We start from the raw sequence: 144,179 nt of genomic DNA on the forward strand, positions 1-144,179 counted from the left end.
TTAGAAGGGTGCCTTCTCCAAACTGCCATTTTTAGATCTCTCCACAGGTGTTCTATGGGATTCAGGTCTTGACTCATTGCTGGCCACCTTTGAAGTCTCCAGTGCTTTCTCTCAAACCATTTTCTAGTGCTTTTTGAAGTGTGTTTTGGGTCATTGTCCTGCTGGAAGACCCATGACCTCTGAGGGAGACCCAGCTTTCTCACACTGGGCCCTACATTATGCTGCAAAATTTGTTGGTAGTCTTCAGATTTCATAATGCCATGCAGATGGTCAAGCAGTCCAGTGCCAGAGGCAGCAAAGCAACCCCAAAACATCAGGGAACCTCCGCCATGTTTGACTGTAGGGACCGTGTTCTTTTCTTTGAATGCCTCTTTTTTTCTCCTGTAAACTCTATGTTGATGCCTTTGCCCAAAAAGCTCTACTTTTGTCTCATCTGACCAGAGAACATTCTTCCAAAACGCTTTAGGCTTTTTCAGGCAAGCTTTGGCAAACTCCAGCCTGGCTTTTTATGTCTCGGGGTAAGAAGTGGGGTCTTCCTGGGTCTCCTACCATACAGTCCCTTATCATTCAGATGCCGACGGATAGTACGGGTTGACACTGCTGTACCCTCGGACTGCAGGGGAGCTTGAACTTGTTTGGATGTTAGTCGAGGTTCTTTATCCAACATCCGCACAATCTTGCGTTGAAATCTCTTGTCAATTTTTCTTTTCCATCCACATCTAGGGAGGTTAGCCACAGTGCCATGGGCTTTAAACTTCTTGATGACACTGCGCAAAGTAGACACAAGAACATTCAGGTCTTTGGAGATGGACTGGTAGCCTTGAGATTGCTCATGCTTCCTCACAATTTGGTTTCTCATGTCCTCAGACAGTTCTTTCGTCTTCTTTCTTTTCTCCATGCTCAATGTGGTACACACAAGGACACAGGACAGGGTTGAGTCAACTTTAATCCATGTCAACTGGCTGCAGGTGTGATTTACTTATTGCCAACACCTGTTAGGTGCCACAGGTAAGTTACAGGTGCTGTTAATTACACAAATTAGAGAAGCATCACATGATTTTTCGAACAGTGCCAATACTTTTGTCCATCCTCTTTTTTATGCTTGGTGTGAAATTATATCCAATTTGGCTTTAGGACAATTCTTTTTGTGTTTTTTCATTTGAGACAAATTAAATGAAGATAATAATAACAAAGAATTTGTGATTGCAATCATTTTCAGGAAGAAACTGAGTATTATCTGACAGAATTGCAGGGGTGTCAATACTTTTGGCCACAACTGTATATTTATTTTATTTGTGCATAGATGGTCTTGCAGTTTTTAAAGTGGGAGCTAATGCATGTGAAGGGTTTTGCAAGCATTACATAATTTTGTGAAATTGATGTTCTTAATGAAATTTGCAGAAAGGTAAGAATAATTTCATCTGTTAAAAATAGGGTACTAAATATTTTATCTAAATGTAAACTGTAATATACTGTAAATTATGCTTCAGGTTAGTTTAAGAATTGACTGATTTCTTAAAAAAACTAACAAAATGTATATTTTGCATGTTTCAATAGATGTAATAGTTATATATTTTTAATTTTATTGCAGTCATTACACATTGTAGTTTGTATTAAAAACATTTTCAGTGAGTATTGCAGTAAAAAGACTAATCTTGATATTTAGTAGCACCATTATGAGCTATTTAGCATGCTACAATTCAAAGTCAAAAACCACATTTAATAATATGGACTTAGGGTTTGAATTTTTATGTTAATTCATCTACTGCACATTCCATTAATCCAAGCAAGGGAAATCATATTTATTTTTAAAAGTCCCTAATGGATAAAAACACATATAATGTATAGCACTGCTTTTCTGTATAATCCATCACATTAGCCTCGTAACTGTGATTTATAGCATCATATTATATATGAAATATATATCATTGCTAACTTTTTCAGATTCCATCACTGCTTTAGTCAAATACCACATCAACCACGTTAGAGCACTTTAGAACCACAGGAACCCTTCAAGATATCGCAGACCGTTAAACTTGGAAAATGTGAAGCAATCAGCTGTCATCACAAATTAGTGAAAATGAAAAATATTTTCTTGCTTAAAATTGTACAGCATTTAGGTACAATTGATTCAGCGATAACTTAATTGAGTAACCTTTAAAATATTTTAATTCAGTAACAATGTATGCTATAGTTACAATATTCCATGTAAAGTACAGGCCAGCATATTCTTTATAACATTATATTTTCTCACTTACTTTAAATATATTATGTTGGGTTTTTTTTCTTCGAATGAGAAACTAGTATTATATCTAAGAAAAGCATATATATATTTTATTCAACTTTAATGAAAATATAATATCAAGAACTTTGTCACTTTGACAGATGGACAATGAAAGAAAGGGTCACTAAATATCTAACTGAAATGTTAATGATACTTCCATACTAGTGTGTTAAAACGTATGTCTAACAGCCATAATTATTTTTTGTTGCTCCAAAGCATAGATTGTGAAAAATGAATTAACGTTCTAAATAGCCTTTATTTTAAATAGTATACAGTGTCAAGTCTGCAGCTTCTACACAGACCTATGTTTCTCCATAGTAACTGATAACTGTCTTGTAATCAAACATTCTTTAATTTCTCCTGCCATCTATTGGATGCAGCAATTCTAAAAGTCTATTTTGATAATTTAAAGAGTCTAGCCACATGACTTAGAATAAGAAACTAGCCAAATCACATCTCTTCCTTGCACTGATCAAGGGCAAACACTGCAAAGCATGTATTTGCAAATGGAGTTTCTAGTTTGGCTTACTATACTAACTCGTGAAAATGCTCATTAAAGGCTCATTTTACAGTGCCATGAAAATGTACTCATAACCCATGAAATTTCTCACATTTTTCACTTTACAACCATAAAGTTTAAATGTATTTTTTAAAAATTTTTTAATTTTATGTGATATACCAACACCAAATAACAAGTCTGAAACCCGACCCCAGTGCAAGTCAATGGGGAATAAAAGTCGGCATTGAGTGGATGAATGTCATCCGCTCAATGCCGACTTTTATTTCCCATTGACTTGCATTGGGGTCGGGTTTCAGACCAAACTCTGACTTTTTTTGCCCTAGTTGGACCAGTTTCATCCAAAACAAATTTTGTTTCATTTGGGTTTCACGAACCCCAAAACCCGTTGCAACCAAAGTTATGAGATAATAACTGTGGAATGCTTCCATTGATCCCGGTTATTCTTACATTGTTTTCTCTGAACATATTGTAATTCCTGATAGTGGTAACATTTCTTTGATATGAATTGTGTTTATTTGTGAAAAAATGGAAATTTGGCAAAAATTTTGAAATTTTCAAACTTTGAATTTTCATGCACTTAAATCACAGAAATATGTCACAAAATATACTTAAAAATTAACATTTCCCACATATCTACTTTACATCAGCAGAATATTGGAAATAATTTTTTTTTTTAGAAAGTTATAAGGGTTAAAACGTAGACAGCAATTTCCCATTTTTACAACACCATTTTTTTATGGACCACATCACATTTAAAGTCACTTTGAGGGGTCTATATGATAGAAAATACCCAAAAGGGACACTATTCTAAAAACTGCACCCCTCAATGTGCTCAAAACCACATTAAAGATGTTTATTAACCCTTCAGGTGCTTCACAGGAATTTTTGGAATGTTTAAGAAAATGAACATTTACATTTTTTCACAAAAAATTTACTTCCGATTCAATTTCTTTTATTTTACAAGGGTAACAGAAGAAATTGGACAGCAAAAGTTGTTGTACAATTTGTCCTGAGTATGTTGATACTCCACAAATACAGATAAACCACTATTTAGCTGCATAGCAGAGCTTGGAAGGAAACGAGCGCCGTTTGACTTTTCAATGCAAAATTGGCTGGAATTGAGATCAGATGCCATGTCGTGTTTGGAGAGCCCCTGATGTGCCTAAGCAGTGGAAACTCCTCACAAGTTACACCATTTTGTAAAGTAGACCCCCTAAGTAACTTATCTAGATATGTGTCGAGCACTTTGAACCCCCAAGTGCTTCACAGAAGTTTATAATGTAGAGCCGTAAAAATAAAAAATCTTATTTTTTCACAGAAACGATTTTTTGCCCCCAATTTTTTATTTTCCCAAGGGTAACAAGAGAAATTGGATGCCAAAAGATATTTTGCAATTTGTCCTGGGTATGCTGATGCCACATATGTGGGGGTTAACCACAGTTTGGGTGCATGGCAGAGCTCAGAAGGGAAGGAGCACCGTTTGACTTTTTCTATGCAGGATTGGCTGGAATTGAGATCAGACGCATGTCGCATTTGGAGAGCCCCTGATGTGCCTATACACTGTAAGTCCCCCAATTCTAACTCCAACACTGACCCCGCCACACCCCTAACCCTAATCACAACCCTAACCCTAATTTCAACCCTAACCCTAACTTTAGCCCCAACCCTAACTTTAGCCTCAAGCCTAACCCTAACTTTAGCCCCAATCCTAACCCCAAACCTAACCCCAACCATAACCCTAATAGGGAAATGGAAATAAATACTTTTTTTAATTTTATTATTTTTCCCTAACTAAGGGGGTAATAAAGGGGAGTTTGATTTACTAATCATAGTGGGTTTTTATAGCGAGTTTTTATGTTAGGCAGCTGTCACACACTAAAAGATGATTTTTATTACAAAAATAGTTTTTGCAACACCACATTTTGAGAACTATATTTTTTTCGTATTTTGGCCCATAGAGTCATGTGAGGTCTTGCTTTTTGTGGGACAAGTTGATGTTTTTATTGGTACCATTTTCAGGCACATGACTTTTTTTTATCTCTTTTTATTCTGATTTTTGGGAGGCAGAATGAACAAAAAGTAGCAATTCATGAAATTCTTTTTGGGGGGCATTTATAGCGTTCTGCATGTAGTAAAATTGATAAAGCAGTTTTATTCTTTGGGTTAGCATGATTATAGCGATACCTCATTTTTCTTTTTTTATGTTTTGACGCCTTTATACAATAAAAACTTTTTTATATAAAAAATAATTATTTTTGCATCGCTTTATTATACGAGCTATAACTTTTTTATTATTCCGGTGATGGAGCTTGTTTTTTGTGGGACAAGATGACCTTTTCAGTGGTACCACGTTTATTTATATCTGTCTTTTTGATCGCGTGTTATTCCCCTTTTTGTTTGGCAGTATGATGATAAAGCATATTTTTTGTCTTGTTTTTTTTTAATGGTGTTCACTAAAGGGGTTAATTAGTGGGACAGTTTTATAGGTCGGGTCATTATGGACCCAGCGATACTAAATATTTGTATTTTTATTGTTTAGATTTTTTTTATTAAATTTATTGATTGAATAAATATACGATTTTATAAGTATTTTTCCTTTTTTAAATATTTTTACAATTATTTTAAATTTTTTTATTTAATTCCTACTTTTACTCTTTGTCCCACTATGGGACACTCATTTTGTCTAGGCTAATCACTTATATAACATGCAGATCTGCATGCCATATAAGCTGTCAGCACTGCACTTTGTGCACACTGACCTCAGAGACTTCCTGACATGCACTGCGCATTACAAGAAGTCTCTCAGGTTTGGTAACCCATATGTCATTATAACGACATCGGGTTACCATGGGAGCGATCGGGACCCCGGGTCATGCCACGGGGTCTCCGATTCAATGGCACAGTGGCTGTCAGCTCCAAAATGCTGCAATCATATTTGATCGCAGTTTTCCGGGGGTTAAATTGCCGTGAGCGGACCGAGGCACGTAGTCAGCTGATTGCCTTTGGCGAACTATTCCATCCGTGGGAATAAAGTCCCAGGTCACATGAATGGAATAGAATGTCTGAGGTCAGAGAGGGGTTAAAGGCATTGTAGCCTTTTTTTGTATTGCTACATCCAGTAAGTGGCACTACAGTTCACCTCCTCTTTCTCTTTGAAGAGTCCATTTGCATATTTAAATTCCCAGAGGAGCATTACATGGCCAATAAGTCTCCCTCCTGTGCTGGCTTGGTATTCTCCACGAGGAGAATTTATCCCTTTTATACAATCTTACAGAGATCTCATATCTAGCCAAATCAGATTTTATGCTTTGCACTGATAAATGCAAACATCCAAAACAAGTGCCTGCAAATGCAGTGTCTAGTTTAGATTCTTATTCTAAGTCATGTGACAAAGTTCAGAGCTAGCACAAAACCACTGAATTTTAGGAAGACAAAGTGTGACCAGCTTAGAGATGCCCTTAATCTGGTTGACTTGGGCAATGTCCTTAGAAATAAGAATACAGATAATAAACGGGAAATGTTTAAGAACATCCTAAATAGGCACTGTAAGTGGTTATACCTTGTGGGAATAAAAGGACAAGTAATAGCAAAAACCCAATGTGCCTAAACAAAGAAGTAAGAGGGGCAATTAACAGTAAAAAGAAAGCATTTAAACTACTAAAGCAGGATGGTATCATTAAAGCTCTAAAAATAACTATAGGGAGAAAAATACTTTTTCTAAAAAACTAATTAGAGCTGCAAAAAAGGAAACAGAGAAGCACATTGCTAAGAAGAGTAAAACTAATCCCAAACTGTTTTTCAACTAAATCAATAGTAAAAGAATCAAAAGTGAAAGTGTAGGCCCCTTAAAAAATTGTGAGGAAAGAATAGTTGTAGATGACAAGGAAATAGCTAATATATTAAACACCTTCTTCTCCACGGCATTCACGGTGGAAAATAAAATGCTACGTTAAGTGCCAAGAGAAAAAGAAGACCCTAGATTAAGGGTCACCAATCTAACCCAAGAAGAGGTGCGAATCCAGCTAAATAAGTTTAAAATAGATAAATCTCTGGGCCTAGATGGCAAACATCCACGAGTACTAAGAGAACTAAGTAATGTAATAGACAATTATTTCATATATTTAGGGACTCTATAGTGATGGGGTCTGTTCCGCAGGTCTGGCACATAGCAAATATGGTACTAATATTTAAAAAGGGCTTTAAAAGTGAACCTGAAAATTATAGGCCAGTAAGTTTAACCTCTATTGTTGGTAAAATATTTGAAGGGTTTCTGAGGGATGTTATTCTGGATTATCTCAATGAGAATAACTGTTTATGCATGGGTTTATGAGAAATCACTCCTGTCAAACCAATCTAATCAGCTTTTATGAAGAGGTAAGCTATAAACTGGACCAAGGTGAGTCATTGGACGTGGTATATCTTGATTTTTCCAAAGCGTTTGATACCATGCCACACAATAGGTTGGTACACAAAATGAAAATGCTGGATATGGGGAAAAATCTGTGTAACTGGGTAAGCAACTGGCTCAGTGATGGAAAGCAGAGGGTGGTTATAAATGGTATATTCTCTAACTGGTTTGCTGTGACCAGTGGGGTACCGCAGTGGTCGGTGTTCGGACCTATTCTCTTCAACATATTTAAAAACGATCTGGTAGAAAGTTTACACAGTAAAATATTGATATTTGCAGATGATACAAAACTATGTAAAACAGTCATTACAAGAGAAGATAGCATTCTGCTACAGATGGATCTAGATAAGTTGGAAACTTGGGCCGAAAGGTGGCAAATGAGTTGATTTGTAAATGTAAGGTTATACACACGGGAAGAAGGAATCAATATCACCATTACACACTGAACGGGAAACCATTGGCTAAATCTGACATGGAGAAGGACTTGGGGATCCTAGTTAATGATAAGCTTACCTGGAGCAGCCAGTGCCAGGCAGCAACTGCCAAGGCAAACAGGATCATGGGGTGCATTAAAAGAGGTCTGGATACACATGATGAGAGCATTATACTGCCTCTGTACAAATCCCTGGTTAGACCGCACATGGAGTACTGTGTACAGTTTTGGTCACCAGTGCTCAAGAAGAATATAATGGAACTAGAGCGAGTACAAAGGAGGGCAACAAAATTAATAAAGGGGATGGGGGAACTACAATACCCAGAGAGATTAGAAAATTTAGGATTATTTAGTCTAGAAAAAAGGCATCTAAGGGGCGATCTAATAACCATGTATACGTATATAAGGGGACAATACAAATATCTCTCCGAGGATCCGTTTAAGCCAAGAAAGTTGACGGCCACAAGTGGGCATTCTATGCGTTTGGAGGAGAGAAGGTTTTTCCACCAACATAGAAGAGGATTCTTTACTGTTAGAGCATTGAGAATCTGGAATTCCTTGCCTGAGGAGGTGGTGATGGCGAACTCCGTCGCAGGGTTCAAGAGAGGCATGGATGTTTTCCTGGAGCATAAAAATATTGTATCTTACAGTTATCAAGTTCTTTAGAAGGACATGGATCTGGGTTTTTTTTCCTGATGGAATATAAGCTGAACTCGATGGACAAAGGTCTTTTTTTGGCCTTGCTAACTATGTTACTATGTTACTTAGAAAGGCTCAAATGGAAATGGTATGACTGGTAGATCAGATTACACATAGTGTGTTTTACGCATCCCAGGGCCTGTGGGATACTCGGTACCGAGCCTGTTAACTTCAATGGGAAATGTCACAGTGGCTGTGACCCGGTCCGTGGCCCCGGGCGGTCATGTAAATTTGGTGTGTAATTAAATGAGAAAGTTTATATGTTATTCGTGATGCCACCTCTGGTATTCTAGTCAGAGGCGACCAGCATTGCAATGCCGTTCCCCTGGGACCGTTGGTATGATGCAGCTGAGGTGAAAATGACTCTCTACAAGTAGAGCAGTAGTCCCAGGGCCATTGAGAGTAGTTTTAGAGGCGGTGATGTAATGTGGAGTGAAACTGGAAGCAGTGCCGGGTTGATGACGCAGGAAGTAAACAGATGACGCAGTTGAATGTACTTCCAAGACTTTGCTCACAGCTCTGTTCTGCAGTACAAATACCCACCTCAGTGCTGTGTTCTTTAAGTAAGGGGTCCAGTCAACTCCCAGGCAAATGAGTACACCCTTCCATCACTCCCTGTCAGTATATACCTACCCAGGCCGTCCCCACAATGCTGCTTTCCACTTTCCTTCCTTTCGGCATCTCACAGTCAGTGTCCCAGGCCAGCTGCCACGGATCCTGTCAGATAACATGACTCAGGCATTTCTTTGATCCTATGTGGCTGCCTTTCTGGCAAAGATAACTGTGGTAAGTTGCTGTGGCCAGGATGTACACTCCACTAGGCTAGGGGCTGAGATCCTTCTGCAACCTGGATTCTTCCCCCACCTGACGGCTATCAGCGTCAGACGAGCCCCATGGGGAGCACTCTCCACACGTGCCACTAGAAGAACCACTCTTTTCTCTTCGCCACGACAGCACCCAATGAGAGAGAGGATCCACCCATAGGAACAGGAAACCTACAGAGAGATAAAAGGGGCGGTCCCTCTCGTTCCCTCAGTTGGTTTCCTGTTCCTAGAAGGAACCCATAGAGAGAAAGAAGCTCGCAAGAGGATACCTGGCCTGGTTGCCGCCTGTATAGCATCCATATGAGCTGCAGGGGCCCCAAAGCTGGAAGCAGCATCGGGGGAGATCTGATATTCAACTCCCCGCTCAGCTGGTAAAGCAGCGTGAGGCCTGGTAATGATGTGCCTGGCTCACGTACGGTGCATAGAGCGGCAGGGGCCGGCACCTATGGAGACTCCCCTTGGGGGACGCAGCATTATGGACCAGAGCATCCTGGCTCAGGGTAAGAGCGCGACTCAGTGTCAAGGCTACCGGCACCCCCAGGTATGATGCGGAATGCGGTAAGATGCTGAACGCTGATTCCATACCTGACTGCTTGGGGATGGTCAGTGGTATGGTCCGGTCCGACAGCGTAGACCAGGAGAGGCCATTCCTGGTGCATAAGCGCAGCACGGTGCAGAAAGCTAGCAGAGGGGGTCTTGGCATGGTGGGCCTGAGTCTCAGAGGGACGATGCCAGCACCCCCAGGTATGATGCAAGGCCGGGAATGGAGCACCGAGCTCGCAAAGGACATGGTAAGATGCTCAATGCTGATTCCATACCTGACTCCTTGTGGATGGTCAGTAGTATGGTCCGGTCCGACAGCGTAGACCGAGAGAGGCTGTCCTGGCACATATGACAGGCAGCAGATGGCCATCAGCCGGAGGCTTGGCATGGTGGGCCTGAGTCCGAGATGGATGATGAGAGCCGCGGCATATTGACTCACCCCTCGGCTGATAATGACTGCATGAGGCAGGGGTCTGGGTGGGGCCATCCTCGCTCACGGATGCAACACGATATGGCTGGAGTGGAACTGGTGCACGTTTGCACAGATGGTCTCCAGTTAAAGGCCTCGTATGGCAGTGTAAGTTACACCCACATGATGAGGTGGAGGTGCTACCGTAGAGCAGCAGAAAGAGTGGACGCTCTAGACAGAGGAGTTCCATGGATAAAAGTTGTAGACGGGAAAGCGAACCACATCTCAGAATGCCTCTTATGGCGGTACAAGGTACACCCATATGAAGTGGTGGAGATGCTATCGTAGAGCAGCAGAAACAGTGGACGCTCTAGACAGAGTGGTTCCACGGAAAAAGGTGGTAGACTATAAAGCGATACCACGCCTTAGGCTGAGTTTCCACAGCCATGTGTTAATCATCAAGGAGACTCTGGGATGCTCTCTTTAGGTGGCTGCTGAGCAGATGAAGGCCGGGCAATTACCGGAGTGGGAGACCAGCTGAAAATCCCTAGGTCCGGTGTGTGAAAAAAAAAAAAGAGTGCACAGGCCGAAGGTCTAACCTCACCCTGCTCCCTAGAGGGGAAGCTCAGTTAAGCTGGACCCTCAGCTTGCAATTGGTGGCTACAGCACCCAGCAGGGGTCAGTGTACCAGCTAAGTAGCTGGAGGCCGGGCAAGTACCAGAATGGAATACCAGTCATAGATCCTGGTAAACAGCAGCATGCTGGTAGCAGTCTTAGAGGCACACGCACAATTTCATGTGCTGAGGTATGCTTACAGAAAGGGGCTTCTACGCCTTGGTAAGGCTACATCTTTTGATCTGACTTCAGTTAATGGCATGGGTGTCTGCACAGAGCCTTATTGGGGACTTCAGAATGACTCTGTGAAGTGTATGGTTCAATATTTCAGACCTTTTTCTTGCAACTTAACTACTCCACCCATAAAGGGCATAAGGGGTTGATCCAGCGCATTGGCTCCGTGAAGATTGCCAGCTGCGGCTCGTTGATTGGCTCCTTCGGGTGAGGTCACTCTGACAATTGAGATGTACCATTCAGAATGGAGGTTATCTGGAACTCTGAGAGGGTGCCCCCTTGAATGTAACTGTGGGCCTGGTCTCTTGTTTGGCACCTTCAAGCGGGACCATAAGTCTATCTGTACCCCATGGGGCCTATGTATATCATATGGTATAATAGAGTCTGGATGTATTGCATTACATCATATCGCCTCTATGAATCGCACTGCATCATAGAATATTTCATGGTACTTCATAGTACTTCATAGTACTTCAGGGTACTTCAGGGTGCTTCATAGTACGAAAGATATGCAGTGAAAGGTGGACACCACTGTATAAATTACCAAATACTGCGGCCCGGTGCAAACATACACCAAAGATGGATCAAAAAAAAGGAGAAAAAGCGCAAATAGTGATGCATACGCAGCCAATGATATAATTCATTGTACGTCATATTGCTTTGTGGTACTTCATGATATGTCATAGTACTTCATAGTACTTCTGGTTGCATCATAGTACATCAGAATGTGCCATAGCGCATCATATTGCTTCATGGTACTTCATGGTACTTCGTGATCTCTCATAGTACTTCATAGTACTTCTGGTTGCATCATAATGCATCATAGTGTGCCATAGCTCATCATATTGCTTCATGGTACTTCATGATATGTCAAAGTACGTCATTGTATGTCATAGTACCTTGTGGTACTTCTTGTTGCGTCATAGTACATCATAGTATGTCATAGCGCATAATATTGCTGCATGGTACTCCATGGTACTCCATAGTAATTCATATGTCTTTGTACGCCATCGTATATCATAGGACTTCATTGTGCTTCTTGTTGCATCATAGTAAGTCATAGTACTTCATATTGCTTCAGGGTACTTCATAGTACTTCATCATATTTAGTATTGCATCATAGTACTTCAGATGGCATAATAGTACTGAATAGTGCTGCATCGTGCATCTTTTTTGTTTCATAATACTTCATATTGCTTCATGGTACTTCATAGTACTACGTCATACTTAGTATTGCATCATAGCTAGTGTTGAGCGATACCGTTCGATACCCAAAAATATCGTATTGGATGGTATCTCCCGATACGAAAAAATATATCGGGTATCGCCGATTCCGATACCAGAAGTCCCATTCAAGTCAATGGGACTTCCGGTATCGGAAGTTAAAAAAGCCCTTTATTTCCTTGTTGGCTAATTCTACATAATTGAAAACAAATAAGAATCATGTAGAATGTATTGTGGGAGGTGAAAGAGACATTAAAGGCATAGTGGTTTTTTCAAATCACATGGCATAGCATTAATTCCAATTTTTTTTTTCAAGACGTTCGGAGTTAAAAAGATATTGACTATGTTAACTTTTTTATATTTAGTCAGATATGTATGTTTCACAACTTCCATGCTCTTCACCTTCTTTTGTACTTCTCCCACACTTTCTCCTTCATGATCCGCAGCAGTAGCATTTTTTTCATCAACTTTTTCTTCACCTTATTCATCTTCTTCTTCTTCACCTTCTTCCCATTAATTTTTTTTTCCATTCTTCATATTCTTCTTATTCAGCTATTATTAATTTTCATATGCTATTTCTTCATCTTCTTCCTATTCTTCTTTTTCTTATGGTGACAGGCATTCCTGTAGTACTTATCTATAAAAGTTATAAGATTACACCTTACGTTCTGCCTGTCACAAAAGATTTACAACAGGATTTGTCTGCGTTCAGTTTGGCCTGCAGCAGCAGGCATTTTCCAGGGGCACCACGAGGAGGAACGGACTCACCCCCATTTACTGCTTAGTCTTCTTCTGCTTATAATTTTGATTTCTTCAATGCTGATTTTTAGTCTTATGCTTAATGTTCTTCTGCTTTCTGTTCTTCTGCTTTTGCTTCTTCTGCTTCTTGTTCTTCTGTCTTTTGTTCTGTATCTTGGTGGTTGTCTTCATGTTCTTTGTCCTCTTGGTCTTATTATTTAGGGTCATATTTCTGGTCTTCTTTGGTGTGGTCTTCAGGGTCGTCGTCATCAGGGTCGTCGTCATGGAGATTAATAAGGATTACCAAAGACAATTTCAAAAAGCTTGATCTTGGAAATGTAGCAGAAGGTACAAGAAGGCTGAGAAACTGGCAAGAACCAGCTGACAGTAATGGAACCCGTAGTGGCAGCAGAAGGAACAATAGCCAATGGCACTACTGAGGAACAGCTGACGGTGCTGGACCCCGGTTACTATGCAGGAGGTACCTGTGCTAGAAACCACTACCAAGGACCAGCTGACGGTGCTGGACCTCGGATACCGAGATGGAGGCACCTAGGCCAAAGGCTCTGGCGAGAACCAGCAGACAGTGCTGGAACCCGGATGGGTAGCAGAAGGAACAAGAGCCAATGGCACTACCGAGGACCAACTGACGGTGATGGACCACGGTTACTAAGCAGAAGGTACCTGTGCTAAAAAGCACTACCAAGGACCAGCTGACGGTGCTGGACCTCGGATACCGAGATGGAGACACCTAGGCCAACGGCTCTGGCGAGAACCAGCTGACAGTGCTGGAACCCAGATGGGTAGCAGAGGGAACAAGAGCCAATGGCACTACCGAGGACCAACTGATGGTGCTGGACCACGGTTACAAAGCAGAAGGTACCTGTGCTAAAAAGCACTACCAAGGACCAGCTGACGGTGCTGGACCTCGGATACCGAGATGGAGACACCTAGGCCAATGGCTCTGGCGAGAACCAGCTGACAGTGCTGGAACCCGGGTGGGTAGCAGAAGGTACCCATCCAAAGCAAAGTAGCCAGGCCGCAAGCCGGCCGCAGTTACCGAAACCCACAGTCCTACAGGGGGTCCATGTCCCATTGGCACTATGGATCCAGCCTTCAGTGCCAGTTCCCGCAGCCCACATAGGAGTCATCTAAACTTCAGGCACCATAGAGTCGGCTAACCCGGCCGCAAGACGACAGGACAACGGATTGGTGGCATAGTGACCTTGACACTACCCGGAAACAGCTGGCGTGCTGGAACCAGGCTGGGCAACAGGGAGTACCCGTGCCAAAGACACTGCCGAGAACCAGCTGACGGTGCTGGAACCCAGATGGGTAGCAAAAGCTACAAGAGCCAATGCACTACTGAGGAACAGCTGACGTTGCTGGACCACGGTTACTAGGCAGGAGGTACCTGTGCTAGAAAGCACTACCAAGGACCAGCTGACGGTACTGGACCTTCGGATACCGAGATGGAGGCACCTAGGCCAAAGGCTCTGTCGAGAACCAGCTGACAGTGCTGGAACCCGGGTGGGTAGCATAAGGTACCCATCCAAAGCAAAGTAGCCAGGCCGCAAGCCAGCCGCAGTTACCGAAACCCACAGTCCTACAGGGGGTCCATGGCCCATTGGCACTACGGATCCAGCCTTCAGTGCCAGCTCCCACAGTCCACATAGGAGTCACCTAAACTGCAGGCACCGTAGAGTCGGCTAACCCAGCCGCAAGACGACAGGACAACAGATTGGTGGCATAGTGACCTTGACACTACCCGGAAACAGCTGGCGTGCTGGAACCAGGCTGGGCAACAGGGAGTACCTGTGCCAAAGACACTGCCGAGCACCAACTGGCGTTCTTGGAACCCAGGGACAATCATGGTGAAGGCCGAGGCCTACTTGGTGGTAGTTTTAGATTGTTTGTAGGCTACAACAGACTGTCAACGTGCTCCAATTAGGCATCTGTCTTCACTCTGTTTCCAGGATTTCACGTGACCACCAACGCCGCCAGTTTATGCGTACAGTAGCCGTCTGCCCAATCCACACGTGTTCCTGTGTTGCTGGGGTTCTGTAATGTCAGCAGATCCCCTGATGTGTGTCTGCCAATGTCTCCTGCTCTGTCCACATTCCCACCACTTGCAGTGGGAAGGTGGACAGCGCAGGAGACAGTGCCGGACACACATTGGGGGATCAGCTCACGTAACAGAACACCAGGAACACAGGAACAAGTGTGTAATGCGTGGACGGCAACTGTGAGCAGGAACTGGCGGTGTTGGAGGTCAGGGGGAATACTAGAGACAGAGTGGAGACAGAGGCCAAATCAGAGAATGTTTAAATCTGAAGTAGTTACAATTTGGAGGCAGCAGCAGTTTGCCCTCCACACAGCAGGGGATCAGCTGACGTTACCGACCCCCACTTTCACATGAACGAGTGTTTTTTTCTGTGTGGACAGCACTTCCGAGCACCAACTGGCGTTGTTGGAGCCCAGGGACAATCATGGTGCAGGCCGAGGCCTACTAGGAGCCAGGTGTAAATCGGAGGTATTTTGACTTTGGAGGGAGCAGGACACTTTGCCCTCAACACAGCAGGGGATCAGCAGACGTTACCAAACCCCACTTTGACATGAACAAGTGTGTTTTTCTGTGTGGACAGCACTTCCAAGCACCAAATGGCGTTGTTGGAGCCCAGGGACAATCAGGGCGCAGGCCGAGGCCTACTTGGTGGCAGTTTTAGATTGTTTGTAGGCTACAACAGACTGTCAACGTGCTCCAATTAGGCATCTGTCTCCACTCTGTTTCCAGGATTTCACGTGACCACCAACACCGCCAGTTTATGCGTACAGTAGCCGTCTGCCCAATCCACACGTGTTCCTGTGTTACTGGGGTTCTGTAATGTCAGCGCATTTTTAATTTTTCCCTCTACATGCTTTTGCAGGGCAGGGACGGCTTGCCTGCTGAAATAAAAGCGGCTGGGCACATTGTATTGTGGAACTGCCAATGACATCAAGTTCCGGAAGGTGTCAGTCTCCACCAGCCTGAATGACAGCATCTCAAGGGCCAGTAGTTTGGCAATGCCGGCATTCAGAGCCAGTGCTCGGGGATGGTTTGCCGAGTATGGCCGCTTTTTCTCCCATGCCTGTGCTACCGATTGTGGGTGAGTGGCCTGGAAGTGTGCTGATGACTGAGAACGTGGTTCAGTGGGTGGAATTTCACTGGGTCTCTGGACAACAGTGGCAGAGGTTCTTCCATGGCGTTCCAGTGAGGAAGCCGAACCAGCTGTGTGTGAGCTGGAGCAAGAGGCCCCAACACGAGCTGAAGAGGTGGTAGGTGCTGCTGAAGGTTGGCCTACATCTTCAGTGTGTCTGTGTAACTCCACCTCGTGCTTGGTACGCACATGTTTCCACATATTTGTGGTATTGAGGTTGCTCACATTTTTCCCTTGTTTCACTTTCTGATGACACAGCTTGCATTTGACAAAGCAAATGTCATCTGCAACTGTGTCAAAAAAAGACCACGCACTGCAAGTCCTGGGAGCGCCCGTTTTCTGTTTTGGAAGAGGATTGCTCCTCACGGGTGCCAAAATGGAGGCTACAGGCAACCAAGTCTGCCCCCGCCCTCTCCCTCCTCTTTTGGCTGTTCGGGGAATCTCTTCCTCAGAGCTGCTCCCACCACCTTCCTGTGGCTGACGTCATGATGGGTCAAGGACCTCATCATCTCCACTCCCCTCTTCAAGCACCGGCTGGTCCTGGGTTGTCCCGCCAGCACCGTACGCACCAGAAATTGGCAACTGAGTCTCTTCATCATCAGATGAGCACTGAGGTGTGCTGACAATAGGCACTGGCCCACCCGCCTCTTCAGATTCAGAGGGACAAAGCAGTTGCACATCACTGCATACTCCCTCTTCTTCACGCTCTAGAATGCTGCTTGGCTGGCCACCTCTTTCCAAGCCAACAGATTCTGAGAACAGAAGTAAAGATTGAGATGGCTCCTGTCCAGGGCTCTCAGACTGCCTGGGCAATTTGGCAGGTGGTGAAGAGACAGATGGTTGCTCTTCAGTGCTCTGGCCCTGGGAGGATGCGGAAGTCATTGAAGTGGATGCGTTAGCTGCCATCCATCCGACAACGGCTTCAATTTGTTCGTCACGCAGCAGTGGGGTACGGCGAGGTCCTACAAAGCTGCGCATGAAGGACTGTTGCCTGGTAAAAGTGGGGGATACCGGGTCACTGGTGGCCGCAGCAGACACCGAATCACCACGTCCTCTCCCTGCTGAATCCCCCAGTCCTCTCCCTGCTGAAACTCCATGGCCACGACCACGTGCCTTACTCCCTGCCTTCTTCATCTTGGTAGACTGATAAAGATAGGCAGAAAAGTAAAAAAGGGGTGGCTTAGTGTTCTTATTCCTGAACACCTGCTAACCAGTATAAGAAACACTAGTTTGGCTAAGAGTGTGTGTACTACACTTTAATATGATCTAATGTGGCCTACACAACTGTAAAGTGGAGTGTTTGGTGAACTTTATTTCCATTTTTTTTTTTTGGAGAAAAAGAAAAGGATGTGACCAAAGTTTGAAAGCTATAGTATCACAAACTTTTTAGAGTGATTACAATGCAGGAAGCTAACCTACAATGCAATTGATGAGGCTCCAAAAAATAGGGTGATTCTAGTCTGGCTGGCCCTGAAGGGCACAAGCCAGCAAAAAGGCTCCTCTATTTAATCCTATATAGTGTTTGCAACCAACCAATGACAATGGATGCGGATGGAAGCACACTAATATAGGAGCAAAAATCTGGCTAAATTTGCTGCAAAAAAAGGACTATGTATGAGCGGACTACAACGAGCGGTGGCTGTAGAACACACTGCAACGTGAGCTGCACTCACACACAGAGAGACCTATCAGACAGCCAAAAACTGTGCAGAGAAATGGGCTATAGCACTGAAAGGCTGCTGAAAGGCTCCGCTGTCCACTCCTTTAGTGTTTGCAACCAACGTATATGGATACGTATGGAAGCACACTATACAGGAGAAAAAAAAAGCAGCAATAAAAGAGAAATGTGTATGAGGCAGAGACACACGCTGGGCGGCCTACAAGCAGACGTGCCTGCAGGACACACTACACAGCGCTGCTGGGCTGCAAAAATGCTACAGTGGTGGATTATGTAGCCTGGGTAGAGCAATAGATATGTTTGATGATCGCTATTTCTAACTGTCCCTCACAGTCTTCAACAGCAGCCTGTCCCTAACTGAATTCACAGCAGAGTGAACCCGAAATGGTGGCTGCTGCGGGTTTTATAGTGCATCATGACATCATTTCAGCAGCCAATCACAGCCATGCCAGTAGTTAACATGCCTACATGCCTAACAGGATGTGCCCACACTTCTGAGGATCCCCATTGGCTGAATCAAATTGAGCAGGCTCCTAGCATTATGGGAACTTCCAATTCCGGTATTCGATATGAAAAAAGTATCGGAACTAAGTATCGGAATTCCGATACAGCTAATATCGGCCGATACCCGATACTTGCGGTATCAGAATGCTCAACACTAATCATAGCACTTCAGATTGCATCATAGTACTTCATAGTGCTTCATGGTACTTTATAGTACCTTCACAGTACTTCATAGTGCTTCATATTGCACCATGGTACTTCATAGTGCTTCATAGTACTTCATGGTACTTCATGGTGCTTCATATGGCTTCATGGTACCTCATAGTGCTTCATAGTACTTCATGGTACTTCATGGTACTTCATAGTGCTTCATGGTACTTCATGCTGCTTCATATGGCTTCATGGTACTTCACATTGCTTCATGGTACTTCACATTGCTTCATGGTACTTCATGGTACTTCATGGTGCTTCACGGTACTTCATAGTACTTCATGGTACTTCATGGTACTTCACATTGCTTCAGAGTACTTCATGGTACTTCGGTGCTTCATGGTACCTCAAGATACTTAGTGCTTCATGGTACTTCATAGGGCATCATATCACTTCAGGATGCTTCATGGTATGATATGGTACTTTCATAGTATGAGGAGGAATACGGTCAAGAACTCTGATATCTACCGCAGAGAGAATCCTGCAGAGAGCCAAAACATACCTGTTGCCCCTATTGACCTGTCTTGTCAGGGTGATAAACAACTTCAGAGCCTGTTCCTGTTTGCTCTCCATGTCAGAGGAGTGGACAACTCCGGAGCACACCTCCTCAGCCACCATACCCTGCATCAAGGGGAATGGGTGCTCAGCCGACGCATCTTCAGGATGATAGCGGCTATATGGGGCATGCCGGACATAGACCTGCTCGCTACAAGGGCCAATAGGCGGGTCGAAAGGTTCGCTCCACTGTACAGAACAAGACAGTTCGGATGTACTCGACGCCCTTCTAAACCCTTGGACGGTTCACCAGACCCTCCGATGTTATGGTCGCCAGCTGTTACCAGGATGATGAGGTAATATGGTGCGAGAGTCATCTTAATAGCCTGTTGGGCCAAAAAGCCATGGGTTTCATGGCTGAGAGCCATGTCATGGGTTTTTCCTCTGGATCGGGACCTGCGCTCACAAAGACCCTGTTACCACCCTCAGGTCAAAGGTCTATGCCTCACGGCATGTAATTTGAGAGGCAGTTACTGAAGCTAAGGGGATTCTCAGATGACTTAATTGTCACCCTCTTGCAGGAAAAGCTTTAACTTTCCATTCAGCAGACCTTTCCAGGGAGGGTCTTTATCCTTGCCATATTAGAAGGGCGTGAGTTCGGACTTGCAGGTAACACCCTAAAAGTCCAAGTTTCGGCTCTGGAGGCCAAGTATAATTATAACGTGCGGGCAACGAAGGGGTGGCTCGATCTTTCTCTGCTTGCCAGCAAGCAAACCCAGTTCACATTCTTCAAAAACTGCCTTGGGACCTTAGCTTAGTCCTAGATGCTTTCACACAGGGACCATTCGGGCCCATACACTTGGCCTCAATAAAGTGCATTTCATTGAAAGCTACCTTGTTGGTAGCTCTAGTATCGGCAAGGAGGATGCATGATCTCCAGGCCCTGTCAATAGATCCTCCCTCCTGACAATATTTCAGGGGAGAATAGTGTCAAAGATGGACCCATCCTACCTCCCTAGAGAGGCTGCTAAATTCCATAGATTCAAGAAATCTACCTTCCCTCTTTTTTTTATGATAGCCCGGCAACACCGGAGAAGGAAAGATAGCATGGCCTAGACGTAAAAGGGGCCGTATTAGACTATATAGATAACTCTAAGACCTGGAGGCAGAGCAGGGCTCTTTTTGTCTCTTTTTCTCTCTTTCCAGGGTAACAAGAAGTGTGGATCAGAAACGTAATTACATTGGCATATTCGGCAAAAAGGAAAAGGCCCGCCACAGTGCGTGAGGGCACATTCTGCATGAGCCATATCTTCTTCCTGGGCCGAAAGGACGTATGTTCCTATTGAGCTAATATGTAAGGCCGCAACCTGATCTTCTCCTTCTGCCTTTTACAGCCACTACAGGCTAGATTTATCTTCTTCCCATGACTTAGCCTTTGGTAGATCTGTCCTTGACACAGTGGGCCCTCCCAGGTGATTATCTCTGAAAATCTCTCAGTGGGTGCTGTCGTGGCGAAGTGAAAAAAAACAGATTACTTACCGGTAATACTCTTTTGTAGAGCCACGACAGCACCCGCTCACTTCCCTCCCTTGATATATCTATATGTGGTTCACTCTGGTGGGTGAAGGATAGAAGCTGTATATAAATATGTGAAATGTAGCAAAAGATATAAGTATATATATATAATATATATATGCTAGAATCACTTACTGAGCAAATTGACTAAAGCATGTGTGGCGGTTCCTCTTGTTCTCTGTAATCCAACTGAGGGAGCGAGGGGGACCGCCCCTTTTATCTCTCTGTAGGTTTCCTGTTCCTAGGGGCGGATCCCCTATCTCAGTGGGTGCTGTCGTGGCTCTACAAAAGAGTATTACCGGTAAGTAATCTGGTTTTTCCTTCAGGGGGCTTTCCTTCAAAGCCAATCCATCCAGTAGCTCCTCCAGACAGGAGCTGCTCCAAACACATCCTCTCACTTCCCCTCCCTCTGAGGGAACTCATCAACTGACTACAAATCTCCTGTTCTTTTCCTAAGCTCCGCCCACCTCCCAACACTCTTTCTGAAGCAGGGGCCATAGAGGGTGTTCTGCTGTGTATGTGTGGGATGCAGGTGTGGGTTGTGGTCATGTGCCCTCATCCTACCTGGTCGTGGGATATCACGAGGTGTTTAAGGTGCAGCACCTCTGTGGCTACTGGACCCGCAGGGGCGCCACATGTTTGTGGTCTGTAATTTTTGAGGCACAGGCCTGCACAGGAGCTGTAGACATAAAATGAAGGCTTTTTGCAAATTGCTGTATTTGTCTATTAGCTGGCATTAGTGTACTGTCACCTGAACATGGTGCCCTATCACTGACCAGATGATGTATTTAGCAGCTACAAAGCATTTTTATGGTGGACCTTGATTGCTATATATACAATATGTTGTTGTGCAAGCGTTACATACTTATAATCTTCAAAAAGATAATTTTTAGACAGGAGAAAATATTTTCATCAAATTCCAAGCAATCTCTTATTTTTTTATTTGCTTTCCAGAATAAATTTAAAGATGCAAAATATCCAGATTTTCAGAGAAGCTTTGTCTTTACAATTCTCCTTTATCTTGAACTGTATAGCAATAATTTCTTGTAGCATGAATTGCTATATTGTATTAATATTAAATTAAGATGTGCACAAAAATAGGAGTTCACTGTGCATTACATAAAATACATCAGACTCCATGATTATGTGAGGAAAAGTTAAAACTAAGTACAGTTTAAATTAGGAATTGAATATGCTGTGTATGTTGAAAATTATGAACTTTCTCTGCATTGAGTGAACAAATTACATTACTGTGGATTCATGTAAAACAAATTTGCAGAGAGTAAATATCAAATGCATGGAAAATAAAATGTGTGAGGTATTTATTTTTTTTTTAAAGCTAAGCCTTTTATTTTACGCAAAGTTAATTTTCTATTAAACTAAAGTCTGTGAAATCAAGCCAAACATCTAGCTTCAAATACTTTCAACCTACCTACATTTGTAGAGAACAATGTTCCCCTGTTCAGAATTAATCTTTCCAGGTGAGCATGTGCATTGAAAGCGTTCTTCAGCGGACAGAATCAATTATTGTAAGAAAGATTTTAAAAATAAAGAAAATCTTTATTTCTTTTTAACCACTTCATTACTGCGTCTTAATAGGTGGATTTGGTTCATTTTTGCATTATAGCATTTAGAGATACAATATTTGATTTTCTGGGCTTGTTTTATGCAAGACAAAACAGATTTGCTTATATAGCAATTTTTTGTTACATATAAATTATTAATGTATTTTGGGGATTAGCAGAAATAATAGTTCTGCTGTTGTTTGTGTCTTTTTATATTATTCAGTTTCTGGCTCAAGCAACACGCTAACTTTATTATAAAGGTCAGTATGAATGTGATAATATCATGTAGTATACTGTATATGTTTTTGTTTTTAAACTTGTTTTGCAAAATAAAACTACTTTTTTTGTATTTTTTACTGTGAATACTTTTGTTTCATTACATATTTATTAATTATTAACAGTTTTGGTTCCATTTGGGGATTGTTTGATCCCTTTATAATTTATTTGATTGCCTCTAATAATCTTTGTTATATTTAGCCCTCGACAATAGTATTGTAAATCTGTTACAAATAACACATGATCTATTAAGGCTCACGTCAGTATTTGGTCAGTATTTTGCATCAGTATTTGTATGGCAAAGCCAGGAATGGAACTTACCGAGAAAAAAATATAATTGAAAGACTGATGTCTGTTCTTTGTATTGGAGACACTCCTGGTTTTGGCATACAAATACTGATGAAATACTGATCAAAAATACTGATGTGTGAAAGAGGCCTTAAGCTGTATCCTTTACATAAAGAATTGCAGCCTTGCCAGGCCAGAGGGTCCGTATTAGACCCCTTGGATGCCATGAGAATCCATCAGCATCTGGAAATAAAAGTTTCAGGAACTGATGGTGCAAAAAAGGAACACCCTTCCTCTATTTAACCACTAGTTGTTGTGTCATTATTGACTGCAATATTTAAAATGTTAATAATGAAGTAGCCTTCCAGTACTGCCAAAAGCACTGCCATGAGGTTGCTTATGTATAACTAGATTATGGCCCGATGCTATCGCATTGGGAGGATGCGATAGCATCACACCTCTTGCCATGTTAACCCTCAACACACACACTCCTCTCACCTTTCACCATCTCCACTCACTCTTTCACTCCACATACGACCCCTTCTCTCACTCCATCTCTCATACTCACTCCGTCATCGCCGCTGCTCCACGATCCCCGACATCTTCTTCCGTCGGCGCCATCCTGGATCCAGACGTTGTCCACGCCGGTGACATGTTCTTGCGGCGACGCCATCTTGAGTATCGTTAAATCCCGCGATACTCAAGATGGCGTCACCGGAAGAACATGTCGCCGGCGTGGTCGACGTCGGGATCCAAAATGGCGTCGGCGAAATCTCGCGAGTTTTCGCCGACGCCATTTTGGATCCCGATGTCTTCCTCGCCGGCGACATGTTCTTGCAGCGACGCCATCTTGAGTATCGCGGGATTTCGCCGATCCAAAATAGCGTTGCCGCAGGAACATGTCGCCGGCGTGGATGCCGTCGGGATCCAAATTGGCGTCGGCGAAATTTCGCGAGATTTTGCCGACGCCATTTTGGATCCCGACGTCCTCCACGCCGGCGACATGTTCTTGCGGCGACGCCATCTTGACTTTCTCGGGATTTCGCCAATCCAAAATGGCGCCGCCGTAAGAACATGTCGTCGCCGGCGTGGAGGACATCTGGATCCAGGATGGCGCCGGCAGAAGAAGATGTCGGGGATCGTGGATCAGCGGCGATGACGGCGTGAGTATGAGAGGCGGAGTGAGAGAAAGGGTCATATGTGGAGTGAAAGAGTGAGTGGACGTGAGTGGAGATTGTGAAAGGTGAGAGGAGTGTGTGTGTTGAGGAGGAGTGGTGTGTTGAGGGTTAACATGGAAAGAGGTGTGTGCGGTGACGTCACCGGTTACAACTGGACGGAAGTTGTTGCAACCGGAAGCTGCTTAGGGCATTTATTATTATAGATAGCATTAATACTACCAGAATCTCAAGCACTCACAACATTTTGGCATGTGCTTGTGTAAAGAACCTGCCTTTGAATGCAAGTTTTGGTGTTATCATCAACCAATAACAAACACAGCATTAAGAAGGTTGTGCAAAAGCCGCTCCTGATGGCCAGAGTAACACTAAATGTATGAAAAATTGGTGTGAAGCCTTCCTGCCAAGAGTTGCAGGAGTGTAATGCGGGTGTCATGCAAGCACAATAAAAATTTTCACACCTAGCATCCAATTTACATCCAAATGCAGTACGAATGCTATCTGACTGCAATGTGATTTTAACATGAGCTTTTACATACAGCAATTCTCTATATCATTTACAAATCATTTGTCAAAATACAGTCACACATACTGTATATATATATATATATATATATATATATACTCTGTAAATGAATGTGTGTGTGTGTATCACCAACCAATCACGAAGCATCTTTCATTTCACCAGAGCTGTTCAAAAGAAGCTGAGCTGTGATTGATTGCTATGAGCAACAGTTTTCCTTGAAAACAATCACTAAGCATCTCTCATTTCACCAGAGCTGGTTAAAAGAAGCTGAGCTGTGATTGGTTGCTATGACCAACAGTTTTCCCTCTTGATAACATCTCAGCAGACACTGACATGGTGGGAGAAATCTATCATCCCTGGGAACATAAGCTCCCAGCCATTGTCTGCCCCCCTGAATAGAGCACAGAGCACATGACAGAAATTAATCCCCCCTCCTGTGCCTACAGTTGTGGCCAAAAGTATTGACACCCCTGCAATTCTGTCAGATAATACTCAGTTTCTTCCTGAAAATGATTGCAAACACAAATTCTTTGGTATTATTATCTTCATTTAATTTGTCTTAAATGAAAAAACACAAAAAGAATTGTCCTAAAGCCAAATTGTATATAATTCCACACCAAACATAACAAAGAGGGTGGACAAAAGTATTGGCACTGTTTGAAAAATCATGTGATGCTTCTCTAATTTGTGTAATTAACAGCACCTGTAACTTACCTGTGGCACCTAACAGGCGTTAGCAATAAGTAAATCACACTTGCAGCCAGTTGACATGGATTAAAGTTGACTCAACCTCTGTCCTGTGTCCTTGTGTGTACCACATTGAGCATGGAGAAAAGAAAGAAGACCAAAGAACTGTCTGAGGACTTGAGAAACCAAATTGTGAGGAAGCATGAGCAATCTCAAGGCTACAAGTCCATCTCCAAAGACCTGAATGTTCCTGTGTCTACCGTGCGCAGTGTCATCAAGAAGTTTAAAGCCCATTTCACTGTGGCTAACCTCCCTAGATGTGGACGGAAAAGAAAAATTGACAAGAGATTTCAACGCAAGATTGTGCGGATGTTGGATAAAGAACCTCGACTAACATCCAAACAAGTTCAAGCTGCCCTGCAGTCCGAGTGTACAACAGTGTCAACTCATACTACCCGTCGGCGTCTGAATGAAAAGGGACTGTATGGTAGGAGGCCCAGGAAGACCTCACTTCTTACCCCGAGACATAAAAAAGCCAGGCTGCAGTTTGCCAAAACTTACCTGAAAAAGCCTAAAACGTTTTGGAAGAATGTTCTCTGGTCAGATGAGACAAAAGAAGAGCTTTTTGGGCAAAGGCATCAACATAGAGTTTACAGGAGAAAAAAAGAGGCATTCAAAGAAAAGAATACGGTCCCTACAGTCAAACATGGTGGAGGTTCCCTGATGTTTTGGGGTTGCTTTGCTGCCTCTAGCACTGGACTGCTTGACCATGTGCATGGCATATGAAGTCTGAAGACTACCAACAAATTTTGCAGCATAATGTAGGGCCCAGTGTGAGAAAGCTGGGTCTCCCTCAGAGGTCATGGGTCTTCCAGCAGGTCAATGACCCAAAACACACTTCAAAAAGCACTAGAAAATGGTTTGAGAGAAAGCACTGGAGACTTCTAAGGTGGCCAGCAATGAGTCCAGACCTGAATCCCATAGAACACCTGTGGAGAGATCTAAAAATGGCAGTTTGGAGAAGGCACCCTTCAAATATCAGGGACCTGGAGCAGTTTGCCAAAGAAGAATGGTCTAAAATTCCAGCAGAGCAATGTAAGAAACTCATTGATGGTTACCGGAAGCGGTTGGCCGCAGTTATTTTGGCTAAAGGTTGTGCAACCAAGTATTAGGCTGAGGGTGCCAATACTTTTGTCTGGCCCATTTTTGGAGTTTTGTGTGAAATGATCAATGTTTTGCTTTTTGCTTCATTCTCTTTTGTGTTTTTTCATTTAAGACAAATTAAATGACGATAATAATACCAAAGAATTTGTGTTTGCAATCATTGTCAGGAAGAAACTGAGTATTATCTGACAGAATTGCAGGGGTGTCAATACTTTTGGCCACCACTGTATATACATATCACACAACCATTAGGCACATCTTCCCTCTTAAAGGGATTATTGGTATGGAAGTCAGAGCAAATCCATCCAGCGCTTTGGTTTTGACCCCAGGCCTCTCCTAAAGGGATCTCCGATATGGAAGTTAGGACCGTTCCACTCAGCTCTGTGGTTCTAACCCCAGGGTCTCTTAAAGGGATCATTGGTATGGAAGTTAGGGCAAATCCACTCTGCGCTTTGGTACTGACCCCAGGCCCTTCTTAAAGGGATCTCTGGTATGAAAGTCAGGCCAAATCCATCCAGCGCTTTAATTTTGACCCCAGGCCTCTCTTAAAGGGATCCCCAGTATGGAAGTCAGGGCAATTGCCTTCAAATGTTCTGGTTCTGACACCAGGCTCTCTTAAAGGGATCTCCTGTATAGAAGTTAGGGCAAATCCCTCGGCGCTCTGATTCTGACCCCAGGGTTCTATTAAAGTGATCACTGGTATGCAAGTCAGGGCAAATACACTCAGTGCTCTGGTTCTGATCCCAGGCTCTCTTAAAGGGATCCCCGGTATGGAAGTTAGGGCAAATCTACTCAGCGCCCTGGTTCTGACCCCAGGCCCCTCTTAAAGGGATCCCCAGTATGGAAGTTAGGACCGTTCCACTCAGCGCTCTAGTTCTGACTCCTGGCTGATGGGATGATGTGGGATATTAGTGGTAGTAGTCCGGTGGCTCTGGCTGATGGGATGATGTGGGATATTAGGGGTAGCAGTCCAGTGGCTCTGGCTGATGGGATGATGTGGGATATTATGGGTAGTAGTCCGGTAGGGCTGGCTGACGGGATGATGTGGGATATTATAGTGAATGTGGCTATGCGGAATGGGCGGGGCTCTACACTCATCTTTTTATATATATATATATATATATATATATATTGATATAATCATTATAATTTGTTATAACTAACCATAGTTAGTTACTATGCCTGGGCAGCGCCGGACTCTTCAGCTAGTGTATATATATATTTATATATGCATGTACATATAGTATGTAGTATGTGTGTCTGTGTATATTATATATGTATACTGCATGTGTGCAGTATAGTGTGAAATATATGAGTAAAGTGAATATGTATGTGAGCATACTGTATATACTGTATATAAACTGAATGTTTGTGTGTATATATACCTTATATTGTCCTAGTACACAATGTATGTGTGTGTATACTGTATATATAATATGTAGTGTATGTTTCTAAATTTATAAAGTATATATAATGTGTGTCCATGTATAGTGTATATCTCTGTATATGTGCTGCATATATTGTTCTGTAACTGTAGTGTCACCATAACAGGGATCAGCAGTTTATGTTTAATGCCTGTGTCTTACATCAGGGCCTGTTCACACTGTCTTTCTTTACTGCTCCTTGTGGGTTCTGCCTGAATTCCCTATAGAGCCATAGATTGCTGTTATGGAAATATATATGTATTTCATATAGATCTCACTTGCCTGCTATAGGCTATATACTCATGTACTCTTATATAGGCTATAAACTGCTGTATACTCATATATACTGCACACAGATACATATTCACAGTTTGAACCTTATAACTAGTTGGTGGAAATAACCTGCTACCCAGTCATCTCATTGTCTTGTGACTTGAGAAATATCTAGCAGACATGGGGAATGAGGAACTTAGGCCAGGTGGTCTGGCCTATATTGGAGACTTGCTGACAAGTGCAAGACTCCGGACAGTAAATCACGTGGTGTCTAAATAACCCCAGGTCTGACACCCATATATGTTCATGCATTTAAACTGACCAATTAGCTAAGAAGTAAAGCCTTTATGTTAATGAGTAACCACTCCTTTATACGAACTGATAAAAGACTATATATGAATAAAGTTTCCAGAGTTCTGCTGGAATGAGTTGTTGCTAACTAAGTGTAGCTTCCTCTTTTCCTTTGAGCGCTCAATAAGACTCTGTCTAATCAGGACAGGCCAGAGTACGCACAGGGGTAAATCTACCCAAATCAAAAATAAATCCACATCATTGCAATGACAGGAATGGAGTACACATGAAGTCCACAGGTGATGGGTTTTTTTTCTGAATGTGTCAATGTGTTCCCACAGGCACAAAAAAGTGGACACTTTTAAACAAAATAACACAAACAGACTCTGAGAGTATGTGCACACGATCAGTAATCGCTGCAGGGTGGACGCTGTGTACTTGTGCAGCATCTAGATGTTACAGCATAGTGGATGGGATCTCAAGAAATCCCATCTCCACTATGTGTTCACAGACGCCCACGGCTCAGACATGCCACGGCTCAGAGACAGACATGCGGCGCATCTTTCCAGATCGCAACTTGTCTATTTATCTTGCGGAGACGCGATAAATCTCACCCATACAGTGTATTGGACGCAGTGAATCCGCATGGTTCAGTGATCACAGAGGAGTCACCTGTGTGCAGTAGCCAGCAGCGGACATGTGATGTGTCCAAAGCGCTGGCAAATCCTGATCTTGTGCACCTGGCCTAAGAAAATAAATCAGTCAATTTCAGAAAAAAAATACGTTCATTTGACCTCTGCTGGTGTTAATGCTGTCTGTGGCCACGTTGAAGATTTAAGAGAATCCTATTTTAGGAGGATTCAGGCAGAGCCCCCGGACGCACTGCAGAAGCACAGTGTGAACAGGGCTTAATATACTATTGTGTGGAATAGTGCAGTCTACTGTACTAATCCGCACTGTCCCAGTGCAGCAGCCAGACCCTGGCCAGACACAGACACCGGCCAGAAGACTTTTTTTTTAAATAAATCTGTTGCTGTTGTCTTTCAGCATTTCTGCAGCGTTTTTTTCCCTATTCAAATGAATGGGACACAAAAATGCAAGTGAAAAGGCTGCAAAAATGCTGAATATTTCCTGCCAACACTGTAGATCAATCCGAAGCAAAAATGGTGCGTGTGAACAGACTCTGCAGGGGTTTTCTGAGAATGAAATGATAAATTCCCTGCGACTCCAGCACCGATGCTCCAGGGGGTTTCAGTCAGTCTTAGCACTGGGCTGCAGGGGTCTTGTTGCTATGGGGGTCTCTGTCAGTCTTAGCACTGGGCCGCAGTGGTCTTGTTGCTCTTGGGGCCTCTGCCAGTCTTAGCAGTGGGCTGCAGTTGCCTTATGGCTCCGGGGGTCTCTTCCAGTCTCAGCACTGGGCTGCAGAGGTTTTGTGGCTCTGGGAGTCTCTGTGAGTCTCAGCACTGGGCTGCAGGGGTCTTGTGGCTCCAGGGGTCTCTGCCAGTCTTGGCACTTTGCTGCAGTGGTCTTAGACTCTTGGAGTCTCTGCCAGTCTTACCACAGGGCAGCAGTGGTCTTGTGGGTCCAGGGGTCTCTGCCAGTCTTATGGCTTCAGGGGTCTTGTGACTTCACCTTATACTACACCTTATATTATAGCTACAAAGTGAATAATAACCATCAGGGACCCCAAACCATTGGCCACGGAGCCAGAGGGGATGTTTTTCACAGATGTCACATGTCCCTTATTTGACCTATGGTGCTGCAGTCATGTCCGTGTTTTCCCAGCAGCACAGATGACAAGGGCCAATACATGCAGTCTGTGTGCTGTACATGTGCCGTCTGTGTTTAACATGGAAAGTATATGAGAAGTTTTATAATTTAATTTCCATTATCCATACCGGTAAAACACGGATGGCACATGGACGGCACACTGATTGAAAACACTGGTGACACTGATATCGGTGTAAAATGTAAGTGTTTTATATGGACATGAGGGCCTCACTTTAAATTTTGTCTAGGGCCCCAATTTGTCTAAAACCGGTCCTGGGTGTGGGTGATAGCCTTCAGTCCAGCTTCACATGTTGCCCATGCTGGAAGAGGCAGTGAGTTGTAACTAGTAGTTGTAGCACTACAAACAGCATGCTGAAGTGAGTTTTGCACAGCAATAGCTGTGTTTGTCAAGCAACACATTAGAAGCACTACACAGGGAAATGGATACAGATAGGGGGGAAACACGACACTGCTCTTGCAGTGCATAAAGCAGACATACCTATCCTGACCAGCTCACTCTACATGGTAGGCCATTTATATGGATACACCTAAATAAAATGGGAACGGTTGGTGATATCAACTTCCTGTTTGTGGCACATTAGTACATGGGATGGGGAAACTTTTCAAGATGGGTGGTGACCATGGTGACCATTTTGAAGTCGGCCACTTTGGATTCAAGATTATTTTTTTGATTGAGAAGCAGGTCATGTGACACATCAAACTTATTGAGAATTTCAGAAGAAAAACAATGGTGTGCTTGGTTTTAATGTAACTTTATTCTTTCATGAGTTATTTACAATTTTATGACCACTTATAAAATGTGTTCAAAGTGCTGCCCATTGTGTGGGATTGTCAATGCAACCCTCTTCTCCCACTCTTGACACACTGATAGCAACCCCGCAGAAGAAATGCTAGCACAGGCTTCCAGTATCCGTTCTTTCAGATGCTGCACAACTCATGTCTTCACAGCACAGACAATTACCTTCAGATGATCCTAAAGGTAAAAGTCTAAGAGGGTCAGATTGGGAGAACTTGGCAGCCATTCAACTGGCCCACTATGACCAATCCACTTTCCAGGATACTGTTCATGTAGGAATGCTTGGAAATGACACCCATAATTAATGGTATGGTGTGGTATATGGGGTACAAAGATAGTGGGGCCATTCTCCATCAATGGAAACTTTAATGCCACTGGTTTGCTACATGATGATGTGTTGCCCTCTTTATGCACTGAAGATGGCACGATCCCTGATTTTTTCCAGGAAGATGGTGCACCACCACATTATGGGTGTCAGGTCTGAGCACTCCTACAAGGAATCTGACCCCCTTAGACTAGCATTTCTTCTGCGGTGTTGCACACAATTGTTTTTCTTGTGAAATCCTTAATAAGTTTGATGTGTCACATGACCTTACCATTGGAAAAAATAAAGTTGGATTCAAAATGGCCGACTTCAAAATGGCCATCATGGTCGCCACCCATCTTGAAAAGTTCCCCCCTCTCATATATTAATGTGCCACAAACAGGAAGTTGATACCACCAACCATTCACATTTTATTTAGGTGTATCCATATAAATGGCCCACCCTGTATAATGAGGGCTGCACTGAGGCTGAAGAGACTGCAGGAGAAGTAAGATATGCTCAACTGAACAAGAGCATTAGAACGAGCTGAGTAGGAGCAGCAGTGGTTGAATGTGAAAGGAGAAGGCATGCTAAGAGGGCAAGATTAACAATTTTTTACATCACAGGTACAATGTTTGAGCAGCAGAGGGACCAGTGTATACTCCTCCCCTAGGAAGGCATAGAATCAGGCAGTCCCTTCATGCTGTATTTGTTGTTTGATGGTGTAAAGATCTTAATAACGGTAAGTGGTAGCTAGTGATGGGCGAGCACTAAATTGCTCAGGTGCCCTTTGCTCGGGTCGAGCAAATTGGCATGCTCGGGTCCTCGACCAGAGCAAGAGCCCAATGTAAGTCTATGGGAAACGCAACCATTTTTCCGGAGGCCTCCCGGCAGAGGGACGAGAAATTGCGGAAATCAAAGGGAGCAGTACTCAAATGACATGGCAACAGCATAGGAAAGACCACTGGAAGCATTTCTAACTACCAGGTCACTGCTGTGAACAACGTTGTCAGAGTCTTATGTCACTTTTACAGACACAATAAAACATACAAAAACGAAATCAAAATGAATTTTCCTGGGAAATATGTTAAGGAACCTCCTTTCCAGGGTAATGACTTGCATATAAAGCAAAATATATAACCAAAAACAAAATGCTCCTCCACACCTTGGACTATGACCACACATAGCGTTTTTGAAGCGTTTTTAAACTTTAGGATTTCTTTCAACCCAGACAAATGAATTCACTGGGAAATGTCATTTTAACATTTTACAACCTTATCTGGCCATGTGGTGTGGGACACATCATCATGCACATCCTGTATCAATTATAAAGGAGGGACTCTGAAAGATACAAAGCCTATTTTTATACCACCATCAGATGGACTTTGCTATTCTTATGGTGCCAGCAGTTGGCCCTCACTAGCCTTAGAGAGCCATCAGCCGGCTATACTTTGTTGTTTCCATTATTAAACAGTGGGTCTCCTATAATGTTATTGTGTATGCAGTGAGTGGCAGGGTTGCCCAAAATTTGGATGCACCCCAATACCCCTTTGAAGAGACATACAGGAGGGCCACCTGAAAACAATGTTCCAATTATTAGGAAGTGGGTCTCCCATGCTGTTTGCCTATGCAGTGAATGCTAGGGCTGTCAAAAATTTGGAGGCACTCCAATGCCCCTTGGAAGAGATGTGGAGGAGGGCCTCATAAAAAATGTTCCCATTAGAAAGGAGCGGGTTTCCTATACTTGTAATGCCTATGCAATAAGTGTATGGGCTGACAAATTTCCTCCTGGGGGGGTATACATGAACATACTGTATAACAGTTGTTTTTTACGGGCATCATAAATACCCTATAAAAAAATTACGTGGGTGTTGTATTATGGACCACGGTCACCCTGGTGATATGGTGGTGGAGGATGAGGAGAAGGAGAAGGAGGAGGACAACATCAAATAGCCAAAATCATGTTTGGGTGTGAAGAGGTGCATGGGAATAGACTTTCCAAAAAAGACACTGGATTTGAGTTTATGTTAGGCTGCTATTATTCGGTGGTGTTGAGAAATCTGTCCCAATCCAGCCCTTGTTCATTTTTATAAGAGTCAGTCTGTCATCATTTTTAGTTGACAGGTGGATGCGCTTATTAGTTATAATTCTACCAGCGGCACTAAAAACCCGCTCTGACAAAACGCTAGCGGCAGGGCAGGCCGTGACTTCCAAGGTGTAGAGAGCCAGTTCATGCCACATGTTCAGCTTGGATACCCAATAATTATAAGGCACAGAGGAATCATGGAGGACATTGGTACAGCAAGCAAGGTACTCCCTCAGCATCTTCAAAAACTTTGCACTCCTTGTGAAAGTACCCCTGTACTCCTTGGTTATCCAACGAATTGTGACCTCTGCCACCAGCATTTTCAGATGTGAATTTTTAAAATAATTCCGCAATAAGGGCCTTCTGGTACTGCCCAATTTTAGTAGACCTGTCTGCCTCGGAAGTAAGAGATAGAAAGTTCTCCTTGTAGCGTGGTTTAGAAGTGTCAACAACCTATAATGACTGTCACCCAAAATTTTGAGAGCGCGAATGTCACAGAAAAGGCAGCATAACATAAACTCAGCCATGCATGCCAGACTGCTAACAGGCAAGACTTCCATGCCCTCGCCAAGAGGATGACTGAGTGACCATGCTTTCTTTTTCCTCTTCCTTCTCCCTGTTCTCAAGCCATCCACGCTGAACATATGGTATGACAGTTGCAAAGGTAGTAGCGTCTATAGCGCATGAAACTAGCTCATGTTCTTCCTCCTCCTCTTCCTCCACCTCTTCTTCATTGTCACCCATTCCACATTAGGATGAAATGAGGCTGGACTGTGTGTAATCACCCTGCATGGTTCCTTGCTCCATCTCATCAAGCTCCGCCTGCAATGCATCCTATTTAATTGTGAGCAGAGAGTGTTTCAGAACACAGAGAAGTGGGCTTGTGATGCTAATTATGGCTTCATGGCCGCTCATAATCTTGGTTGAGTCTTCAAAGTTTTGGAAGATGGTGCATATGTCTGACATCCATGTCCACTCCTGAGGTCTTATCTGTGGAGTCTGAACTGAATACCAATGGCCTTGTTGATGCTGGTAGGCAACAACTGCTCTCTTCTGCTCACAAATCCTTCTCAGCACCTGCAGTGTAGAGTTCCAGGGCGTGGGGCATCACACACCAGTCAGTGAGCCGGAAGCTGCAAACGCTGCTGAAGCACATCAAGGGTGGCAGAAGCCATAGCTTACTTTCTAAAATGGGTACACAGGTGGTGTACTTTGACAAGCAGATTCGGGAGCTCTGGGTAAGTTTTGAGAAACCTCTGACTCACGAGGTTAAGCACATGGGCCAGGCATGGTACATGTGTGACGTCACCTCAGAGCCACAACTAGCTTCCAGCCACTGTCACACATGACCATGCCTGGCTGTAGATTCAGCAGTGTCAGCCTCAGATCTGCTTGCTCTTTCAGAGCTGTCCACAACTCTTCAACATTGCGTGGTTTGACACCTAAGCATATTAGCTTCAGAACAGCCTGTTGCCACCTGACTGAGGCAGTGCTGCAGTGATTTCAGCTTGTGACTGATGTGGTCATTTCAGAGATGGAGGCTGAAGAAAGGGAGAAGGAGGATTTGCAGTAGCTGTAGACTGTGCAGGCAACCCTGATTGACCTAGGGCCCGCAATCCTCGGCGTTGATAAGACGTGTTCCATCCCAAGGTTGAACTTGGTCTCAGCTTCCACTATGTTAACCCAGTGTGCCATCAGCAAGATGCACCATCCCTGCTCGCAAGCACTTGTCCACGTGCCCGTGATTAGGTGGACTTTATCAGTAACTGCTTTGTTGAGGGCACGGCTAATGATGTGGGACACGCGCTTGTGTAATGCGGGAATGGCACATGGGGAGAAAGAGTGGCAGTTGGGGACCACGTTCCAAGGGACGGCCGCCGCCATCAGGTTGTGGAAAGCTTCCAACAAGAAAATAGAGGGGGAAGCCAGCACTGTTTAAGGTTAGAACGCATAAATTGGAGTGCATATGCACATAATGTCTAGCTGTATTCAAAAATGAGATATTTAGCAAAAAAATTGATCAATTCAATTGAGCCACCCCGCCGCGCCAAGGCAATCTCTTATGGGGGGTCCTACTCTATATATTTTTAATAAATGCTGTGCCATTATGGCCTCCTAAATACATTTAGAGCATGACCACATCAAGTGCAATCTGTACCTGAACATTGCTGGATCGCTCCCATGAGGCAAGTGCAGATGAAGGCCAACCAGGTCTGAACACAGACATATCAGGAATGGCCTCCACACATTGCCTGACCAGCAAACATAGATGAAGGGCGATGTTGGTCCAGACACAGGTGCACAATTAAATAAAGCTTGGGGCAGGGTGGGGCTGCCGTGTGTGTGCACAGCAGCCTAATCCATCACAATGAACACAGAAAAATTATGGCGGACATAACCAAGCGTGCACGGCAACAGTGGTGGTGAGCCACAAACCAACAACAAGAAAATAGAGGGGGAAGCCAGCACTGATTAAGGTTAGAACGCATAAATTGGAGTGCATATGCACATAATGTCTAGCTGTATTCAAAAATGAGATATTTAGCAAAAAAATTGATCAATTCAATTGAGCCACCCCGCCGCGCCAAGGCAATCTCATATGGGGGGGTCCTACTCTATATATTTTTAATAAATGCTGTGCCATTACGGCCTCCTAAATACATTTAGAGCATGACCACATCAAGTGCAATCTGTACCTGAACATTGCTGGATCGCTCCCATGAAGCCAGATGAAGCAAGTGCAGATGAAGGCCAACCAGGTCTGAACACAGACATATCAGGAATGGCCTCCACACATTGCCTGACCAGCAAACATAGATGAAGGGCGATGTTGGTCCAGACACAGGTGCACAATTAAATAAAGCTTGGGGCAGGGTGGGGCTGCCGTGTGTGTGCACAGCAGCCTAATCCATCACAATGAACACAGAAAAATTATGGCGGACATAACCAAGCGTACACGGCAACAGTGGTGGTGAGCCACAAACCAACAACAAGAAAATAGAGGGGGAAGCCAGCACTGCTTAGGGTTAGAACGCATAAATTGGAGTGCATATGCACATAATGTCTAGCTGTATTCAAAAATGAGATATTTAGCAAAAAAATTGATCAATTCAATCGAGCCACCCCGCCGCGCCAAGGCAATCTCATATGGGGGGTCCTACTCTATATATTTTTAATAAATGCTGTGCCATTACGGCCTCCTAAATACATTTAGAGCATGACCACATCAAGTGCAATCTGTACCTGAACATTGCTGGATCGCTCCCATGAAGCCAGATGAAGCAAGTGCAGATGAAGGCCAACCAGGTCTGAACACAGACATATCAGGAATTGCCTCCACACATTGCCTGACCAGCAAACATAGATGAAGGGCGATGTTGGTCCAGACACAGGTGCACAATTAAATAAAGCTTGGGGCAGGGTGGGGCTGCCGTGTGTGTGCACAGCAGCGTAATCCATCACAATGAACACAGAAAAATTATGGCGGACATAACCAAGCGTGCACGGCAACAGTGGTGGTGAGCCACAAACCAACAACAAGAAAATAGAGGGGGAAGCCAGCACTGCTTAGGGTTAGAACGCATAAATTGGAGTGCATATGCACATAATGTCTAGCTGTTTTCAAAAATGAGATATTTAGCAAAAAAATTGATCAATTCAATCGAGCCACCCCGCCGCGCCAAGGCAATCTCATATGGGGGGTCCTACTCTATATATTTTTAATAAATGCTGTGCCATTACGGCCTCCTAAATACATTTAGAGCATGACCACATCAAGTGCAATCTGTACCTGAACATTGCTGGATCGCTCCCATGAAGCCAGATGAAGCAAGTGCAGATGAAGGCCAACCAGGTCTGAACACAGACATATCAGGAATGGCCTCCACACATTGCCTGACCAGCAAACATAGATGAAGGGCGATGTTGGTCCAGACACAGGTGCACAATTAAATAAAGCTTGGGGCAGGGTGGGGCTGCCGTGTGTGTGCACAGCAGCCTAATCCATCACAATGAACACAGAAAAATTATGGCGGACATAACCAAGCGTGCACGGCAACAGTGGTGGTGAGCCACAAACCAACAACAAGAAAATAGAGGGGGAAGCCAGCACTGCTTATGGTACAGATTGCACTTGATGTGGTCATGCTCTAAATGTATTTAGGAGGCCGTAATGGCACGGCATTTATTACAAATATATAGAGTAGGACCCCCCATATGAGATTGCCTTGGCGCGGCGGGGTGGCTCAATTGAATTGATCAATTTTTTTGCTAAATATCTCATTTTTGAATACAGCTAGACATTATGTGCATATGCACTCCAATTTATGCGTTCTAACCTTAAGCAGTGCTGGCTTCCCCCCCTATTTTCTTGTTGTTAGTTTGTGGCTCACCACCACTGTTGCCGTGCACGCTTGGTTATGTCCGCCATAATTTTTCTGTGTTCATTGTGATGGATTAGGCTGCTGTGCACACACACGGCAGCCCCACCCTGCCCCAAGCTTTATTTAATTGTGCACCTGTGTCTGGACCAACATCGCCCTTCATCTATGTTTGCTGGTCAGGCAATGTGTGGAGGCCATTCCTGATATGTCTGTGTTCAGACCTGGTTGGCCTTCATCTGCACTTGCTTCATCTGGCTTCATGGGAGCGATCCAGTAATGTTCAGGTACAGATTGCACTTGATGTGGTCATGCTCTAAATGTATTTAGGAGGCCGTAATGGCACGGCATTTATTAAGAATATATAGAGTAGGACCCCCCCATATGAGATTGCCTTGGCGCGGCGGGGTGGCTCAATTGAATTGATCAATTTTTTTGCTAAATATCTCATTTTTTAATACAGCTAGACATTATGTGCATATGCACTCCAATTTATGCGTTCTAACCTTAAGCAGTGCTGGCTTCCCCCCCTATTTTCTTGTGGAAAGCTTCCGTCTCGACAAGCCTGACAGGCAATATTTCGAGCACAAGAAGTTGCAAAATGTGTGAATTTAGTAGTGTGGCCTGTGGCACATTGGCTTTGTATTTGCACTTGCATTGCAAGGACTGGGCTGTGGACAACTGAACGCTGCACTAGAACAAAGACATGGACGTGCTTGCTGATGGTGCTAGAAGAGTGTGTGCAATAACAAATGCAAGGCAGGAGTCATCTTTGCATGCGCCATGGACAGGGGATTGGCTGACATACACAACAATGGAAGAAGCAGTTGTGTCACCCGCAGACACTGTTCCTGGACCCTGTGGTTCGGCCCACAAAGTCGGTTGCTTGGCTGCCATCTGCATGATCATGCTGGTGGTGGTCAGGCTGTTAGTTTTCATACCCCTGCTGATGCTGGCCTGGTAGGTGGTGCAAATGACCTTTTTTGCATTATCGGCAAAGTCTTTAAAAAGCAGCCAGACTTGGGAAGACCTAACAGGTGTACTGGCAACTTCCGTCATGTTGGTGTTACGGGGAATGGTTGCCTGCCATCTGTCTGAAGCCACCACACTGCTTCTTCCTGCCTGTTGAGGTGATACACCTTCCTCCCCCTGTGTGCTGCTGTCCTCTCTCTGCATATCCTCCTGTCAGGTTGGGTCAGTTACTATATCATCCACCACCTCGTCTTCCACTTCAACACCCGGGTGGTCCTCCTGACTTTCTGGCAATTATCTCATCATCATCCACCTCCTGTGAAACTTTCCCACCATCGCCTTCATGTGACCGTGGCTGCTCAAATATTTGGGCATCACTACATGCAATCTCCTCTTGCTCTTCTTCAAGACGACTGGGTGAGAGGCCCGAATATATCAATGGAAAAGTGAACAGCTCTTCAGAGTGTCCAAGTGTGGGATCAATTGTCTCCGGGCACTTGGCATGGTGGGAGGAAGGAGGATCAGGGTGAGGAATATGAGGGCCAGACTCACGGCTACTGAGACTTTACCATATGGAAGACAGGGTGGTGGTGGTGGAAAAGTGACTGTAAGCATTATCTGCTATCGAACCAACCACCTTTTGACACTGCTCTGGGCTTAATGGTGATGTGCTACAGTCCCCTAATTTTTGGGACAGGAAGGTCGGGCGAGAAAATGTGGGTGTTTGTAGTGGCACAATTTCAGCTTACCCACGTCTCGGCATCAGCCTCTGCATACATTATCACCATTACCATCACATTCAGATCCCCATCTCTTGCCACGCACCTTGCCCATTTTAAATGGAGGGCAATCATTTCCACGTTCACTACAGATGGATGAATTTGGAGCGAACTTATATGTGATCCGTGTGATGGACAAACCACAGTTTGAAATATCTGGCCTGTACGTAAGTATTTTTAACAGCAAACTGGTGTCAATAACTTTGCTAACACTGCAATAAAATTTAACCCCTTTACCTCAAAGGGGTGGTTTGCATGTTAATGACCAGGCCAATTTTTACAATTCTGACCACTGTCCCTTTATGAGGTAATTATTTTGGAATGATTCCATGGAAGCCAGTGATTCTGACATTGTTTCTTATAACATGTTGTACTTCATCATAGTGCTAAAATGCATTTGATATGACATGAGTTTATTTGTGAAAAAAATTGAAGTTTGTCAAAAATTTTGAAAATTTCACAATTTTCCAATTTTGAATTTTCATGCCCTTAAATCACTGAGATATGTCACACAAAATACTTAATAATTCACATTTCCCACATGTTTACTTCACATCAGCACAATTTTGGAACCAAAAATTTTCCATGTTAGGAGGTTATAAGGGTTAAAAGTTAACCCCTTCCTTACCGATGACGGAATAGTACGTCATCAGTAAGGATCCCCTGCTTTGAGGTGGGCTCCAGCGGTGAGCCCTCCTCAAAGCCGCAACATGTCAGTTGTTATGAACAGCTGACATGTGCCTGCAATAGGCACGAGCGGAATCACCATTTCCCACGCCTATTAACTAGTTAAATCCCGCTGTCAAAGTTAACAGCAGGCATTTAACTAGTGCTCCTGGAGGCCGGGCCAGAAGTGAGCTCATCGCTGACCCCATCATATGATCGGGGGTCGGTGACACGTTGCCCTGACAACCAGAGGTCTCATAGAGACCTCTATGGTTGTTGCAGGCAGATCACTTTGAGCTATATGCACTGCAGTCTGCCACATACACTGCCTGCCTGCCTAGCACAAATATCTATGTAGCTGTATTAGTCCTCAGAAGTTAGTTGAGATGGATATGTGTATAATATATTGTGGTATACCTACACTACCTAAGAAACAAGCAAATCTGACCCTAGCTCAGCATCTCCTCTCCCTACACTGCCTGATTCCGGAGTATGGCAGTTCAGGGTCTGATATAGAACTGATGAACGTGAACGTGCTCACCACTACTTGTAACTCACCCGAGTATCGCGGTACTCGGTGTACACGGCAAGCACCAATCATTTCCAGGATTACTCGGCGGGAACTCTAGTCTCCACCCAGCATTTTTGGTGGTCTTTAGATACCCAATCACATGCAGGGATTGTCTGCCAGGCACTGAGAAGCCGCAGCCATCTTTGTTGTGGTCTTGCAGTGATTGGCTGGCCGCACAGCATCATCAGGGGTGTAAGAGACCAGACGCCGCTCTGCTCGGCGCATTCAGCTCTGGATTTAGACAGTGTTGGGAGAGCTCATGCCGAGATAGGGTCAGATTTGGGGATTTATTAGTCAGTGTGGGGTCTACCATCCTAAACTACTCAAATCCAGCTAAACTAACAGTCCATCTAAGGACTAATTCCGGAGTATATAGGTCGCAGTATTAGGTAGGCAGGGGAACTTACATCGCTCTATACATATAAGTGAAAGGTCTGCAGGCACTGTATGTGTGTATATAGTTATCATTGCATACATCAAGAGGGTCCATTCCATTACTGTCTGCTGCTGCTGCTGCTGCTACCTATAGGATATATTGATCGTATATACCTAGCACCAGGTGTAATTGGCTGGAAAAATCTTTTTGCCAGGTTACGGCTGGAGTCACACACGACGTATAAAAAAATCAGTCCCTTTTTCACGGACAAGAATCACACAAATGTTTCTTCCGATTGTAATGCGAGGATGCAATTTTCTCGCATCTAAGCATCCGTGTGACATCTGTATGGCAAGATTTTTTAAAACACAAACGAAAGAATAGATATGTACCTATAGAATACACATATATATAATAAATTTTATTTCTATAACGCCGACATATTCCACAGCACTTTACATTTCAGAGGGGACTTGTACAGACAATAGACAATACAGCATAACAATAATCACATATACTATAACAAATACTAAGAGGAATGAGGGCCCTGCTTGCAAGCTTACAATCTATGAGGAAAAAAGGGGAGACACGAAAGGTGAGTGGTAGCAGTTGCCCCGTTTGTATGGACCAGCCATAATGTTAGTGTGTAACAGTACAGACACAGAGGGCTAATGGATGCATAAAGCATGTGGGAACATGATGCGGGGAACCTGGTTATGGTAAAACTTTTGGCTGTGCCACACAGGGATAGATTAGGTTAATGTGTTGAGGCGATAGGTCAGTCTGAATAAATGTGTTTTCAGGGCACGCTTAAACTTGTGGGGATTGGGGACTACTCGTATTGACGTGGGAAGTGCATTCCAAAGAATTGGCACAGCACGTGTAAAGTCTTGGAGACGGGAGTGGGAGGTTCTGATTATTGAGGATGCTAACCTCAGGTCATCAACAGAACGGAGGGCGCGGGTAGGATGGTATACTGAAACAAGGGAGGAGATGTAGGGTGGTGCTGAGCCATAAAGAGCTTTGTGGGTGAAGGTAATAAGTTTGTACTGGATTCTGGAGTGGATGGGTAGCCAGTGTAATGACTGGCACAAGGTAGAGGCATCGGTGTAACAATTGGCGAGGAATATGATCCTGGTAGCAGCATTCAAGACAGATTGGAGGGGGGAGAGTTTGGTAAGAGTGAGACCGATTAGAAGGGAGTTACATTAGTCGAGATGAGAATGAAAAGGAGAAACAATCAGAGTTTTTGCGAAGTCAAAAGTAAGAAAAGGTCGATTTCTAGAAATGTTTTTAAGGTGCAGATAACAAGATTGAGCCAGTGATCGTATGTGGGGGACAAAGGAAAACTCAGAGCCAAGTTTGACCCCAAGTCAGCGGGCATGTTGCTGGGGAGTAATAGTGGAACCACACATGGAAATGGCAATGTTGGGTGTTGTGAGTTCATTCTCTGGTTCACCAGATGTGAGTTCCCCTTCCAGACTCCCTCTGGTGGTGGCAGGAGGTGGTGAGGCTGGTTTGATCGGTGGAGGTCTGCCACCTGAGAATGAGGATGACGATTGGACCTCAGGATTCTTAGATTGGATTTAAGACAGCCGATGCCCTATTCATTTGCTGGTGATTCCTTCTGGCTTGTCAGCTCTTGGTTTTCAGCTCTGTTCCAGTCATCTAAAGCTAAGTTTTTCTGCTAATGTTCACACTTGATTTTGTTGGTCTATTCAGTTTTTTGTGTTGTCAGCCAGCCCCGGCTGGAGGCTGTGCTAAATTTCCACTCTTATTTATCAGTATTTTGCCAATTGGCTTTTTGTCCCTTACTAGTTCGGTCTCTTTTTGCTCTGTCTCAGAATATTTCAGAGTGCTGATATAGTGGGAGAAGTCTAGTGACTTCAGGGTTAATTTTGCTATCAGAAGTGTTGGACATGATTTTTGTAGGGTTTTTTGCAGGTTGCAGACAGTGTCTTTCCTTTCCTTTCCTGTCTAGTTAGTTTGGGCCCCATCATTTGCTCAGCCTATTTTCCTGCCTGTGTTTGTGCCTTCATCTTGTTTCACCATCAATACATGTGTGGGGGCTATCTATTCCTTTGGGGTCTGCTCTGGGGCAGTTAGTTTTCCCTTTTCTTGCTTTAGGCTTATTTAGTCCTCCGGCCGTGACGAGGCGTCTAGGAACATCGTAGGCACGCTCCACGGCTACTGCTAGTTGTGTGGTAAGATCAGGAATCTGCATAGTTACCAACCTCTCTGGCTTTCTGTGACTTAGCTTGTTTTGCTTTTTTCTCCTCGGTGACCCATTCATAACAGTCGGGTATAGGTACATTAGTAGCGGGAGGAAACACAAGGAGTTCAGTCTTTGACAGGTTCAGTTTCCGATATAGTGAGGACATGATGTTAGACACAGCGTTTAGACAATCGCCGGTGTTTTCTAGAAAGGCTGGCGTGATGTCAGGAGGAGAAGCGTATAATTGGGTGTCGTCAGCATAGAGATGGTACTGGAAACCAAATCTACTGATTGTTTGACCAATAGGGGCAGTATACAAAGAGAAGAGGAGGGGGCCTAGGACTGATCCTTGAGGAACCCCAACAGTAAGGGGAAGGTGAGAGGAGGAGGAGCCAGCAAAAGATACAGTAAAGGAGCGGTCAGAGAGATAGGAGGAGAACCAGGAGAGAACGGTGTCCTTGAGGCCAATGGAATGGAGCATAGTGAGGAGGAGCTGATGATCCACAGTGTGAAATGCTGCAGAGAGATCCAAGAGAATTAGCATGGGGTAATGACCGTTTGATTTAGCTGTTAGTAGATCATTAGAGACTTTAGTGAGGGCAGTTTCAGTAGAGTGCAAAGAGCGGAAACTGGATTGGAGAGGGTCGAGAAAATAGTTATCAAAGAGATAGCGGGTAAGACGGGAGTGGACCAGGCATTCCAGGAGATTAGAGATGAAGGGAAGATTAGAGACAGGTCTATAGTTAGCGGCACAGTTTTGGTCGAGGAATGGTTTTTAGTAGTGGATGTATGACGACATGCTTAAATGAGGAGGGAAAGATACCAGAAGAGAGAGAGAGGTTAAATATTTTAGTTAGGTGAGGGGTGACAGCAGGGGAAAGGGGCTGGAGTAGATGTGACGGAAATGGGTCACTGGTGCAAGTGGTTGGGCGAGAAGATGCAAGGAGCCTGCTTACTTCTTCTTCTGTGACTGGTTCAAAATCAGAGAGTGAGCTAGATTCAGTGGGGGAGGGAGGACAGTGCATGGTATGAGGGGATTGGGAGACAATTTCCTGTCGGATCTGGTCAATTTTTTCTTTGAAGTAATTGGCCAGATCGTCAGCTATATATATGTGTGTGTGTGTGTGTGTGTGTGTGTGTGTGTGTGTGTGTGTGTGTGAAAAAAGGAAGAAGCAGCACAAATATTAAACAGACAATGTGGGTGTAAGCCTTCCAGGCATATACCAAACCTCAAAAATAGTCCTCAAGATGAAAGCAGCACACCAAAAGAAATCCATGGGCATCTAGCCAGATGGGCTAATAAATAGAACTTTGACTGTATTTCTTTTGGTGTGCTGCTTTCATCTTGAGGACTATATATATAACTGTGAATCATTACAGAACTTGACATGAAATGACACATGGTTTACATAGAGTAAGTGAGTATGAGTGTCCGTGGGAAAAACCCGTTGACATTTTTGCTTTTTAATCAGCAGCATGGGCAAAATTAATGCCGCTCATTTGCATACTGATGACACTCGGATGACATTTGTGTGTCATCAGTGTGACACGTACTGGTTCCTAGGAAGAAGTGGTGCAGTTCGTGCTGATCCCAGGTGCCAAAAACAGCTCTTGTCATTGTCTCTTGGTCTCCCTGTGATATTATGTGGGTTTCCATTTAATTTTCATAACCAGCACAGGGAAAGCCCACGGCTGGCGGCTGATGTTAATAATCTTCAAAATGTCACAATATCTCAAAAGGTTCCCATGCTATTAATAACAGCTCACAGCTGTTTACTTAGCTATTACTGGTGAATTTACTGAGGACCATAGAAAAAAATGACATTTATTCATTGAGGGCAGAGCAGAATACTGCAGTGCGCGGGCGCCGGACCTCTCCCGACGCCTGCACACTGCAGGACTCTGCTCTGCCCTCAACAGGGCAGAGCAGTGCACCTGCACCGGAGCCACGACAGGAAGGTAAGAAGCGGACGGCATCGTATGAAGATGGGAGGCGCCGGACCGGACCGCGACACCCATCGGACCAGACCGCCCCCTCCGGTGAGTATAATCTAACGTGTTTTTCTTCTCTTTCAGATTACATTGGGGCCTTATCTATAGTATTACATAATGCTATAGATAAGCCCCTGATGTCAATGCCGGCAGCTCGTAGTCCAAAAAAAGGGTGACAGATTCCCTTTAATGGCTAACAAAAATAAAATAAATGATGTTACCTCTTAGGTCCCTTCCTCAGGCATGGTGTAACAAAGTTTCTGAAGAAACACAAATATATGCACAAGCAGCAAAAAAATAGAAAATAGAGGGGAATGGTGTAATAAATGAATGGACACACAGATGCCACACGAATGTGAAACACGGACACTGAGAGCAAATAAATACATGATGTCACATGATTGTCATGTGGATGCCACATGGATAAGGACCGTGATTCTCACCAGTTCTGTTTTTTCCTGTACAGGATTCACCAGGACATGTGAAGTAGGCCTTATAAATGAGTCACTGTCTCTGCTCCAGGAGAATCAGAGCATGTCACATTCTCAGTGTATGAAACTAAGAAACTTTGTACTTTAGAGTTTCATCTGAGTTTCATTCATTTTTAACTGACAAACTGTTAAGGGTCAGTGGATAAAAAAGTTGAGAACATCTACCTGCTTTAGTGAAGAAAAGAGAAAAACTGATGCAACTGGGATACAACTAGGAAACAACTAGTATATAACTAGAAAAGAACTATGATGCAGTTTAGGATGTGAATTGAGAAAAAAAATGTTCCATTTCTCTTGGATGGTAACAGTCATGTGGATGTATGAATTTAAGCTAAAGAGCATGAGCATCACAATATATTGTAAATGTATATTAAAAAGGAAATCTTTTTGTAGGAATTCTTCTTAATAAAATGGAACTCCTTGACTTGTTAGATGTGTTAGATACTCTTTCTTCCATGAAAACTGACTGATTCACACTATAGGAACGGAGAGAAGCACAAATAGGGTCTTATCCAATAAACAGGGTACAAAAGGATTTAAAATTCTACTCACCTGATGAAGGAGAGGTATAGCGCATGAAATTAACAGTCAGCTGCTGCACATCCAAAGGTCAAACCAGTGACCGCCGAAATATATAGTTTAGTGGAACTTTTTATGGATTTTGTGCGCTGCTTGACATAACACACCAGTACTCTGCATTAAAAGATCAATGTTTTATTCATTTCCCAATAAACTATATATTCCATAAAAACTGGCAATTTTAGGAATGCTGGTTCTTTTTTTATAACTCCTTGTTTAAAAAGAAAAAATATTTTCAAAACTTTTCAAGAATGGTGCAAAAAGTCTCTAAAGTGCATAATAAAATTTAGTAGACAGAATGCATTTCTTTTTGCCACATTTTTCAGCAGACTTATGGTATAAAATATCTTCACCATTTTGTTGCAAGTTCCAGGGAAAATATAATGCATTTTTCATATGTGATTTCTGGCTAATATGCTCATATGACGCTGAGTCTGCAGCAGTTTAATTTTTTTGCACTGATGATAAATGTCAGAGATTAGTGCCAAAGTGTTTCAAGAGTCTATTGATTAGCTACAGTGCAAAACATGCACATGTTCTCTGTATGCCCCCTTATAATACACTTTTCCTAACAACAAAAAGCGAACCTCATTTCTCATCATTAGTATAAAGCACTGCTGCCAAAATTTTCCACGAAGAAATAGAGTGCTAAAAATACTGAGCCAAATGATCCAAGATTTACTGATGGACCATTTTATAGTCCTACTTAACATATTGTGTGAGCGATCACTCACTTTTAAACACGCCCTCATAATTAAGATTTGTATTTTTTCCTTGGTGATTTGAAACTGAATTACTGCTGGCAGTTCCACTGTTCCTAGCTTTTGATTTTAATCTAGTGATTGCCAGCCAAGAGAGGTGATCTGGAATTTATCCAGGCCAGAGAACTCTTTGTTCCACTGCCAAATTATATTGAAAGCTCAAAGAATGAAGGACAACAAATTTTTAAGTATGTCTTTACTGCAAAGTGGTACCCTTAGAAAAACAGAGTAAATTTAAATCACCAAAATTTGATGTATTATTCTTAATAATGTTAATAATAATTAAAATATTATCATTATAACTTGAAGCAAAACAATGTGAATGTACAGTTTTTCTGGTTTTGCACCAAAATAAAGGTAGAGGGGTTTGGTAGCTGGTGGCAAGGAGTGCATAGTGTTATTTTGAGATGAAAAAGGATGCAGTATGCTTAGACAATGAAGTCTCATCTCTTTTTTTTCTTTAACTTTGGCTTCCAATCGTGTAAAGAAAATATACAATAAAAAATAGATTAGGACAATAATCACATGCAGTCTGTCTTTATATGGATTGTTTTAAATATCTCAATGAATGCGAGTTTGGTAATGTAATAGGATGACACTTTTGCAAAAATTATTTCATGAAATTCTTCACCCCTAAATATTCAACAGTAAATGGAATTATTGAAAAGTGGAAGTGAAACTCAACATGCAAAGTGGCAGAGCCATATAGTTAGAGACTAGGTGCCCCAAGTGCTGAGATGTATAGTGCATAAAAGTTACCAGGGCTCTGCTAACTATAACTGCAGAGTTCTAAAACTCCTTTGATTAACATCCATGACTAAGCAGTTCAGTTGCATGTAATCATAACATCAACAAGCACATTGCCAAGCTTCAAATGCATTGATGTAAATAACTCCAACACTGTACAAAGGAGCAACAGAGACTAGTGATAGGTGAGCATGCTCACCACTGCTCAATACTTGATCGAGCATTTGAGTGCTCAATCGAGTACCGATCAGTGCCGAGTGTCACATGGTGCTGAAGTGCTTGAGTCTCTGATCTGTTGTCACAGGTGTGTCAGATGCAACAGAGAGTTGCTCTGAAACTGGCTGCAGAAGGTCTCTGGATTTGGCATGGCTGATGTCTTCTTAATCCTTCTGACTTTTGCATCCAGTGTCAACCTCCCTCTGGCTCTAATTGACACATCTGGACCTAAGTGTTTATAGACTCTCAGTCTTCTTAAGGGAGCCAGCAGGGATATTCACATTTTCCCTTGTGAAGGCTTGGAGCTATAGCAGTCAGCATACTTGCTCTCTGGTGCTCTTGGAGGAAGTTTGTTGTTACCTCTCTAGAGTCTGCTCAAGTTAATTTTCTCCCCCCTTGTATGTCTCCCTTCTTGTCTTTAGTGTACATTGAGGACTGACCAGTACTTATCCCCCTGTCCCTATTCAGCACTTAGCTCTAAGAATATACAAGACTTAGATTTCCTATTGGTGTGAAAACCAATATAGGGATGGTAGGGTAGGCAGGGTGCTATTAGATCTGCCTAGGGGTCTCCACTCCCCCTTTCCATAGTGTTTGGGCTTCTTTCCTCTTATCATTTCGTGTTGCACTTAGTCTTCCCACACTGTGCGTAACATTATCACCAGCTGTACATATTTAGAAAATTTGCCTCTGGAGGTGAATGACCTCCGCTATGAGTTCAACAGCAACAATTGCAGCTGCAGGTCGCTGATATTGGGGTCCCTGCAGGTAGGCTGGTCCAGCTGAAACCCCAGCTGGAATCTCCAGAACAGGTTTTAAGGATGTAGGGACAAGTTTTTTGTGTTCAAGGAAGCTTGCAAACTGTATTTTAAACGTCATCCTCACTTCCCAGAAAATGAAGAACAACGAGTTAAAATTGTGATCTTTCTGCTGCAAGGAAATCCTCAATCCTGGGTTTTCTCTTTGTCACAGGATTCGGTTTGTCTCCAGTCTGTGGAGGAATTTTTTGGGGCTCTAGCCATTATCTATTATGACCCTGACTGAGTCTCCTTGGCTGAGTCCAGGTTATGTTGCTTTCAGCAGAGGAATCAGTCAGTGGAGACGTATAGCTACGAATTTCGCAGATGGGCAACTGACACAAAATGGAATGACCTGGCTCTCAAAACTCAATTTCTTCCGGGCCTTACTGAAATGTTGAAAGATTCTTTGGCAGTGTATGAAACTCCTGAGTCCTTGGAGGCTGCTATTACATTGGCTATATGTGTTGAAAAGGTTATAAGGCAACCTCTTCCAGAGCCTCCTTTTTGGGGCATTGCCCCTTTGCCAGGAGAGTGGTCTAGCAATGAACCAGTTCTGGGAAAGGTGGAGGAACCCATGCAGTTAGGGGGTGCCTCTGCATCATACATTTCCCCAGAGAATTGCAAAAAGAAAGGGAGTGTGTTTTTTTTTAAAAGGGACATTTTATTGGGGCCTGTCCTTTGATGCCTAAGCAAAAGGAGACTCATTTAACCCTTGGTAGTCTGGAGTTGAATAAGCAGTGAGTACATTTATCTTCAACCTGCAGTTCCCGGTTTGTCCTGACTCAGAGGTGTTGCTGGAGAGCAAAACCAAGGAGATATAGGAGATATCTTTGTTTGTTGACAGTGGAGCTGGAGTCAGCATGGTTGATGCTGAGTTTGCTAGAACTCATGGGCTCGCTTGCTATACGTTAGCTAAGCAAATTCCCATCTTCGCCATCAACTCAGTGCCACTTGCACAGAATGATCTAACTCAGATTGTACATAATGTAAGACTGAGAATGGGGTCAGTTCACTGTGAGATAATTCCTTGCTATGTCCTGGACGGTCTTCCCACCCCAATCGCATTGGGTCTTCCCTGGTTGGTGAAAAAAGCCAGGGAGATTGTTGAGTTCGGAAATTACTCTCATGAGAACTGTTTAATTAATTCTCTTTCTATAGTCTTTATTGTAACCTTACCTGCATTTTTGTCTGGTTTTGAGGACTTTTTTCTCAGAGGGGGTGTTAGTATTTGCCTACTCATAGTGCATTTGACTGTCCTATTAACCTGACCCTCGGCTAAACTTACAAAGTCCAGACTGTATAATCTTTATGGCCATGAGAGACAAGCCATGAAGAATTTCATTGTGAAAAGTCTGGAGAAGGGACATATCCGACCCTCATCTTCGCCCGTGGTGGCAGGATTCTTCTTCGTGAAGAAATAGATGGTGGTCTACTTCCTTGTTTAGATGTCTGGGAATTAAAGCAGATTACCATCCAAGATCCATACTCTCTTTTTCTGATTCCAGATCTTTTCAGTCAGGTTGTGGGAGCTAAGGTGTTCTAAAAGTTGGATTTAAGGGGGACCTGTCATGATTCCTCTGTTCCGAGTATCTGTGACTCTGTGATGGATAGCTCTGGCATGCTATCCTGTGCTGGGGCCTTGCTGAGCTGTTGGTGCTTTAATTGACAGCTCAGCTACCTATCTGATTGGAAGATACAGAGACTTCCACAGGTGCTCTATATTCTTGGTATTTGCCATGTTACTTAAGTGAACTGTCTGGCCCAGATCATTGCCAGTCAAAAGCTTGTTCTAAACTCATGCTTTTGGTGTGTTCACCTGTACCCTGTGCTGTAAGTTCTGATCTTCTTCTGCTGCTGACCTTCGGACAGTGCTTTTGAGCTTTAATCAATTTTACAAGAAATTTATCCAAAATTATTCAGTAATTGTGAAGCCCCTTACTGACATGACAAGAAAGGGGTCTGATTTTTCCAAATGGTCGGATGCAGCCCTGCAGGCTTTTTTCTCCCTAAAGAGCTGCTTTCCCATGGCACCTGCATTATACTCAGTCAACTGAAACCTAGTGTTTCCCAACCCTTTGTTGTGGAGGTGGATGCATCGGAGGTGGGGGTTGGGGCTGTGCTGTCTCAGGGTCCTTGTAAATGGTGTCCAATGCGCTTTCCTTTCTTAAAAAAATGTCTTCAGCTGAGAGAAATTATGATGTGGGCAATAGGGAGCTTTTGGCAATTAAATTGGCATTTGAAGAATGGCGATATTTGTTGGAGGGGGCTGTCCATCCCATTACTGTTATTACTGACCATAATAACCTCTCAGATCTTCAAACGGCTAAATTTCTCAACCCTAGGCAAGCTAGATGCCCCTGTTTTTTACTAGGTTCAATTTTGTTGTCACTTTGCATCCAGGGGTGAAAAATGTCAAGGCTGATGCTTTGTCGTGGAGCTTCCCTGGTGGTGGTGACCATGAGAACCCTGCCCTGATTTTGCTGAAGGGGGTAGTCATTTCAACATTGTACCCTGAGCTGGAGGGTGAGGTGTTGGAGGCTCCGGAGGACTCTCCTGCCTCCTGCCATTCAATAAGTTTATTTGTACCATCTAATCTGCACTGCAAAGTAACTAAGGAACATCACAACTCTGCGTTTGCTCATCGTCCAGGTGGTAAGGCAACTGCGTTCCTTATTTATCATCATTTTTGGTGGTCGGGGTTGCATCGGGATATGGTTGAACACGCATTTGCTTGTAGTATCTGCACATGTTCTAAGGTATCGCATTCCCGTCCGTCTGGTACTCCTCTTCTACTATTTGTAGCAAGCCATGGATGGACTTACTGATCTACCTGTATCTGCAGGCAAGACAGTAGTTTTCATGGTTGTAGATAAATTCAGAAGATGATTCACTTTGTCGCATTACCGGCACTTCCAATCGTGAAGTTTCATGGGGTTCCCTCCAATGTGGTGACAGATTGGGGTACCCAATTTGTTTCTAAATTCTGGAGTGTTGTGTTCTCAACTGGGGGTGCAGTTGTGCTTTTCCTCTGTCTTCTATCCTCAGACGAATGGACAGACCAAGAGCGTTAACCAGAAATTGGAGACTTACCTTGGGTGTTTTTTCTCTGAGAATCAGGAGTATTAGGCATTCTGTTGGCAGAATTTGCTATTAATAATCATCAGGAGTCTAACAGCAGGTCACTGTTCTTTGGTGCATGCGGTTATCATCCACAGTTTAGTACTTTTAGTGGGGGAGGGGCTTCGGGAGTTCCTGAGGAGGAACATTTTGCTTTGTCACTCACTTTAGTGTAGCGGGGGCTTCTGAGTAATTTAAAGATCATGGCTGACAGAAAATGCTTGCCAGGTCCAGACCTCAATGTGAATGACTTTGTGTGGACTATCAAGTTGAGGGTTACTTCCTGGAAGTTGTGTCCTAGATTTATTGGTCAATATAAAATAACTGCCATCATTAACCAGGCAGAGTTTCATATTGAGCTACGCCAGGCCCTTAAGATCCACAATGTCATTCACAGGTCTCTGCTCAAGAAATATGTGGAACCTCTTAAATCCTCACCTCTACCGCCTAGTTGATGGTATGGTAATCTAGAGTTTCAGATTTTGAGGATTGTAGATTCTTCCCTCCAACATCGTTCCATACAATAAATTGTGTAGTGTTGCAGTGATCATATTGTGACCACATGTGCCTCACAAAATTTTATGCCACTGAGCGGTGAAGAAAGAATAAATTACATTTTTACCAGTAAAATCCCCAAGTTTTTAATTTTCCTAAGGGCTAACAGGAAAATTCTTTACAACAAACTGAGGTCCATTTTTTTTCCTGAGTGAGCCAATACTCTACATGTAATCCGGAAATATTTTTTAGGCATAGTACAAAACTCAGAAGGCTAGGAGTGCGAGATTTTACTGTTATGGTTTGCAAGTATCTTGACCCACTGGGAGAGCTTCTAAGGTGCCAGAAAAGCAGAACACGCCATAAGTGACCCCATTTTACAAACTACACCTCTCAATGAGTTCATCTAGGAGAGCAGTGATTATATTGACACCATAGGTGTGTCACATAGTTTTATACCATTGGGCAGTGAAGAAAAAATAACTAAATTTTTCCACCAAAATATTGTTCTAGCCCCAGATTTTACATTCTTACACTACTACTTAGCCATATGGAAAGACTTGGAAGGAAAGGAGTGCTGTTTGCCTCCTGGAGCCCAGATTTTCCTAGAAAAGTTTGAGGACTCCATATACAGAACCTCTAATTGCTAGAAGAGCAGAATTCCCTCTCAAGTGATCCCATTTTGGAAAATATACCCCTTAGAGAATTTATCTACAGGTGCAGTGACGATTTTGACTCCATGGGGATTTTTCAGGTACCAGCAGCGATGAATGTTGCTGAGTGAAAATTGAAAACTGCTGTTGCAGTGACCAGTACGCTGTAGTAACCAGTATGTTGCAGTCACCAGTAAGTTATGCCCAGCTTGTGCTTCTGGAGGCATGCACCCATAAGTTAGGCGGGTTCTCATCACTTTGTAAATACCAAATGTGGACACAATATGTGGTTTAGGATCACTGTGGGGCTCAGAGGGGAGGGGTCATTTGGATTTGGGAGCGGAGAATTTGCAGAATTTATTTTTTTGGGTGAGGAACCATTTTGCTTTTCCAGAGCCTTTGTGCTACCAGTAACGTGGAAGCCCCCTATATTTCCTTTAACAGATGACAGACCTGCTTGAGGGCTTGCTTTTTTGTGGATTGAGTTGAAGCTATTGAGAATATTTTGCATAACGTTTGGGATCACATTTATCCTGCACTCTACACTGAGCACTTACTTTGGGGTTTCCATCTAAATTTGTGAGTGACGTAATTCAGCTGAAACCCCCAAGGATTCCATTCATTTTAATGAGGCAGCAGAATTGCTCTGGACCCGTCTGGACTCTGTTCAGTGGTGTCCTTCTTTTCGTATGTGCACAAAACTGTGGCCAACGGCACTTTTATATAATCCTAAAAAGACGGACACCACCAGATAACAGGTCAGATGGCATTCACAGTGCCTCCATCTCCATCTGCCTCATTATAGGGAATTTTCCGTAAGAGGATATGTCTGAATCACATATTTTAGAGATTTACACGGAAACTTCGGTACAAGTGCTAAGCGTAGACACAGGATAAATATGCACAGAGCCTTACTTCGAACTTTGGGAGGCAGAATGAAAAAATCAACAGCAGAAGAAGAATTGGTTTTATTTATTTTTTACACTGTTCCTCATGCGGTGTAAGTTATTAGGTGACTTCATTTTACTGGTTGGTACGATTACAAGGATACCAGATTTATATTGGGTTTTTAAGTTTGGCAGCTGTCACACACTAAAAGAAGCTATAATTTTCCCATATTTTGGCCCACAGAGTCATGTGAAGGCTTGTTTTTTGCGGGATGATCCGATTTTTGTGAGACAGAATGAAAAGATAACAACAATTCGGAATTTTTTTGGGGTGTGGTTTATGCCGTTCCATGTGTGGTAAAATTAATAAGGCCATTTTATCCTTTAGGTCAGTACTATTACAGCCATACCTCATTTATATTGTTTATTTGTGCTTTGGCAATTTTACACAATAAAAACTATTTTACAGAAAAAAATAGTTATTTTTGCATTACTTTATTCATAGTATAACTTTTTTATTTTTCTGCTGATGGAGCTGTATGTCAGCTTGTGTTATGCGGAACAAGATGCCATTTTTAGCGGTACCATGATTAATTACATTTGTTTTGAACACATTTTATTCCACTTTTTGTTCGGCGGTGTGATGATAAAGCAGCCTTGTTTTTTTATTAATTTTCTTCATGGTGTTCACTAAAAGGGTTAACTACTAGGACAGTTTTATAGGTTGGGTTGTTGTGGATGCAGTAATACCAAACATGTGTACTTTTATTGTTTATACAGTGCATTTTTTTCATTCAAATATTTATTTATGGATACAATATCTTTTGATTTTTTAATATTATTATTTTTTATTTTTTTTTATTTTTCCAATTATTTAAACTTTTTTTACTTCTTTTTTAATCTTTTTTACTTCTTCCCACTATGGGACTATCATTTTTTGCAGGCGATCAGCATGAGGATACAACAGTATCCCCAGGCTATGTAAACTGTCAGCGCTGCACTGACAGAGAAACTTGCTGATCATGCACTGCGCACATTCAGCAAGTTTCCTAGCTTTGGTGACCTGGATGTCATCATGACGACATTGAGTCACCATGGCAATGATCAGAACCATGTGACACGATGTGGGGTCTCCGATCCAAAGGCAGAGGGGCTGAGCCTGTCAGCCTTCTGCCGGCTCCTGGAATGCTGCAATCACATGAGATCAAGGCATTTAGAGGGTTAAAGTGCTGGGAACAGTGCATGACTGCTCCTGGCACTTAGAGCCAGGTGTCAACTGTTAGAATATGCTGACACCCGGTGGTCATTGCCCATGCACCACTCGCACGCGTGGGCGATCGTAATGACGTAATAATCTGTCCCTGGTCAGATAGGCCCAGTGTACAGGGATGTATTATTATGTACTATGTCAGGAAAGGGTTAAGGGTGGAAAAAGCTCCAAAATTATTTTACTTGGTACAATTTTGTTTCATGACAAAAACCTGGCATTTTAACAGGGATTTTTATAAACATTATAAAGTCCTAAGTAGTTGGACCCAGTGGACCGTTGCTATTTTCAACAATGACTTGGAAGTGCCAATGGATATAGGGAGAACTCTGCTCCACTTTGTGTCTTGGCAGCACACTTTTCTTTTTTTTTCTTACTTGATTGACTGCTGACTATTTTTGACCAATCATGTGACTGACTTCCAGGGGCAATCGAGCCCTCAGGAATCTGGTTTACTTTGCACTTTCTTAGTGTTCACAGAATTTCATTCTACAAATTCACTACAGTTCTCAATGAATATACACTAATTGCTCTTTGCCAGCGATTACAAAAAAAAATTATGAATTTAGCATTATCACTGCTATAATTCTGATAACTATCTGGAATATCACTACACCATTGCTGTCTGAATGATGGGAGATACAACTGATTGGAAACCCACAATGTTTACGATGAAGATGCCATAGTACATGTCTTGTTAAACTATATATGGAAGCTGAAGTAATAAAATAAACCATAGTTATTTACTCATGCAAAGTGTCAAATGCAAATAGCTGTTTTTCAACTTTAATAACATCATAACTGCGTCAAGTATTTGTAGTCTGCATCGGCATGTGCATACAATCAATAAAGTCATGCTTATTGGTGAATCAGAATATAACTATAATAAAAGTGTTACAATATTTATCACAGTATGTATTGACCATGGTTGCAACAATAGTTTGTCAGGATACGTGGAATTGACCGTATTTTGACAGACAAGTGTAGAGGAGATTCCAAGAAGAAACTCACCCAACTTGAGGCTCAATGGATTATTAGAAGTCATTGCATTCGCCCTAAGGGCCTCAATGAGGTCCTAAGCTTTGTTCCATTTTTGTAAATCTGTGTTGTATTTATGGTTCTAATTTTTGTGTATGTTTTCTTTTTTATTTACTCTCACCTTTTTTTAACTTGTGCAGGTTGATTTGTGACATCTTTCCTCCTCAGCTTATCTGGAGCCCTCTGATGCCATACTTTTCCCATATTACTTGGAGTCCCTTGGATGAAGTTGAAGCTTGACCTTCTCTTTCCCCTTCTTCCCCATTTTTTCTCCCATTTTCCTTCCCCCTTTTCCCTTTCCCCTCCCTCCCCTTCCTTGCTCATTCCTTTTCGCTCTTTTATTATCACTCATGTAAAGGAAAATACTTTAATGATCCTCATTCTTATATATTTGTCTTGTATGGTTGTATGTATTAAGAAAAATGATACTACACATTTTTTATAAACAAATATTTTATTGCACTAGATTTTTTGCTTTTTACCCCCCTTTTTTTCTTTTTGTGAATTTCCATATATGGACACGTGTATAGGGGCATTTTAGCTTAATAAATTGGTGCACTCACTAATATATCTTCTTATACGCCATTGGGATGCTTTGGTTCTTTGCTACATATGTCTCCATATTTGATACATCATTCCCCCATGGTATTTGTTTGTGCTTCCATTTTGCATGTATGCTCATATTAGTCTTTCCTCTTTTATACCTTGAGTAACATTGCACATTGCACTTTTGCATTTATTTGTTTATTTAGCTTTCCATTTATTCCTGGCTACTTTTCTCTTCAGGATCTCCTATTCACTACCACATCTGGTCTCTCATTGCCTTTTGTACACATAAGGTAGGTGCAGTTTTACTTTCCTCACTCCTTTTCTCCCCACCCTTTGTGTTTTTTGTCCTGCTTTGTCTTCCGTCTCTCGCTCTCCTTTGCTCATCCTCATTATGCTGCCTCTTGGTATCTTCCTTGTGGTGTGCGCTTCCCCCGACCATCGTGGTTCTGTTGCCTTGGATACGCGTCCTTCTGACGTTGGGCTCCACGCCTGCCTCACTGATGCGTCACCGGTAGGTGTGGATTTATGACGTCGAACTCTGAGTCCTCGGCTTCCGGTCCCCTCCATGTCGCCGGAAGCGCCATATTAGCTGCGCATTGCAGCTGATTACCCCTTGGAGTATATAAACCTGCCAGTTAATTCCTGACACAATGCCTCCCGAAGAAGCAATTTGCAAAATGCGCGTTGGTGTCTGCCTTTTCCCATGTATATTGCAGGTCTGTGTCTCTTGTGTACTTATGCCTTAGCACTTTGCATCTATTTGGTTTACCCAGTGTAGTGTTTACAGTCAAAACTTTTTCCTACATCTATTTCATTACCTTTATATTGAATGTCACTTCTACCTATATTTATGTTATTTATATGCTATGAAATTTAAGCACTATGCACTTTATTCCTAAACTTATTCATAAACATCAAGGATTTATTTTGAGTCTGACCCTACTACTATGTACATACTAAGTCACTACTATTATTCCATCTTAGATTTCATTTAGGCATGTATATAGACCTTTTGTATTACTCTCCTGCTCTGGCATGGCACATAGGTGTCGCTTCCTTTTGTATTTTAATTTTGCTTTGTTTACATTCATTCTTTATTGTATTATAAAAGTAATATAAATATATGTTTTGCAAAGCTCTGGTGTCCATTCTCTCTTTGGTTTTCTCTGGGAAGAAGGGTAGCAAAAAACGAAAATGCAAAAACGGGAATTCCCAAGGTTGTGAAAGTTTGAAAATCATGAAAAAGGATCTGAGTCAAGTGTGCTGCTTATTAAACTAATTACAGTTAATTCATACATGTCTTCATTCATTCATAATTATATTTTAAGATGTTTTTTAATATCATAATTTATAACATTTCAAATATTTCAAAACCATTTAATTGTTGCACTTTTTTTCAGGATTGCTCAATCAATAAGTTAAATTTTAAATTCAGCACTTTAATTTTCTGATAGAAAATGTTTCCTTATTTTGAATAATAGATAAAGGAAGCTATAACACAACTATGCTTACTGACTCACCCTTGCATGACTTAAACTATTCGTTCAGTACGGTCCACATTGTGAAATCTGATTTTAACCCCTTTCTAACATTTCACATGCTATTCTGTCCATGTGCCCTGGGCCTTAATGCCCATGGATCGTATAGTAGGTCATACACGATCAGCCGTGCTCACGGGGAAAGCGCGGCTGATCACGGTTGGGTGTCTGCTTATTCTCACAGCTGACACCTGACACTAAGTTTTTCAATACATTAAATGAAACTCATGTTATATGGAGTCATTACAAACAAAGTGATCTATTTCAAGTGTTTGTTTCTGTTAATGTTGATGATTATGACTTACAGCCAATGAGAACCCAAAAGTTATCAACTTAGTAAATTACAATAATTAGCAAAAAACATCTTCAAAGGCTTCCTAAGCATTTACAAAGGCCCCTTAGTCTATTTCCGTAGGCTACAGAATCATGGGGAAGACAGCTGACTTGACAGATGTCCAGAAGGCAGTCATTGACCCATTCCACAAGGAGGGTGTTAGGGTTGGCGGAAAGCACCAAATTATAAAGTAGTAGCAGGTGCGTTCGCAGCCCAGGGTCCATCGTGCAGAGGTGATACACTGCTGCTAGACAATGGCAGAAGAATAGAGAGGCGTGAAAACAGTCACACGTGGGTTACGTCACCCAGTGTGAGCAGGAACGGACTCTGTTAATTCACAGAGCCGCACAACCACTGAACGTGGATGCTGGAGCCTGTTTAGCTCACAGAGCCCGGCCAAAGAGTGCACAGCAAACGGCCACAGAACTCTACCCCAAAGACAAGGGGATAGAGTCCCTCTAGGCCCACTGAGCGCACGGCGTCACTACTACGAACGCCGCTATAGATGCTGGCTATGGAGTGTGGAGCACTTGCACTGAGGCGTGCCGAGTCACTGATGAGGACTAAAGCCTGACTCAAACTCTGGCCTTCCTACGCCTAAGCCTGGGCGCTAGCAGGCTAGGCTGCACAACACATGCGTACCAAGGGTAGGGGTTACATAATGAGTCAGTCACCAGAGACATTCATACGTGCATACATCACTCACTCCATATAGTCTGAAAATACAGTCTATCCTAGCGCATGGCCGAGCGGCCATGCGAGCCTTTTATAGCCGCGAGCATCCGAGACCTTCCTGGCTTCTCGGGTGGGCCAATCCGAACAGGAGCAGGAACTGAGCACGTGACCTTCAATCTCCAATGGGAGATCACTCCACGGACATGCTCAGTGGCTCGACATGGGGACTTAGTCCCTGGAGAATCTCGCTGCTGAGCAGCATGTACTGCCATAGCTGTGCCAGAGGTGGCAGCAGCAAGCAAACCCACGGAGCTGGTCTGGGCAGAGCGCCGGGACCAACGAGTTTGCTGAGCAACCTCCTCTGCGGCCGGAGAGGAATGGGAGACCGCCGGAAGCAAGGCTCGGGATTTACATTGTGCAGCGACAGGAACCCGACGCCTAACAGATGGTAAGCCACAAAACATCAATGCTAAAGAAGCTGGCTGTTCACAGAGTGCTGTATCCAAGTATATTGTTAGGTGTAGGGTTCCTGCAGCGGTACAGCAGGAATCCAGAGCCTCACATCCTGCAGTCTCCCATTCTCCATTGACCGCAGAGGAGCTTGCTCAGCAGCCCCATCGTTCCTGATGCTCTGCCCAGACCTGCTCTGTGGGTCTGGCTGTTGCTGCCACCTTTGGGCCAGCAATAGCAATGGAGGCTGTTCAGCAGCAAACCACTCCAGAGGCTGTCTTTCTGTTGCTCCACTGAGCATGCTCACGAGACAAACTCCCATTGGAGATCGGGAGTCACATGCCCAGGTCCTTCTCCAGATCTGATTGGTCCATCTCAGGGATCTGGAAGCTTCCGGAAGGTCCTGGCTATAAAAGGATCGCATGGCCACTCGGCCATGGGCTAGTATAGACTCTAGTTGCTAACTGTGTGAATGATGAAGGATGCATGAACCTGCGAATGACTCATTAAGATCCCCCTTCCTCTGATATTACATGTGTGGATAGGGACTTAGTCATAGAGTCAGAGGCACTCTGCAGGCCACAGTGCATATCTCCACAGAACTAGCTTCTGAATGTGCGCCCCCTCCTGGGCATTGTCATATAGTGGCTGTTACAGTTGCCGCGCTGCAGTCAGCAGCCCTTTCGGTGTCCGCGGTAGCGACGCCGCACGGTAGGTCTAGACGGACACTGATCCTGTGTCTTGGGTCCTAGTCCTGTGACCATATACCACGGTGCATTCCGCTGAGACCTGTGAGTCCAACAGGCTCGGTATTTATGTTTATTACTTTGGCGCCTCTGTGAATCAACAGAGTACGCCCAGCGCACACTGGGTGATGTTCAACCCGCGTTCGATATACCGCCATATAGCGCATCTGCCATTATCTAGCAGCGGTGTAACACCTACTGCATGGTGGACCCCGGGCGGCGAAAGCACTAGCTAATATTTATTTATTTAGTGTGTTCCGCCATCCCTAACATATATTAACGGTAAGTTGAGTCGAAGGAAAATGTGTGGTAAAAAAGGTGCACAAGCAACTGGGATAACCAGAGTCTTGAAAGGATTGCTAAGAAAAGGCGATTCAAAAATTTGGGGGAGATTCACATGGAGTGGACTGCTGCTGGAGTCATTGTTTCAAGAGCCACCACACACAGACGTATCCACGACATGGGCTATAAGTGTCGCATTCCTTGTGTCGAGCCACTCGTGACAGGTAGACAACGCCAGAAGTGTCTTACCTTGGCTTACCTTGGCCAAGGATTAAAATAACTGGACTGTTGCTCAGTGGTCCAAGGTGTTGTTTTCAGGTGAAAGTAAATTTTGCATCTCATTTGGAAATCAAGGTCCCAAAGTCTAGAGGAAGATTGGAGAGACAACCAATCCAAGCTGCTTGAGGTCTAGTGTGAAGTTTTCAAAATCAGTGATGGTTTGGAGAGCCATGTCATCTACTGGTGTAGATCCACTGTGTTTTATCAAGACCATTCTCCAGCAGGACTTAGCACCTCTCCAACACTGCTAAATGTACCAATACCTGATTTAAAAACAACAGTATCACTGTGCTCGATTGGCCAGCAAACTCGCCTGACCCTAACCTCATAGAGAATCAATTGTCAAGAGGAAGATGAGAGATACCAGACCCAACAATGCAGAAAGGCTGGAGTCTGCTAACATAGCAGCCTGGGCTTCCATAAGACCTCAGCAGTGCCACAGGCTGATCACCTCCATGCCTCCCTACATTGATGCAATAATTGATTCAAAAGGAGCCCCAACCAAGTATTGAGTGCATTTACTGAACATACATTTCAGTAGGCCAACATTTCGGATTTTAAAAACATTTTTCAAGCTGGTGTTATAAAGTATTCTAACTTATTGCTATAATTACTTTTAGGTTTTCATTGGCTATAAGCCATAGTCATCAACATTAACAGAAATAAACACTAGAAATAGATCACTCTGATTGTAATGACTCTATATAATATATGAGTTTCATGTTATGTATTGAAGAACTTAAATGAATTAACTTTTTGATGATATTCTAATTTTGTGAGAAGCACCTGTATATACAGTTGAAAATATAAGTTTACATGCACTGTATAAAAAGACATTTATGCATATTTTTCTCAATTTCTGACATGAAATCAGAATAGGAACTTGGCACACACAAGTGGATTCCAATGCAAAAGGTGATTTAATAAAGTACAGTACATACATTAAGACGTTTCGGTCAGTATGACCTTCATCAATGTACCCTATGTTGTACTGTGAGCTCGTAGAAATTGAATTTAAATCAGGCCAGTAGTAAATGAGGAAGCACCTGGAGCCATCTCCCATAAAAAGGTGAGCGTCCTGTATGCCAGCTGGAACGCGGTATCCGCCGCGAGTCCTATGCGCCATGATTGAAGGTCATACTGACCGAAACGTCTTAATGTATGTACTGTACTTTATTAAATCAACTTTTGCATTGGAATCCACTTGTGTGTGCCAAGTTCATATGCTGAAGTTCACAGAGTGGGATCCTACTTGTGCACCACTTACCTTTCCCATTTTAGGTCAATTAGGATTACCATATTATAAATATTTGCCAAATGCCAGAATAAAAAGAAAGAGAATGTTTTAAGACATTTTTATTACTTACTGCAAATTCAAAACTTTACATATATTTCATTAGTATTTGGTACCATTGCCCTTAAATTAAATTACTATTCTTCCACAATAGTTGGTTGATCTTTGTACCCACTCCAAAACTAATGTTACTGATCCAGGTTTGTATGTTGCCTCGCTCGCACCTGCCTTTTCAGCTTTGCCCATAAATTTTAAATAGGATTGAGATCAGGGCTTTGTAATGGCCATGCCAAAACCTTGACTTTGTTATCCTTAAGCTACTTAGTTATCATTTTGGACAGTATGCTTCTAGTCATTGTCCATATAGAAGACCCATTTCTGCCCAAGCTTTAACTTCCTGGCTGATGTCTTGAGATGATGCTTCAGTATTGCCACATACTCTTCTTTTTTCATGATACCATCTATTTTGTGAAGTGCACCAGTCCCTCCTGCAGCAAAACAACTCCACAACATGAAGCTGCCACCCCTGTGTTCCACAGTTAGAAAGGTGTTCTTAGGCTTCCAAGCTTTTCCCTTTTTTCTCCAAACATAACAATGGTCCTCATGCTCCAAAAATTCAGTTTTGGTTTCATCAGACCACAGGATATGTCTCCAAAAAATAAGGTCTTTGTTCTTGTATGCATGTGCAAAAATTAATCTGGCTTTTTTAGGTGTCTTTTGGAGTAATGGCTGCTTCCTGGCAGAGTGGCTTTTCAGCTCATGTTGACACAGTACTTGTTTCACTGTGGATACTGACACAATCTTACCAGCTTCTATCATCATCTTCACAAGGTCTTTTGGTTCTATCCCTGGATAGATATGCACATATCGGTCCAAAGTACCTTCATCTCTAGGACACAGAACCTGTTTCCTTCCTGATCAGTATGATGGCTGGACATTCCCATCTTGTTTGTACTTGCATTTAATTCTTTGTACAGATGAACGAGGCACCTTCAGGCATCTTGAAATTGTACCCAAGGATAAGCCAGACTTGTGCAGGTCCACAATTCTCTTCATGAAATCTTGGAAGATTTCTTGACACTTACTCATAGTGCTACACAAAGAAACAGTGTGTTTCAAGTGTGCATTAAAATAAATCCATAGGTGGGTCTCTAATTAACTCAGTTGTTGCCAAAAAAAATCAGAAGCTTCTAAACACATGACATCATCATATGAGCAGTCCAGAATTGTTTAAAGTCATAGTATATAGTGTATATAAACTTTTGACTTTGCAGTAAGTAATAAAAATGCCTTAAACATTTTCTCATTATTCTAGCATTTGGCAAATATTAATAGTTATAGTAATCCCAATTGACCCAAAATGGGAAATATTCATTCTGATTTAATGTCAGATATTGGGAAAAACATGCATATATGTATTTTTGTATAGTGTATGTAAACTTTTAGTTTCAACTGTATACATATGTAAATATGTTTATTTTTTAAGATGGCCACATTTTTTCGAGTGGAACTGAAATTCTACTCAAATTTTACAAAAATCTATACTGCTACAGAATACAGATTTTTATAATTTGTTCCATTATATGTTTATAATTTGCTCTCATTGCAAAATTTTACCATTTTCTACGATATTTTAAAAACACAATAACTAGTACTTACCTCAACACTCACTTCTCCAGCCACCCCACATGCTTACTGTTCCACATCTGGTTATCGGGGCTTCTATGCTCTGCCACATGGATTTTACAAGCAATTTCAAGCTTTCCAGTATTGAAATTTGCGTAAATATATTCAATGCATATCAAATTTTGTGAGAAAATTTGATGAACAAAGTGAACTCAAATTTCAAGTTTCGCCCAACTCGCATGGGAAGCAAAGACTTACTCTTCTAATTCACAAAAGAGAAACTGCATGCAAAAGTTAATGTTGGATGTTATAGAAATGTCAGAACACTTAATTCTGTGTATGGTGCTGTGTAGAAGCAAACTTGTTAGAATATCCAGGCTGAACCGTGTCCCTCCTATGACACTTACAAAAAAAAGCTTATGGAAGCAGGTGACCAGATCAGATTAATGATGTTCCAATTTGTTCCCAGAATACAAATGATCATAAATTTGAGGTACACATCAATAGCAACATTTTAATTGAGATTTGAAATACTGCTTTTACATACTTTTCCTTAGTATATAAAAAAATAGCATGATCATCACTATATTGATTGCAGTGCAAACAGCCGCTGTTCAAGGTATCTGATTATATTTTATTCTAGCCATCTTTATTAAGATAAGCTATGAAGAAGGAAACAAACATCTGACCACGCAGCAATACCCCCTTCTTTATTCATGTGCCATGTGATCACTCTTCACCTCATAAATATCCCTTTTTTAAAGTCTAGGTGGATGTTGTCAATATTTAATCTCTTTAAATTATTACATTATTATTAAAAATGACAGGGTAAATTGATAAATCTAGTGAAGAAATATTATTCAGCTCACTCTCCTATCCAAAAACAATCACAATAAAGAGTGCAAAGAATCCCTTGGGAGAGTCAATCCCACACAGAAGCTTCCAAGATTGTAGAGGATCCAACACACGTGAGAAGATAAAATAAATGTTTATTGCACTATTGTTAAAAACATTGTCATCTGTGTATATTCCACATGAATGTTATTATGCGTTTTGAACATTTAAACTCCCTTGTTCTTAGTCATAACAAATCTAGTACCTACCTAACAATAAATGCACAATGCATAGCTCAAGAAATAATATTGCAAAAGAAAATAGAGTATCTGAACCCTGGCCAAAATGCTTATCTTTAGAAAACGTTAAAGGGAATCTGTGTTATAAAAAAACATGCAGTAGAATCCATTATCCTAAGGCATCTATATGGGAATGTAAGTCATAGTAAGCTGAAAAGAGGAAATCGTTTTTAAGAAATCTCAAGATGGAAGAGGCCAGGAGCCATTTGGTGAGCTGCATTTCTTGCTACATGTTCACAGATTTACCAGTGGAAAAGCCAAACTTCACATGCCACAAATGCAAGCTTGTGTCCCTGTTGGAGGAAAAGTTGCAAAATCTCGAAGAGAGGTTAGCTACGTTGAAGATCATTAAGGAAGGTGAAGAGTTCTTGGACAGAGCAGAATTATCTCTTCATGTTACAGAAAGAGAAGAAATTCGAAGTGCACCTGAAGAAACAGAGGAATGGAGACATGTGACCCAGAGAAGCAGGAGGATCAGGAGGCAGTCAGCACCCATACTGCTCAGAAACCAGTACCAGGCTCTCACGCAGGAAAACGATGAAGAAATACATCAGGATAAGACTTTGCCCACAAACAGCAACCTTGTACGCCTTCAGAGTCCTCCTGGATGGAGAAAGGAAAATGTTGTGAAGAAGAAACGGAGAGTGGTGGTCATGGGGGATTCCCTGTTGAGAGGAACAGAGGCCGCTATCTGCAGACCGGATATAACTTCAAGAGAAATGTGCTGTCTTCCAGGTGCAAAAATTAAAGATGTGTCTGACAGGATATCAGGACTCTTCAGACCTACAGATGACTACCCATTCCTGCTACTACATGTGGGGACAAATGACACTGCAAGAAACGACCTGGAAACCATCTGCAGAGACTTTGAAGACTTAGGCAAGAAAGTGAAAGAACTGGGAGCGCAGGTGGTCTTCTCTTCCATCCTACCAGTGGATGGCCATGGAACGAGGTGGAATAAGATTCTGCAGGTGAACAACTGGCTACGTCGATGGTGCCATCAGCAACGATTTGGATTTCTGGATCACGGAGTGAACTACTTATACGATGGACTACTTGCTAGAGATGGGGTGCACCTTACGAAGACTGGAAAGCATGTGTTTGGAAGTCGCCTTGCTACACTTGTAAGGAGAGCTTTAAACTAGAACAACATGGGAAGGGAAGCAAAAGACCAGAAAAAGCCATACACCTGACAAATGCTATTGAGAACTCTGCTATTAGAAGTGGAAAGGAAGAACAAAGACAAAAGAATCTAATTAATAAAAATATTGGAGAAAGAGAAACCAATCACAAACTAAAATGTTTCTATACTAATGCACAAAGCATGGGCAACAAACAAGGAGAATTGGAACTACTAACACAGGAAAAGAAATATGATGTCATTGGAATCACTGAAACTTGGTGGGACGATACACATGATTGGAATACAAGACTAGAAGGATACAACTTATTTGCAAGAAACAGACTTGATAAACGAGGAGGAGGTGTCGCATTGTATGTTAGAAACACGTATATCTGCACAGAGATTGAAGCTTCAGAGACTGGGAGTTCTGTGGAAACTGTTTGGGTAAGAATACAAGGACAGAACAATGGAAAGGACACCATTGTAGGCATTTACTACAGGCCGCCTGTGCAAGCTGAAGATATGGATGAACTCTTTATGCATCAAATGGCCAAGTTCTCAAAAAAATATGACATAGTTGTCATGGGAGATTTCAACTATCCAGACATTTGTTGGGAATCTCTCTCAGGCAAAACTAACAGGTCAAGGAAATTCTTATCCTCTCTTGCTGACAACTTTATCTTCCAAAAGGTAAGGGAGAAAACAAGGGGAACTGCTACCTTGGATCTAATCCTTATAAACAGGGAGGAAATGGTTGAGGAGGTAAAAGTGGCTGGGACCCTAGGAGGTAGTGACCATGCTATTTTAGAATTTTGGATAACTAGAGGCGGAAAACCTGTGAAGACTCAGACGTCAAGGTTAGATTTCAGAAAGGCAGATTTTAAGGGATTCAGAAAGAGAATTGGAGGGATCCAATGGCTGGATATCCTAAAAGACAAAAATGTCCAGGAGGGATGGGAAATCTTGAAAAATGAAATTCTCAAAGCACGGTTGTTAACAATTCCGAAAAGAGGGAAGAATAGGAAGCATTTAAGGAAACCAGGATGGATGAACACAGAACTTAAGCACATGCTAAAAAGGAAGAAAAAATGTTTATAAAATGGAAAGAGGGAGGCATATCTAAAGAAGAATATAATGCTGTCTGCAGAACCTGCAGGGCACAAATCAGATTAGCTAAAGCTGAAAATGAATTGAGGCTTGCAAGAGATGTCAAAAACAATAATAAAGGATTTTGGGGATATGTCAAAAGTAAAAGAAAAGTCAAAGATGCTATAGGATTTTTACAGGATGAAAATGATGAAATGGTAAGACAGGATGTCGAGAAGGCTGAACTTTTAAATTCCTATTTTGCATCTGTTTTCTCTCAGAAAGGAAATGTAACATCAACTGTTATTCACTGTCCTATTAAGGGAATAGAAGAATCCAGGATATCTATAAACAGAAAGATAGTGAGGAAACACTTAGCTAACCTAAATGAATTCAAGTCTCCAGGTCCAGATGAATTACACCCCAGAGTACTGAAGGAGATAGCAGAAGAAATTTTTGAACCCCTCTCCATAATCTTTGAAAATTCTTGGAGAACAGGAGAAGTGCCAGAAGACTGGAGAAGAGCAAATGTTGTTCCTATCTTCAAAAAGGGGAAGAAGGTGGACCCAGGGAACTATAGGCCGGTGAGTCTGACTTCTATACCAGGAAAGATCTTTGAACAAATTATTAAACATGTATGTCAATACCTGGATAAGAATGAAGTGATTAAACAGAGTCAGCATGGGTTTGTAACTAATAAGTCATGTCAGACTAACTTAATTTCCTTCTATGACGGTATCACTGATTGGGTGGATCAAGGAAATGCTGTAGATATAGTATATCTTGACTTCAGCAAAGCATTTGACAAAGTCTCTCATACAATCCTTATTGAAAAAATGACTAAGTATGGAATGGACAAGGCAACTGTTAGGTGGATTCATAACTGGCTTAGTGATCGGACCCAAAGAGTGGTCGTAAATGGCTGCACATCCAGTTGGAAGAATGTCTCAAGTGGGGTACCACAGGGCTCTGTCCTGGGCCCTGTATTGTTCAACATCTTTATCAATGATTTAGATGAAGGAATTGAGGGTAAACTGATTAAATTTGCTGATGACACAAAGCTAGGACGGATAGCTAATACTAGAGAAGAGAGAGAGAGGATTCAAAAAGATTTAAATAAACTGGAGAAGTGGGCAGCAACTAACAGAATGGTTTTTAACAGGGAGAAATGCAAAGTACTACATCTGGGCAATAAAAATGAAAAAAGCATATATAGAATGGGAGGAATAGGGCTAAGTGACAGCACATGTGAAAAAGACTTGGGTATACTAATAGATCACAGACTGAATATGAGTCAACAGTGTGATGCAGCAGCAAAAAAGGCAAATGCAATTCTAGGATGTATTAACAGAAGCATACAGTCTAGATCACGTGAAGTCATTATTTCCCTCTACTCCTCTTTGGTCAGACCTCATCTGGAATATTGTGTCCAGTTTTGGGCACCACATTTTAAAAAAGACATCAACAAACTGGAGCAAGTTCAGAAAAGAGCGACCAGAATGGTGACCGGTCTGCAAACCCTGTCTTATGAGGAAAGGTTGCAGGATTTGGGAATGTTTAGTTTGCAAAAGAGAAGACTGAGAGGAGACTTAATAGCTGTCTAAAAATATCTAAAGGGCTGTCACATTGTAGAAGGATCAACTTTATTCTCATTTGCACAAGGAAAGACTAGAAGCAATGGGATGAAACTGAATGGGAGGAGACACAGATTAGATATTAGAAAAAACTTTTTGACAGTTAGAGTGATCAATGAGTGGAACAGGCTGCCACGAGAAGTGGTGAGTTCTCCTTCAATGGAAGTCTTCAAACAGAGGCTGGACAGACATCTGACTGGGATGATTTAGCGAATCCTGCTTTGAGCAGGGGGTTGGACCAGATGGCCCAGGAGGTCCCTTCCAACTCTACGATGCTATGATTCTGTGATTCTATGATTCTATGAATAAAATAATATCTTAATATATGCAAACCAATGTCTTATTCCAGAAAAATCCACATTAAATGTAAATTACCATATATACTCGTGCATAAGCCGAGATTTTCAGTACATTTTTTTGTGCTGAAAATGCCCCTCGGTTTATACACGAGTCATTGTGCAGAAACCAGTGGGGGAGGGGAAGCGGTGGCACGAGCATGTGGCTGGGACATCATACTCACCCTGCCGTGCCATCGCTGAACATCCCCTGCATCCTCCATTGTCCCAGGGCTGGCAGCTTCTTCCTGTGTTGAGCAGTCACATGGTACCGCTCATTAAGGTCATGAATATGGATGCAACTCCACTCCCATAAGCATGGTGTCCATATTCATTACCTTAATGAGCGGCACCATGTGACCACTCAGCACAGGAAGAAGCTGCCAGCCCTGGGACAAAGTAGGATGTAGGGGACGGTCATCGATTGCACAGGAGGGTGAGTATGATGAAGGAGGACGGGGGAAGCACGGAGGATAGGGGAGCATGGAACAGAATGGGGGAGCATGGAGCAGGATGGGGAGCACAGAGCAGGATGGGGAGCACAGAGCAGGATGGGGAGCACAGAGCAGGATTGGGGAGCACAGAGGAGCATGGAGTAGGACAGGGGAACATGGGGGAGGACAGGGAGCTGAGCCATACATAGAAGGATGGGACGGGGGAGCCGAGTCATGCATGCTGGGAGGGGAGAGAGCTACACAGAGCAGGACAGGGATGTAGGGACAATGCATACCCCGCTTATACTCGAGTCAATAAGCTTACACAGCTTTCCATGGCAAAATTAGGGGCCTCGGCTTAAACTCGGGTCGGCTTATACTCGAGTATATACGGTAGCTGCTAAGAGCTATTGTACAGACACAGATCTTCCTGAGAGTTCCCTCCAGAGCTGTGGAATTACCAGTATGAGACAAGTGATGACTGACAGTCTGCTCTCTCTTATACCTAACATAGTTTAGCTGGGCTGATCTTTGACTCATTGAAAACACATCTATAGCATGTTTTTTTTTTAAATATTTTATGCTATTTAAATTACCAGCAGAATGGTAGGCTCCAGGTCCTGAGACGACAAAATAATTTAAAAGGCATTTGAGAAATGTGCATAACTTGTACATATATGCTCTATTTGGGAACATGTTAAACTTTAGAGTCCCTTTTAAAATTTGCAAATTGAAAAATCAACTAAGATCGAACAGTTGGTAGTATTATTTATGTCCATTCAACATTCATCATATATTTTGAAGAATGTCTGCAGTACTTTCTTTGTTTACATAATTCTTTGTAAAGCAATCAAAGACTTTTAGTGCTGATCACTGTCAAATTTACATGGACCAAAGATTGATAATTACAAGGGCCAATCTAGCAATGTGGAGCAAATAATCCCTGACTTGGTGAGTGCTGCCAGGAAGATTAGGATCCAAAAGGTAAGTGTAAAATCTTTAATACACTATGGGCATCAGAGCCCTTCATCAGGTGTATAGTTCACTCTCTGTTTCTCATGCACTGGTGATAATGAAAATTAATTGTGCAAATAATACAAATACACATAAGCATGATTAAAATACAACATTATAATTCCTGTGTTTGAACTAATTTATAAATAATCTAGGGTGATACATATTATATATTGTAAAAAGAAGAAGAAATTAACATGTTTTTTCTTCTCCACTGATGAAATTAAACTGGTTGTGTGTCACTTCTCAAAGACAAGCCATGAGTCAGGGTAGTCAAAGAGTCCAAGATCAAAAGCCAGGAGGGTACATCATAAACAGAAGGAAGAGACAAAGGTTAGAGTGTGTGAAGGAAAAAACGGTAATGCAAATGGGTGGTCAGTTGGCAAATCCAGGGTCTGGCAGCAAAAAATAAGATTGTCTGAGTTCAAATCATAGAGAAAATACCACACTGAATTCAAAGCTATGTCTGGCTGCCATCTGGGACTGACCATCAGTTAAATAGCAGGGTAATCGCTAAGAACAGGGAACACCTGAAATTAGCTCAACACTTCACAGTTTCAGAGTAGATGATTGAGCTGTCAATCAAAATACCATCAGATCAGCACATCCTTGCACTGGATTGAAAGACTGAGCTGTCTATCAAAATACTTACAGCTCAATATACCCATTTACAAGATTGGATGACTGAGCAGTCACTCACTGTGTCCAAGATACACTGAACGGTGGAATTGTGAAACTGGGCTAGCCCCTGGAAGGAGTCCCAATGTTAACCCTTCCTTAGTTTGTATTTTTGATACATTCATTCAAACCATCTGCCGTTAAAGTAGATAATTTGAAAATCCTATAGTATTCTCTATTTATGATCTTTTGAAAGTGGTTAGAAATATCATCTGGCATCTTTTATATTGTTGTTAATTTTAAACTGCTTGGATTTTTTTAATGTTCCAATAAATAGTGTCTCGATAAATTTAGGTTTGTAACTCCATTACGAATGTTATGTCTATGTTTATTCATTCTATTGTGTAAAGATTGTATGGTCCTCCCCACATATTTGAGATTACAGTTACATTGTAATTCATAGATCACATAACTTGAATTGCATTTTTATCATATCACAACTAAGACTTTGGCTCCCCCATAGCGATAAGATTCTACAGATGAGATTGACATTGGTGATCTAATGGCTGCTATATTTGGCAATTGTATTAATTTAATCCTGCTTGGTTCAATGTTATTCTTCAGATTCATTCTCATATGAAAAAAATGTTGGGTCTCTTGGGTAGGATGTCTGATATAATTGGATTATTTCTTAATATTGGCCAATATTTTGTTAAAATACCCCTTAAATTTCTATGAGATTACGTTAAAGTGGCAATGAAACTACAGGGTGGGCCATTTATTTGAATACACCTAAATAAAATGGGAATGGTTGGTGACCCAGATCGGCGTGCTGAATTTGCAGAATGGGCAAAACAAAATTTGGAACAGGACCCTCAGCTTACACAGAACATTATGTTTAGTGATGAGGCAAACTTTTTGGGTGAGTCATTTACATGGATACACCTAAATAAAATGGGAATAGTGAGTTTTCTTGCGTAGGGTGTCTTGCATTGAAATCTGCTGCAATGACCCGGGTACTGCATTCACCAGACATCAACACAATTTCTATGCGCTCCTCACGTGTTAACCTCAGCAACATGTCAATGGCTGTAAACAAAGAGAAACGTGTAAATAACTCATGAAAGAATAAAATTAAAACCAAGCACACCATTGTTTTTCTTGTGAAATTTTCAATAAGTTTGATGTGTCACTTGACCCTCTTTCCAGTGAAAAAAATAAAATTGGATTCAAAATTGTCGACGTAGAAATGGCCGCCATGGTCACCATCCATCTTGAAAAGTTTTCCGTCTCCCGTATACTAATGTGCCACAAACAGAAAGTTGATATCACCAACCATTCCCATTTTATTTAGGTGCATCCATATAAATGGCCCACCCTGTATATTTGAGCTATATCATTCTTTCTGATATATTTATACTTTTCATATAGGTTATTCCCAGTCCATTTAGGATAGTGCCTGCTTGAAATTAGCAAATAACCTATTTCTTGAGATTTTTGAATCGAGTTAGTTAGCTTACTACAAAATTACAAAATAATGTGAAAGTTACATTAGTAGAATGCAACACTTATGTATGGTGTATCTTTATATAATGTACACTGACATATTTTATTTAAATAGTGCATATAAAAGTATAAATAATAAATAGTGAGTATAATCCTACACTTTATTATTGATTTAGGGTAAAAAAGTTTCAAAGTCTAACAAAGCTATAGATCACAAGTCATCAAAGCAAGTAAACTGTGTCCTATTTTTTTTTTTTTTTTACAAATGTAATATGACATGGTTTTGGAGATATTCAATTTTATGTCACAAATATAATTAGGTCTGCAATAACTATTAGGAAATGATAAAGCTAAAATAAATGCCACAAGGGAGATAAGAGAATACTTTGTAAGACTTATGGATATACTATGTGATTGCTCTTGTCATGGATCATTTAGTTATGCACAGATCATTAACATTTTTACTTTGTTCAGGTTTCACTCTCACCCTATTAAAATTCATAATTGTTATGTGCCTGTTTCATTTGACTTTATTGCAACTATGACTATCCTGGGATGTTGTGCACAGTCATTGGTGATTCTTAAACCAGCTGCTGTAGATCTGTTATTATCTTAAAAATATAGAAATGTTTGCTATGTTTCTCTCTGTTGTTGCTCTTTATCATACTTGTAAAGTAACCTTGAATGCATTACATAAATTCAGCAACAATTGCTCACATCAATGTATGTGCAGATTACAAATACAATTGAATGTTAAAGCTAGATATTTAAAAAGGTTTTGCAGATTATTAAAAATAAAAATGATGGTATAATAGGGAAAAAAATCGTTTATGGGGTAAGCCTGAATATCTGCACAGGCTTGATTCTTTTCACAGATGATAGCGTGCTATCATGGTATTCAATATGAAGAGAGCTTCTTAAACTACAAGGCCTCCCTAACATGACACGCCAGTTATTTGAAAGGTGCAAGTATTTCACTGGATGAAGCAATATATGATTATGTTATAAAAACAGAAAAACGTAACTCATACAAAAAACAGATCTGTCATATGATGGACACAAGCTGGTTTCAGCTAGTGATCTCATCATTTTAGCCTTAAAAAAAGCTGGGGTGATAAAAAGCTTCCCAAACAGCTAAAATTAGGTTCAGACACCAAGAAAAGTGGCATCAAGTGACCCAAAGTAGAAATTTACAAATGGCTCAGCAGCAGTCAGCCATGGGCCATGGCTGAGGTATCAGGCTATGGCCTAGCACTTACAGCTTGGAATTGAAGTTTTAATGAGGACCTGGTGGATAAGGGAGCAATGTAAGTCTTCTTAGCTGGGACACCTCACACCTCATGCAACACCACAATTTTTTTTATTTATTCTAGCCATACCCAGATGGCACAAACATCAGTTTTATAAACTACTATTGATAAAAAATGTAAGAGTAGTAACACAGGTAGTTGACTGATCAATTGTCCCATAGTAGAAGCTATTATAACGGCACACATTCAGCTAAGGGCCATGCATGAGATATCAGGGTCTGGCCTAGCATTTATGGATTGAAATTAAAGTTTTAATGAGGACCTGGTGGTTCAGGGAGCTGTGTAAGCTTTTTTAGCAGGGAGACCTCACACCTTATGCAAAACCTCCAATTTTTTTTATTCCAGCCACACTCAGATGGCAGAAACATCAGTTATATACACTACTATTGATAGAAAAATGTAAGGAAAGTAACACCACACCACATGCAACCCACCAGATGGAGACCCAATTTGGAGTCTCCACATTTCACAAAATAATTGTCAGACACCACTTAAGTGGCATCAATTTCCACAGAATAGAAACAGTATAATAGGTGTGGTAGATCGGCTCACTCAGCTGCACACGGAGGTAGACATGGGAACACTGCGGCTTGAAGGATGCACATGGTTTATTAAATGTGGCATAAACCAAGGGTTAAGCACAAAATAAACACAACCCTCTTGGCAAAAACAGCAAAACAAAACAGTAGCTCTAGGTACAGTCCTTCTAGTAGCAGAGTCAGCCCGCTCAGGGTTAGCACAACCCACAGTTCAGGCATAAACCACCGCACAAAACCACTTCTCTGGAGCATTCGTCTCCAGACACTCAGCACTCAGACTACCTCTGGTGTCCAGCTATTTAAACCCAGACCATGTGACTCCTCACCTATGTGACGGATCACATGATTGTGACATCACACAGGTCCTGTCAGCACATGGCGGTGACAGCTCTGCAGGTGAAGATAAGGTGGGCAAACTCCCAATGACCTTATGTATGTCCACATAAAAACAGGCTATTTATGCAACTTTACAGTAACTTAAGACTCACAACACTTTAGTGTGCTGGAGGAAAATACTCTAGCTTTATATCACTGACTCCATTAAGCATGGTGACACATATCTCCCCTCCAGTAGTTTATCAGTGACTTTGTCACACTGGCCTCAGACACACCTTCCACCATAAGCAACCCACCTAACTGAGGCCAAACTTGGATACTCCACATTTCAAAATATAATTGTCAAACACCACTAAAGTAGTATCAATTTCCATAGAGTAGAAACAGTAAAATAGGCCTCTGACACACTTTGCACCACAGGCAAACCCTCCTGACGGAGCACCAACTTGGAGTCTCCACATTTAAAAAAATAATTGTCACACAGCACAAAAGTGGCATCAATTTCCACAGAGTAGGAACAGTATAATAGGTCTATAACACACCTTCTACTACAGGCAGCCCAGCAGATGGAGACCCAACTTGGAGTCTTCACATTTAAAAAAAATTGTTTGTAACATCAGCAGCAGTAGCAACAGCAGGCACAGAAGATACCACAAAGTTGACACAGAGAGTAATAAAGTGAGATCAAGACATTAAACTGACAACATCGCCTAGTCTGCCCAATCTGCGACTGGTGTTCAAAAGTCATTGCAGATCCAAGACTTGTTCGTTTTAATGAAAGTTATGCTGTCTGTACTTTGAGGAGACAGCTGGATCTGCTAATACATCAGGACACCACCAGCAGCAGGGCTGCCGGGCATGACAAAATCTCCAAGGCGTGACAGGCGAGCTAAAGCCACTCTTCCATTTGTGGAGACAAAAATGTAAAAGGGTCCAAACGTCCCCTGATGGCATTGATATTGAGCTCTAGATACTCCTGCACTATCCTCTCCAATCATTCACAACATATCAGACTTGTATTTTATTCTGGAATCCAAAAAAAAGGAAGTGTGGACCCAAGATAAAATAAAGCGGCTTGGAACAGTTTTGCTGCAGTGGTTCATTGCTTCCTGGGTAATCACAAGACTGAAAGCTATGTGCAGTTGGTTCTGACTCTCATAAAGAATTACACCATAATGGGATGCAGAATGTCTCTTAAAGTCCATATCCTTGACACTCATCTTGACAAGTTCAAGGAGAACATGGGAGCTTATTCAGAGGAGCAAGGCGAGTGCTTTTATCAAGATAAAATATATATTGGACTTTGAACGTTGTTACCAAGGACAGTATAACTAAAACATGATGGGGGAGTACATTTGGGGACTTTTTCAAGAAAGCGATTTGCAGTAAACTTGCAAATCTAGAAAAGCTACTCATTTCTGAACCATTTTGAGTGATTTTTCACTGTCTTTATCTATTTACCATGCAAGTGTTGTTTTTTATCAGACCGCATGAATGAAAATATAATAATTTCATTTTTTTGACAAAATAAATACAAATTTTTTCTGGCCGGTGGTCATAAAATCAAAGTTTGTGCTGAACGTTATCGTTTTTCCATAGTCTTTAAACATAAGCAGTTGAAATATTACACTTGGAAGCCAGGAACAAAATTTGTTTTACATAGTGTAATGAGCAAAAAACACCTGCAAAGACTTTCAAAGCATTTAAAAGGTCCCTTAGTCTGTTTCAGTAAACTCCACAATCATGGGGAAGACTGCAGACTTGACAAATGTCCAGAAGGCAGTCATTGACATGCTCCACAAGGAGGGTAAGCCACAAAAGGTCATTGCTAAAGAAGCTGGCTGTTCACAGAGTGCTGTATCCAAGCATAATAATGGTAAGTTGAGTGGAAGGAAAAAGTATAGTAAAAAGCGATGCACAAGCAACCAGGATAACCACATCATTGAAACGATTGTTAAGAAAAAGCCATTCAAAAATTGGGGGGAGATTCACAAGTAGTGGACTGCTGCTGGAGTCATTGCTTCAAGAGCCACCACACACAGAGGTATCCATGGTATGGGCTACAAATGTTGCATTCCTTGTGTCAAGCCACTCATGAGCAATGGACAACACCAGAAGCGTTTTACCTGGGCCAAGGAGAAAAAGAACTGGACTGTTACTCATTGGTCCAAGGTGTTGTTTTCATATAAAAGTAAATTTTGCATTTCATTTGGAAATCAAGGTCCCAGAGTCTGGAGAAAAAGTGGAGAGGCACACAATCCTAGCTGCTTGAGGTTTGAAATTTTCACAATCAATGATGGATTGGGGAGCCATGTCATCTGCTGGTGTAAGTCCACTGTGTTTTATCAAGACCAAAGTCAGCGCACCTGTCTGTTAGGGAATAATAGAGCACTTTCATGCTCTCTCTGTCAACAAGATTTTTGGAGATGGAAATTTCATTCTCCAACAGGACTTAGCACCTGTCCACACTGCCAAAAGTAACAATATCTGGTTTAAAAACAACAGTATCACTATGCTTGATTGTCTATCAAACTCACCTGAATTTAATCCCATAGAGAATTTAAGGGGTATTGTCAAGAGAAAGATGAGAGACACCAGACCCAACAATGCAGATGAGCTGAAGGCTGCTATCAAAGCAACCTGGGCTTCCATAGCACCGCAGTAGTGCCACAGGCTGATCGCCTCAATGCCACGCCACAATGATGTAGCAATTGATGTAAATCTTTTTTCAAGCTGGTGTTATAAAGCATTCTAATTTACTGAGATAATGACTTTTGGGTTTTCATTGGCTGTAAGCCATAATCATCAACATTACCAAAAATAAATCCTTGAAATAGATCACTGTTTGTAATGACTCTATATAATATATGAGTTTCACTTTTGGTATTGAAGACCTGAAATAAATTAACTTTTTGATGATATTCTAATTTTGTAATAGGCACCTGTATGATACAGGGCCACCTCAGGGCCCTTCCCAAACTCAGGTTTCACAGCACCTTCTGGCTCTCTGAAAATGTGAAGCAAGGGCTGCATAATAACATGGCAGTGGACATGGTGGCCTTTTTTTAAATCCGTAAAACTGCTGCAATAGTCTGACAACATTATCCCAGATACCATATATGAGTTAGAAAGTATTGCAGTCATCTTCCCCATGCTGTTCCCATTTAGTTTTAGGTCTTTCCTATCCATTTCAGCTTTTTTCTCAGGTCCCCAGACCTGTTTGTTGGGTCCAGCAGAAAAATATTCGGCTTTACCATTTACTTGCATTGGATTTTTTATTCGGTATGAATACACTGATAGTAGAAATTAATTGTTCCGATTTTCCCGAATCCGAATATTTCACTATTCCCTCATCACTAATGTTGACACAAACTGAGGTCAAAAGTCAATTGAATTTGATCCAACTCCAGGGCAATTCATCAAAAATGGCGATTCTCTCACCAGTTTTGATGAGGGGGCATTTTGGAGCGCCAACTCCTGATTCATTAAGAAGTTCACAACTCTTAATGAATCAGGCAGTCCATGCTGGAGTAAGATTTGCGGCATAGAGAATGTCACGGCTTGTCATGAATTTAACCACCTGCAGTCGCCATATTGGGCCCCATCTCCGATAATGTAAGAATGGTGTGAACACAAAAACAGACAAATTTTTTTGAGCAACCTCATGTTTGCGCAAAAAATGGAATTTGCATAGTTTTTCGGACAGAAATCTGTCTAAAAAGCTTCAATGAATCTTCCCTATATGTCCATATGAATTGGAGCAGTAAAAGGATTTTGCCTCATAGAATTGCAACAGATATAACATTTCCTAACATGACACACATACTATGATGAAGCAAGATCTCATGAGTCTAACTTGACAAGTAGTATTGTTTGTGCTGTGTTAAGTGTCCAATTACAACTTTCTGCATTAAGATATTTTTCTGCTATGTGTTCAATCAACATATTTTGTGTTAGGTTACTGAGGCTATATTTGTAATATTTGAATTTTTTGTATTTTCCTCTTTTATTTTCATGACTATTTCTGCACATTATAAACATGATATCTGTGGACCTCAATAAACAATATGTGAAGACAGATAGCACTCAAATACAGTGATGAGCAAAAGGGTAACAATGTTTTGAACTTTTGATTTTTAGGCTCAATATCTCACTATCTACAACCGCTTCGAATTTGAGACTACCATAATTTTATACACATTAATCTTGGCTATCTCATAAAAAAAATTGACTTCTAACTATTTAGTACATGATTAGTTATTCAGATTTTTGGCATGTCACTGAATTGTTACTGTTTTGCTACTGAAAGTATAAATTTATTTTTTTTATTATTTTGTAAATCCACATTTGGCTTTAAACTTTTCCTGAATCCTTCTGGGCATGTTCTTAAACAGATTCAAGCATGTACTGACTGAACTCTTATCCCAGGTCTTTTCTACATATTCCTAAAAGTTGGTGCATACTGTTTGACTCATTTCAATATATTTAGAGCTTTTTCTTCAACTTTACCCACAAATGTTCAATTGGGTTGAGGTTTGGGGACTGTGGGGGCCAGTCAAGCACCTCTTCTTCAAAGTCCTTGAACCATTTCTTCACCAATTTCGACGTATGCTTTGTGTTGTTGTCCTTCTGGAACACTATGTTGTCCTTTTCATACCCATAGTACTTGAGTCTACAAAGAAACTTATAGGATACTGATATATAGCTGAGCATTGAGACCACTATCAATCCTTATCAAGTATCCAGTGCTTCTGGTAGTGAAAAAATCCAATAAAACCAGGCTTCCTCCACAGAACTTGACAGTTCCTTCAATCTCTCGATCTGTTAGCCCCTTTTTTCCCTTGTTTCTTTCATACCCATTTGAAACCACCAGAACTTTTTGACTTTTGTCTCATTTCTCCAAATCACTCATTTCTAATTTTCTACTATCTACTATTTGCACTTTTTTGCAAACTCAAGTCAACGCTATTTATGATGCTATTGTATTCAAGGCTTCTTCATCTTTTTTTGGGCTACTATTTCAGATATTGTAACGTGCATTGCATGGTGCTTGCAATGACATCTGTAAGCTCATTATTATGAAGCATACGAGCCACCTCCACTGCGTGTTTGCAGCACCAGACCTGATAGCTGTTGCAATGAGCCAACTTGTTGACTCCAATATTTTGCCTGGACATCCATTTCCTGGCTTCTGAATGGATGGTTGGATGAAACTTCATTTAATATTCTTCCAACTATTTTGGCTTTCACATGACAAAGCTATGCAATTTTCTTGGCTGAGAGACTGCTATCTATGAGCTGGATGATGCTTTTCTATTTTATTGGGAAATCTTTTTCATGGCTGTTCCTCAATTTGAACCATTGACCTTCTGCTTGGTTATAAACCTAATAAACAATGAGCTATTATGGAATGTTAGAACAGATTGTAATTTGAAGCTTACAGGAAGAAAAATATTTTTTTACAACCAGTAGCAAAACAGTAGCAATGCAGTGACATGACAAAAATCTGCATAATTAATCATATGATAAATAATTACAAGTCAAATTTATGTATGAGATAGCGAAAATGATTGGTAGTCTCACTTTGGAAGTGAGTAGCGGATGGTGAGATATAGAGCATGATAGTCAAGTGTTCGAAGCAATTATACCCTTTTGCTATTCACTGTATGTCTTGGGGCATGACACCTCCAACAGACTATGTTACAAAACGTTCCCTGTGAACCTGGCTTTGAAATTTTCTATGTTCTTGGCCTTCCCTCAGACATGATCTTGGGCCCCTTCTTTTGCACATCTCAGACAGGTGACCTCAGGTTACCTTGATTGCTCAGGGAGTTCTCCAAAGCCAAATATCTTTCCATGAGACTTACAAGTTCATCTGCATTCTGGGGATCTCCTTGGGCAGCCCAGTTTTGCACAGATTTATATAGTGAGTTGATAAATCGGTCCACTACCACTCTTTTCACCATTAGTGACAGAGAGCAGGACTCGGGCTGAAATCATTTTTGCATCAGGTGCAACAGGTTGAATATCTGGGAGCTTGTCCTTTTGGTAGCACTAGAAGTGTGCCTGTTCTGCCCAGACTGCCATGGTTATGCCCAAACACGTCATAATTAGTGTTGATCATTCCGATACTGCAAATATCGGGAATCAGCCGATATTCACGGTATCGGAATTCCGATACTTTTTGCATATCGAATACCGGAATCGGAAGTTCCCATAATGCTATGTGCCAGTTTATTTTGATTCAGCCAATGAGGAATCCTAAGAAGTGTGGGCACATCCTGTTATGCATGTTAGGCATGTTAACTAATAGCATGGTTGTGATTGGCTGCGAGCAGACCACCCAGCTGCTCCTCCCCTAGACACACGCTGAACAGTGATCAATGGAAAGTGAAAATAGTGAGGGAGGAGGAAACGACCAGTTCTCATTTCAATGCCAGAACACCCCCCGGACCTTTATCTTAGAAGCAAGAGATGATATCTTGGAAACCGTGCAGACTAGCCACAGAAGGTAAATTACTTATTGTCAGCATTCTGCAGCCTAGATATGCACTGAGATTATGTGAAAAGCCTGGACAACCTGTTCTGTTATGTATTTCCGCCAAGTTGGATCGCCCGCCAGGGCTGGTGGGGTACTCGGTACCGGGCCCATTGGTTTCAATGGGAGATGTCACGGTAGCTGTGACCCGATCCATGGTCCTGGGCGTCCATTGTAAAAGGGAAATGTTGAATGTGTGGATGATGATTAAAGTTTATGAGTGAATGATTCGTGACGCCACCTGTGGTGTTCGGCAATGAAGATGTTAAGCCGACGCTGCAGACAGATCCTCTGGGACAGATGTTGTAGTGCAGCAATGATGTTGTGGCCCTCCACAGGTAGGGCTGTAGTCCCAGGGCAGTGTAGATGGATAGGTAGTGAAGAGATGTAGATGGTGCAGTGCCAGGCACAGAGATGTAGCAGGGCTGAGTGTGTTGGCGCAGGAATAACTGGAGGACACCAGGGCATGTAGTTCCAAAGCTTTACTCACAGTGTGTTGTTCATACAGGTGCCCGCATCCGTGCCATGTCCTCCGGGTCAGGGGCTCAGTCAACCTCCAAGCTAGATGAAGCACTCCATTCCAGCACTCCGCCAACATGTGCCTTTTCTGAATGTCACCCTCTATTGCTACACAACCCCTTTAACATAGTCAATATCTTTGTAACTCCGAACGTCTTAAAAAAATTAATTCCTGCTGTTCCATTTGATTGGGCTAAACCGCTATGCCTTTAATGTCTCCTCCACCTCCCCAATACATTCTACATTATTCTTAGTTGTTTTCCTTCATGTAAAATTAACCTACAAGGAAAGTAAGGGTTTATTTTCATTCCGATATTTGTGTCCCATTGACTTGCATTGGTTTCCGGTATCAGAATCGGCGATATCTGATATTTTTGGGATATCGGTCCGATCCAATCCAATCTGATATTTCTCGATATCGGAAGGTATCACTCAACACTAGTCATAATGTCTTCCTTCAGCTTGCCATACTCCTTGGTAGAGTTGAACAGATTTTTCAATATTCATTTCGGATTACGATCGCCAGCAAATATTGTTTTTGCAATATTCGTCGAACATAGCCAAACATCATTGGAGTCAATGGGAGTAGAAATTAGCAAATATGTTCAGAAACATTTGTCAAACATAAATTCAGCACAAATAGGGTACCAATATGGAACAAATATGGCAAATTCAGATTCGGCGCTTGTTTCTGAACATATTTGCTCATCTCTACTCCTTGGAATCCTGCAGAGCATGGTCACTGTACTTTTTCCCCAGTGAGGTTTGGAGTTAGAACCTCTGTCCATTTATCTTGGGACAGCTTCTGGCTGTCTGCCACCCTTTCAGAAAGCCCAATGTCATCATCCAGATTTATTTTCTGCATGGCCTCTTGCACTGTTCTCCTCATACAGGTACCTTCACTTTATCTGGCAGAAGGTGCTGTCTCCCTGGCCCAGACAGTTTCTGACAGGAGACCATTCTTCTGCTGATGCTGTATTTGAACCTGCTGTAACTGCTGCCATGTCTCCTGCTGCTGTAACTGCTGCATCAGGAATTTGTTGATTTACTATTTGGTGTGCTGGTATATGTGTATACCTCTATTTGGATTTTTACTTTGCTGGAAAAAAATTGTTTTGAGTTGCTTTAATACTAAACTGTACAATACTCTTTTTACATTTTTTTCTGTTTTTGTGTTCCATTACATTAAGAGAAAAGGAAGGATTAAAAAAGGTAATGCCTTTCACGATGGAAGCAAAGGATGCCCAATGAGCTGCATTGACTAACATGATCTAGCATGTAACTAAAGAAAAAAGTGCAGCATGCTACTTTTATTTCATGTCATTTTGAATGAAATCTGCAGTGAAGGCTCCAAACTTCCAAAGAATTTGAATATAATGTGTGTAAATATATATATATATATTTTTTTTTTCCCCTATATTTTACTATATATATTTTTTTTTTTTCCCCTATATTTTACTATTATAAAATTTAGAATATATTTTCTGAAAAGGAGGATTAGAATAACATGGAATAGAAAATTACAAATAATCCAGCCTTATTTATCCAGCTTCAGCACATTCCTCCAATGCTCTAGACTTAACTTTATTGTTAGAATGCAATGTATTTTATAGCTGGCTGTGCCCCAAAGATAATGGCATATGAGCAGAATCTTGAGGTTGCAATCTAAAGACTGTAATAAGGATAAGCTAATTGCATCCAATTTTCGATTCTCATTACCACCTTTGTCATGAGAAAAGATTGATTCTGAGCCATTTTCAGATCTTGTTAAAATCTTTGTCAGAAGAATGAGGTGCTATAATTTTATTGCTTAAGTCAGTGTGTAGTGTTCATTATATGAACTTGTAGGATTTTCACTGTTAATTTTTGTTTCTAAGTAATTTACTTTGCTATGCTTTTTTTATTTGTACATCTTTTTTTCTTCATATATTTTTACCATTGCATGTTAATCAGAAATTGACACACTCATCCCATTAAGTTACCTTAAACAAATAGAATGTATGGCGTAATATGAAATACTTACATTTTTTTTCTCCTTCACAATACCAATACACACGTTATCGTAACAGCTGGTACTCTTTGCTACTTACTTGCATGCTATGTAAATAGTATAGATATTAACTGTGTGTGATGGCATTAGCAGACTAATGGATGCTTCATCTATACTACAGGAAGAGGATACTTGATGTAAAATGCTTCTAACATATGTGCATATACGACCCGTCACTCTCTCTCTCTCTCTCCCACATGGGTAAGCATTTCTTGTAACAGCACTATTTACAGTCCTGATATTAGCTTTCTGTTTTTCTTGGCTATACACTGTCCCCTATACGGCACTAAACAGAGTTTGACACTGTCTTCCAATGCCATTTTTTAGAGTGATTTTGTTAACCACAATTTACCTTGTTAACTCTTAATATTGTGTGCTGTTATTTTGATGAGAGTTGAGTCTTATGGTACGTCATGCCTGGTTCTCTCCAATCATACTCATCGTGTTACTAACTGTTGTTTATGGGTTATTTGCACCCTCTGTTTTTAATGTGAGGTAGTAATCAATAAAAAATTTGTATGCTATCACTATAACTGTCTCATCTAACTTCATGCTCTAGGGCATAATGCTCCACCTTTTTGTAAGATCCTAATATGTTAGGGAGTTGCCCTTGTCTTGAACAATGTTCAATTTTTCCCACTTGGGTTTATACATATGTATATGTGTATCCAGCACATCAGTGTTTGTTAACCAACATACAGTATATGCATAACGTAGCATTTCTATTTATATGTTAACCCCTTACTGACAGAGCCAAATTGATAATTAACGATCAAGCCAATTTTTACAATTGTGACCACTCTCACTATATGAGGTTATAGCTCTGGAATGCTTCAATGTATTCCACTGATTCTGAGATTTTTTTGTGACATATTGTACTACATGCTAAAAATGTGGCAAAAAATTTGAAAATTTAGCAATTTTCAAACTTTTGATTTTTGTACACTTAAATCAGAGAATGGTCTCACACAAAATAATTAATAAATAACAATTCCCACATGTCAACTTTACATCAGCACAATTTTGGAAACAATTTTTTTCGTTAGGATGTTAAAAGTTGACCAGCGATTTCTCATTTTTCCAGCAAAATTTGCAAAACAATTTTTTAGGGACCACCTAAAATTTGAAGTGAGTTTGTGGGGTCAATATAACAGAAAATACCCAAAAGTGACACCATTCTAAAAACTGCACCCCTCAAGGTGCACCAAAACCACATTAAAGAAGTTTATTAACCATGCAGATGCTTCAATGTGGAAGGAAAAATTAATATTTTACTTTTTTCACAAAAAAATTATTTTGAAATCATTTTTTTTTAAATTTTCACAAGGGTATTAGGAGAAAACAGACCACAAAATTTGTTGTGCAATTTCTCCTGAATATCCTGATACCCTATATGTGGGGAAAAAACACTGTTTGTGTGCGTGGCTGGCCTCAGAAGGGAAGGAGCACCATTTGACTTTTTGAATGCAAAATTGGCTGGAATCAATGGTGGCGCCATGTCATGTTTGGATACCCCCTGATGTACCTAAACAATGGAACCTCACAATTTTAACTTCAACCCTAACCCCAACACACCCCTAACCCTACTCCCAATCCTAACCATAACCCTAACCACAAACCTAATCTCAATGCATCCCAACCCTAATCCCAACCCTAACCAACTACAAACTTAACCCTAGCCCCATCCCTAACCCTAGCCCAACCCTAACTTTAACCCAACCCTAACTTTAGCCCAACCCTAACTTTAGCCCCAACCCTAACGCTACCCCAGCCGTAATCCTAACTTTAGCCTAACCCTAACCCTAACTTTAGCCCAACTCTATCCCTAATGGAAAAATGGAAATACACACTTTTTTTTATTTTATTATGTTTACCTAACAAAGGGGTTGATAAAGGAGGTTTGATTTACTCTTTTTTTATTTTGACCACTGTGATAGGGTCTATCACAGTGATCAAAATGAACCAATAGGAAAAAATTCCTTTTTTTGCCAGATGCCGGTGGGCAGATCTATGTGGGCACACTGCGCATGCGCCCGCCATTTTCTCCGGGAAGACGCAGATGGCTGGGGGACTTCACGGGGGGTTATAACCCTTCCTTCTAAGGTGGATCCGGTGCCCCAGCTGCATTGGCGACTTACTCCTCATCCTCAGCGTTGTGCTTTCACTGAGCCCCATCTGTCCATTGGGAACACCATCAGTAGTGCTTCTACCAGAGTGCGCTTGTATTTATGCATTTTCCAATCCCGCTCCAGTGACGTAAGTAAGGATGGTATGTTGTCCTTGTAGCAGGGATTCAGCAGGTGGCCACACAGTAATCAGTACTGTTAACAATCCAGGCACCTCGGTGATTGTTGCGCAGGCACATCAGCATATATTATCTCTCATGTGCCAGGCTGCCCAGAGGCAATGACAAGTTGAAAGGTGTATCATCTGTGTCCTCTGTATCCTCAAAGCCACTCTCAATTGTTGCCTGTGAGCTGCTTTGGGTTCAACCCTGCTGTCCTCTGGCTGGACAGTTGTGTATCTCACTACTGTTGATACAGGAACCCGCCCTCCGAGCCATGTGTGGACGACTGTACTGATAATGGTGTAAATGTTTCCTGTTCCTTCCACTCTTCCTCCTGTGCCACCACCTCATCCATCATTGCCTGCAGCGTTTTTTCAAGGAGGTATAGAAGTGGAACAGTAAGACTGATGATGGCATCATCTGCGCTAGTCATGTTTGTGGAGTACTCGAAGCAGCACAACATGGCACACACATCCTGAATGAAGACCCACTCATTATTGCGAAGTTGTGTTGTTCCGCAGAGCTGCAGATGAAACTCCACTATTGCATGCTGCTGCTAGCAGTCTCTAGCGCAAGATGGAGTTTAATCTTGTTACAAAGCATATAAGGTGGTGAGCAGGAAGGCAGAAGTGACATTGAAAAAATTTGTAGGGAAGCTCTGCACCACCATATTCAGCACATGTGCCAAGAAAGGGTTTTGCTTCAAACTGGCTAGACCCAGAGCTGCAACAAGATTTTGCCTGTTATTGCACACCACTAGGCTGGGTTTGGGGTTCATCAGCACCAATCACTCATTTGTGTTGCTTGATCCCCATCCATAATACCTGCACAGTGTGAGATATTTTCCCCAAACAGACGAGTTTCAGAACAGCCTGCTGTCGTGTCTCCCTGGCTGTGCTAAAGTTGGTGGTGCAGGTGTTACACTGACATGATAAGGAGGAAGTGGAGGAGGTGGAAATCTGGACAGAGAAACTTCCAGAAATCCTCAGTGGTGGTAGACATGCACCAGAACACCTTCCCCCTCATGCCCAACTGCCACTACATGTAACCAATGGACAGTTATGGATATGTAACCTCCCTGCCCATGCTTACTGTTCCACATTTCAGTGGTTATGTGGATCTTACCACTGATGGCATTTCACAGTGTACACCTGATTTTGCCCACAACATGTTAGTGCAGGGTAGGGATGGACTGCTTGGCAAAGTAGTGGAGGCTAGGAAGCATGTACTGTTGTACAGCCACCATCATCAATTTTTTAAAACTCTCCAATTCCATTATCTGGAATGGCAATGTTTCAAAGGCCAAGAATTTTTAAATGCTGTCATTGAGGACCAAGGCTCTTGGATGGGTAGGGGGGGTACTTTCTTTTTCTATCCAGTGTTTGGGTGATGGACAACTGAACACTTCCGTGGGGCAGTGTGTAGATGATTGGTGACACTGCTGGTGGTTTGGTGGTGGTGCGGTCACATCCTCTCTTTGAAGAGAACCAAGGATCCCTGTTGCTCAGACCAGCCCAAGACTGCAGCAAAAGAGGGAGGAGCCTCAGATCTTTCCATGTCTTTCAGGTGTGTATTTCAGTGAAACTCATGCTTTGAATTCAGATGCTTCATAATGCAGGTGATACTCAGATTAAGAACATTTTTGCCTCGCTCCAGGCACAGCGTGCAAATCACCCATCTCTAGTTGTCAGCACATTGACTGAAGAACTGCCTCTCCAGTGAGCTCCACTGAGCTGCCTTTGGTGTGCTCATTTTTTTGGCGCGGTGAGCAGTAGCAGTTGACGTCCTGGCTAGTAATTGTCTGATGCACTTATGCACCCTGCTCCCACTTTTGCTGTAAAGCTGGGGAAGCATAACCACCTCCTCTTCTTCCGAGTTGCTCATGTCACTCAGATGGCCTTCACTCCATGTGGACATCATCATTCCCCGCATAATCTTGCACCCAGTTCTCACCACTGTCCTCTTTGCTGGTCTCCACACTGCAGAAAAACCCAGCAGTTGGCACATGTGTTTTGTCATCATCATAGAAGTGCTGTAGTGATGAAAGAATGTGCTCGCCACTACTCAGTACTTGCCCAAGTTTCACGGTACTCAGGGTACTCGGCAGGTACTGAGCATTTCTGGGATTACTTGGCGGGTACTCAGGTCTCCACCCAGCATTTTTGGCAGATTTTGGAGACCCAATCATGCTGCAGGGATTGTCTGCCAGGCAATGAAATGCCACTGTCATCTTTTTTGCGGTCATGCAGTGACTGGCTGGCCACACAGCATCATCAGGGGTATAAGAGACCGGATGCCGCCCTGCTCGGTGGCCCCTTTCACATATCTGTGCTGGTCTGTGTGAGAGTCTGTGCGGGTCTATGCGGGGGTCTGTGTGGGGGTATGCGTGGCTGTGTGGGGGTCTGTGCGGGGGGTATGCAGGGCCGTGCAGGGGGTGTGCGGGGCTGTGCGGGGGTTTGTGAGGCTGTGCGCAGTTCTCCGCTGACCTGAGGTGATCTGACAGTGTGGGAAAAAGTTCAGAAACTTTCTCACGCTATTGAGTTCACTTTAGGTCAGCCGGGGACTCTGTGCAGCCTTAGTGATGTATGCGGGTCTGTGCAGGGGTCTGTGTGGGGGTATGTAGGGCTGTGCGGGGGTATGCAGGGGTATGCAATTCTGTGCGGGGCTGTGCAGGGCTGTGCGGGGGTATGCAGGGGTCTGTGCGGGGGGCTGTGCAGGGGGCTGTGCAAGGGTATGCAAGGATATGCGGGGCTGTGCAGGAGGCTGTGCGGGGGTATGTGGGACTGTGCGGGGGTCTGTGCGGGGGTCTGTGCTGGGGTGTGCGGGGATGTGTGGGGGGCTGTGCAGGGGTATGTGGGGGTTTGCAGGTCTGTGTGGGTGTCTGTGCGGGACTGTGCAGGGCAGACCTTGCAGTCAATGCATAAGAAACCAGAATGGGAGTACAAAATGAATAATGTGAAGTGGATTTTCCTTGGCCCATCCAGTACCTGGGTTCAAAGGCTTATTGGGTTGCATATGACTTGGTAGCAGGGCAGGCCTTTAAGCAGATTAATGCTGCCCGATGTCTCTGTAAAAATAGCCTCTGTGACTTTAAGAGTCCATCCTGCTTATGTGTCACATGCCACATGGCCAGCTAGGGTTGGTAAATGTTACAATGATATTTCCCAGTGAATGCATTTGTTTTGGTTGAAAGCAATGTTAAAGTTGAAAAACGCTTCAAAAACGCTGCATCTGAACATAGCCCAAGTGGTGGAGGAACATTTTGGGCTGGGGTTATTTATTTTGCATTGTATACAAGTCATTAACCTGAAAAGGATGTACCTTAACATATTTCCCAGCAAAATCCATTTTGGTTTCGTTTTGGTATGTTTTTAGGTGCACCGGTAAAAATGGCATGAAACTCTGACAACATTGTTTAAAGCTGCGAATTGGAGTCAGGAATGCTTCCAGGGGTGATCCCCATGACGTCACTGTGTCATTTGAGCAGTGTTTCCATCATTTTCAGACTTTTAAGACCTTAAAAGGACTCCCGGGGGGATCGCGGTAAAATGCTCGGGTCTCCCATAGACTTACATTGGGCTCGTTATTCTGTCCGAGTACCCGAGCATTTTAGTGCTTGTCCATCACTAGAAATGTTACTTATTAAGTATTTTCTGTGACATATCTGTGTGATTTAAGAGCATGAAAATTCAAAGTTGGAAAGTTGCAAAATTTTCAAAACTTTTGCCAAATTTCCTTTTTTTTCACAAAGAAACGCAAGTAATATCAAAGACATTTTACCACTAACATGAAGTACAATATGTATCGAGAAAACAATGTCAGAATCACCAGGATCCATGAAGCTTCCAGAGTTATTACCAACATAAAGGGACAGTGGTCAGAATTGTAAAAATTGACCTGGTCATTAACATGCAAACCACCCTTAGGAGTAAAGAGGTTAATACGAAAAAATGAATTTTTTGAACTTACCAAATGGCTGCAATGAAACAAAGAGTGAAAAATTTAAAGGAGTCTGAATACTTTTCATACCACTGTATTTCAACTGCTGATGTAGGTCCAGTGTGTTTTTTCAAGATCAGTCAGGCCAGCCATCTACCAGGAAATTTTAGAGCACTTCATGCTTCCCTCTGCAGACAAGATTTCTGGAGATGGAAATTTAATTCTCCAGCAGGACTTGGCACCTGTCCACACTGCCAAAAGTACCAATACCTGGTTTAAAAACAACAGTTTCATTGTGCTTGATTGACTAGCAAACTCGCCTTCCTCTTCAAGAGGAAGATGAGAGAAACCAGACCCAGCAATGCAGACATGCTGAAGGCTGCTATCAAAGCAACCTGGGCTTCCATAACACCTCAGCAGTGCCACAGGCTGATTGCCTTCATGCCACGCTGCATTGATTCAGTAATTGATGAAAACGAAGCCCCAACCAAGTACTGAGTGCATTTACTGAATATACATTTTAGTAGGCCAACATTTCAGATTTTATAATCATTTTTCAAGCTGGTGTTATAAAATATTCTAATTTACTGAGATAATGACTTTTGGGTTTTCATTGGCTGTAAGCCATAATCATCAACATTAACAGAAATAAACACTTGAAATACATCACTCTGTTTGTAATGCCCCTATATAATATATGAGTTTAACTTTTTTGTATTTAAGAACTAAAATAAATTAACCTTTTGATGATATTTTCATTTTGTGAGAAGCCCCTGTATGTATATGTTAATATCGCATAACCCTTTATGGTTCATCTTAATGGTGGCTACAGCTGGCTGTCATCTTGGTAAATTTACACTGAGAAAATTGCAAAAAAATTCATATTTTGGAGAATACAAATGTTTTTAAAATTCAAGAATTAAATTCCTGTCAAATAAATTCACTCATCTCGTGTTATGTGTTTAGATCCTTTTAGAACTGACACAAATCTTTCCTCTATAAAATGTTGTTTGGTGAGAGCATTGCAGATCACTGAATTTTCTTTGCACACATGTTCTTATTGGAAAAAGTAACACTGACTATCATAGCAGATTTGCTCATTAAGTATTGTACTAAGCATGATCTTCACCTAAAACATTTGACTTTAGCAATGAAACATACCTTTTTTTTTCTTTTCCTCCTGGCTTCTGTGATCAAGTGGTGAAATTTAAGTACTTCACTTAGAACATGCACACACAAACCGCAGCAGACTTAGAGGGCACATTGTCACCTTCTGTTTTAAAGAAATCTGTTTTGCCTGTATTTGTTCTTATACTCTTTTGCTATATAATTGCCTAAATGTTTTGTTACAAATTCTATTCATGCTGACAGTTTTGTATATATGTTAAGCTTCCTGAGTGATAGCGCCATTAATTCATCTTCTCTTGGATTGAATTTATCGAAGACACAGTGCCAAACAGACAACACTCTTCACTTAAATTAGAACATTTGTACAGAGTATCTATTTCTTTGTTTCTGTAGATCTATGCTGGCTCTTAGAGGCTGGTGGTTTTGGAGACGAAATAGGATTAGTGCCTACAAATTACCACATGGTATAAGGAAATGCCCTCACCTAAACTATAGCCTAAAAGTTAGAAAAGGAAGAACAATAATTAATAAAAGAATACCAAGATAATAATGTCTGTAAAGCGTTGTGGAATTAATGGCGCTATATAAATGGGTAAAATAAATAAATTAGCAATAATGATTGCTCCGGTTTGTGTCTAGTACTTCAATGCTTTTTTCTTCACATTATGTTAATATCAAATACTATACATTTGTGTAGAGTAATATACATTGCATACATTTTAAATTGAATTCTAGAATAAAAACTACAAGCCTATGAAGAGAGCATGGCACTCAGGAATAGCGTGGTTGTTGGTGCTCAAATCGGGTATCCAACCCATCAATTAAAAATTACATAAATCTTGGCACTCAATGTGTGAAATATTCAGACACTTTTATTTTGTGCATCCAGACAGAAAGGTTTAAATGTTTTTGGTCCAGCATAGGACCTTCATCAGAAAAATCTCGTTTATTCGTCAAAACTTCAAAGGAGAGAGAGACGGCTAGTAGAGGTACTATCCAAGGGTGCTTTTGCTGAGTCAGGAGTGAAGACAGCGCTGATAGCAGTGGGTATACAAACTCTAGAATTGAATTGTGCTGGTGACACCCTGGTCCGTGTGTGGAAGACGCAGCTGTCTTCTCTCCTTATTTTAGAGACCCAGGAGGTCCCTTTTCTGAAGCCCTATGCTGTACAGCTGCCTGTTCTAATTTTGGATGGCTCAGTCCACATATGCTTTCCAGACACCAGCCATTTACCATTTTCACAGGCCATCCAGGTATTGGTGTGACTTCTATTCCTAGCCATCTTGGAAGCACTAGATTGCACATGTATGAGATATTGCTATAACTCACTTTTGGAGTTATCATTGCCTGACTCAGCAAAAGCACCCTTGGATAGTGCCAACATTTTTGGCATTTCTAAAATAAAAACTGTCATTTATCATTTATTATTTTATCGAAACTTCTCACTCTATTTCTTTATTCAGTCCAAACATGAATCTTTCAAACTGAGCCCAAGATTGAAACTGGTCCGACTAGGGCAAAAAAAAGTCGGAGTTTCATCCGAAACCCAACCCCAATGCAAGTCAATGGGGAATAAAAGTGGGCATTGAGTGGATGAATGTCATCCGCTCAATGTCGACTTTTATTTCCCATTGATTGCATTGGGGTCGGGTTTCAGACGAAACTCCGACTTTTTTTGCCCTAGTCGGATTCATCTGAAACAAATTATGTTTCATGAAACCCGATCCGACTAAAGTTGCTCAACTCTACTGACCATGTGTAGGGTATCAGCGCTCTCCGAAGAAACTGGGTAACAAATTGTGGTGGTCCATTTTCTTGTGCTATTTCTTGTAAAAGTGAAAAAATTGGGGCAAAAGCAACATTTTAGAGACAAAATTACATTGTATTTTTCCATTCCACTTTGCATTAATTACTGTCTAGCACATGAAAGGTTGACACATCTCTTGACAACAGTTTTGAAGTATTTAAGAAGTGATGTTTTTCGAATGCCATCACTTTTGGGAAGTTTCCAATATATAGGCCCTTCAAAGTCCATTTAAATCTGAAAAGGTCCCTAAAATTTACTTTGTAACTTTCTTGAAAAATGACAAAATGCTGCGAAAGATTAAAAAAATACTATTTACTTTTAACCCTTCTAACATCTTAACAAAACAAAATTACATTTGAAAAATGATGAAGATGAAAAGTATACATATGGGATATGTTATTTAGAAATTATTTTGTACAGCAAGATTAACTAGTTTAAGGATATAAAATAGAAAATTTTAAAAATGCGTATTTTTTCTACATTTTTGTGCAAAGTTAGATATTTTTACAAATAAATGTGGTATATATCGACCTACATTTACTACTAACATAAAGTACAATGTGTTTCAAAAAAAATATTCTCAGAATCACTAGGATATGCTGAAACATTCCAGATTAAATACCAAATACATTGATACTGCTTAAATTTAAAAAAAATTGACATGTCATTAAGGTCAAAACTGAATCACTAAGGCTACTTTCACACTTCAGGTATTCGGCGTCAGGCGCGATCCGGCGTCGTGCCGGAACGCCGGATCCGGCAAATGCTTAGTAAAACCGGATGTGACGGATCCGGTTTTCTGCCGGATCCGTCTTTTTCTTGACAGACAAAACCGGATCCGTCTCATCCGGTTCATCCGTTTTTCTATCCGTTTTTCGACGGATTACGCCGGATCCGGTTTTTAAAATTGACCCTTGTGGCCTTCCGAACGGGATTGGCTACTGGAAAACTATATATAGCATGTTCCTACAGCCCTTCTTTGACAGGTTGTAGAGGAGAAAGTGCAGGTTGGAGAGAAGAGCAAGTTACTGGAGAAGATGGATGTTGTCATTGGAAATATTTTGAAGAATTTGGCGGATTTTATAGCGGAGGCGAATCGTTTGAGGGTGATTGTTCTGGAGAAGGAGAGAGCGAGACAGCAGCGCATCAGGCATCGTAGACGACGTTTGTGGATCCACCCCATCACAGCCAAGAGAATGACGCGTGGGGTCTATTCTACACTCTGCATGGACCTTCGACGAAACCCGGATAAATTTTTTGGATATGTTAGGATGAAAATGGAGAATTTTGATTACTTGGTGGAGCGCATTGCACACCTCATAAGAAAAGCGGACACCTATTGCCGCTTCTCTGTTTCACCCGCAGAGCGTCTGATGGTGACTTTAAGGTAAGCCACATTTATTGGATGTGATCGCATCAGAGCACACTTTCACTGCAATCTTGTTGGTGGTAGTTTGTATCTCCAAGTGTTATAGCTCAGTTTTGGTATGTAATGCTGTGATTTAAAACTAATTTATTGTTTTTTAATTCCCCACAGATTTCTTGCAACTGGAGAATCCCTTTCGTCACTGCATTTCCAGTACAGACTCGGGATTTCCACCATATCTGGAATTGTGAAGTACACATGCCGTGCACTGTGGGACTCCTTAGCTGAAGAGTTTTTACCAGAGCCCACAACAGAGAGGTGGATTGAAATTGCTGACAAGTTTCAACAGATATGTCAGATTCCCAACTGCTTGGGCGCTGTGGACGGGAAACATATCCGCATTGTAAAGCCAGCGGGATCGGGATCGGAATATTTCAATTACAAGAAAAATTTTTCAATTGTCCTCATGGCCATCGCTGACGCGGAATACAAATTTATTGCGGTTGATATTGGGGCCTATGGCCGCTCCAATGACTCTCAAGTTTTCAAACTGTCTGCCATGGGGCGTAAACTGTATGGAATCACCTTCCAGTTCCCACCACCTAGACCGCTGCTGCAAACATCTGGTCCACCTATGCCATTTGTCTGTGTAGGGGATGAAGCCTTCCAGCTGTCAGAACACCTTTTGAAACCGTACTCTAGCAGAGGATTGACAAGACCAAAACGCATTTTTAATTACCGCCTCACAAGAGCAAGAAGAATGGTTGAATGTACCTTTGGTATTCTGACAGCCAAATGGCGGGTCCTATTGACTGCGATCAACCTCAAGACAGAAACTGTGGACGAGGTGATCAAAGCGTGCGTGGTACTCCACAATTTTGTTATCTGCAAGGAACCCATTTCCATTGAGGACACCTCTGAAGAAACCACCTTGCAAGATTACCATGACATTACCACTAGAAGTTCTGTGACGGTTTCAGTAATGAGGGACAATTTTGCACTATACTTTATGTCACCTCAAGGCAGAGTACACTGGCAGGATGACAGAGTGTGAAAGATTTGTGCCCAACCAAACTTGTGTACCTTCTGTACCAACAGTATATACCTTTGCCAACCAAAGTTGGCTATCTTGTCATGGTCTCTATTTTTAGCTTTAGGCCACAGGTGTGTACCTGGTTGTGTTTTATGCAAAGTATTTCACCTTTTAACAAAAGTTGTGTACATTGTTATGAAATCACCAACAATAAACACAACTTTTTAGGTGAAATACTTTGCTTCAAACACAACCAGGAACACAACTGTGGCAAAAAGCTAAAATTTACCCACAGTTACAGTGGGGGAAAAAAAGTATTTAGTCAGTCAGCAATAGTGCAAGTTCCACCACTTAAAAAGATGAGAGGCGTCTGTAATTTACATCATAGGTAGACCTCAACTATGGGAGACAAACTGAGAAAAAAAAATCCAGAAAATCACATTGTCTGTTTTTTTTCATTTTATTTGCATATTATGGTGGAAAATAAGTATTTGGTCAGAAACAAAATTTCATCTCAATACTTTGTGATATATCCTTTGTTGGCAATGACAGAGGTCAAACGTTTTCTGTAAGTCTTCACAAGGTTGCCACACACTGTTGTTGGTATGTTGGCCCATTCCTCCATGCAGATCTCCTCTAGAGCAGTGATGTTTTTGGCTTTTCGCTTGGCAACACGGACTTTCAACTCCCTCCAAAGGTTTTCTATAGGGTTGAGATCTGGAGACTGGCTAGGCCACTCCAGGACCTTGAAATGCTTCTTACGAAGCCACTCCTTCGTTGCCCTGGCGGTGTGCTTTGGATCATTGTCATGTTGAAAGACCCAGCCACGTTTCATCTTCAATGCCCTTGCTGATGGAAGGAGGTTTGCACTCAAAATCTCACGATACATGGCCCCATTCATTCCTTCATGTACCCGGATCAGTCGTCCTGGCCCCTTTGCAGAGAAACAGCCCCAAAGCATGATGTTTCCACCACCATGCTTTACAGTAGGTATGGTGTTTGATGGATGCAACTCAGTATTCTTTTTCCTCCAAACACGACAAGTTGTGTTTCTACCAAACAGTTCCAGTTTGGTTTCATCAGACCATAGGACATTCTCCCAAAACTCCTCTGGATTATCCAAAGGCTCTCTAGCAAACTTCAGACGGGCCCGGACATGTACAGGCTTAAGCAGTGGGACACGTCTGGCACTGCAGGATCTGAGTCCATGGTGGCGTAGTGTGTTACTTATGGTAGGCCTTGTTACATTGGTCCCAGCTCTCTGCAGTTCATTCACTAGGTCCCCCCGTGTGGTTCTGGGATTTTTGCTCACCGTTCTTGTGATCATTCTGACCCCACGGGGTGGGATTTTGCATGGAGCACCAGATCGAGGGAGATTATCAGTGGTCTTGTATGTCTTCCATTTTCTAATTATTGCTCCCACAGTTGATTTCTTCACTCCAAGCTGGTTGGCTATTGCAGATTCAGTCTCCCCAGCCTGGTGCAGGGCTACAATTTTGTTTCTGGTGTCCTTTGACAGCTCTTTGGTCTTCACCATAGTGGAGTTTGGAGTCAGACTGTTTGAGGGTGTGCACAGGTGTCTTTTTATACTGATAACAAGTTTATACAGGTGCCATTACTACAGGTAATGAGTGGAGGAAAGAGGAGACTCTTAAAGAAGAAGTTACAGGTCTGTGAGAGCCAGAAATCTTGATTGCTTGTTTCTGACCAAATACTTATTTTCCACCATAATATGCAAATAAAATGAAAAAAAAACAGACAATGTGATTTTCTGGATTTTTTTTTCTCAGTTTGTCTCCCATAGTTGAGGTCTACCTATGATGTAAATTACAGACGCCTCTCATCTTTTTAAGTGGTGGAACTTGCACTATTGCTGACTGACTAAATACTTTTTTTCCCCACTGTATATACCTAGTTTTGAATACCATTTCACCTTTTAAATACCCTGTATTTAACCTTTTTCGCCGCAGAAAGAAATGACAGACAACCAGTGTAAAATAATTTAACTTTTATTGAAAAATGTTTTTTTTAGTAAACTTTTTTAAAATTTTAATAAACTTGTTTAATAAAGCTTTGAAACCATAAAACTGGTCATTTTTATTTAAATACACACATTATAAATCTGTGTAGTGTGTGGTGGAAATACTGCTGGAGGGGCTGCGGGACACTTCGACACTGGGAGTGTGGAGAGAGGACTGGGATCGTCGTGGGGAAGGAACAGTTAGAGGTGAAGGTGTGGAAAAAACTACAGAATGGGTGGACATGTGGGAAGCAGAAGAGGTGGTGGGTTGTGGAGTGGAGGGTTGGGCAGGGACTGTAGGAGCAGATGATGTTGATGGCAAGTTGTATGGGGAAGGAGTTTGGTACGGGGCAGGTTGCTGGAAGTGGGGAGATGTCTGGTACGGGGCAGGTTGCTGGAAGTGGGGAGATGTCTGGTACGGGGCAGGTTGCTGGAAGTGGGGAGATGTCTGGCACGGGGCAGGTTGCTGGAAGTGGGGAGATGTCTGGTACTGGGGAGGTTGCTGGTACTGGGGAGTTTGCAGGTACTGGGAAGGTTGCTGGTACTGGGGAGTTTGCTGGTACTGGGGAGGTTGCTGGTACTGGGGAGGTGGATGGTGCTGGGGAGGTGGATGGTGCTGGGGAGGTGGATGGTGCTGGGGAGGTGGATGGTATGTAATAGGAGGGGGAGGATGGAAAGTGGCTGGAGGGGGTGTAGATGTAATAGGAGGGGGAGGATGGAAAGTGGCTGGAGGGGGTGTAGATGTAATAGGAGGGGGAGGATGGAAAGTGGCTGGAGGGGGTGCAGGTGGAGGAACTACTGTGGTGGGAGGAGGAAGTTGGGAGGTAACTTGCTGGAGAGCAGCGTGGCATGAATGCATTACATGCATCTGCTGGGCAGGAGAGAGCGTTTCCATGCGCTCCACAACAGACCTGAAAAAGGTGTGGTTTGGCGAAGATCTTGCTTCTGAATGCATGGTTTGCAGAAGTGTCTTCACCTCCAGAATGCTGGAGTTGATCTGCTGATAGCCTCCGGAGATTTGCTCTGACAAGACTTTTAGACAGTTCTGGAAAGATGCATTCAGATGCAAGAACTCTGGCGCATAAGTCTTTTCCTGACCCCTCTGCCGCTGCCGCCCAGTACCCGCAGGTGTACTAGAGGTGGCAGGGGCAGAAGGGTGGGGTAAAGGGAAAGCGATCTCCTCACCAGCAGCTTCATGTAATGTAGGCGGCCACGATGCTCCTGTGCTGGTGGATGGGACAGATGGGTCGAATGTGTGGGAAGGCTGGGAAGGTGCAGATGTACCGGGGCGGTCGAAGTGTCCCTCGGTGCCGGTCTCCTCAGGGATCGCCTCAGAAGGGTCCAATCGTGCAGGCTCCCGAGTGCTGCTCACCATGCTGTGGAATAAAGAGAAAAAAAAACAATTAAAATAGTGACATGGTATGGCCCTGGCTGAAAAAAAAAAGTTACATCTAAACATTTTTTTGTCACATGTGGTGTGTAATATTTACCTTCTGGTGAGCATTGTCTCCCGGAGGAACGACAGGGCTCGTGCGTACTTGTACTTGCTCCTGCGTCCTCCAGATCCACTCGGGGCCCGCATCTCTTTATTGAACTCCTTCTTGAAACGATCCCTCACAGACCGCCACCGCTTCACAATTCTCTCCCCTGAAACGAGAAAGGACAAAGTGGTTAGTATACAACATCAGTGTTTCCCAAACTCCAGTCCTCATGGTCCCCAGGGGTCATGTTTTCAGGATTTCCAAAGTAAATAGAAATCCTGAACACATGATCCGTGGGGACCACGAGGACTGGAGTTCGGGAAACACTGGTTTAAATCAAGCAACGGGTACTGTATATACTTACGCTCTTTAATCTGGGCCCGAGCTTCGAGGTCCTCCCAGCGGTCCACAAGGTGAGAACAGATTTCCTCCCAGAGTCGTCGGGTAACGATCAGGTCAGCGTGGCGTCGGTCAGCCATATTCCAGAGCGGCTCCCTTTCTCTGACGAGATCGATGAGGCGGTCCACATCAATCCCTCCATCCTCACCGTCAGAGTCGGGAGCACGCTGTGAAGGCTGTTAAAGAAAAAGACAAAAATAACATAATTAGCCTCCACAAAAGAAATGAAATAAAAAGTGCAAAAAAACAAAGCAAAAATATTTATACTTACACGCTGGTGACCGCCGCGTTGCTGTCGCCGACGACCCTGGGAGGCACTGCGAGGACCTCTTGGCCGAGCACCAGATTGGGAAGACTAGAGAAGAAAACAAAAAATGTTATGTCTTTGGATGTAGGCATTTGTTTGCTGTGTGTGGTCTGCAGAACATTGTTTTCTATGTGTTGTGTGTAGTGTGATGTTGTGTTTCTGCGTTTGATGCAAAAAACTTACCAATTGTGAGCCCACTCCAAGTGTCTGTCCACCCCTTCCTTCTTCTTCTGGGAGCTCCTCTTCATCTTGTGATTCCTGTTTTGAAATAAAAGGCAATGAATACACATATATTACAGAGATGATGGATTTTGGAAATAAAAACTTACCGTCAAACGCTGACGATGCGAGGGAGGGCTCCCAGAAGATGTGCTGTCTTCCTCATGGCCAGACTCCATGGCTGTGGGTGGTGTTTCTGCTGCTGCCATTGCTGCTGCTGCTGCATCTATTGGGCGGCTGTTGAATAAAGAGAAACAAAGGGCCAATGAATATCTTGATATTCCATAGCCCTAGTTTGGAGGAATGGGGGATTTGATAATTACCATCTCTCATCTGCTGCTGGACTCCCCTCCCGTTGTTCAGCATGCTGCTCCATTTGGGGTGGTGCTGATGGTGCTGCTGCTGCAGATGTCTGCTGCCTTCTCCTGCTCCTGGTTCTTGGCTTGGGTGGCATGTTGGGTGTGGCTGAGGGTCCCATTGTCTTGCTTTTATATATGTCCTGTGGGCAGAGCTACTGAGCATGCTCAGACCAAAGAAACCGGATCCGGCGCATTGCGGCGCTCATAGGCTTTCATTGTATGAAAAAGCCGGACACGCCGGATCCGGCGTGTCCGGCTTTTTTGACGGATACAAAAAACGTTACAGTCTCCGTTTTTTCCAGACGCCGGATCGCGTCACATTGCCGGATCCGGCGAAAATCGGATGAAACGCATGGCCATCCGGCTCGATCCGGCTCTAATGCAAGTCAATGGGGGGAAACCGGATCCGGCATTGCATTTCGACGGATCCGGTTTTAGTCAAAAGCGCCGGATCGCGCCTGAAGCCGAAAACCTGATGTGTGAAAGAGGCCTAAGGAGTTAAAGTTAACCTGTCATGATTTCTACTGTAATCTAAGAGTCTGTATGTAAAGACACTTTAATACTGAATAAACTCATAATTTTAAAAAAATCCATAGTTGAACTTGTATGCTAATAAGTTGCAAGTGTTGTGGGTCGACTCACACTATATATCTCCTATTCTAGTTGTGAAGGTGAGGAGGAATGGATATCAGTACAGTACTATTGATTGCTAGTGACCCTAGTATTTAATATAACATATAAACAACATGTAACATAGAAAAACACAATAAAATGTGTAAAAATACTCTTTTGTAAAAAAGTAACAATAAACAGCAAGTGCTAGTAAAGAGATGATAAAAACAGGGTATTTGGTTGATACGTTTTTTGCAAAAAATGTATGCTAAGCCGCTCTACCAAACGTCAAGGTAACCCGTGTCAGAGCAGTCCCTAACTGATGTATTTAAAAACCTGATCATGTGTATAGTACCTATATGATCAGGATTCAGACAGATGATGTCTGATGTGGACACACTGCAGAGAACGGCTGATAAGTGCATGGCCCATAAGGAAGGGGTGGAAACCTCCCTAATCTTGTAAAAACAAGAAACCAATTAAATGCAAACACATGCTTTGGGCCATGCACACAGTGAACAGTTCTGTAGGACAGTGTTCAAACCACCAAAAGACTGAAAGACAGACAAACACATTAAACGTGTAAAAATACTCTGTTGTAAAAAAGTAACAATAAACAGCAAGTGCTAGTAAAGAGATGATAAAAACCAGGGTATTTGGTTGATACTTTTTTGCAAAAAATTTATACTAAGACAGTTTTTTGGTCGTGTAAAACTGTCTTAAGGCCCCTTTACATTTAGCGTTGCACAAGCGATCCCGACAACGATACGATCCGGTCAGGATCGCTGGTGCATCGCTAAATGGTTGCTAGTGAGCTGCCACACAGGCATATCTCACAGCAAAGCAGCAGCGATACAGCGGTCATTACTTACCTTTCAGATGCGGTGATCCTGACGTCCTTCCGCCCGCGTCCAAGCGTCGCTTGTCGGCACCAGCAGGAAGCCCAGCAGGAAGCGCCCGAGGAGAAGTGGAGCTGCGCGATCTCGCGCGATCAATGACAGACAGCGGGGGAGCTGGTCGGAGGTAAGTATCACACATATATCGCTGCTGCGTCACCAAATCAGTGATGCTTTAGCGATATTGCTAGCGATATCGCTATGTGTAAAACCCCCTTTACAGACTTGTTCACTGTGTGCATGGCCCATGTGTTTGCACAACATGTAACATGTCTTGTGGGTAAGTGCTAAAAGGTAAATGCAAAAATACTGCAGTTTCAGATATTCACACATTGTTCACTACATTAAGCACTGGCAAACTTGTTGATGTGAACTTTGATATTACTGTCATGTGGAAGAATTTACGTTGCATATTCATGCATGCAAAGCTAAAGATTCTAAAAAAGCAAAATAATAATCCAATTTCAGTAGGTATGCATCTGGTAATGACAGCCAGCAAGGAAATAAGTTTAAATGAAGACAATACATAATGTCAGAGCAACAAGTGTTTTAATTTTCTGGATAGGAAATACACTCTCAATGCCAGGTAGTTACCTTTGAAGTTTGGCAGTTGGCAGAAAAGCTGTGCCAGCTGCTGACAAATTTTTAATAGATATTACATGTTGAATCTAAAGCACAATTATATACAATTAATTTGATAAAATTTACATATTTGGCAGAATATTGCAACAAATGTTCTGAAGCCAAATTCACCTTCAATAATGTAATAAGCCCTGTCAGTCCAGTTCATGTGTGTGTGTTTATGTTGTTCCTACATTTGTTCAACAAAGATAATTTGAATTTTTAAATTGTTTTTATCAAGTTAGCTTTGGTCATATATTGCACTTTCACACTGTAAAAGTGTAAGGGTAGCAAGCCACACGGGATACTAGTCTGACAGATTGGTCTCCGGCAGCTTCTCCATTCTCACTGCCGTGGACTGATAGGTCTCTCTATGCATGTGTGTATTGCGAGAGACTTATTACTCAATGCAAAGGGAAGGAATAATTTGCTGGGGACCCTCCTATCTGAGTAGTCTCCCATGTGGCTCATTGATTCTGAAAAGTCAAAATTGTTACAAGTATTACAGAGAGATGCAGCACTCTAAAAATTGCTAAGATAATGTGGCATGATCACAACACTAATGTAAGTTTTGTTGCAAAAAAAACAGTTTTTTTTTTAAAAGACACACATTAAATGCCAAAAGACTTCCACAGAATCAAACATAAAATGACCAGGAACCCATTATGCTCCAGGGCTGTTATATTCTAAAACTGCAACCTCCTTGGAGTGCCCAGAACTACACGGTGTTCATTGCTCAGAGACATAATTGAGGTAAGGAAGATTGAAACTCGACCACCACTTAACAAGACATACAGTGTATGTGCACAAAACAATCATAGTACCTATAGTTCTTTGTTAATGGGAATTGGGGTCAGCCTGTCAAAACAGGCTATTAAATGGCCACTGAACTGCAAACATGTAGCCTGATGGCGCTCATTTAACGGCTGCCATTAACTACTAAAAACTGAACCTTATCAATATTGAACACTATCTATTGATGTCATCAGGAAATTTGTGGCTGCCAAGAATACAAGGAAACATTTTAATTCCAGGGTGTGGTTTTATGTCAAAACATACAGAAACTCTATGTGGGTAATCTCCTTTCTCATATATTGTGTAATCTCTGATTAATAGAAAAAAATAACACTGTATATCATGAAGAAAAAGTGAATAAAGTGTCTGTCAAATAAATTATTCTATAATTTGTTGTCATATAAAAACATAGGAGTGGATCTTTTCCTGTGATACTTTTCTGCCAAGAAACTGCCAGAAACAGGATCAGTGCCAGAAATGATCACATAAATTTACATTTTAATAGTTAAAGTTATCTATCAGTGTAAAAATATTATCTAGCAGCATACTATATAGATGCATAAAAAGCGATTTAATACAACTTGAATTTTATTTACTGAAATCCCTTTTTATTTTGCTTTTAGCTGTTATGGAAGTTGGTACTAATCAGTGATTGGCAGATATTCCTATACCATTGTGCATACCTAGAAAGGTGTCAATCACTAATTAGAACTTCCAACTTGACTTTTAAGGGTTGATTTTCAATATGTAATTTACAGCGCTAAAAGTCTGCCAACCAGCAACATGTTTGCCAGACGACAGACGTTTAACAACCTGACTTCAAGGCTGACTTCATTTCAGATACATACTAAATAAATAGTAATAGATAATAGAGTCTTCCATTGTTCTCAGCAGTGCAAGTCATGTTTGCAAAGAACAGGCAAAATACCATTTAAGCCAACGAACAATTAAAGTACTGTCACACTTAGCGATGCACCAGCGATCTCCACCAGCGATATGACGTGGTCAGGATCGCTGGTGCATCGCTAAATGGTCACTAGTGAGCTGCCACACAGAAAGATCTCACCAGCAACATAGCAGCGGTCGGGGGTCGTTACTTACCTGTCCGACGAGGCGATCCTGACGTGCTCCCGCCGGCGTCCACGTGTCGCTCGTCGGCGCCACAGGAAGTCCAGCAGGAAGCTGACAACGAGAAACGGTCCAGGACGTTCTCGCGCGATCAGCGATAATCAGCGGGGGAGCCGGTCGGAGGTAAGTATCAGACATAGCGATATCGCTAGCAATATCGCTGCTACCTCACAAAAACCAGTGACGTTATAGTGATATTGCTAGCGATATTGCTTAGTGTGACAGGCCCTACAGTTTGCTAGTTTCTTGAGTGATCGACAGTCTGTTGAGGCTGCACAAGCATTATAAATGAGAATTCCTAGTTACATTCATTCACAGTAACCACGCAGTGAAAATGCACTTTAAGCCCAAAATGAACATTATTTTCAGTGAAAATAAAATCTGAGTCTTTTCCCGCAAACCACTATATCAAAATTGGTCAGACAATTTTCTGGATTCATTTAGTTCTCCATAGAGTATTGTGTGCTTTCTGTTAGATTTCAGTGGTATATGAAATTACAAAATAGAGTTGAAAACATTTTCCTAATTAAATTATCAACCATAGAGTATAAAGTGCTTTGATTTACATTTCGGTAGCATTTAACACTGCAAAATAGCATTCAAAATTTTTTATGGATTCAATTAGTCATCCATAGAGTATTATGTGCTTTCTGTTAAATTTCAGTGGTATATTACACTCCAAAAAAGTGTTGAAAAATGTTCTGGATTCAATTAGTCATCCATAGAGCATTACGTGCTTTGTTTTGCAAATCGATGGTATATAACACTCAGAAAAAGTATTAAAAAAAATTTCTGGATTCAATTAGTCATCCATAGAGCATTACAAGCTTTGTTTAACACACGTGGTCAAAATTGTTGGTAACCCTCGTGTAATGACAAAAAAACCCACAATGGTCACAGAAATAACTTGAATCTGACAAAAGTAATAATAAATAAAAAATATATGAAAATGAAGAAATGAAAGTCAGACATTGCTTTTCAACCATACTACCATAGAATTAAAAAAAAATAAAACTCATGAAAAAGGCCTGGACAGAAATGATGGTACCCTTAACTTAATATTTTGTTGCACAACCTTTTGAGGCAATCACTGCAATCAAATGATTCCTATAACTGTCAATGAGACTTCTGCACCCCTCGACAGGTATTTTGGCCCACTCCTCAAGCAAAATTGCTCCAGTTGTCTCGTGTTTGAAGGTTGCCTTTTCCATAAGGCATGTTTCAGCTCTTTCCAAAGATGCTCAATAGGATTTTGGTCAGGGTTCATAGAAGGCCACTTCAGAATAGTCCAATGTTTTCCTATTAGCTATTCTTAGGTGTTTTTAGCTGTGTGTTTTTGGTCTTTATCCTGTTGCAAGACCCATGACCTGTGACTGAGACCAAGCTTTCTGACACTGGGCAGCATATTTCTCTCTAGAATCCCTTGATAGTCTTGAGATTTCATTGTGCCCTGCACAGATTCTATGCACTGTGTGGCAAATGAAGCAAAGCAGATCCAGAACAGAGCAGAGCCTCCTCCATGTTTCACATGTTTTTACAATCTTTTTCAATTTGCTTAATTGGTATTTAATACAGTTTTTTTCTTTTCAGTTACAAACACCAATGTTGCTTCAAAGTCTATATCAATTATTCAGAACTCTACATATGCAACATTGTTTTTAACATTTTTAGCTTGTATGGCTCTCTTTAACAATGCAACATACATAGAGTATAAAGTTCTTTATAGCATTTTACTCTTTAGTTTTCTATGTGATGCCTGAAAAAAATCCCTTAAGTACAAAAAAAGAAAATTGAAAAATTTCTTAAATTATAAAAAAAAAACAGAAATAAAAATCAGCAGTAGAATCTCTATTAAAAATGTCCAAAACTCAAGGATATACATCTTTCCTGTATCAAAACTCAAAGTGTGAGGCAAGCATCAAGACATCTATGCCAGCTTTCTGATGTAAAAGAAAATATGAAAATATAAACATTTGAGCACACTGTTTTCCCCCGAAACATGAAACATTTTTTTTTTAAAGATTTTACTCCACTCTTGCTACTTTATAGTGGGAAAGGTTAGCTATGCAAAATATTTTTAGAAAGATTTATAATGTGAGACTTACTGATTCTCCCGTCTGTGACTGTGGAGCTGATCGTCAAACAGTTCAGCACATTGTTGAGGAGTGTCCCCTCAGATCATATACTGGTGGCAAGAATGATTTCTACACTGGAAATGACAATGTTATTGCATATATAGAAAACCTTGATATTCGACTCTGATTTTTGCTCCTTTGTTCTTTTCAGTCACTGTTTATTGTTGTTTATTCGTATATGATGTTGAAATATACTTTCATACGATTAAATTAAATCTAAAAAATATATTGCAAATATATTGGGCGTTGCATGAAAAGTGGTGAATTTCTAAAAAGAAATCATATAATTTCATGATGATACAAATTTAGCAAACACTATGCAACAAATTAGTAAATTTGGTGCAAGTAACATCAATGCAGTGACAATGAAAATTTACTGAAAAATGCCCCTAATAATATGTGATCCCTCTAGTGTCATGATTTTTAAAATAATTTAAAAATGCTGAAACTATAGTGTATGTTTGCGTGTATGTGTGTGTGCTTGAAGTGGACATCAAGTTTGAACTTGATTTTTTGTAATCTGACGTACAGATACTTCAGAGAGAGGCATAAGCTTGGAAGTTGTGCCCTTGCGTTCCACAGCAGGAGCAGGCTATCATACACTGTCAAACTTCTGCTACTTGTCCTGAGAGACTAAAAATAGTACTGATCTCAGAATTTTAACCTTTCATATGCCACTGTTGGTAAAAGACTGACATAAGTTCTACAGTGTATTATAAATGTGATCAAAGGATCGTGGGTGCAAGTACCCTTGTGGGATCAGTGAGTATTGTAGAAAAAATAAAGTAAAAAAATATTTATATATATATATCTATTTAGAGCGGCACGGTGGCTCAGTGGTTAGCGCTGCAGCCTTGCAGCGCTGGGGTCCTGGGTTTGAATCCCACCAAGGACAACATCTGCAAGGAGTTTGTATGTTCTCCGTGGGTTTCCTCCGGGTACTCTGGTTTCCTCCCACATTCTAAAGACATACTAATAGGGAATTTAGATTGTGAGCCCCATCGGGGACAGTGATGATAATGTGTGTGCAAACTGTAAAACGCTGCGGAATATGTTAGCGCTATATAAAGATTATTATTACTTAAAAAAAATATATATATATATATATACAGTGGCATTTAAAAGTTTGGGCACCCCTGGTCAAAATTACTGTTATTGTGACCAGTTAAGCAAGTTGAAGATGGAATGATCTCTAAAAGGGCTAAAGTTAAAGATGACACATTTTCTCTGTATTTTAGGCCAAAAAAATTATATATTGTCATTTTTTACATTTTAAAAATTACAATAAGGAAAATAGGCCAATGCAAAAGTTTGGGCACCCTGCATAGTTAGTACCTAGTAGCACTCCCTTTTAAAATATCACAGCTTGTAAACGCTTTTAGTAGCCAGCCAAGAGTCTTTCAATTCTTGTTTGATGGATTTTCATCCATTCTTCCTTGGAAAATTCTTCCATTTCTGTGAGATTCCTGGGTCGTCTTGCATGCACTGCTATTTTGAGGACTAGCCACACATTTTCAATGATGATCGAATTGGGGGACTGTAAGGGAAATTGAAAAACCTCTAGCTATCTCCTTTTGAGGTAGTCTATTGTGGATTTTAATGTGTGTGATCATTATCCATTTGTAGAAGCCATCCTGTTTTCAAATTCAGCTTTTTTACACATGGTGTTATGTTTGCATCAAGAATTTGTTGAAATTTCATTGACTCCATTCTTCCCTCTACCTGTGAAATGTTCCCTGTGCCATTGTCTGCAACACAACTCCAAAGCATGATTGATCCATCCCCATGCTTAATGGTTGGAGAGATGTTCTTTTCCTGAAATTCTATGCAATTTTTTCTCTGCACATACCTTTGATCATTGCGACCAAAGAGTTTTATTTTAACTTCAACGATTCACAGGACTTGTTTCTAAAATGCATTGGGCTTGTTTAGATGTTCTTTTGCAAACCTCTGATGCTAAATTTTATGGTGAGTGTGAAGGAGAGGTTTTCTTCTGATGACTCTTCCATGAAGGCCATATTTGAAAAGGTGTCTCAGAACAGTAGAACAATTACCACAACTCCAGAATCTGCTAAATCTTTCTGAAGGTCTATTGCAGTCAAGTGGTGGTTCTGATATGCCTTTCTAGCAATCCTACAAGCAGCTCTCTCTGAAATTTTGCTTGGCCTTCCAGACCTTATCTTGACCTCCACTGTTCCTGTAAACTGCTATTTCTGAATTACATATTGAACTGAGGAAAGGACAACTTGAAAACGCTTTGCTATCTTCTTATAGCCTTCTCCTGCTTTGTGGGCCTCCACCATTTTCATTTTCAGAGTGCTAGGCAGCTGCTTAAAAGAACCCATGGTGGCTGTTTTTTCGCACAAGGTTAGAGGAGGCTATGTGTTTCTAAACCTGTGGAATCTGCATCAGCTAGCCTTTCCTAACATTGAGGGTGAACAAGCCATATCCCTTACAGGCTAATTAAGGTCTGAAACCTTGGTCAAAGTTATCTGAGCACACAAATCTCCAAAGGTGCCCAAACTTTAGCATCAGACCATTTTTATTTTTGCAATTTTTAAAATGAGAAAAAATGACAATGTGTATTACTTTTTAGCCTAAAATACAAAACAAATGTGTCATCTTTAACTTTAGGCCTTTTAGAGATCATTTTATCTTCAACTTGCTTAACTGTTCACAATAACAGTAATTTTGACCAGGGGTGCCTAAACTTTTGCATGCCACTGTATATATATATATGTGTGTGAAAAAGGGAAAAAGCAGCACAAAAAATGAACAGACAATGCGGGTGCAAGCCTTCCAGGCATATACCTCAAAAATAGTCCTCAAAATGAAAGCAGAACACCAAAAGAATTCCAGTCAAAGTGCTATTAATTAGCCCATCTGGCTAGTTGCCCATACAGTGTTGTTTCGGTCCTGGGAGTTGTGGACTTTTCTCAAGCAGTGTAACAATGCAAAGTGAGTGCTATTTAACCCCTTCACCCCCAAGGGTGGTTTGCACGTTCATGACTGGGCCAATTTTTACAATTCTGACCACTGTACCTTTATGAGGTCATAACTCTGGAACGCTTCCATGGATCCTGGTGATTCTGACATTGTTTTCTCGTGACATATCGTACTTCATGTTAGTGGTCAAATTTCATTTAAATAACTTGCGTTTAATTGTGAGAAAAATGGAAATTTGGCAAAAATTTTGAAAATTTCGCAATTTTCCAACTTTGAATTTTTATGCCCTTAAATCACAGAGATATGGCACCCAAAAAACTTGATAACTAACATTTCCCACATGTTTACTTTACATCAGCACAATCATGGAACCAAATTTTTTTTTTGTTAGGAAGTTATAAGGGTTAACAGTTGACCAGCGATTTCTCATTTTTACAACACCATTTTATTTTTACGGACCACATCACATTTGAAGCCACTTTGAGGGGTCTATATGATAGAAAATACCCAAAAGTGACACCATTCTAAAAACTGCACCCCTTAAGGTGCTCAAAACCACATTCAAGAAGTTTATTAACCCTTTAGGTGCGTCACAGGAATTTTTTTGAATATTTAAAAAAAAATGAACATCTAACTTTTTTTCACAAAAAAAATAATTCAGGTTCAATTTTTTTTATTTTACCAAGGGTAACAGGAGAAATTGGACTGCAAAAGTTATTGTGCAATTTGTCCTGAGTATGCTGATACCTGATATGTGGGGAGGAACGACTGTTTCTGCGCATGGCAGAGCTCAGAATGGAAGAAGCGCCGTTTGACTTTTTCAATGCAAAATTGTCTGGAATTCAGATCGGACGCCATGTCACGTTTGGAGAGTCCCTGATGTACCTAAACAGTGGAAACCCCCTACAAGTGACCCCATTTTGGAAAATAGACCCCCCAAGGAACTTATCTAGATATGTGGTGAGAACTTTGAACCCACAAGGGCTTTACAGAAGTTTATAACGTACAGCCGTACAATTAAAAAATCATATTTTTGCCACAAAAATGATCTTTTCACCCCAATTTTTATTTTCCCAAGGGTAACAGGACCCTAAAAGTTATTGTGCAATTTGTCCTGAGTACGCTGGTACCACACCTGTGGGGGTAAACCACTATTTGGGCGCATGGCAGAGCTCGGAAGGGAAGCAGCGCCATTTGACGTTTTTGGCTGGAATTGAGATCGGACATCATGTCGCGATTGGAACACCCCTGATGTACCAAAACAGTGGAAACCCCCCACAAATGACACCATTTTGGAAACTAGACCCCCTAAGGAACTTATCTAGATGTGTGGTGAGCACTTTGAACCCCCCAGTGCTTCACAGAAGTTTATAATGCCCCGGCGTGAAAATAAAAAATTCGTATTTTTTCCACAAACATGATCTTTTAGTCACCATTTCTTTATTTTCCCAAGGGTACCAGGAGAAATTGGACCCCAAAAGTTATTGTCCAATTTGTCCTGAGTATGCTGATACCCCATATGTGGGAGAAAACTACTGTATGGGCACACATTGGGCCTTGGAAGGGAAGTAGTGACGTTTTGGAATGCAGACTTTGATGGAATGGTCTGCGGGTGTTATGTTGCCTTTGGAGAGCCCCTAATGTACCTAAACAGTGGAAACCCCCCACAAATGACCCCATTTTGAAAACTAGACCCCATAAGGAACTTATCTAGATGTGAGGTGAGCACTTTGAACCCCCAAGGGCTTCACAGAAGTTTATAATGCCCGGGCATGAAAATAAAAAAATCGTATTTTTTCCACAAACATGATCAATTAGTCCCCAATTTTTTTATTTTCCCAAGGGTAACAGGAGAAATTGAACCCCAAAAGTTGTTGTCCAATTTGTCCTGAGTACGCTGACGCCCCATATGTGGGAGAAAACTACTGTATGGACACACGTCAGGGCTCGGAAGGGAAGTAGTGATGTTTTGGAATGCAGACTTTGATGGAATGGTCTACGGGTGTCATGTTGCCTCTGGAGAGCCCCTAATGTACCTAAACAGTGGAAACCCCCCACAAATGACCCCATTTTGAAAACTAGACCCCATAAGGAACTTATCTAGATGTGAGGTGAGCACTTTCAACCCCCAAGGGCTTCACAGAAGTTTATAACGCCCGGGCATGAAAATAAAAAAATCGTATTTTTTCCACAAACATGATCAATTAGTCCCCAATTTTTTATTTTCCCAAGGGTAACAGGAGAAATTGAACCCCAAAAGTTGTTGTCCAATTTGTCCTTAGTACGCTGACGCCCCATATGTGGGAGAAAACTACTGTATGGACACACGTCGGGGCTCGGAAGGGAAGTAGTGACGTTTTGGAATGCAGACTTTGAGGGAATGTTCTGCGGGTGTCATGTTGCCTTTGGAGAGCCCCTAATGTACCTAAACAGTGGAAATCCCCCACAAATAACCCCATTTTGGAAACGAGACCCCCTAAGGAACTTATCTAGATGTGAGGTGAGCACTTTGAACCCCCAAGGGCTTCACAGAAGTTTATAATGCCCGGGCATGAAAATAAAAAAATCATATTTTTTCCACAAACATGATCAATTAGTCCCCAATTTTTTCATTTTCCCAAGGGTAACAGGAGAAATTGGACCCCAAAAGTTGTTATCCAATTTGTCATGGGGGGGTGCGTTTACACCGTTCCGCGTGCGGTAAAATTGATAAAGCGGTTTTATTCTTCGGGTCAGTACGGTTACAGCGGTACCTCATTTAGGTTTTTTTTATGTTTTGTCGGTTTTATGCAATGAAAGCTATTTTTTATAAAAAATAATTATTTTTGCATCGCTTTATTCTGCGAGCTATAACTATTTTATTTTTTCACTGATGATGTTGTGTGGTGGCTCGTTTTTTGCGGGACAAGATGCCGTTTTCAACGGTACCATGGATATTTATATGCGTCTTTTTGATCGCGCGTTATTACACTTTTTGTTTGGCGGTATGATAATAAATCATCATTTTTTGCTTCGTTTTTTATTTTTATTTTTTAAGGGGTTCGCTAAAGGGGTTAACTAATGGGACAGTTTTATAGGGTGGGTCGTTATGGACGCGGCGATACCTAATATGTGTACTTTTATTCTTTTTTTTTTTATTTTCAAAAAATGGATTTATTTGGGGGAATATTTTTTTTTTTTAATTTATTTGGCGATTTTTTTAAAATTATTTTAACACTTTTTTTCAATTTTTTTTTAACTTTATTAAATAGTCCCAGGTGGGACATCACTGTTCTGTGACAGATCGCTGATCTGTCACATCACAGATCACTGTGACAGATCAGCGATCTGTCACAGGCAGTGCACAAGGCTTCCTCATGCCTGTGCTTTGCAGGCACTGAGGAAGCCAGCTTCCTGCAGGCCCCCGAAGGCCCCCGTCGCCATCTTGGATTCGGGGGCCTGCAGGAGAGGAGCCCCCGGCAGCAGCGCTGCACATTGCGCTGCCGTGGGGGGCTCAGGGAAGCACGGAGGGAGCCCCCTCCCTGCCGATGCTTCCCTTTAACTCCCAATACACCGCGATCATGTTTGATCCCAGTGTGCAAGGGGTTAACGTGTCGGGGGCGGTCCGTGACACCCGGCCGCGATCAGCGGCGCTCCCCCGTGAGCGCAGCTGATCGCGGTAGACGTACTATCCCGTCCATGGGCATAGGGGCCCGGGTCCCATGGACGGGATAGTACGTCGGATGTCAGGAAGGGGTTAAAGCTCATCAATCATACAGGTATTTACAAACAATTAGATAATGTACATTGTGCAATACACAGTTTTTCAAAACATGAATAGCATTTAAAAAGTACATTTATAGTGCAATGTGCAAAAGTGCCTCAATTGATGAAAAGTTATTAATCTCCGCTTAAAAACCATTAATATCTAGTAATGTCCTATAATTTAAATAAGCGACAGCTGTATTAACATATGAATGAGCATGACTCACCCCATAGTGACCATTGTAATCGCGCCATGTATCGGCGTCTCACACTGTGCAGATGTCCAACATGTAAATATCACATTAATCCCACTCATGCGCACTGGCACACTATCAGTGTCGGCGCCATCTTTAATGGGGGAAAGAAATACAGCGCAAGTCTGTGTGCATCTTTTGTTTGATAAAGAATAACGTCATCTGACATAATTCAGATATATAGGCGCTCCAATAATAGATAGCGCAGCAAATCAAAATAAATTCAATTATGTCAGGTGATGTTATTCTTTATCTAACAAAAGATGCACACAGACTTGCGCTGTATTTCTTTCCCCCATTAACCCCTTAACCCCCAAGGGTGGTTTGCACGTTCATGACCAGGCTAATTTTTACAATTCTGACCACTGTCGCTTTATGAGGTAATAACTCTGAAACGCTTCCATGGATCCTGGTGATTCTGACAATGTTTTCTCGTGACATATTGTACTTCATGTTAGTGGTAAAATTTCATTTAAATATCTTGCGTTTATTTGTGAAAAAACGGAAATTTGGCGAAATTTTTGAAAATGTTGCAGTTTTCCAACTTTGAATTTTTATGCCCTTAAATCACAAAGATAAGGCACACAAAAACTTAATAATTAACATTTCCCACATGATTACTTTACATCAGCACAATTTTGGAACCAAAATTTTTTTTGTTCCATATAACAATATATAACAATCTTTTCCAGTGTGGACACTTCTGGACCCATCATAACCATGCCAATTACTGGCATGGCTGTGATGGGTCCGATCTGTATGTTAAAAAACTACATTAATAATAAATCAAGACTTGGAGTCCCATCTATTTTTGAGAACAAGTGCAGTTAAATATGCAACTCTCATCTGTCTTCTTTATCTTATTTCGTTATCAAAAATAGAAGGGTCCCATGCCATTTCTTAAAGGTTTGGTCTCCTCTATTTTCTGATAACCAGCCAAGGTAAAGCAGACAGCTGGGGACTGGTATTCTCAGGCTGAAAAGGTCCATGGATATATATATATATATATATATATATATTATCAGCCAACATCCACCCCAGAAATGGAGCATTAGTTGTGCCGATTCTGGTGCTTACCTTGGCTCTTCCAGCTTATCCTGGAGCGTTGGCAAGTAGGGTAATATTTTCTGGTTGATGTCAGCTGGGTAATGCCGCTGACATGAAACCCAGGGAGTAGTAATGGAGATGCGTCTATAAGACACCCTCATTACTAACCCCATAGTCAAAAGCAATAAACACACAAAGAGAAAAGCTCTTTATTTTTAAAAAGCAATCTCCAACAATTACCCTCATTTACCCTTTTATTTCCTTTAAAAAATAAAATAATCTAAGGGGGTCCACTATAAATCCATGCCATGTCCCACAACAATCCTCAACTCTAGTAAATCTGGATGCAATACTGAGGCTAAGCGAAATAATTGGCACATCTAATGAATGCGCCATTTCTGGAGTGGATGAGGGCTGATGTTAATAGTCTAGGAGTTGGCTAATATTCATGGCCCCTTTCAAGCCTATAAATATCAGCCCGCATCTGTAAGATTTACCTTTGATTGTTTTTAAAAATCATTTTTTGGGGGTCCCCCATTTTTAATAATTTGTATAGGCTATGCAGACAGCTGTAAGCTGATGTTAATATCGTGGGAAGCTTCATGGATATTGGCCTCTTCCCAGAAATATAACACCGGCCCCCCAGCTGTCTGCTTTACCTCAGCTGGGTAATTTATTTTATTTATTTATTTCACACTGTACTAATTATATATCACACTGACATATTTCTTGCTATGCACAGGTACCAGCTGGTAAATACTCTCATCAGCATCACCTGCTCTTCCTGCTATCAGAGAGAGCAGGCAACACTATTGAAAGCAGGAGAATTCAGCCAACGCCTGGCCAGCGGTAACTTTTTAACTTCCCGTCTCAGTCACTGGCTCAAATGCTACCCTCTGTGTGACAGCGTGGTAAACACCGAATGTTCGGGCCCCTGTCCACTTGAGTGTGGTTTGGGTTCAGGGTTAAGTTTGAGTACCATTCTGGTTTCTCAACCAAACTTTTTTATAAAGTTCTGCCAAACCTCACGGACCCAAACATCCATGGGTCCGTCCAATCCCTACTCACAACAAACATACCAGACTATAAACAGAGTTTAAAAAAAAAATTGAGAATCACTTTTTTTTGTTAATTTTGCCTCCCAAACAGTGCAATAGAAAATTATTAGAAAGTTGTATGCAACACAAAATGGTACCAATGAAAACTACAATTTTCCATACAAAAAATAGGCCCCAAACAGCTTTTAAAATGGAAAATTACATTACCTCAGAATTACTCTCAGAATTTGGCAACATTAAGGCAGATCATTTTTTTGCCTGTATTTATGATACAAAATAAGAAAACAGAAATAATACTATAGAAATTTGGTATCGCCATATTCATTCTGACTCACATAGTAAAGTCATCAAATTATTTGTCCAGGACAGTGATTAATGAAAAAATGTAAAAAGCAAAAAAATGCATCAGACCTGTTTTGTTTCTTTCCATACAGAGTTAGTAAAAAAGTGTTAAGAATTTTTATGTACTCCAAAATGATGACTGTGACAAATACAACTCATCCTGAAAAAAATAAGTTCTCATATAATTGTCGCCAAAAAAATAAAAAAAAAGCTATTGCTATCATTCCTGTAACAATGGAAAACTTAGAAAAAAATACTGTCTGGCATAAAAGTCAAAACTGGCTGTGATGCCAAAGAGTTAATTCAAAGTTAAATGTAAATATAATGGAAAATATTATTATATTTTCTCAAAATTATGGACAGGCAGTATATTTAAGCAAAATATATATCATGCTGGTGTATCTGCCAATGTTGTAATATTGTAAAGATTAGTACATATAACTGTATAATATCAAAAATAATCAGCAACTTTTGTCATTTCAATTTTCAATGATCAATTTGCTTTCTATGGCTTTTTTAATTGTCTACAAGGAAAATGAATCCATTATTTTGACTTGCCACTAGATGGCAGCTTGAAGAGATATTACTCAGCTAGCATTTTGTTTTAATTCTAACCTCAGAAAGATTAGTAAAATGTGTTTCACTGAAGTTTAAATGGTAGAGAAGAAAAAGCTAGTATTATAAATGGTGCAAGGTACGTGGTAGCTTTGTGGCCTAACATAATAATCGTGCATCAAATAGACAATACTTGTATAACAGATAAATATATTAGCCTAGAGCTGTAATATACTGTAAGATTAGTGAACAAATGAAACACTTTAGTAAGAGGTAGAACAGTTAACCAACAGGAAAAAAGGAAATTGGTAGCAATTAAATAAGTATAGACAATTCGCATAATCTCCACGGCCATTTTGTTCTAATTTTCACCAGAGTGGATACTCTAAGTTGCAATAAGTGTGGCTAGACTGGGGAGCTGAGTCTAATGATTCTCCTCTTTCTTTATCCGTAACCCCTGGCTGGAGGTATTGTCTTTTCTTCTTGGACACCTGGCATATTCTGATTCATTTTGCTTAGAATTGCCACCTATTGGTGGCAAATAAATTGAAGTGAAGAGAAGTGATGGGTAAAGCTGAACGGATCCGTACCAAACACCTGGTATCAGGACGCGGAACCCGAACACAAACTTCTCCAGAAAATTTGTATTACTCTGTTGGGATTCGGCAGATGACAGGGTGGGAAACAACAAATGTTCAACCTCCTCCCCATTTATTTGAATGTGGATTGGGTTCCAGTTCTGGTACCCGTACAGAATTTTTTAAAATGTTTGGCAGAACCCAAACATCCATGGATTTGCCCATCTCAGGTGAAAAGTTTGCAGAAAAGTTGGTAACTTTATCAGCTAGACCACCAGATTCTGTTAAGACTCTTTGAAAGAGGCATATATTGCAACAGTATCTAATAAGGTTAGAAAACCTTAGAGAATTGTGGCCAGAAAGGAATAAACTGACACATTCATAGGAACAATGTGTAGTTGAAAGCTCTGCTGCTATTTCAGGAAATACTTTAAAAAAATCTCAATATTTGGGTGGGAGCACATATAGAAGAGCAATAGACCATATAATATTTCCAAGTTAGGATTAAGTTAAATAAGACAAGGTTGAAAACTAAAATATCTCCAAGCAAGTTGGCTAATAGTCCAGTCAATTTAAAGAGTGTATAGTCTTTACTATGGTTAATCTCAGATGAACGGGGCTGTAGAAATCTTGAGCAACAAGAAAAGAAGTATCTTCAACATGAATGACCCCAGAATTAATCTACAGCTCTGGCAAAAATTAAGAGACCACTTTCAATTGTTCAGTTTGTCTGATTTTTCTATTAATAGGTATATTTTTGAGTAAAATGTTAATTGTTCTTTTAGTCTATAAACTTCTGACAACATGTCTCTGAATTTCCAAGCAATAAATTTTGTATTTTTTTTTACAAAGAAAAATGGTCAAAATTAAAAAAACAGTGCTTTCAGACATCAAATAATGCAAAGAAAACAAATTCATAATCAATTAGGAACAACAATACTAATGTTTTAAGTAAGGAAGAGTTTGGTAATCAATATTTTGTGGAATAACCATGATTTTTAAAAACAGCTTTCATGCGTCTTGGCATGCTTTCCACCAGTCTTTCACACAGCTTCTGGCTCAAAAATGTAAGCAGTTCTTCTTTGTTTGATGGCTTGTGACTATCCATCATCCTCTTGATTACATTCGAGAGGTTTTCAATGGGGTTCAGGTCTGGAGAAAGGGCTGGCCATGACAGGGTTTTGATGTGGTGTTCACTTAATTTTTTCCAGAGCTGTATATTAATACTGAATTGTGACTAAATCAGTGAATGATTGACTTCCTGAAATTTGAGGTTTCATGCAAATTAAAACGCTTTGAGATTCCAAATGCGGGTTGCAAAATAAATAACTTGCCTGGCACCATTTCCCACACTACTGTAGCATCAAAGACCAACCTAATTTCATGGTGTCGAATGGGCCTCCCCTTAAAGTGAACCTATCAGCAGGATTTTGCTCAGTAAACTAAATAAACTGTCAGATTGGCGCCGTTATACTGTTTAAAATGATACCTGGGTTAATGAAATCTGTCTTGTTGTTGTTTAATCTGTATTTGCAGGTCTCAGTTGGATTTTCGTGCTTTGAGGTGGCCCTGTAGGGGGTCTTTATGAGGTGCTCTGCTTAGATATTCATCTACACCTATTTACAGGCCTAGATTAACGGCACTTCCAATTTGAACAATATCCTACAAAGAATCAGGAAGCATATGCCAAGTAACATAAATATATTTTATTAATCAAAAAAGATGAAAATCTAATATAAAATCATATTTCAAGGGAGATACAGGTTACAAAATAAACTGTTTGCAAGGAAAACATGCTAGCCCCTAAGGGATCAGTATCATTATATAGGCATATATTCAAAACCTATTAAAGTATGCAATTAATCTATCTCAAGCTACAGTGTGGAAAAAAGTATTTAGTCAGCCACCAATTGTGCAAGTTATCCCACTTAAAAAGATGAGAGAGGCCTGTAATTGACATCATAGGTAGACCACAACTACAAAAGTCAAAATGAGAAAACAAATCCAGAAAATCACCTTGTCTGATTTGGCAAGATTTATTTTGCAAATTATGGTGGAAAATAAGTATTTGGTCATTAACAAAAGTTCATCTCAATATTTTGTTATATATCGTTTGCTGGCAATGGCAGAGGTCAAATGTTTTCTGTAACTCTTCACAAGCTTGGCACACAATGTTGGTGGTATGTTGGCCCATTCTTCAATGCATATCTCCTCAAGAGCAGTGATGCTTTGGGCCTGTCGCTGGACAACACGGACTTTCAAATCCCTCCAAAGGTTTTCTATGGGGCTGAGAGCCAGAGACTGGCTAGGCCACTTCAGGGCCTTCATATGCTTCTTACGAAGCCACTCCTTCATTTCCCTGGGGTTGTGCTTGGGATCATCATCATTTTTTATCTTTTTTGATTAAAAAAATATATTTATTTTACTTGGCATATGCTTCCTGATTCTTTGTAGAAAATTATTAGATATTCAGCTGTATGGCTTATGACAGGTTACTGATCCTTCAGTGACCTGCCTCCTATTTCACATACTGTATAGTATTATGGATTGAAAAAAAGTTCATATTCATCAGGCAGCATCTATAATTCTGATTTACCTCATACAAATTTTAGCTGTTCCAGTAGGATTTTCCTGACAATTTAATACATTTGTTATACAGCAAAAGCCATTGTCCGTAAACATTGTTAAAGATATCAAATCAGAAGTGTGCAAAAAATTTTTCCAAGGTATTAGATATACTATGGAACATTGTGACTACAGTTGCTTAAATTTGGCATTATTTTGTAATTACAAAGAAATGGATGTCACTCAAATATTTATTAAAGTAAAATAATAAAATTGGTCTGGGAGGCTAACAAGAGGCCTACAGCAACATGAAAGAAGCTGTAGGAATTTCTGGCAAGTATTGATTGTGACTGCATGTGACTACAATCTCCTGTATTCTTCATATGTTTGGTTAGTGGGATAATGTGACAAGACAGAAGCCTTTTGTTGCAAAAACACCATATAAGTTCAGCTATGTTTTGTCAAAACCTACATCAAACCTGCTGAATGCAGGTGGAAAAACATGTTATAGCTTGATGAGACAAGTCTGAATTTTTTGGTCATAATTCTAATAGGTATGTTTGGCAAAAAGTCAGCACTGTGCATCACCAAAAGAACCCTATACCCACAGTGAAGCAAGGTGGAGGCAGCATTATTACTTTGGACTGGGTGTTAGATGTCGAGTTCCCACCACTTGACAGGGGGAATTTCAAGCCATGTCCTCTGTGGTCTCCCATTCTTCTGCAGCCACAGAGGTTCCTGCTCAGCACAGACATCGGTCCCAGCGTCTTGCTCAGGCTAATGCTATGCGTCTGGTTGCTGCTGCTGTCCCAGGTTCAGCTATAGCATCCAGCATTAGTCAGCGGCGACAGACGCTCTTGGGACTAAGTCCTACTTTTCTCCATCTGAGCATGCCTGCGAGATGACCACTCATTGGTGGTCAGTCTTCACACGCTCAGGTCCTCAAGCAGCTCGGATTGAGCCATCAGCAAGATCCCGGAAGGCTGCGGCTATAAAATGATCGCATGGCCGCACGGCCGTGCACTAGTATAGACAATGTGGAGTGAGTGTTGTATGCATGCATGAATGTCTCTGGTGACAGACTCATTATTAAACCCCTACCATTGGTACGCATGTGTTGATCAGCTTTGCCAGTTAGTGCCTAGGCTGATAGTGCAGATAGGAAGCAGAATCAGGTCCTAGCTTCAGCGTCAAGTAGTGCCTCTACACCACTGTGCACTTGGTCAGCTCTCCACAGTAGCCAGCGTCTATTAGTGGCATTCGCAGTTGCGATGCAGTGCACCTATTGGGTCTAGAAAGGCTCTTACTCCATGTCTTGGGGCAGAGTCTTGTGACTGCAAACTAGTGCTGACTCAGCTTTGCCCTATGACAGTCAACAGGGTACAGCATTTGTGTTATGCGGGTGGCATAACCCACATTTAACCCACATATTGCAGTTCAATTTACCACAAAATATATACCATAAAAACAAATCCCATAGTACTGTGTCGGAATTGTGGTTTTATTTCACAATGTCATCGCACTTGGAATATTTTTCCCATTTTCCAGTACACTATGTGGTAAAATGAATGGTGACATTCAAAAGTACAATTCATCCTGCAAAAAGCAAGCTTTCATATGTCTGTGTGGACAGGTAAATAAAAGTGTTATGGCTTTGGGAAAAAGGGGAGAAAAAAATGGAAATTGGCTACTGCATGAATGTGTTAATGGTTGAATTAATTAAGGAATGAAAGGAATGAAATCATAATATGCATAGTAACAAAGTCACTGGCAAAGTGCTGGAGGGGAGATGCATTTCCCTGAGACTATTAACTTCAGTGATTTGAAACCCAGAAGTTTGCTCCAGCACACTGTGTTCAGAGATGTTAACTGACCATTTTTAAGAGCTGTTTTTTTGTGGCAACCATAGAGCTGGTGGGAGGTTTTCCACCTTATCTCCACTCCAGTGTGTGGTCTGGGGTATAAATAGTCGGCCTCCTGAGGCATTCAGGGTTCAGTAGGCCTGGAGAATGGAACTCCAGTGCTATGTGTCCTAGAAAGGAAGCTGAACCTGTGTATGCTTATTTTTCCTGAATTTGCGAATCCTCACACCCAAACGGACTGTGCTGTATGTTATGTTTTGTTTTTCCTTAGGCAAGAAAGGCCATGTTTATTTTTGCTAAATCTGCACTGGTTTATACAGCATTCTTAATAAAACAGCAAGAGGTTTAAAGAGACAGCAGTCTTCCTTTGTGTGCAGCCAAGTGACTTGATATACCACAGCACACAGAGGAGCAACTCTTCTATGACCTATGCACCCTATACAAATTTATCAAGATCTTGCAGTTGTGATCCTTTTTACAGGATTTGTATAATTTCTAGGACATGCATAATTTCTCCAGAGCATGAGATTATTTTTACTAAGTAAGCAAGTTGACACTCGCCCATTTTTCTCCCCCAATGTGACATTACCCTAATTACTTTTCTAATGTTAATTTATATTCTGACTATGATCTTTTTTGTTCCTTGTCATCCTCAGATGTCCTCATACAATAATGCTTTTATTGTATACTTGTATGTTTCTTACTATAAAATGAAACAAAATAAAAATTGATGAAGTGCTGCCTAACTATAACACAGAAAAAAAGTGTATTTCATGTGCCATTGAAGAGATATTTGAAATCACCTCATATCTTAATTGTGGGTTAGACTTGGTCATTTATTGCATGTGTTTATTTGGCTTGGAATATGTATCTGGATATACAGTATATTATTTTAACTCATTCAAATCAAGGCTAAATTACAATTTTATGAAAATACTTTATTTTTTTTTCAGTCCACATAGAAAATGAGAAATTGCATTTTTGCTGAAATAGTTTTACTTTTGAATGACACCATTCATTTTATCACATAGGATATTGGAAATGGGAAAAAGAATAGAACAAAATTGAGAAGATATATAATTCTGACATTGCTTTTTGTGAATTGTTTGTTCATTGTGTGGTAAAATTGCTTGGTATCATGATTCTCCTCATCAGTATTAATATGGCAATACCAAACTTGCCCAGCTATTTTTTAATTATTTTAGTGGTGAAAAAAATCTGAAATTTGTAAAGAAAATATTTTGATTTTTCAAGTTCGGTATTGTTTTTATTATTCAGTCGATAGAGCTGTGCAAGAGTTTTTTTTTTGAGAGGCAAGACAACATTTTTGGATAGATATGATATTTTGATGACTTCTTACAGCATTTTTGTGGTATTGTGTTGACCAAAAGAACAAACTTGTGATATTTTGAATTTTTTCAATTTTCTAACGAGGTTGTTTCTATATTATAATAGATTAGACTTTTCTGGAAACAGCAATGCCTCATACGTTTTTTTTTTTAATTGAGGAAAAGTGAGATGATTTTAATTTTTTTTCATAATTTTTTTTTAAACTTTTTTTTATAACTTTTTACTGTATTTAGTAGCTTGAACCTTAGACCCCACCATCTGTCATAGCAATACATTTGGGCCTCACAGTCAAGTTGGGGGTCATCAATGGGCACATAGAGTGATGAGCCCCCAAGTTCATGCTGTGTCAGAGTTTGACATTGGCATTTAACAGGTGAACTTGTTCCAGCTTCAATCCATAAAATGAAAAAAAATGTTACAGCATAAAAAACTTATACCATTTGAGAAGCACAGAGTTGGTATTATCATTGTTTGTGCCTTTTCTGCTTCATTCAGAACAAGGAGATTTTGCTATCATTAATGAAACAATGCTTTCTCAATTTTATCAACAAATTCTAAAAGAACAAGTCAGGGTATCTGTCAATGAGATGAATCTCAAGAGAACATTGATTATACAAGGTGGTTCATTTTTTACTTTACCCAGAAAAATTGCTATAATTTCTAAAAAAAAGACAATCTATCATACTCAAATTTGAACTGTACATACCTTGGTGCATGAGAAGCTAATGTTTTAAAGTAGGTGTCGAAAATGTCCACCATTCGCATCCAAGCACGCCTGCATGTGCTGTTCCATATTGTTGACTTCTCAAGCCGAAACGCGAGATGGAGTCATGGCACCGCAATATTAAGATTAAGGTAATCAATATCTTATTATCCAGTTTATACTTTTACCTCTTGCAATACCTATCCATGTACCACTACATAGATACCTACATCAGGAATCAGGTGTTGGCTGCTCCCTGGATTTATATTTTTTTAATGCAATTACTATTTATTAACTATGGGTCTGTAGCTACCTGCTGATTTTCTCGTATTTTGTTACATACTTTATTTAGCACTTTGTATTACATATATTGTAATATTTTTACAGTGCATCTTTTGGTCACTCATTGTTATCACCCTAGTCTACAATACATTGTCGATTTTTAATATAATTGATCTGATAAACATAATTTTTATTATTTTTCTACTTTTTTGTGCAATTTCCTTTATCTGCTCTCATGTCTATCTATTGTGCTTAACAGATTGTCCTGTCCCTAACAAAAATAATCATTATTTAACTATTTTGAATATGTGTTATAATAGAGCTATCTATTTTAGATTATTTTATTGTGAAATATGTGTTAGGTGCCACGAATCTTGCGCTGCACAGGGTAGATCCCAATCCTTGTCTGCCTCTGTGGTCTCCCATTCTGCTCCAGCTGCAGTGGAGGCTGCTCAGCAAAATCGTTGGTCTCAGCGTTTTTGCTCAGACTAGTACTGGGTCTCCAGCTAAAGCTATAGTAGCTAGCAACAGGCAGCGACGAAGAGATGTTCCAGAGGCTAAGTCCGGATTTCTCCCTACTGAGCATGCTCATGAGATAGCGACCTCTCATTGGTGGTGAGTCCCCAGCTGATCAGGTGACGACTAACTGGTCTACTGGGAGCATAATGGGATGGAGTAGGTCATGTAAGGGAAGGTGTTTGGGGCCCCAGGTTCAGATAGGTTCATCTGAGGTCACCACAGATCTAACCTCTTTCCCTAAACATTTTTGGCAATACACAGACATGTTCTCCAAAAAAACGCTGAGACTCTTCCACCTCATCACCCTAATGACTATCATATAGACCTCTTAACGGGTTCTCAGCCTTCCCAGGGGCATGTCTACCCGTTATCTCTCCCAGAGACTGAGGCTATGTCCCAATACAAAAAGGAGAATTTGGAAAGAGGGTTTATTGGAAAGTCTGCGTCTCCTGCAGGGGCTGGGTTCTTCTTTGTCCAGAGGAACGGGGAGCTTCGTCCAAGTATTGATTACAGGGTTTTGAATGCTATCACCATCAAGAATAAATACCCTCTGCAGCTCATCTCGGAGCTCTTTGATAGGCTGCGAGGGGCAAGGGTCTTTTCAAAGTTAGATCTGTGTGGTACCTATAATTTGATTTGTATTCGTGAAGGGGATGAATGGGAGTCTGCGTTTAACACATGAGACGGTCATTATGAGTATCTGGTAATGTCATTCGGTCTTTGTAACGCTCCCACCATCTTTAAAGGGAATCTGTCACCCTTTTTAGCCCCTATTAGCTGCCGGCACAGACATCGGGAGCTTATCTACAGCATTCCGTAATGCTGTAGATAAGCCCCCTATGTAACCTGAAAGAGAAGAAAAACATGTTATATTATACTCACCATGGAGGGCGGTCCGGTCCGATGGGCATTGCCGTCCCGTCCAGCATCTCCCTTCTTCATACGATGACATCCTCTTCTCCCATCCTGTAATGGCTCCAGCGCAGGCACATTGCTCTGTCCTGTTGAGGGCAGAGCAGAGTCCTGCAGTGCGCAGGCGTCGGGAGAGGTCTGGCGCCTGCGCACTGCAAAATTCTGCTCTGCCCTCAACAGGGCAGAGCAACGCGCTTGCGCTGGAGCCATTACAGGACAGGAGAAGAGGACGCCATCGTATGAAGAAGGGAGGCGCCGGACGGCACGGCGACACCCATTGGACCAGACCGCCCACCCCGGTGAGTATAATATAATGTGTTTTTCTTCTCTTTCAGGTTACATCGGGGGCTTATCTACAGCATTACAGAATGCTGTAGATAAGCCCTCGATGTCTATGCCGGCAGCCAATAGGGGCTAAAAAGGTTGACAGATTCCCTTTAAAGACTTCGTTAATGACATCTTTTGGGAGTTGTTATCCTCCTCAGTAGTAGTGTATCTGGATGATATACTTATTTACTCTCCTGATATTGACACTCACTGAAGAGATGTCTGTAAAGTCTTTGAGCTATTACGCACCAATTCCCTTTACGTTAAGTTAGAGAAGTGTGTGCTTGAGCGGGAATCCATGCCTCTCCTTGGGTATATTATCTCAGCCAAGGGGTTGGCTATGGATCCTGCTTGGTATCCCTTTCAGGTCTTTACTGACCACAAGAATCTGCTGTACTTGCAGACAGCCCAGAGGCAAAATTCTGGCCTAGCCAGATGGTCCTTATTATACTCTCAGTTTAACATTACTCTTCACTTTCTCTCCGGGAAGACGAATTTATGTGCCGATGCACTATCCCATCCCATTGTCTCATCTGATGAGGGAGATGAGCTACAGTTTATTGTCCAAGTAGAGAGTCTCCAAATGGTGGCTCCGGTGGCTCTGAAGTAGGTGCCTCCGTGCAAATCTTGTGTACCACCTCACCTGCCCCTGGAGGCACTCCTGCAGGTTGGAAGGGTATTTCAACATTAAGAGGACCACTGAGCTGTTGGCGAGAACTTATTGGTGGCCTCGGTTGGCACGGGATGTAAGGGATTACCTTCAGGCTTGAGTCTCATGTGTCAGGAACCGGTCTTCCTGGCAGAGACCCAAGGGCTTATTACATCCTTTGAAGGTGGTGGATAGGTCCTGGGAGATGGTCTGGATGGATTTTATTGTGGACTTGCCCAAGTCTCGTAATAACAGGTTTATTTGGCTAGTCATTGACCATTTCTCCAAAATGGTCCATCTGGTTCCTCTCCCACGCGTGCCTTCAGCATGGGCCTTGGGGATAATTTTTGTAAAGCATATCTTCTACCTTCATTGGGTGACTGACAAGATTGTAAGCGATCAGGGTCTCCAATTCGCATCTCAGTTCTGGAGGGAGCTTTGTCGGCTGTTAAGCATAGAGCTCAATCTCTCTTCAGCATACCATCCTGAGACAAATGGGCTCGTGGAGAGGGCCAACCAGACTCTTATCATGTACCTACAGGACTTTGTTTCTGCTAGGCATGATGACTGGGCATCCTTGCTTCCCTGGGCGGAGTTTGCTTTAAATAACTCCATTGCTGATTCTGCTGGGCAGATGCTGTTCCTCCTTAATTACGGTCAGCACCAGCCTGTACCTGTGCCCATGCCCATCTCATATTCCGATCCTAGGGTGGTAGATTGGGCTGCGGAGGCGTGTGACACCTGGGATCACACGTAGGATGCTATTAAGGCCTCTAAGCAGAGAATGAGGGTCTCCACCAATGCGCATAGTCGTCCCACTCCGATTTTTGACCCTGGTGATTTAGTGTGGTTCTCTGCTCGTAACATCAGACTGCATGTAGAGTCCACTAAATTTGCTCCCCACTATTTGGGTCCATTGAAGGTTCTGGAACAGGTGAATCCTGTAGTATATTATCTCAGCCTTCTGAACATCGCCAACACCTTCCATGTCTCTCTGTTGAAGCCCGTATCTATGACCCGGTCATCTGGGACTCCTGCCAGGAGCTTTGTTATGTCCTCGGACAATTTTGAGGTCAATGCCATTGTTGGATCCAAGGTGGTTCGTGGCAAAAAAATATTTTTGGTAGACTGAAAGGGTCATGGGCCAGAGGATAGGACCCCAGCTTATTGTGGCTTTTGAACATGATGAACGTTGCAGGGTGAGCCTTGCGGGGATAATGTTAGGTGTTGTGAGTTCATTTTCCCCTTCGTCACTGAGGTCTGGTGAACTCCCTATTCTGGTAAAGGAAGGTAATGAGCCTGATTATCAGGCACCTGAGCCTAATGATGATGACTGGCTGAGTGGAGTCACTGACTGGATATAAGGCTGCCGACGCCCTTCTGCCCTGCGGGTGTTTTCTCTGTGGACTTCTAGGACACCAGTCTGATTCCTGCTCCTCTAAAGCTAAGTTTTCTGCTTTGCCTTTTTGCATTTGTGTTTTGTTTTTTGTTTGCCTTGCTTTTCTGGATTCTGCCATTCCCTGCTGGGGTGAGCTGAATCTCCTTTTGCCTGTTGCTCTGTCTTCAGAATATTCCTGAGTACTGACATAGTCTTTTTGAAGCCTAGCGTCTTCAGGGCCTTTTTCACTGTCAGTCTGTTGGCTCTTATTTTCATAGGGTTTTTTCATGGATTGCAGACAGCAGCCTTCCTGTCCTTTCCTATCTAGTTAGCTTGGGCCCCGTCTTTGCTCAGTCTATCTTTCTGTCTGTGTTGTGTTCTTTCTTCTTGCTTCACCGTCATTATATGTGGGGGGCTGCCTTTTGCTTTGGGGTCTGCTCTGGGGCAGTTTAGATTTCCCTTTCTGTCTTTAGGCTATCTAGTCCTCCGGCTGTGATCGAGGGGTCTAGGGCATCGTAGGAACCCCCCACGGCTACTGCTAGTTGTGTTGATAGGTTCAGGGGTCTGCAATCCGATAGCTGCCAACCTCTCTGGTTTTCTGGACTTAGCTTGCATTTCTGTTTTTGCCTCCTACGGTGACTCAATCATAACAGTTAGGTGCCTGGATTATCCCACTGCACAGGGTAGATCCCAAGCCATGTCTGCCTCTGCAGTCTCCTATCCTGCTCAGGCAGCAGTGGAGGCTGCTCAGCAAAGATGATAGTCTTAATGTCTTGCTCAGACTCGTGCTTTGTGCTTGGTTACTGCTGGATCTCCTGCCAAACCTATAGTAACTAGCAACAGGCAGCAGCAAAGAGATGTTCCAGAGGCTAAGTCCGGATCCTCCCTACTGAGCATGCTCGTGAGGTGGCGACCTCTCATTGATAGTCGGTCGTCAGCTGCTCGGGTGATGTGGCAGGGCCAGATAGGTCCACGAGCAAGGTCCTTTCTGCCTGGACTTAGAACATATAAAATGTTCCCAGAAGCGGGCATCGGCATGCTAAGATCATTTGTGTCTGGTGTGTTGGTGGATATGTTAACACCCTGTGTGCACGTACCCCACTACTAGCACTGCAAGTGTGTGTTTAGGCACTCAGTGTAGGGTGGGAACTCCTGCTTGGCTTAGCATCTGAACTGGGCATCCCAGATCGCATGTGCATACCACACACCTTGTAACAGAGAAAGCGCAGCCATCAGCTTAGAATTTCTTGCAGGGTAGCTATAGGGACCCCAATTAGCATCCCTATCACTATATCCCTGTGAAGCCTAACAGGGTTTAGGCTTGAGTACTCTCTCTTGTTGTACCGCTCTGTGGAGCAACCAAGCAGGTACTTTGCACTCACTGTGTGTTTACAGTGCTTGCACACAGCATCACTCTGCCATTGGTTACTAGCTGCGTTTCCTCCATCACGGCACGGTCAACCCCAAGTTGCGATCGCACCTTTTCATAATTTATATTTGGTGTGATCTGCAAACCCTAACAATATGTTGAAAGTAATCTGCAGGACATCAGGGGTCATAGCTGAATTTGTCACTGGATGATCTCTCGGAGTGCACGTAATGTTCGTGGCTTGCTACAAATGGCTGGCTACAAAGGAAAAACATCTGTCAGTGTTAAATCAGATGATCTTGGTGGCCACAGTACCTTGGAGATAATAATAATAATAATCTTTATTTTTATATAGCGCTAACATATTCCGCAGTGCGTTACAGTTTGCACACATCATCACTGTCCCTGATGGGGCTCACAATCTAAATTTCCTATCAGTATGTCTTTGGAATGTGGGAGGAAACCGGAGTACCCAAAGGAAACCCACGCAAACACAGGGAGAACATACAAACTATAAATCTATCATCAAAGAAGGCTACAATAAATACTAAATTGGTTGAACAGTGAATTTCAAACTCCAAACTACTTTAGAAACTTCTTTATAAACTCACTTTGGCACCTATTTAACCCCTTTCCTACATTGGACGTAATATTCCGTCCATGTGACCTGGGCCCTAAGTCCCATGGATGGAAAATTACGTCTAATGCGATCAGCGTTGCCCACGTGGTGAGCGCCGCTGATCGCGGCCGAGTGTCAGTTGATTATCACAGCTGACACCCGGCACAATGTGTCAGGGGCGGTCACGGACCGCCCCCGACACGTTAACCCCTTGCACACCGCGATCAAACATGATCAAGGTGTACCGGGGGTTAAAGGGAAGCATCGGCAGGGAGGGGGCTCCCTCTGTGCTTCCCTGAGCCCCCCACAGCAGCGCAATGTGCAGCGCTGCTGCGGGGGTCTCTTTCCCTACAGGTCCCCGGATCCAAGATGGTGACGGGGACCTTCGGGGGCCTGTAGAGAGCTGACTTCCTCAGTGCCTGCAAAGCGCAGGCATGAGGAAGTCTGCGTCTATGCCTGTGACAGATTGCTGATCTGTCACAGTGATCTGTGATGTGACAGATCAGTGATCGGTCACAGGACAGTGATGTCCCCCTGGGACAACCTAATAAAGTTAAAAAAATTAAAAAAAAGTGTAAAAATAATTTTAAAAAAATCGCTAAATAAATTAGAAAAAAAAATATTCCCAAATAAATTCATTTTTTGGAAATAAAAAACAACATTAAAAGTACACATATTTGGTATCGCAGTGTCTGTAACGACCTGCCCTATAAAACTGTAACATTAGTTAACCCCTTTAGCGAACCCCTTAAAAGTTAAAAATAAAAAACGAAGCAAAAAATAATGATTTATTATCATGCTGCCGAACAAAAAGTGCAATAAGGCGCGATCAAAAAGACGCATATAAATATCCATGGTACCGCTGAAAACATCATCTTGTCCCGCAAAAAAAGAGCCACCATACAGCATCATCAGCGAAAAAGTAAAAAAGTTATAGCTCGCAGAATAAAGCGATGCAAAAATAATTATTTTTTATATAAAATTGTTTTCATTGCATAAAACCGCCAAAACATAAAAAAAGACATAAATGAGGTATCACTGTAACCGTACCGACCCGAAGAATAAAACTGCTTTATCAATTTTACCGCACACGGAACGGTGTAAACGCACCCCCCAAAAGAAATTCATGAAACTCTGGTTTTTGTTCATTCTGCGTCCCCAAAATCGGAATAAAAAGCGATCAAAAAAGTCACGTGCCCGAAAATGATACCAATAAAAATGTCAACTCGTCTCGCAAAAAATAAGACCTCATATGACTTAGTGGGTCAAAATACAGAAAAATTATAGCTCTCAATATGTGGTGATGCAAAAACTATTTTTACAATAAAAAGCGTCTTTTAGCCTATGACAGCTGCCAAACATAAAAACCCGCTATAAATAGTAAATCAAACCCCTCGTTATTACCCCCTTAGTTAGCGAAAAATAATAAAATTAAAAGAAAATGTATTTATTTCCTTTTTCCCATTAGGGTTAGTGCTAGGGTTAGGGCTAGGGTTAGGGCTAGGGTTAGGGCTGAGATTAGGGCTAGGGGTGTGTTGGGGTTAGGGTTGGAGTTAGAATTGGGGGTTTCCACTGTTTGGGCACATCAGGTGCTCTCCAAATGCAACATGGTGTCAGATCTCAATTCCGGCCAATTCTGCGTTGAAAAAGTCAAATGGTGCTCCTTCCCTTCCAAGCTCTGCCAAGCGCCCAAACAGTGTTTTACCCCCACATATGGGGTATGAGCCTACTCAGGAGAAATTGCAAAACACCTTTTGGGTCCAATTTCTCCTGTTACTTTTAGGAAAATAAAACATTGGGGCAAAAATATCATTTTGGTGGAAAAAAATGATTTTTTTATTTTCACGCCCGAGTGTTATAAACTTCTGTGAATCACTTGGGGGTTCAAAGTGCTCACCACACATCTAGATAAGTTCCGTGGGGGGTCTAGTTTCCAAAATTGGGTCACTTGTGGGGAGTTTCAATAGTTTAGGTACATCAGGGGCTCTTCAAATGCACATGACACCCGCAGACCATTCCATCAAAGTCTGCATTCCAAAACGTCACTACTTCCCTTCCGAGCCCCGACGTGTGCCCATACAGTAGTTTTCTCCAACACATGAGGTATCAGCGTACTCAGGACAAATTGGACAACAACTTTTGGGGTCAATTTCTCCTGTTACCCTTGGGAAAATAAAAAAATTGGCGAGTAAAAGATCATGTTTGTGGAAAAAATGCAATTTTTTTATTTTCACGCCCAGGCATTATAAACTTCTGTGAAGCACTGGGGAGTTCAAAGTTCTCACCACACATCTAGATAAGTTCCTTGGGGGGTCTAGTTTCCTAAATGGTGTCATTTGTGGGGGGTTTCCACTGTTTTGGTACATCAGGGGTTTTCCAATCGCGACATGGTGTCAGATCTCAATTCCAGCCAAAAATGTCAAATGGCGTTGCTTCCCTTCCGAGCTCTGCCATGCGCCCAAATAGTGGTTTACCCCCACATGTGGGGTATCAGCGTACTCAAGACAAATTGCATAATAACTTTTAGGGTCCTGTTACCCTTGGAAAAATAAGAATTGGGGGTGAAAAGATCATTTTTGTGGAAAAAATATGATTTTTTAATTGTACCCCTGTACGTTATAAAATTCTGTGAAGCCCTTGTGGGTTCAAAGTTCTCCTGGGGGGTCTAGTTTCCAAAATGGGGTCACTTGTGGGGGGTTTCCACTGTTTAGGTACATCAGGGGCTCTCCAAACGCGACATGGCGTCCGATCTGAATTCCAGCCAATTTTGCATTGAAAAAGTCAAACGGCGCTCCTTCCCTTCTGAGCTCTGCCATGCCCCGTAACAGTGGCTCCTCCCCACATATCAGGTAACAGCGTACTCAGGACAAATTGCACAATAACATTTGCAGTCCAATTTCTGTTACCCTTGGTAAAATGAAAAAAATTGAACCTGAAGTATTTTTTTTGTGAAAATAAGTTAAATGTTCATTTTTTTTAAAATATTCAAAAAATTCCTGTGATGCACCTAAAGGGTTAATAAACTTCTTGAATGTGGTTTTGAGCACCTTAAGGGGTGCCGTTTTTAGAATGGTGTCACTTTTGGGTATTTTCTATCATATATACCCCGCAAAGTGGCTTCAAATGTGATGTGGTCCGTAAAAATAAAATGGTGTTGCAAAAATGAGAAATCGCTGGTCAATATTTAACCCTTATAACTTCCTAAGAAAAAAAAATTTTGGTTCCAAAATTGTGCTGATGTAAAATAAACATGTGGGAAATGTTACTCATCAAGTTTTTTTTTGTGCTGTATCTCTGTGATTTAAGGGCATAAAAATTCAAAGTTGGAAAATTGCAAAATTTTAAAAATTTTCGCCAAATTTCCATTTTTTTCACAAATAAACGCAAGTTATTTGAATCAAATTTTACCACTAACATGAAGTACAATATGTCATGAGAAAACTTTGTCAGAATCACCGGGATCCATGGAAGCATTTCAGAGTTATTACCTCATAAATGGACAGTGGTCAGAATTATAAAATTTGGCCCGGGAGTTAACGTGCAAACCACCCTTGGTAGTGAAGGGGTTAAGGTCTCAGTTTTCCAAAAAGTTTACACAATGAAAAAAAGCTCGTACCATCTGAATTCGGCAGGTGTGAAATGCAAGCTCCATACATAAACTACCAATGCACAGAAAGTGCGCAGCAAGGCTCTATCCTAGTATAGATGACCGGCGGGGCATCAATTCAGCGAAACCACTCAGTGCGAGGATGCTTTTTGTCACTGTTGCTGAGATTCATTGCACTCTTCTCATGAACCAAAGTATGTACAGTCTGTAAGTCCAGCCATCTCTTTTAGAAGTTACAACAATTGTTCTTGGTAAAGTAGCAAATTAATCTCTCTGTACAAGACAATGACTAAAAACACAGAATACATTCTAGCAAATGGTTCAAGAGTAATAAAATTATGGAAAAGCCAAGTGAAAGTGCTTAGTTTATTAAAGAAAACCCATCAACATAACAGAATTGAAACTGTTTTGTGTGAAATAAGCTAAAATTCTTCCAATCTGATGTGCAGGACAAATCAATAATTTCCAAAAATTAGATGCAGTTGTAGCTGCATAAAAGGATCACACCGGATACCAAAAGCAAAGGTTCACATACTTTTACCAGACACAGAGGTATGATATTGGATGGTTATCCTCATTTAAAAAAATGTCAACGTTTCATATCTTTTACTCATTTGTTTGATTTAGCTCTTTATATTCACTTTTAGGAATTGTGTGATTATCTAGTGTAGAGTTAGATCAAATTTATGCAGAAATACAGAAAATTAGGAAGGGTTCCCAGATTTCAAAGCACCACTGTATATACTGTATTTTTAACTTTGTGCAAACTGTAAAGGAGGAAATTTCTGTTAGTACTACTGTGTGTGTATAAAACATTACACATTCATTTAACCAACCTAATCAACCTTATCAGCCTAAATTGTCCATTTTTTTCTTATTTATTACCATGAGAAATATTAATATTGAATCTCAATCATAACAACTATGCTAAAGAAGTCTGTGCTTTTCAAAATAAGCCATAATCATATGATATATGCAAATGCACTTCAACAGTAATGTGTTATTTTATGTTCGTAATTCAATAAGAATTTATTACATTTGATTTTTAGAATATGGACAAAGAAGAGGAGATATTGTTTGCTAATATAGCAACTGGATGACAGTATCTTCAAGCCATTAATTAATAAAGCTATCAGGAGTGCTGACGTTTGGATTAACGCTGGCATATATAAGACATTCTTTCTTGTGTTCTTTCATGTTCATGCGAAAGACCAAAATTATTTATTTTGGCTCAAGTTGCTGTCTCACATTTTCAGACAATCATTTATCAGAGAACTAGTTATTTTCTTTTTTGTGTCTCCACATTATATTGAAGGGCACAAGGAAACAGTACAAAATTGAGTCATATAAATATCTGCTATCGTGCTTTTTGTCAATTATTTCATTTTTTCAGCTAAATTTAAAATGATGATTTCAATAAACTGACATCCCTACAAAAAACGTATACTCACTCTGACACTGCCCAATTAGAGCTCGAATTGAAGTTACATACCTGTAACATACTCTTAAAAGAATCGAAACACACAAATGTCAATTTATTCATCAATTACCAGGCAAATAAAGCAGAATTTCCAGAAAAGATACCCCAGCATTAAAAATTTTGTGGTTAACCCCTTAATCCTAGGAGCATTTTTCAGTTTTGCATTTTTGTTTTTCGCTCCTCTTCTTCCCAGAGCCATAACTTTTTTATTTTTCCATCAATATGGCCATATGAGGGCTCGTTTTTTGCAGGACAAGTTGTACTTTTGAAAGACACAATTGGTTTTATCATGTCATGTACTAGAAAACGGGAAAGAGATTCTAAGTGCAGAGAAATTGCAAAAAAGTGCAATACCACACTTGTTTTTTGTTTGTTTTTTTTACTAGGTTCACTAAATGCTAAAACTGACCTGCCATTATGATTCTCCAGGTCATTACGAGTTCATAGACACCAAACATATCTAGGTTCTTTTTTTATCTAAGTGGTGAAAAAATTCCAAACTTTGTTAAAAAAAATTGCGCCATTTTCAGATACCCATAGCACCTCCATTTTTCGTGATCTTGGGTTGGGCCAGGGCTTATTTTTTGCATGCTGAGCTAACATTTTTAATTACTCCATTTTGGTGCAGATACGATCTTTTGATCGCCTGTTATTGCATTTTTATGCAATATCGCGGTGACCAAAAAAACATAATTCTGGCATTTTTAATTTTTTTCTCGCTACGCCATTTAGCGATCAGGTTAATCCTTTTTTATTGATAGATCGGGCTATTCTGAAAGCAGTGATACCGAATATGTGTATGTTTCACTTTATTTTTATTGTTTTATTTTGAATGGGGCAAAAGGGGGTGATTTGAACTTTTATAATTTTTTTATTTTTTTAGATTTTTTAAAACTTTTTTTACTTTTGGCAAGCTTCAATAGTCTCATTGGAAGACTAGAAGCTGCCACAACCCTATCAGCTCTGCTACATAGAGGCGATGATCAGATCACCTCTATATAGCTGATATACTCACTTGCTATGAGCACCGACCACTGGGTGGCACTCACAGCAAGCCAGCACTGACAACCATAGAATCATAGAATCATAGAATCGTAGAGTTGGAAGGGACCTCCTGGGCCATCAGGTCCAACCCCCTGCTCAAAGCAGGATTCGCTAAATCATCGAAGTCAGATGTCTGTCCAGCTTCTGTTTGAAGACTTCCATTGAAGGAGAACTCACCACTTCTCGTGGCAGCCTGTTCCACTCATTGATCACTCTAACTGTCAAAAAGTTTTTTCTAATATCTAATCTGTGTCTCCTCCCATTCAGTTTCATCCCATTGCTTCTAGTCTTTCCTTGTGCAAATGAGAATAAAGTTGATCCTTCTACAATGTGACAGCCCTTTAGATATTTGTAGACAGCTATTAAGTCTCCTCTCAGTCTTCTCTTTTGCAAACTAAACATTCCCAAATCCTGCAACCTTTCCTCATAAGACAGGGTTTGCAGACCGGTCACCATTCTGGTCGCTCTTTTCTGAACTTGCTCCAGTTTGTTGATGTCTTTTTTAAAATGTGGTGCCCAAAACTGGACACAATATTCCAGATGAGGTCTGACCAAAGAGGAGTAGAGGGAAATAATGACTTCATGTGATCTAGACTGTATGCTTCTGTTAATACATCCTAGAATTGCATTTGCCTTTTTTGCTGCTGCATCACACTGTTGACTCATATTCAGTCTGTGATCTATTAGTATACCCAAGTCTTTTTCACATGTGCTGTCACTTAGCCCTATTCCTCCCATTCTATATATGCTTTTTTCATTTTTATTGCCCAGATGTAGTACTTTGCATTTCTCCCTGTTAAAAACCATTCTGTTAGTTGCTGCCCACTTCTCCAGTTTATTTAAATCTTTTTGAATCCTCTCTCTCTCTTCTCTAGTATTAGCTATCCCTCCTAACTTTGTGTCATCAGCAAATTTAATCAGTTTACCCTCAATTCCTTCATCTAAATCGTTGATAAAGATGTTGAACAATACAGGGCCCAGGACAGAGCCCTGTGGTACTCCACTTGAGACATTCTTCCAACTGGATGTGCAGCCATTTACGACCACTCTTTGGGTCCGATCACTAAGCCAGTTATGAGTCCACCTAACAGTTGCCTTGTCCATTCCATACTTACTCATTTTTTCAATAAGGATTGTATGAGAGACTTTGTCAAATGCTTTGCTGAAGTCAAGATATACTATATCTACAGCATTTCCTTGATCCACCCAATCAGTGATACCGTCATAGAAGGAAATTAAGTTAGTCTGACATGACTTATTAGTTACAAACCCATGCTGACTCTGTTTAATCACTTCATTCTTATCCAGGTATTGACATACATGTTGTTTAATAATTTGTTCAAAGATCTTTCCTGGTATAGAAGTCAGACTCACCGGCCTATAGTTCCCTGGGTCCACCTTCTTCCCCTTTTTGAAGATAGGAACAACATTTGCTCTTCTCCAGTCTTCTGGCACTTCTCCTGTTCTCCAAGAATTTTCAAAGATTATGGAGAGGGGTTCAAAAATTTCTTCTCCACGAGACCTCCGGTTGTCATGCCAACACACCAGTGACCCGCGATCATGTGATGGGGGTCACCGGTGTGCGCATTTCCGGCCCGAAGGCCGGAAGCACTTGTTAACCAACACAATGTATTAGAATGTGTTCCCTTTATTTTTTTGAGCAGCATATATATATATATATATATATATATATATATATACTGTATATATATATATATATATGTATAAATATACAGTATATATATGTATATATATATATTGTAGTGCTGCGGTAGCACCATATGCAGTGATGAGGCAGTGACCCACAAAGTTCAAACATAAGTCTCTTTAATGTGTTACTTCACACACAAAAGTCCATAGTACTTTATAATACACAGCATCAAAGCTCAATACACACAGTTGCATCCCATCTCAGTGCCCGTTTCATGGCACTACGCATCATACGGCTTTAGATTGCAGTCCCTAAACAGGCCGGATTTCTCTTTATCCAGTTTCCCTGGGTGATTGCACGCCGTGACCAAGTCTACACACAGCCTTACATGTTGCAGGCACTACTCATGCCAATCTTCCTCTGACTAGTTCCCATGGGTGTCCTGCACCACTGCATTACTGTCTCTTTACTCACACAACCATACACAGTCCAGGATATTCTCCGGATCGCAGCCGAGCACCATATCCACCTGTTTTGCAATTGTTACACACACCAGTCCTCTTTCGGGCAGAGGACATCCACCTCCAGTTCACCTCCGGGCACAGGACTGTCCACATCTGAGACCTGATACCATTGACAATGTGTATTGCTGTGTATGCTGCAGGTGCCAGGCTATTCAGCTGCCCTGGCTGCTGGCTCCATTGGCCTGCGCTGCTTCACACACACTGCAAGTGCTCTGCAGGCCTCTGCTCTGCACATCAGCACACACCAGACTGACACGGATTCTATAACTGACACACCCATACCCCTCACTACAGGGATTTTAACAAAGAACCTGTGGCCTTCGGCCACATGGAAAACCCAGACTGGAAATGAAGTGGACTGCACCACTGTCATACTGCAGTCAGTTTCAAACACCCATTCCAGAGCAGGTTTTTCCCCATGTCTGTCTTGGACAATAGCATGTGAAAGACTACAGTTTTTTTATTATTAAACTGCAATACAGTCATTGCTACACCCATGACTGCCATGCACACCTATGGACTTCATACATCTCTATGCACAAACCGGGGAGAACACACAGTGACCCCCTACCTGTGACATCAGTCACTGCTTCACCATTGCAATCCCAGCTACACCTGTGACAGCAATGCATTACCCATTTAGGGATGAGCGAATATCTTTGGATAACTGAATAGGTGCATCAGGATCCCGGAAACCAGAATCACTCCCAATAATCAGCTGTTCAGTTCCGCAGCTGCATGCATCGTGGCTGTATCACAGTCACAACACATGTATGGAGAGCCTGTTTGTTGTGACTGTCACAGCCGCTACACATGCAGCTGTGGCGCCAAACAGCTGATTATCAGGAGCGCTCCAGGTATCCGGTTCCAGAGGCAGCTATTCGGTAAGCGCTATAGCTATTCGGACAAGCACTTATCCAAGGTTATTTGCTTATATATATAATATATACAGTATATACTGTATATATATATATATATATATATATATATAACAAAATTGTAAAAAACAGCACAAAATAGAAAAAAGATTTGGATGCAAGCCCTCCAGGTACATACAAAACCTCCAAATAGTCCATCAAAAAAGAGGGCAGCACACCATGCTTGAGAAAGGTTCAGACTTACTGAACCAAAACACTGCTGCATGGGCACATAGCCATATGGGCTATTAAAAAATGCTTTATTTAAAACCAACATGGTGTGCTGCCTTCTTTTTTGATAGACTATATATATATATATATATATATATATATTGCATGTCTTTGAATTCTGAGTTGATAAAGGCTGTAGGAAAAGAAAGCAATTATTTGATCTCACTCAATGAATCTGTGCTATAAATTTGCATGTCTAAGCCATCTGTAAATAAAAACCTGCAAAGTGAATATATTTTGTAACATAATCAAGGGCGTATGCATTAGTTTGCATTTCTGCTTACTGTCAGTAGAGATGTTGTTATGAATCATTCAAAAGGGAAAAAAACAGTTACAAGTCATTAAATATCCTTTAGATGTTTACCTAATCTTTATTTAGCTAAGGTTAGAGACATGTAATGCATCAGTGATTCATCTACGTGGCCAATGTAAAGCAGGAGCAACAATGAATGATAATAATGTAGTGACTAGTGTTGAGCATTCCGATACCGCAAGTATCGGGTATCGGCCGATACTTGCTGTATCAGAATTCCGATACCGACTTCCGATATTTTTTCAATATCGGAAGTCGGCATCGGAATCGGAAGTTCAAAGTTGATGGACAGCCTGACGTCATCATGATGCGTGGTGTGTGCGCATCATGATGCGCCATCATTTCGTGCCTTCCGGGGGTCTCTGCCGGCCTGCCGGGGGGCTGTGCCGGCCTGCCGGGGGGCTGTGTGGACTGCCCGGGGTCTGTACCGGCCTGCCGGGGGGCTGTGCCGGCCTGCCGGTGGTCTGTGCACCCTGTGGGGGTCTGTACCGGCCTGCCGGGGGGCTGTGCCGGCCTGCCGGGGGGCTGTGCTGATGTCCGGGGGTCTGTGCAAGCATCGTCCGATGGGACTACAAGTCCCATCGGGCGATGCCTGCTACCATGACAGTGATTGACACATTAGCCAATGATGGGACAGTAGTAGTCCCATCATCCGGCTAATGTGTTAAATGTTAAAAAAAAAAAAAAAATACTACATACATACTACATGCATGCTACATACATACTACATGCTACATACATACTACATACATACTACATACATACTACATACATACCACATATATACTACATACATAACACATATATACTACATACATACTACATACATACTACATACATACTACATACATACTACATATATACTTCATATATACTACATGCATGCTACATACATACTACATGCTACATACATACCACATATATACTACATGCATGCTACATACATACTGCATGCTACATGCATGCTACATACATACTACATACATACTACATGCTACATACATACCACATATATACTACATACATACTACATACAATACATTCATACAATCAATACATAGACATACAGTACATATAACATAGAGTAACATACTTACCAATACTTGTCACATTGTTCCCCGAAGCCATTGTCTTTTACGGAATAAATATTAACATAACAAACCACAAAAATACTCACCCACGATCCGAAGCAGTCCAAGAGTGTGTCCCACGATGATCTTGGGTAGAGAACTGCAGCATCAGCTGTTGCTGCCGTTCTCTACGGGCTGCAGGAATCCAATGACGGAAGGTAGGTATCCTTCCGCACTGTATTCCTCCGACACTTAAAAAAAAAAAAAGTCCCTAGTCTCACTTTATGCCATTGCTGCGTGGGAATTTCCCACACAGCAATGGCATAAAGTGAGAATAGGGACTTTTTTTTTTTTAAGTGGCGGAGGAATACAGTGCGGAAGGATACCTACCTTCCGTCATTGGATTCCTGCAGCCCGTAGAGAACGGCAGCAACAGCTGATGCTGCAGTTCTCTACCCAAGATCGTCGTGGGACACACTCGTGGACTGCTTCGGATCGTGGGTGAGTATTTTTGTGGTTTGTTATGTTAATATTTATTCCGTAAAAGACAATGGCTTCGGGGAACAATGTGACAAGTATTGGTAAGTATGTTACTCTATGTTATATGTACTGTATGTCTATGTATGTATTGTATGAATGTATTGTATGTAGTATGTATGTAGTATATATGTGGTATGTATGTAGCATGTAGTATGTATGTAGTATGTATGTAGCATGCATGTAGCATGCATGTAGTATATATGTAGTATGTATGTAGCATGTAGTATGTATGTAGCATGCATGTAGTATGTATGTAGCATGCATGTAGTATGTATGTAGTATGTATGTAGCATATATGTAGTATGTATGTAGTATGTATGTAGCATGCATGTAGTATGTATGTAGCATGCATGTAGTATGTATGTAGTATGTATGTAGTATGTATGTAGCATGCATGTAGTATGTATGTAGCATGCATGTAGTATGTATGTAGTATGTATGTAGTATGTATGTAGTATGTATGTAGCATGCATGTAGTATGTATGTAGTATGTATGTAGTATGTATGTAGCATGCATGTAGTATATATGTAGTATGTATGTAGCATATATGTAGTACGTATGTAGCATGTAGTGTATATGTAGTATGCATGTTGCATGCATGTAGTATATATGTAGTATGAATGTAGCATGTATGTAGTATGTAGTATGAATGTAGCATGTATGTAGTATGCATGTTGTATGTATGTAGCATGTATTTTTTTTTTTTTTTTTTTACATTCAACACATTAGCCGGATGATGGGACTACTACTGTCCCATCATTGGCTAATGTGTCAATCACTGTCATGGTAGCAGGCATCGCCCGATGGGACTTGTAGTCCCATCGGACGATGCCTGCACAGACCCCCGAAGCCTGCACAGCCCCCCGGCAGGCCGGCACAGCCCCCCGGCAGGCCGGCACAGCCCCCCAGAGCCTGCACAGCCCCCCGGCAGGCCGGCACAGCCCCCCGGCAGGCCGGCACAGACCACCGGAGCCTGCACAGACCCCCTGGCAGGCCGGCACAGCCCCCCGAAAGGCCCGTACAGACCCCAGAGAGGCTGTACAAGGGAAAAACAGAATTTTTCTTATTCCGATACCGGAAGTCCCATAGACTTGAATGGGACTTCCGGTATTGGAATCGGCGATACCGATACTTTTTTTAAAGATCGGCCGATCCATTCCGATCCGATACTTTGAAGTATCGGACGGTATTGCTCAACTCTAGTAGTGACCCGATCCAGATTGGGTAAACCTGGACTGTGAGTAGCTTCTGTACACTGCAACTCACTCTTACATTATCTTTTTACTGTTATAGGGTATAAATGAATCAAAAACTCACTAATCTCATATATTCCTCAGGTATGTGTTTCAGTGTCTTATTAAGTGCACTTTTCATTTGGTGCTCCATATACTGGTGAAATACATGATTTATATATTAATCTCACAATGTGACACAAGAAATGAGAGCTATCGTATTGGTCAGTGACCCTGTCACCAAGATTCAATAGGAGGAGCTACCTCCAGTCTCTGTCTAGACAAGACATAGATCTTGTAAAGTACGTAGGGAGTTGGGTTCAATGTGTGACCCATAGCAGACCTCATGTCAGGGGTCTCCTGACCCCCTCCAGGCCCTATGCCTGGAGGTTCATCCTTCTCTACATCTCAAGACTTACAGCCAGGTCTAATGCCTTGGATCTTCCCCTGACTTTTACAGCCAAGATGGCTAAAGACTTTTAACCTTTCTCTTTTAACCCTGGATCCTGCGCTCTACGGATTTATCCGTGCTTCTCCAGCATTAGGTCACACTGAAGTGCACAGAAGAACCTATTGCCCGTGTGTTGAGGAAATTGACTGTCTCCCACCTCACCACAAAATTATCCGATATTTACTTCAAGTATATTTCTGCATAGACTGCGACAAGCTGTGAAATGGATACAGGATGTCAGGTCTGAAAATACCCTTACTATACATCTCCTATTCTACTTATATGACTCAAAAGACTTTGAACTCTCTCATAATTACCTGCAAGTACTGCTTCTAATACAGGATCTTAAAGCTCCAGAACCTTAATTCTGTGTCAGAATCCAATCCTTAACTGCATTGGCAGTGGATTCCCCATGTGAATTGTAAACCCTTACTCCATGTTATATCTCCCCGTTCTGCTGAATTAAAGCAGCTGTTATCCCCGAGACCTGTTGTCTGTGGTTAATTAATCGGCTGTGGACACTGCATGACAGTGGATAACAGTGAACGGAATACCCCATATCAGGGCTGTTGCATTAAGAGAACTCTAAGGGTATGTGCACACATTGTGGATTTGCTTGTAGAATTTTCTGCACCGATTCTTCTTCTCTTGGCAGAAAATGCAGTTGATAATCCGCGTGGATTTTTCCGCAGCCTGTGCACACCAATTCTGGATTCCCATTGATTAACATTGGTTGTGCACTTCACTGCGGATTTGGTGCAAAAATAAAATATTATTAGATATATCGTAAAACCGGTAGCACTCATCCAATATTAGTGCATATCCAATAACAATGTTTCAGTTCCTACTGGAAGGTTTTTTAGGAACTAAAATGTTGCTATTGGATAAGTAAATCTAGTTGAGGTCTCACTTGGATTTTGCACTCTCAGACGGTCAGTGCTGCATCTATTTTCTATACATTAATTGATGTATGTAGTTATTTCCCAAAACAAATTTTTTTTTACAAATATAAGCTTTTATCTTACTACAAATATATTGTATTTTAATCATATCCTTCATAAAAATTTTTTTGAATGGCCCTATATAATTTACTTTAAAGAAAAAAATACAGTAAACCATTAAATTCAGATGAATCAAGTAAGAGATTTTTGACAAATAAAGAAAAAAAACTACCTATAATTACTAGAGAACAATATAGGATTCTCCAAATTCTATTCTACAGTAGTTGTTAACTGGGAAAACATTGAAAAGGCTGGAATCACCATAAACCATTTCGGCATCACTAAACCTCCTATTCTGCTTAAAAATAATACATAGTAATAAAAGTTACTCTTACCAAATA

The sequence above is a fragment of the Dendrobates tinctorius genome, unplaced genomic scaffold (assembly GCF_039654945.1).
Source record: "Dendrobates tinctorius isolate UK_male_01 unplaced genomic scaffold, ASM3965494v1 ptg000026l, whole genome shotgun sequence".
Taxonomy (NCBI): Eukaryota; Metazoa; Chordata; class Amphibia; order Anura; family Dendrobatidae; genus Dendrobates; species Dendrobates tinctorius.